The 144,179-nt window shown below is 36.6% G+C and overlaps 1 protein-coding gene across 5 annotated transcripts; it reads right to left on the bottom strand.

Moving 5' to 3' along the window:
• Positions 1 to 57,825: 57,825 nt before the first annotated feature.
• On the bottom strand, positions 57,826 to 118,748 carry PRKX (protein kinase cAMP-dependent X-linked catalytic subunit). 5 transcript variants are annotated; one of them, XM_058863165.1, is made up of 11 exons: positions 118,317 to 118,748; positions 89,553 to 89,721; positions 85,110 to 85,373; positions 82,248 to 82,271; positions 78,195 to 78,314; positions 77,005 to 77,160; positions 72,303 to 72,398; positions 67,297 to 67,354; positions 65,052 to 65,129; positions 61,999 to 62,147; positions 57,826 to 61,580 (listed from the first exon to the last, which is right to left on the bottom strand). In XM_058863165.1, exons 1-10 carry the CDS (start codon positions 118,498 to 118,500, stop codon positions 62,022 to 62,024), a joined length of 1,275 nt encoding a protein of 424 aa, XP_058719148.1. In that variant the 5' UTR covers positions 118,501 to 118,748; the 3' UTR covers positions 57,826 to 61,580; positions 61,999 to 62,021. The 5 variants fall into 5 exon arrangements, with proteins under 5 accessions (XP_058719148.1, XP_058719168.1, XP_058719152.1 ...); XM_058863185.1 differs by lacking the exon at positions 77,005 to 77,160; XM_058863169.1 differs by lacking the exon at positions 82,248 to 82,271.
• Between the last annotated feature and the right edge of the window lie 25,431 nt (positions 118,749 to 144,179).

Genomic DNA, 144,179 nt, shown 5'->3' with positions numbered 1-144,179 from the left:
AACCAGCTAATTGACAAATCAACAGAAGTACACTAGTTCACTCAAAAACTGAATATTAAAGGTTATCTATTTCATACATTGCACATTAAAAGAAGACAAAAAAATTCAGATTTTCAGAGCAATACGTAAAGAAATATGCTTTTTAACCAAATAGAATTATTATTGTTTATCATCCTGTCGTGCCAGCTTGCTTTTGGCTAATACAACCAATAACATTAATAATGGAAGTTAGAAAGGATTATCTTTGAATTATATTTGGTGAATAATTACCAATAATTAATAATTAATATGAAAATGAAGAAAAATCCACACATTTCATCAACAGAAAGAACTAAATGCACTTTTTAATGTATCCTTTACCTTCTAGTTACCATCAGATATGTGTGGAGAGGTGAGTAGAAATATCTTCATATGGCCTGCAAATGAAAATGTATAAGCTGTTAATTTCAGTTCCCTCTGTCATAAAATCAAGCTATTGACAACAGCCATAAATTCAGTGTTTAATATCTTAAACCATGCAGAAACAGAATTCATGTGGTAACATTTAAAATAAATAAATAATTCAAATATTCATTAAGAAAAAGAAAGCAAACTTAAAAATTACAACAAAGGCATAGGTCAAATCTAAAAAAATCAGGTCTGACTCATCCTGCTGCACACTGAAAATGCATCTGATGACAACAAATCAGAAAATTTAGTCAGCTTTCAAATTGTGTATGAATCCAAAAATTATAAATAAATCACTGCTGCAGTATGTGCCTCAAGGCTGTTAGTCTCTTCACACACATCTGAAAGATTCTGCTGATGAATACTTCAACTCAAGTAGACAAATTAGTTTTCAAATTATGTATTTTTCCTAAAAGTTGAAGTTATATTATTTAGTATTGAAATTATATTATTTTCTTCAAAAAGGACTACAAGATATCTGTGTCACAAAGTGCTAGCAGTAGGAGACATTCACATGTCAAAAGTGCATGTGTCATTTCAGAAAGATGTATTATTCATGCCTTATATCTTTTTTGAGGAGACTGCCATGATTCTATTCCACAACTCAGTTTTTGGTTTTGCTTAAAATAGCTTCTAAATGAAAAAGTTCATCTTTCCTATCCATTTTTACCCTCTTCATTTTCTCCTCTCTCAATCAAAAGAGCAAGGAGCAGAAGGATGGAATCTGTCAGTAGAACACAATTTAATACAAATCCCTTGCCATACCAGGTTCAATATCTGCAGAACTTCCACATGGCTACAAAAAACTAATCTAGTCTGGATAGATTCACAGGAAGATGTATTTTCCATTGAGTAAAAGCCTTGGTGGCTTTTACTGGCATTTTCCACCAGACTGAAACCATTAAGGGGAACATATGAACACCTGAAAAACAAAGTGATTCTGAGACTTCCAGCTGTGAGTTGCATAAGGACTTTTTACAATTATCCATTTTCTAGTTGCCAATTTCAAATGATCTGGTTATTACATTTTTTTCTCAAAATAAGGATCAAGTTCCTTTAAGATTTAGAAAATGGTGTGGTAATGAAGAGACCACCCTGTTGGGTCTGTTGCACTGTGCTTTCTGCATTGAAATTTTCATCCGCTGGAAATTTCTGTGTTGAGTCTTCACTGAATAACTACTCAGCCTCCATGAGAAGTCCATGAACCTTCATGGGGATACATGGCAAGAGGTAAACTGAGCTGGGGAGACTAGGTCTGTTGGGTGGAAAAATTAGAACAGAGGGAAAGGAGAGTAAAAGCTCCAGGATGATTTTGCTTGAGGAGAATGAACCCAGAATTAGAAGTCAAAAATTGAAAGGTGTAGACAATATGCTAAACAGAATATGCTAATCTGTTTCAAAATAGCAGATGTTTTTCTATTTGATCACCAGTTATGATAACAAATTTAAATTAATACTCCTAAATTGACCATTAAGTAATTTGAAATGTAAAACTAGTGGGACACTGATTCTGTAATTTAATTCGGAATGCTTATAAGAGAAAATTATTTTCTTTTAATCTTTTAAAAAAAATGAAGGTTAAAAACAGGGATGAAAATAATACTCCTCATGTTTTCCTACCCATGGACACAAAATATTTATTAAGAACAGAAGAAAGCACTGTCCAATGTCTGTAAGTTTTCTGCAGTATGATTTTATTCTGTTACTGACTCTGCATGTAACTAGTGTCAGAATACTGAAAACTGGTGTGACATTTCTATTAATAACACTGAAGATAAACTTCATCAGAAACTATATTTGCTACTTCTGTCAAGACCAACTCTTCCAGACGAATACAGAATATTTGTTCACTCATCCCACAGGGAAGCCTGCTGCCTCCTTGGGGCCAGGTACAGGATATTACTGGGTTGATTCAACCCTCTGATTACTATCCACTGCTGATACTACAAGCTGGCAGTGATGAGAGTGAAAAGAGGAGCATCAGGGCAATAAAAAGGGACTTTAGGGCACTGGGTCAAGTGTTGACAGGACAGGAGCAGAGGTGGTGCTCTGCTCAGTCCCTTTGGTGGCAGAGAGAAACGATGAAAGGAACAGGAGAGCTCACATTATCAACAGGCGGCTCAAGGGTTGGTGTCATCAGCAGAATTTTGGATTCTTTGATTATGGGGCAACTTTTCTGGCATCTGGCCTGCTGGAACTGGATGGGCTCCATCTCTCTGTTAAGGGCAGAAGGATTTTAGTTTATGAACTGGTGAAACTGATTGAGAGGGCTTTTAGGTTTGAAGGGGGAAGGGAATGCAGCTGGGCTGTCTGGAAGCAGGGCCAAGGGTGGTAGGCCTGAGTATAGGGGTGAAATCAGTAGCCCAGTTGAGGTCTTTTCCCTTTTCCCTTTTCCCTTTTCCCTTTTCCCTTTTTCCTTTCCTTTCCTTTCCTTTCCTTTCCTTTCCTTTCCTTTCCTTTCCTTTCCTTTCCTTTCCTTTCCTTTCCTTTCCTTTCCTTTCCTTTCCTTTCCTTTCCTTTCCTTTCCTTTCCTTTCCTTTCCTTTCCTTTCCTTTCCTTTCCTTTCCTTTCCTTTCCTTTCCTCTTATATCTACCTTTCTCTCTCTATCTACCTATTTACCTTCTTACATTCAAGAAGTATAATTTAGTTTCTCCTTTTGCTATACAGATAAGGAAAAGATTTATTCACCTCACTATGATACAAGGGGAGCACAAGTCAAAGAAAGAAGGTAACAGCAAAAAACTGTTTTACTGGAAAAGTAAAGGACTTCCTTTGAGTTTATTAATTTGTGAGCTACTGATAAAGGCAAACATAAGAAAAGATATGCTGGATCTGAGCATGTTCTGTGGAGAAGGGTGGGAATATATACTTCAAATGTGTCATCTGGGAAAGTCATTTACCCTCACATCAGCTCAGTTTTCCTAAATGTAAACTGATGAAGCTTGTGGAAAACAGTTTTGAAAGTCCTCTCTTGCTCAGGTACAAGGTGCTTACAGATGAGTGACAGTTGTTATCACGAGCTCATGCCAAAGGAAGTTACACAGTGCCAGAATCCACTGTGTGGGATCTTTCTTTGTGTTTGCAAGATCATCCTTTATGCAGAAGACTCTATCTCAATCCAACACATTAGATTTAGTAACCTCATTGCCGCTGCTGCTCTACAGAGGCTTCGTTGGGATTTTTTATACTAAAGAGGAGCATATGGAAGAGTCTGTGTCAGAGATGAAGCTATTTCAGCGGGTAAATTAACTCTGTTGCTGCTTGCTGCTCTCTCAGCATGTTTTAAGGTGCTTGTATCAATAAGATCAAAGATCATGGGAGAAAATGTGTCTAACATCTTGTGAAACAAAAGAAAATAGAAAGATCTGAGGAAGCTTTTTTTTACCACCCAAACACAGATCCACACAAAGACAGGAGGAAACACTGAAGCATTCATAAAAGCATCTCTTCTGTCCTACAATCCAAACATCTGGAACAGCTGCCTTTGGCAGTTCTTGATACTGACGTAGTTTCTTTGTTAAAGGTTACTCAAGATTCTCAAGTTTGTCTTATAATACTTGAAATCATTAGGCACTGTAGATTTTAGAAATACACAAAGTATGACTATATGGCTAGGCAAGAATTTATAAGTTACTTATTAATAGATTTTGTTTGTGTCTTATTTTTTATGTTTAATTATTGTAACATTCATGTTATGTTTAATCATCCCTATTCCAAACTCTATCAGAATAAAGCTTGACTTTTGTGTAAGATCTTGTCCTATAGGACTGATCTTGCTAAGAATGCTGGAGCCTGAAACAGTACTTCAGGTACTTTAGTTAGAATTTTTCTTCTGATCAATAAGCAAATGGCTCTAAGCATTTTAGCATCCATATTCAACCCAAAATTTGACAGAATTCAGAAAATTAGTTGCTACAGTGTGATGGAAATTGAGGCCTGAGTCTTTACCTATGTTTTGTCTAGGGGTATTTTTTCTGGGAGTTGGAAAATTGAGTTTGGAATGGATTAAGTAAAAGCAAGACATGACGATAACAAAGTGTCTTGCAGACTCATTTAGCACATCCATTTGCTACTGCAACAGTTGCATGTGATAAGGATGTCAGCCTCTTTTAATTATTCAAGCATAACAGATGAAAGTGTCCACTCCCAGTAGGTTTTTCCAGCCTGCACCACCTCAGAAGAGTTGCCTGCAATAAGAGAAGTTCATGACATTTCAGTATTCAACAGCTTCTCCCAACCAGCCCTGAGCAGGAATAAAGCTCTTCAGCTTGCCCTAAACACATCTTGACTTTAATTCATGGAATCTAAATACTTAAATAATTTTCAGGTACAATTCCATGACCAAACATTTAAAACGTTAGACATGAAACTGCACAACTCTTAGGACCTAAAGTTGTTTTCCTTTGGTGTTAGTCCTTCTCTGCTGCAAGACAGGAAGACTGGGTTTTCTGCATCAGATTAAACTTTGAGAAGATACCTACTGTGCTGAAAAGGCACAAGTCAAAAGTGAGAGCATCTGCAATGATGTGATAGTATATACATGGTGGATGAGAGACGTGGCTTCTGCCGATTATAAACATCAGCTCCTTAGGGGGAGATCCCACTGACAATATTAGTAGTTTTTACTAAAGAGCAAGTACATCTTCCAAGTTCTGTCTAGTGTGAAAAGATTTATATAAGAGAAGGTGAAAAGCTAACTTCATTATTGCTTTTATATGGCTCTTGCCTATATCACAGAGCTGTATGCAAAAATTTAACTGGAAATCTGGAGCACCGACATGAAATTTCCATTAGAAAATAGATCAAGATCACATAGATGCTTTTGTCAGAAGTAGTTTATACCACATTTAAATAACACTTTTATTTTTATACACCAAGGATGCTTATTTAGATTTGATGATGCTGAAAATGCTGTTCTTTTAAGTGACATTAGCAGAAAGACCATGCATGAATCAACTTCAAAATTAAGGCAAAGAAAAAGTAGAAGCAAGCAAACAGCAGCTAAATAAAATAAAAGCTGAGCCAGTGTTGTAGCTGATGAACTAAGTCGTTTTAGCACAGGACCAAACTGGAAAACTCTGATGAAATAACTATATCATAATTCTGTCATTTGCTAGATATAAACCCAAAGTAGATTATACATTGTAATTACATTCTGATGAAGACTAGACTCCTTCAGTGTAAACACATTACTTCATTTTCACTTTAAATCAGTGTCTTTTTGTTCTCCTTTCTATTTATTCCTTTGGAGTTCTGAAGCATCAAATCATCTATCTGAGCAGTTTCCAACATGAATCCCAGAGCTGGAGAATGATTTATACCAGAACCTCATGTATCAGCGTGAGTGCTGTACTTTTTCTCCAGAATTTTGTCATATCCTGTTTTGCATATCTTGAGTATAAATGTATTTTCCACAGGGGCAGGATATGGGTTGTTTTGATCCCCATCTGAAAGACACTCAAAAGCCAAATGAAGAAAAACAGACTCAAACTTCTTTCTGCACTGAGCTTGATAGATTATTCTAATATGCAGAAATCATAAGGAAAAGGTACGATGGTTCCGAGCTGAAGCAGTACCACCTCTCTCTATGTGGGAAAAAAATAGATCTGAGCTTATAGAGTGGTTCTATTTCTGCTTAAAAGAATGATTTGGAAATGCCTATATGCATGAGATAGATAGATAGATAGATAGATAGATAGATAGATAGATAGATAGATAGATAGATAGATAGATAGATAGATAGATAGATAGATAGATAGATAGATAGATGGAATTTCTTCTTACTGCTTTGGAAGGAATTACTCATAACATGTCTGCCCTCATGAAAAAAAAGAAATTCAGCATCTCCCCTCACCAATAGGATAGACTATATCTCCAGTTTTAAATTCAATTTCCTTGTCTCAGTAGTTCAGACACATCTGGCAAATTGCAGACTGTGCAGAGCAAAGCTGCCCATTCCCAGAGGGTTTGTCTGCACGGCCCTGTCCTCTGCAGCCATGGGCACCTAGAGGAGGCTCTCAGGAACACAGTGTCTTTCTGCAGAATTAGGTTCTGTATCAATGAACCAGGAGAATGCAGAGGCAGTGCCCACCTCGGTCACCTCCTGACACGAGGGCCAGCACATGGTCAGTCTGCACAGAGGAGTTGGGGACACAGCTCCTCACTGCACCAGCATGGGTTCTGCACCCTGCTAGCCTCCTGCTAGCCACTCTTCCAAAGCCAAGGTGAAGGGGGACAGTCTAATTAATACCACCTCTCTGGATCTAGAACCAGAGCTAAGCTCAGTTCTTTTTGTACCACAACTGCACCACTGCAATCTGGTTCTGCAGGGACTGACAGAAACTCCACAAAGCTCAGCAGATTTGTTTCAGTGCTGCTCTTATTCTGGTGTCTGGAGGCAATGAAGGCACATGAAAAAGCCATTAGGCCTGATATGATCAGTCTAGATAGACTGTGGTTAGGCAGCAGGGACACAAAGCAGAGATTATCTGGAGCCAAAATACGTTGCCCACAGACAGTGGATGTATTCAGGTTCCATGATCTTTCATTTACTTCAGATGACTGCATAAATACCAATTAGATTTCAAGTCACTTCTGTGAATAAAGCCACAAGTACTGTTCTCTCTTTCTCATGCTACTCCTGCCATTTACTTGTCCATGAGTGGCAGTGTCCCAGGGTGCAGAACAGGAAAGGCTGGTTTGCATCCTGGGACACTGGCCAATTCAGGTACAGACTTAAGAGATCAGGATTTAATTAGGGGCAATCACACAGTGTAAGGGTATATAAGGATCTCAAAATCCCTCTCTGATCAGAATCTGTATAAAAATTAAGGCAAAAAATTTGCACAAAGTTGTTTTTCTAAAATTTTACCTGCATATTGATTGGCAGCCTTTAAAGAAACCTGTAAAGGGAGAAAAATTAAATCTGAGTCATTTATTAAATGGTAATTTTTTTTTTTCCTTACCTATATCAACTGTCTACAACTAAACTGTGACTGGAACAACCTGTTGTGTCTATTTATTCTGCAGGGTTTCATAACACACTATGCAAGTTGTATGTCTGTTCCCAGTGTCCTACTTTAAATTTGAGATCCTGCTCTTAGGCAGTTCAGCTGCCAGGTTTAAATAAACTCTATCAGTCCTGGCCTGGAATTTAAGTTTTTGCTCTCCTAATTAGAGTTGGCTTACAGCATCTTCTAGATTATCACTGGAAAGCATTGTCTGGAAAAGCTGTGGTTGCTCCATCCTTGGAAGAGTTCAAGGCCAGGCTGGGTGGGGCTCTGGGCAACCTGGTCTGGTGGAAGGTGTCCCTGCTCATGACAGAGGAGCTGGAATTCAATGATCTTTAAAGTCCCTTCCAACCCAAATTATGTTATGGTTTTATGATCCAGTGCACTTTCAACAAAGATAAATTTGTTCTTTCATATTTTTTATCACCACTAGTGGAAGACGAGGGAATTGTGAGGGGAGACGAGGGAAAAATGAGGGAAGAATGAAGAAAGAATGATTTTTTTTTTTTTTTTTCATTACTCCATGTCCTCAGCAAAGTATGGCAAGACTTACAGTTTAATAGTTCACAGGCAGTTTTATTTGGCCATATAAGGTTTTGAGGATTGAGATATGAGTCAATCCACAGTAACCAAGTCAACATTGAAACACAGTGCTTGCAAATTGCCAAAGAGCGGTGGAATTGCTTTGACACAAATCTGTGGCACAATAAACACGTACCAAGCTGTGTCTCAGCTGGCTATGCAGATTTCAGGGGGATGAGCTTCAGGAAAAAGCCTTAAAGAGGATGTCTAAGAAGATAAATACCTAGATTAACTAATAACTGGTTGTAAAACCTGAAGAAGTGAATGGCAAAAATATTACACTGAATAACAATTGCCTATGAATAAGTACATAAATAAAATCAGACAAATCAGGAATGTGTATAAACAGTAACCGTGTTTTTTGCTTTTCTTCTTTTATCCTCCAAAAAACAATTTAAACAAAACTATATGCTTTAACACCTGATTTTTCTGTGAAATACTTGATATTTTCATCATTAAACATAATTCTATCATATTCTTTGATTCCAAAGGATGCTATTAATTTTATTTTCAGTAATGCAAGCATCATATTTAATGAACATAAACAGTGCATTTTAGCTCTGAACAAATGGGAATCGTAGAACCCTGAATTCCTTCCTGAGAAGCTGCCATGGGTTTTTGCTCTTTACTGAACATTTCACAAGATAAAAAGTTTTGCAATAGGATCTAATCCAAAATGTCATGCCATGAATAGAAACATATTCCTTAAAATATTTTCCCCTTTTGTGACATTTCTTGTTACACTGTGAAGGTGAAGGAATAAAAACAGAACACAAGTAAAAATTACTGTTTTAAGTCAAAATTATCTCTGACCATATTACAATTTATGACTTTATCTTAGAAATTTTAAATTTCAATTTCATTATTCTTTTCTGTAGTAATGACGCATTTGAGATAGCAATGTAATAATTCAAATATGTGATGTAAAGGATTTAATTTTGCAGAATACTAAATCTAGTTTTACTTGACTTGTGAAAAAAATAAGTCATTTCAATATTCCTTATGAAATGAATGAGGTCATTTCTTCATCACTTAGCAGTGATTTAACAGTAAATAGAAAATAACAGGGGGAAAAAAAAGGAAACACAACACAGACCTTTGGCTGTTCTTCTCAGTAGTGCCAATTAAGGTAAGGTCCTGAGCAATGCCACATGATATCTGTGATGCTCCTTTTACTGTGGAAAGTAAAATATCTGAGTAGCTACTTGGGGAGGGATTAAGAGGCCAACTTGTTGGGCAGAGCTGCTAGAAAAGCATTAACTGGCCATGAAGAGTAAATAAAAGACAAATTCATGGTATTAATTTCATGAAAAAAAAAATAGCAAACACAAGTTAATTCAATGTCTTTTGACATCTCTTGGAAGCTCTTTTTTTTGCAGTGTGCTTAACAGTCCACCGTTTTCCTTTATATTTATTTGAAAAAATATGTATCAAAACATCTTATTGTTTTTCTTTGCCCCTATTTACACATTTTTACATGTTTTCTTACACAGTCTATGCATTTATGTTATAAATTTATTAATATATATTACTCAGTTTATACATTTTTCTTATTCAGCTAATATATATATATATATATATATATATATATATACACAGTTTGTATTTGCTTCATGTCTAGCACAGATTTTATTTGATATATATGGTCAATTTCACTGGAAGAAAAAACCCCAAGCACTCAGTATGCACTAATTGGGCCCCAGCGGCAGGTAAACTGTTTTTAAACAAGATTTGTTACAAGTTCAGCTCAGGGAATGTTAAGAGAAAAATCAGCAGTCTTCAGTCTGAAGCTGATGAACATCACATGGATATTTTGGTATTGATTTGATTTGGTACATGGGCAGACAGGGTCTGGTTAAGCCCAAAGACAAATATACACCAGTCACCAATCTCAAAAGTTTAAGGTAGTATATAAAAAAAATTAATATCTCTTCAAAACATTCATGATTGTTGACCTGTAGCCTTCTTGAAAAGTCTGGTCATTTCTGAGCTTCCAGACATGGGTGGGTTTGGTGAAACCCAAGAAGCTCATATAGCCTGAGCATCAATGAACTTATACACATGTGAAAGATGCCTGGCCTGGGAATATGGCAGATATGTCAATTTTTTAGAAATCTGCAGAACAAATTTCAGATTCTGACTGAGAGACTGTATTTCTTTTCTGCAGGACCCTGGTTAACAAGATTGTCTCAGAAAATAAATGGTGCAGCTGTTAATAAAAGCTGTGTGGAGAAAAAATCTGACTACCAATCTCTTGCCAACATCCTTTGGGCACAGGACAAATCTACTTTTTCAAGAGCAAAGCTTTGGTTTCTGTATAGCTTTCACTGATTTAATAAAACCCAAGTGTGCAAGCTTAGCCTGAGATGTGTGAGGCCTTCCCCATATGGTTTCCAATTCTTCTGAGATAGCTGGGAGCTGGGATGCCAGAATAGCTTGGGAGAACCCTGGAGAACCCTCTTCCACTTCATTTTAAGGCTAGTGTGCCTATCCCATTTCCAGTGTATCATCTGGTAACCCCATAACTGATATTAGCAGTCAATTTCAAGCCACTGATGATTTGACTAAACTCTACAGACTCCTATTTCATTGGATGAAGGCTGCCAAAAAGAGAAAATAAATTCATATACACAAACACTTACTGGATGATGATGAGCCACAGTGAATTGGAATGATTTGCTTGTTTTATGATAGTCTTTGGACTACATTATTGCTTTGAGGAAAAGCAATAATATGCATAAAATAGCATCTGGAAGAGAGAGGTGAGTGGGAATTACCTCCAAGTCTGCTTTGAGGAAGCTGTGGATGGTAAAGTCGTCTCTCATTTCTATGAAGGCAAGCAAGCAAAATGTGTGCGGTCCTTAGATGAGCTCATTCTCCCCCACATTAAAGCTTTTACAGTGGTATTGTAGACTGGAACATTATCAAACTGGGCATTATTTCACAGGCTTTTTCCTCGAGGAAGAGACTACTCCTCAGCCGATTGCAAGACACTCCTATGCCACTCTGTGGCTGAGTGGCCTGAAAATCTTCAATAATAGATGTTTTTAATGGTTCAGAAGGATGAATTCTGAGTCCCCAGACAGCACACACGTGGCATAACTTGAGTATATAGCTATGTCAGAGTTAATTAAACTATCCTGATGCACTGATGATTTCTTTAATCATGAGGATGACAAACACTTAGTATTGAAGATAAATACTAGGAAGAAAATGACTCATGACTAACTCATAGAGTTAGTATTGTAGCCACCAGCTTAAACAGTGATAATTTGATGAAGCACTTGAATTGGATTCAAATACCACTAATCAAATTTAACAAGAAAGACCAGATGTTTTCTGAGAGAAATTACTGCAAACAGATCTCCATTTATAATGCAATCTTTTACCAGCAAGTTCTACAAAGTTTCAGTTGGTTTATTCCAATTTCTAAGGAAACAAATCTCTTGTCTTCAGCTGATTTTGTAGACTTTTTTTCTCTCCTTAGTGTTTCCCCTATTCAACGAAAATTAAGGTAGTCATTTTAAAGTTAGTGGCACTTTCTGACAAACTTTTGTAATGCCACACATCTTCAAAAAGAACTTGCATGTGCCTTGAAGTCCTGTAGATCCAACAAAATATTATTTTTCTTATTTCCAGGATACCTTTTGTGACCTGGTTACTCTTCTTCGTTATTTTCATAAAAAGACTGTATTTTCTGTCTGTGTATTACCCTGGAAAAGGAACACAGCAGTTACAAAACTGTGTAATTACTTAATCATTACTTTTCTATCCCAGTACTGTGATCATACTGTACAAAAGTTGCCCAAGTGGATGAATATTTTCCATTTCAGGCTCTAGTGTAAGATCACAAATGCACAACACATTTTGGAGTCCCTGTCCCAACAAGCAAAACACCCTTTTTTCCATCACAGCTGCGTGGAAGCTATAATAATCAAGATGAGTAAATTGTATGACACTCATTAATATTTAACACATGGTTGTCACTTAAATTTGTTGGTAAACATTGGATATCCAGTGAAATTAGGTATTAATGCTGTCATAGAACAGAAAATTAAACCCTGCTTTTGTTGACCACTGTTGTGATCCTGATCTGCAATGGTAGCCAAGATTGATAAGTGCCAAACTAAAGTCAGTAAACTGTACATTTTACTCCTTTCTATGCTTTTTATTTAGCTTGTGATTGTTTTCCAGAATATTAAGCTAATCTGGATATATAAAAACAATAAAAACGGAGAGCATGTTTCACATATTTCTGTTGGATAATGGTTTTCAAATAAAAAATTAAATAGGTTTTGGCTATGTGACCTTTGTCATTTCACAAAACCTGATCATGCCTGATTCTCCCATAGGCTTATACAAGGATTTGTATCAGAGAACTGTGACACCCTTGAGCAATTGTCATTTTCTCACAATCACAACATATTTCTAGGCATAATTAATTTGAATCCATTTTGCACTCTTCATGCACTGCTAAGTTTTATACGATTTAACTTTCTAACATTATTTCTGTCACTCTCTCCAGCAGACTCCACAGTATCTCTTACTGAAAAAGTATTTTAAAAATACACAAAGTTAACTGCCTTTCATTCTCCAGTACTAGAGTTTCTTGACTGTGTTTTGGTTATTAAACCTCCAAATGCAAAACAGGAACCTTTTTAGACAGAACAACATTATTAAATTGCACTGACTCCCTGTTGTTGGCTCAACACCTCATTATTAAAAGTTTAACTCCAGATCATTTATGTACATAAAACCTATATATATGAACTACAATTGCTTTAAAGTCTTATATGCTTCCATATATGATTCAAAAAGTATTCATGCCTTCGTCTTTGTGAAGACACTCTGAGAACTCTACTGACTCTATCCACTGAGCAATGGAAAGATCTCTAAGTTTTCTTTGCTTCAGCCTGCCTACACTTCCTCTAGTAAGACATGGCAAGTAACAGTCTGCCAGCTCCTTCCAAGTGAATTGCATTTTATTAGCCTAGTAGAATATCCCACTGATTTTCTTTTATTTATTTTGACTCATTTGGTGTTTTACAAAGGAAATCACCAGAATAATACATTGGAACTGAACAAATATTCCTTTCTTTTAAAAATAAGCAGCCTAACTTCACCTACACTGAGGCAAATGCCTCCACATAAGATAAAAAAATGAGGTGTGTTGGTATTAGGTGGAAAGGTAGCTCAAGCAGTGAAATTTGATAATTTCTGTAATATCAGTAACAATCTTTGTGGACCAAGAACTTTGCTGGCATTTTAGCTGACACTATAGACTAATTTTATACTAATACAGACATCACCCTTAGAGATAAGGAGCTGACAGAACAGTACTACTGGTCTGCATAATTCTAGCTAGATTGAGGTGCCTGTCCAACTGAGCATTTACAGATGTGCCAACAAAGAGAGTATAGTTCGATCATGTAAATGGCCATTATCTAACTTGAGACAGTAAAAGAAGCAATTTTAAGCAAGGCTTCAAGTAAGAAGAGCGTTTTACAGGCTTCACCTCTTGAACTGATAGTTGCTCTGTATCCAGTCACCTCAGTTTATCCACCCCCTGCCTGTGGGAGCATTAAGGGTTACATATATCCTATAACTTCCTTCATAACTGAAAAATATATAATTACAAGTAGAAACTGGAATAAGCTCCTGGGAACTTGCCCACTCCTACTGATATCCCAAAACATTTGTAAGTCTGTTTTATTTACTGTTCTTCTCTACAGTCTCCAGCCAGCCAGCACAACCTCAGTGGATTTGAACAAAGCTCGACCTTATACTGTAAGGACATTTACAACTGGGCTAACTCATGAATACTTCAAGCATGAACAAGTTTGCTGTGATATTCACTGTATGAATCTTGTCCTTCTGGCTTGCAGTTACCTCTTCTTTTGGGCTGTAGGCATGATTAAACAGCTATGACCATCATTTGCACCTTTCCTCTAGAAAATGTACAGCATATTTATGATTTTTTTTCTACTTCTGCTGCTCCTGAGTTTAAATGTTGAAAACAGAAATATTTCTCATCTCTCTTGCCACTGGTTTCCAAATTCTGACATTGACAACCATTAACAAGAATTGTTCTTTATTCACCTTCTTTATATATATTTTACTGGGCTTCCACAGAGCCCTGTCCCGCACTTATCCATCCCCAGTCTTCAGGGTCATACTACACTCATTTTTATGTGGACATATTTCTTACCATTGATTGCAGAGAGATTCTAGACATCTAGATTATAAAATACATTTCACTTTTTTGACAACTGAAGAAAGATGAGATTAACACCACTTAGGGTTTCTATGCGGTTTTAATTAGTTTTGCTCTGCACTCACACATTCCACTCACCTTTTTACATTGTGTTTCGCTGCTCCTGCTCCTCTTACTCTGTCTTGTGAATTTTTCTGAAGTTGTTAGATATCTCACTATTTTTGCAGCATTTCTAAATCTCAGACATAATTTTATTGCCCTTTTTCCAACCTGGAAATGAAACTCAAGATAGTTTTAGTAAGGAGGTAATATAAAAGGGGATCTTTATTTGAAGGTCTTCAGGGGCAGTTATGGAAAGATGTCCACAAAAGCCCACCCCTCTCAGGGGTGAGTACAGATTTATAGGTTTTAGGAAATTAGCATAATTGATAAAAGCACCAATGAGGAGGACAAGTGCTGATGCAATTCCCCCTCAGGCCAAGCCCCTTTTCTGGAGTCCCCTCTTTGGCACCAGCTGTGCTTTGCCCATTAGAACAAACCTCGAGGGGTTGTTCTTGGCCTTGGTTCCCAGGAAGAACTGAGATAGTGCTGGGGCCTTGCACCTCCCGGGCCTTGGAGCTCTGGAACTTGTTTTGTCTTTCTGCTTAGGGAAAGGCCATGGAAAAGTACTGGGAAAACTAGTTACTAATACAATAGGTGACAGAGTTACAAATATATGTGTGGAGAATACAGAGAACACATAAAAGAAAAAAAGGCAAAACGCAAAAGGCATCAATTTGACCTTGTATGCTCCTATCTCTTGAGCACTTTGCTTTTGGTACTTTTTGCTGTTTGATCTCAGCATTTCTACTTTATAGAATCTGTTTTCCAGCTGCCTGTCCTCCTTGATCTGCTGAGTGCACACACATATCTCTTTCCTTGCTCTTCCAGCCCCTCTTAGGTGATTTCTGCATATTAATGCAGACTGACATAAGTTTTGCATTTGCTTAAGTCTGCATCTTTCAAAAGTCCTATCTATAGTTTTGGATCTTAAATTCCAATTGCTATCTGATCTGTGATAATTAAATCTGGCAAAATGCCACAGTTAACATGGTTCCCATTAATTTAAGGTTAGACAGGAATGCCTCATTGAATTCTCCCTTGTTTCTGCAATTTCAAATGAAGTCTGGCCTTCCAGAGATTTCATTTTTTCTTGGCCATGCAATATGCTTTAAGGCACCTCACTTTTAGAGTTAAAGCTATCATTCTAGTTTCTAGTTTTATTACAACAAACATCAGTAACTTCAAGTCCAGTAAAACAGGTAATATCAAATATACTGTTTCACTTCTGTATCTAGTCCTCTCTAATATTTCTTCTGATATCTAGATTATAGCAGTGAAAGACTTGTAAAATTTACAGACTTATACTCAAAGACAGTGTAGAATGACAAAAAAGCCCAGAAGACAGGATTTGGAATTGATTTTGACAGACTGGAAAAAGAGCCTGAAAAAATGTGGCACAATAAGAACAAAGATTTTACACTCATGAAGGAATAATCAACAGCAGAGACACACTGTAAAACAAACTTAGTCTTTCTTTGTGAAAGAATCTTGACATAAATATGAAGCTAACATGAGTCAACTGTGACTATTGTAGGAGAGGCATAGAGCATATTGAGATATATATACAAAAAAAAAAATTATAAGTAGTTCTTCAGTCAGCTCATCATTGTTACAGCCTTACCTAGATAATGTGTCCAGTTTTAGATAGAGCACATGGGGAAAAATAAAAATAGATGAATCTGGAAGGTAAAAATCTGGTTTAGGGCAAGTCTTGTTTTGACTAAAAGAGAAAATTGAGGGAGGATGTCATACAAGTCCCCAAGAAAGTAAAAACTGTTTCACATTACTCTGTCAAGGAGGAAGGAGAAAAATCTGTGTTTAGTGTTCATGGAGAAAAACAGGACAACACGAATTTCAGCTACAAAGACATTCCAGTCAGCTGCTAGGAAAAAAATCCTAGAAAAAAAACAGATAAAAATAATAAAGTGTGCAAGGAAGTTTTGTTGCTTCAATCAACTGATATCTTTACAACCAGATTAGACAGATTATTTACAGATTCTTCTGCGAGAGAAGGTGGAAATATTAGAATTTTCATCCAGTCTCTGCATATGTTGTGAAACCCTATTTTTCTATAATGATGAGGTAAAAGTCAAGATCCAACAGCCACTTTTTATGACTGCCTTTCACAAAATTAAATCTAACTGTTCATGTGAATATTTTATTTCTTGCCAGTATCTTTTCTCAAGGAGAGCTTCAGTTCTCTGTGCTCCTTCTTACCTGAAAGTCACTCTGTCTCTCTGCCTAACCAGATCAGGCTGACCAACTGACTAACTTTTTCCTACATACTTAACAAACATACAGACTTTAGGGCAGACTGCCTACCTTTTTCCTAGGTGCTCTGGACTTCAGGTCTTACCAATTACTGACACTGCCTTTTAGTTGGTTTGTTATCATTCTGAACTGGCAACCCACAGCTAAACCCTGAGGATTTTCAAGGGATGAGATTCACCAAACCAACATCACAAAACAGAAGTAGGAAGAGGACTAACTAACCCACTTGAGAAATTCTGTGCTGAAGATGGGACTAGATTCATATCCTTTTTCAGTGTGTTTGTGTGTGATTTGGGGACTGGGAGAGGTTATACTGCCTAATCAGGATACAAATATTTCATAGGTGTAGACACCCATAAAAAATTATTCAAAGAAGTCAGTGATCTCTTTTCTAAGATATTGATGTTAAAGCAATAGGAAATTGTGCCCCTTACTCTTAAAAACTCTTGGTGAGAGGACATTTTTTTAGGAAGTGGCAAGCCAGAATCCAATGCCCTCTTTATCTAAATTAGTAAAAACTGCAGTTTTACTACAATTAGTTTAGTAAGTTTACTTACAATTAGTAAGACCTTCCTGTTCTTCCAGGAAAAAAGACTTAACTTCTGGGATCTAAGTGTGGACATCAGAAAATGGAAAATATTTTTTTTATTCCAATGTCTATTCAATTAAAAAAATGTGTGAATGGTTCTGGGAACAGGGACAGAATACAGACATGAGTTGGAAACAGAAGAAAAGTAAATTAAATAGTACTGAAGTCAGGGATCAGGTCCCAAGGCTTCCTTTTCTTTCCTGTGTGCTTGAACTGCCAGGCACTGCACAGGCACTGATCCCAGTATGGAATGGAGGGAAAGTAAGAACCTGTGTGCTCAGACTGGAACAGTTCTGAGTAGATAGAGCACCAGAAATACAGCTATAAGCAAATTTTTAGGTCAAGAGGAAAGATTCTTAATGATTTCAGGTGACTTTTTGTTAGGTGGCTTTGGATCATGTTTTTTCTTGCATTACTGTCTCAGCCTTTAGCGACTAAAATTTAATTAGCTGGGACCATGTAGTGGTTTTAAAGCAGTAACTAAAAAATTACTTCTTGCTGTGAGATAGGGATTAGAACAAGAGCAAAACAGGCTTAAAACTTAAAAGGAAATAAAGAAAGTTTATTAACAAAACTACAAGAATAAGAACAGCAGAATAAACTTCCAGAAAACCCTTTTATCCCCCACTACCCACCATTCCCGTGTTCACATAACAACATAGAGACAAAAAACTTTGGAATTTTGGTGTTTAAAATAGTCCCAATTCCTGCTAGAGTCTTTTCATCAGCCTTTGTAGAGAAACAGAAGTCTTCTTCTGCCAATCTATGGAGTTTCTCACAAGAAAACTATTTCTGTTATAGTTTTCTATTTCTCTTATGCCAGCTGCCCGGAAATCCTGCCATCAGTTCACTCCTCCCATTTCACATCTGAGGTGTGTATGGGCCATGAGTCTAGGGATATAATTTTTTAAGGATGAGTTATTCAAAGGCAAAAGTTCTCTTCATCTGTCTCTGTGAGCTTCACTGGAAACAGTTTTCTCTTTGCCCTCAAGGCCTCAAATCTTCGCCTCACTCTGTTCCAGCACCTCACTGTATCACAATTACTCTCTCTTTGCTCAAAATTCACACTTTGAACACTCTATTCCTCCCAATATACTCTGTCATGAATTAAAGGAGTTTTTTCAGAACACTATTGTCCACCTCCATAGCTTTAACAGAAAAATATTTCAGCTTATAAAGCATCTCCTTATTCTCTCCCCATCTAAAACTTAACTCTTTTCTTCACTGTCCTTGATAGTTTTATGATGTCTTCTTCATGTTGATTGTCTCTCTCTCTGTCTCTCTGGGAAAAAGAAGTAATCTGTACGTTTTATCCAGGTAGTAAAAGAATTAAAGTCTTGGAAAGATGCAGATGTTCATGGTGTCAGCATGAACAGTCAGCAGAAACTACAGTTTCAGTCCAGCAGCAGAAACTACAAACCAAGCCAGGCCGGCTCCGTTTCTCCCCCCGCCCTCTGCGGCCTTGTCCAGCCTGGAGGGGGGAAGAGGCCGAGACAGAGCCTTGTTACCTTTTCAGAAGCCGGAAACCCAAAGAGAGCAAGAGAACTCTGGCTTTACATCTTAAGGTGGTGTTCACAAGTTGATCTCACTTTTCAATGGTCAAAACTTCTGTCAATTCTCAGAAATGACCGATAATTGGTCAGGAGAAAAGACTCCCATCAGCCACCAGCAGCTTCAACTTCCTTAGCTCACAAAGCTATCTTAAAAGTAAAGTCACCCCATGACAGACCAAACAAAAAAGAGTCCTGTTAGGAATTTGAATCCTCAGGTAAGGGCACAATCACATTACATGTTGGTTAGAATCTTCATTTCATCTCATCAAATAAAAGGGGTTGCACAACTGCAATGAAAACAATATTTTACTTAGTTATGCAACTGATTTGTCATTGAGACTTCTTTCTGTCCATTCATATGTAAAACTGGAATGAGTATTCCTTTCATAAAGTAAAATTGAAGACACGAGGACTTTGCATTATTGTTGCTATGAGAATAATTACAGAAGCTAAATAGTAAATTAGTAAGAAGTAAGTTGCATTAATATGGAGGAGTTCACCCATAAGACATTTATGAATCAAATGAAGAGCAGTAGCTCATGCATCCAAAGTGCAGCCTGAAAAGAGGAGCTCATACAGCATTCCTTTGTTTTTTGTATTACCTTATATTCACAATGCTCTTTTAAGCAGTGACTTCTACTGTTCAAGAAATTTTGAAAGTCAGCAAAGTTATATCAGCAACTGAAAAAGCAATAACCCTTGAAATTTTCAATGTGAACCAATGCTCATGATATTTATTGAAGTGTTCCTTCTGTTGCAGTAAGCATTGCTATGCATACCAAGGGATCTTGTCCTCTATGTGCCAGAAATCTGCTACATGTTAAAAAAAAACAGGTAATTCTGGATATGCTATATTCTGTGAAACACTTTTTGCCACCCCAGACACATTTACTTCCAGCTTTCAGTCTTATTAGTGGAAATTTTAACAGTTATAGGTTTGGGATTTTTTTCCTCCCCCTGTTTATCCCATGCCCACAATTAGATATTTTCCAGTTGTGAAAAGTCCTCAAATGTCCTGGAAACAGATCAGGTTCTGGCAAACAAAAAGCAATCCCTAGAGACTGAATTTTCATGCTCAGTGGGCATAGTCCAATAAATTTGTTCATTGTCTGTGCAAAGAAGTTTGACAATGGCAGAATTGTTTCACGAAGAGCATACCACATGTTAAGTTCATAACCATGGAGTTGTCAGAACAAAGGCAACAAGTCTAAAATTACTGCAGTCCTTGCCAGTTATACACATGTATGATATTTTTTATACATAGACTGACTGAAGTGTCTCAGGGTCGAGTTCTTTCCCCAGGCACTACCTGTATTTTCTGCTGCCTGACTGTTTAAGAGGGACCATGGTCCTATTTGAGTCATTTGCATTCATATTGCAATCCTTAAATCTTAAATACAACTGCCCATCCCCTGCATAATGCTAATAACTGGTGCTGTTCAATACACTAATAGAAAATGTACCATAACCCAGAGAAAATAAACACTGATTAGATACAACATACAGCATGTGAAATTTATTAGTGAAAAAATATCTCCAGATCTAACAAACATTGGGAACACCTTTTTTTTAATCTCTAACCTGTTTAGCTCAACAACCAGACTTAAGTGAGGAGGAAAGTTTCATGTCATGGTGTAATATTAAAATTAACCTGATACAAACAGTCTGATCTAAATATATGTAATCCTTCAGCACTGATGAATGTACATAGCTTGACATAATTAATCCTGTCTGCCAACTTTAATGCATAGGAATTACAGTTCACTCCCCAGGTGATAACAAGATCGTGCCATCTTAACAGCTTGTTATGAGCATGGTGTTCTACAGCAGAATTTCATTACTTCAGCACCCTTCAAAGCTCCAAACTTTATTTTCAGTTTCAGATGCCAGCAGCTAAGATGGGGTGAGCAAATTTATTATTTTTTGGTGTGTCATTTTTTTCTTTCTGTCCTTTGTGTTTTTATTTATTCAGTGCTATCTACATACATATTTTAGTGGTTCTTTCTGACATGAGTTAATATATCAGCATAGATATGATGATGTAGATATGATACAGATGATGCTGCAAGCAGTCATCACAGCCACAATGACAATAACCTCTGCTGGTCACATGCAGTTTGCAGGTGGCTTTTTCTAGAAAAGAGTTTTAAATCAAGAAAAAAACCTGTAGATGAGCAGATAGGGAGAAGGGAAGGAGGGGAGGGGAGTAAAAAGAAAAGAAGGGAAAAGAAAAAAGAAGGGAAAAGAAGGGGAAAGGGGAATATTGAAAAAGGGGAAAAGGAAAAGAAATATACTTTGCTACTTTCTTTCACTGTCTTACCTTCATGCTTTTTACATTAGGATATTTAATCTTTTTTCTTTTTCTATCTGATAGCTTCTTTCTAAGAGACCTGCAAACATTTGAAGGAGTACCATTATATATATATATAATTATTATTATTTATTTTCAATGCAGAAAGAGCCAAAGCAATGCTGGCCTCCCAAATCAAGTAACACCACAGTACCTTTTCCTCCTGGGAGAGGTCCTGTTACGGGCTGCTCGGCCATGGCAGTGGTACCTGATGGGTCCCAGCTGCCTGCAGCAGCAGGGGCTGGATGGTGCTCTCTTTGCTGTGGGGGAGGTGAGGTAACACATGCTGCTCTGACAGCAATTGAATAAACCTGGCCCGAAGGCTGGCTGCAATGGTAGGTAACTGATAAATCAAATTTTGATCTATGCAGAGATGAATGGAAAAAAGGAGAAAAATGTTGAACTTTTTACCTCACCAGTGGGGAGGAAGGAGCTGATCTACATCTCAGATTCATCTGCTCTGCAATATGTGAAGCAAAACTGTTACTGTGCAGGGCCTCATCACCATCTAAAATTGAGAAGTGATGCTAAGAGAATATGTGAACACAGCAGATAAAAAACTGCACCTAACAGTAGAATATTTGTTGGCCCCTACCTGTACCACACACAGCCTTGCTCCACTTTCTCCTGCTGTGAGCACTGTCAGTGTCTACTCACATGGGCCTAGAAAGAACCTTCGCAGCTGATTTTTGGGTCCCTGGGCTCATCAGTGGAAAAATACAAAGATGCTGCAGACATGTTTGAGATATGGCCACAAGTGAAGGTCAGTGTGAGTTTTTTTCCAGTCCAAAGCACAAACTTAAATCCCTGAAAGAATGTGGATTTTGATAACCAGCTTCTGAGTCCAGAGAACGAATAAGACAGAGCATCTCTCATATCTGAACATACGGAAATAAAACATTTCATTTTTTACCCTCCTCCTGTTTTGACATCTCAGAATAGCACAGCATCCTTTCCTAATAATACAGTAACACCCCCCTCCTTCCAACCAAAATATCCAGAGGTGGAAACAACTGGCATCTTCTCCCTTCCCTTCATTATTACAACTCATTCACTTCCTCTGGGAAACACGAAAGAGGAATGTTTTGCTAGGATTGCGTAAATGGGAGCTCCAACTTGCTGCATGTGGTTCAGAGGGTCATGTCACCCTTCAGGAACAGCAGAGAGAAGATGGGGGAAGTTGGTGTGCAGTGAAACACTGAACTGAGGAGTTATTTAATAGGGGAAAAGATGCAAAATTTTTCACTGATCCTTACAGCAAATCTGTGCAAGTTGTTGGAATCAGAAAGAGAAAAACTGGTAGAAACACATAATGCTGTACACAGACAGGTAAACTAAAGGGTCAGTCTGGGGAAAAAAAGAGTGCAACAGGGAAGTAAATAAGTTGAGCAGCTTCTGGAAAACAGGGGCTTGAAAAAGAATAATAAAGTTCTGCTAATTAGCAGAGGTTGTACATTCATCTAAAGAAAAACTAAAAATTCACTGAAAAATTATATCTGGAGGAAAGGTCTCAAAAACAAAGGCTGCAGAAAGTTGAGAATAAAGAGAAGGTGGCATTGGAAAATTAGTAAGTAATATTTCTGTTACTTGCTTTTCCCACAACTATTCCCTCACATATATACCCTTTCCAATAGTCAAGTAACATTTGGTTCTTAAGGGAGTACAATCCTCAAATCCAGCTGAGCACTTTCAAGAACTTGATGATTAATATCCAGAGGATCCTTTGAAACTCCAAGGCACCATTTCTGTTAAATGTACTATCCTATTGAAAAACAGCATTTACTCTATAGTAAATCATAAATGCTTTTGCTAGCCCCGCTTATGCTTTATGTCTTGAGCATATGTCTTATGCCTTATGCCAGAATTCACCAGTCTGTAACTGTCCTTGGGTAGCACTCTTGGCAACAGTTTAATACTTCTTACACTTAGGCTGTGATCTTACACTGAAGTTCTAACTTTTGAGACAATAAAGAACATGCAGAAGCAGTATTTGATCTCTTTCCCTCTCATGAATCACCCACTCTTCTTAGGGGTAGTCTGTTTTCATTATATTTGATTCCTTCAATTTTACCTGTGAGAGCACAGATCATAAATGTGAGGATGCTGCATTGTAGAGGTCATCAGTGACTTAACAAAGCCTTAGTGACTAAAAGCTTCAGTACAAGTTTAGAATTAACATTAATTTCATGCATTAAATTTTTCTTAAATCAGAAGAAACACAATAAATATTAAGGAAAATTCACTACCCTCTTTGACCATCTCACACTGTCAAAGGAGTAGCAGTTGAAAACTGATATGCTCTGCAAGTATGAATCTTAGCATAACACCACATTTAGGACCCTAAGCAAACTCTTTGTCTCCAGGATTCTCCAGAAAGGCAAAGGCACTGAAGGCTGTTCTGTTCAGCAAAGCAGTTAGTTGAACATAGAGATCAAGAAATAACCAAAGAAAGGTAGCTTTCAGTTAAAAAAAAAATATTTTTTTCATAGAAAAAAAAAATTAAGATTCATCCTCATTTTGATAGGAGTCTCATGACTTCAGTGAATGCCACATGAATTTACTTGAGAAATATTAATGGATATAAATTGGCATTTTTAAAACTTCCACTGTGGATAAGATCTTGCCCAAAGTTTAAGAATTCTGAGAATGGAAAATCTGTGCAGGATATCCCTAAAGGAAAAGGAAAGGGAAAAAAGATTTTATCTGGTGTCTGAATTCTAGTAGCTTATATTAGAAATTTGCTATAATTTCTCACATGAAACCCATAAGGAAATGTAAAGGTACTCAGAAATCTTAATCCATACAGATAGTTTTTCTGGGTTCAATGGAATCACAGTGTCAATACACATGAGGACTGAATATCTGCCCAAGTATGCAACTGTGCTTATATATACAGACATGTAGATATAATAATGCTAAATGGTCTGCTGGTTAAAACAAAATTTTCCCACTCAGGATTTCAGGGATCTGCTGTTTTTAACACTAACAGATGACTCAATCTTACAGGATGCTCTGTATTGTCAATTACTATTCAACCGGGATTATTGTGTGGGTAAAGAGAAGGGGTGGAGGTGGAAATTATGTATATGCAGCTTCTGCCAAAGAAACAAGATAACTTTTTAAGTCTTATTTTTGCTGTGATTCTTGAAGAAATTGTATCTATTATAAGTAGGCAGCAGAGTGATAGAACAAGACATTTTACTTGAAAATAAGTATTTACTTGATAAGGACCTCAAGTGAAGATCCAGCTCCAATGAAAGTATTTGCAATGTCTTGCAACCTCAGTTACACCTTCAGCATAAATGATTCCCTGCTAAAATCATATGGCTTTCTCTCAAAATACAGCTATTTGAAAACACAAAGCAGACTGCTTTGCTATTTTCATAACTTTAAAAACTAACACTGAACACAGTTCATTTTATCCAGAAGTAATTCACAGAGCAAGCACCTTTCATGGAGTTAGTTCATCACTTAGTGCTTCCCAGCCTTCTGTATTTTGTCATGCAAATGTATACAGATCTGCCAATGGAAATGAATGAGATAGAAAGGAAAAAAAAATTACCTAATCACCTTTATAAAAAACAATTTTTTACAAATTTTGCAAATTTTTCAAATAAATTTAATGAGAAATGTAAGGTTAGTTATGTACAAGTGGAATATGTGTTAAGATTTTCCCCTGGAAAAAAATCCAATTTTTCTGAGGTGTATGGTGGCCCCTAGTGGCCCCTATCTTCAGACCAAAATGTGACAGCTGTCATGTTTTAAAACATACTTGTTGGGATGATTTATTTCAAACATATTATGCTAGTGCAAATGACATATTTATTAGCTTTTTTATCTGCAACTACATGTAAGTGCCCGATGCTTTTTATCTTCTGGAAAGAATGCCATAAATATATATATATATTTAAATAAATATATATATATCAAGACTTTTGCTTTCGTCTCATCTCCTTCTAGAAGTGCATAAATCTTGGGGGAGCCTTAAATCCTTCGATATGATGCATTTTAAGGATTTTTACACCTCTGGTTTGAGGCAGCCCCAGAGTCACCCATGCTATGGGGTTGAGAAGCAGAAGAGTGTCACCCAGCAAGCATGAGAATGTGCTTTGGTCTAGAGTTAACATGGCTCTGCAAAAAGCCACCTTCATTTCCTCTCATCCACTAATGCTGAATCCTTCACGTGTCAGAGATGCTCATAAGAAGAACAGATTACAGGTCTGTAACAACAGATCTTGCAGATTACATTACAGGATCTCTTCTGCTTTGGTTGGTTGGTGTTTTATGATGACTGACAAGCACTTCTTAGTTTAAAAATTCTTGAGAGGTGCCTAAGAAGATAATAAAGACCATAACTGTATGATCATTATAATATTGGACACTAAAACAGTGAAGCAAATTGAGTTGGCTGAGCTGTGGGAAGATTTGTGTTCAAAATGGATCTTTTTGTGAACAGTATTATTTTCAAATAACAATGTGAAAATTCTTCCCGGGCTTTAAAAGATTCTTTATTGCTTCCTGCAGCCTGATGAAGACCAATTAATGCTTTGAAAATAATGTGATATGACCTGGACTGACTGTTGCAGTGCTTTATAAGTAGGCATTTCATATATTCAGAAAATTCATAATTTTTCTAAAATACTGGTGGCTTTGTAATTGGTGGTATATAAAGCTGGCTTGTATATGCTGTGATATTCTCAAAAAGCTTTCTTACTGAATATTTAGCAGATAAAATCATCTTTGGTTATCTTGCTAGTTCCAGTAAACTACCTCAATTTCAGAGCTGCAGCACAGAAATGACTAAAAATTTAATTTCACAGTAGAATCATTTCCATGGCATTTAGCATATAATGAATAATTGTGAAACAATAAACTGGGAAATGAAATGTGTCTACAGGGAAACTCTCATCTGCTGAGAGACTGATGGAATGTCACTCCCAGTGCATGCTGCATGGCAAATCATTTACTGCCATTTTACTGAGCTCTGATCTACCGGGAATTGACTGTGCCATATATTTCTGAAAGCTGTTGTTATCAGGAGACAGCTGCTAACAACAGTGGCATATAAATCCTAGAACACAGACAGAATAATCCCAGAAAGTTGCATGCTGACCCTCAGGAATTTCCCAGTTTTCATGTCATTGTGGTCTGCAGACATCCCAGATCTGGGTTCATACTCTAAACCTTTTGGGTCCTTCATACTGAGACAGACAGAGCTTTCTGTGTTCCTTCTTTTCTTTACTCTCAGTCCTAATTGTTGGGTCTTCTATGTATGGAGTCCTGTCCTATTCATTTTGTGCCAAACACTCCTCCAAGTTTTTATTTTTAGAATGGACCCTTCTGTTATGTACTGCTACCTTCCTTTTCCACATATCCCTCCTAAAGTATTTTTGACCTTGCTATATCCCCATACTCCGAAAACAGGAAATTTAAAAATTTAACAAAGAAGGTCAACAATTCACATATTTTCCCACTATAAATAAACCTCATGATCTGACATTTTAATATAAAAAACTTGTCTGTGTGACCTCTAAAGCAAGACTTTAACTCATCAGGGCCCTTGCAGATTTGGATCCCCTGAAGGGGTTGGAGAGCTTGATTAACTGGGATTGCTGAACTGGGATCTACAATGCTGAGAAACTGAAGTTTTACCTTTAGAAACTAGAGATAAAACAAGTGGCGACTTGTTTGTGGCACCTTGGAACTTTATCAGCCCCTGCCAAGGTGACGTAAATCAGCCCCTGGAAGGTGTGTGAGAGCTGCATCTTTCACAGTGGATTCATGTCTCTTGAAGCTTTTTACTTTGAGGCATGGGTACCCTATCTCTGGTAGCCCAGGGGTGGCCATGGCCACGTCCTGCCTGGCAGCTGCTGTGTTTGCTGCTGTTTGGAGGGTTTGGTCACTTGCAGAGCCCCATGCACAGGATGCCATCTGCTGCCATGTCTCTGCTGACATCCCCCACACTCCCACCTTCCACTTGCAAAAATGGGTGAACGTTTCTTGATTTTTTTATATTTTTTTTAAGGAACTTGAGAAGTCTGTTTATATCTGCTCAGTTACGTCGCTTGCAAGATGAACCTTCTTCCTACCTGAGATTTGTTTTGTGTATATATACGATCAATTCTCTTTGTATATTAATACTCTCCTAGAATCAACCTTAGCATATGTCCGTATTGGCTATCGATTTCTTCCTAAATACATCTTCCCAAGGAAACTCACTTTCAAACTCCGAAGCCCTGAGCACTGCAATGATCATCAATTCTCTGTTTCAACAGAGAAACTCTCCAACTATTATGAAATATAAGCCTTTTCTGGATATACACATGTTTGAGATTCATTCATATACTCACTAACCCTTGTACCAAGTGAACATACACCTTGTGTCACCCTGTACCACATTAGGAGGAAAGTCAGTAAATTTTGTAACAATTTAAAAAAGTACTGGTGCCAGAGCCCCTGGTGTAGCCACCCTGAATTATTTACAAAAACAGACCTAGGGAGGGTCTCCGAACTTTTTTAAGGAACACAAAAAAGCAGATTTTAGACACACCTTGAATGAAATTGAAACCACTTATTGCATTATAACTTTGTATCTTCCAAATAAAAGATTGCAATGGACGGTCAGGAAAAGCTCAGATGCAGAATTTTACTGTTAAACTAGGTTTCTAGTGCATGCTGAACTATATAACTCAAAACTGGTCTCTTACACTATTTAGGAAATGTGGAAAATGTTTCTGGCATCCTTAAGTGGAAAATCAATCATTTTTAGTAAGCTTGCTCAGAAAAAATCTTGGTCTGAAGTGTCTGGGTGTGTCTGCTTATACATGAATTTTGTATTTGTAAATGTCTAAATTTAAGTGTCCAATAACACAGGCACAGAAATACTAAAACACTGAAGACTTCTATGAAAATCTAGCTTCCCCTCTTATTATGTTTAAAAATATAAAATTTAGAAGTACTTACCAAAAAGCTTTGGGTCTTGATGAATTTACCCAGTTTCTGAGGGCAAATGCATGGCCAGGCTTTGTAACTTCCACAACCTGCCATTTGCCACTATTTCTTGTCCAACCTCTAAAAAATTCAAACTCAATTGTTTAAAAACAGGGTGGGGGAAAGATAAATATAACTTAAACATATACAACAAATTTTTGATGGCTTATATCTACTCTACGGGAGGAGTTTTGGGTTTTGACAGTGCTATGAGGTTTTCTATAGCACTACTGGTAAATAAATGCACAAAGCCTGTTTTTCTTCCCTGCTTTTCACCTTATGGTACTGTGACTTAAAATGAACAAGCAGAAGGTGTCAGACACCACTGAATCATGATGGGAGCAGAGTGAACTTCCTGCTGAATTGGGCAATGGCTATTCCAGGTGGGCATTAATATGGAATCAAATGACCATCAGTGCACCATGACTATTGGAAATATCTCTGAAGGGATTCTCTATTAACTTTTGTTAATTTAACAATTTGTTGTTAAAAAAAACTTGGTCACAAGTTGGAGTGCAAGGAAAATCCCTTGTAGCCAGTTCTTTGCTGGGCATATCACCTTCGTAATTACTGAAGCAATAACATGAACTACTGTTACACACCAGCAGCTTCACCGGTTCTGAAAGCCTTGTGCTGGCCAAGATCACGGTAACTGCTGCCACAGACAAGCAACTTCAATGGCAAAAGATGCCTGTGCATTGCCATACTTCTCAGCTAAAAATCTCACTTCATACAAACAATCAACCCTCAAAAATAACATTTCATGGAAAATGATTTTGCAAAGTTACGAGTGTTGGCCTGGGAGGGTTGTATGGATGAAAATTCAAATTCAGTGCCCTTAGAATGAAATTGGAAATTCAGAATTTACCTTAAGGAGAAACTCTGATTCATCATTGCTTAATTTAAGTTCAGTAAAATCCAATTTGGGAAGAAGGGACTTATACTACATTTTTAGACAGGTATATATTATGCATGCATATGTAGTTATATATAATTTTTATATGTATAAAAAATGACAGTAAATCAACATCTTCCTCTGCCATAACAAATGCATACAGTTGGGGGTTCATATATGCTGAAAGAAAAAACCATCTGTTTTTATATAAGGCTTATACAAGGCTTCAGTGCTCAAAATATATCCATGTCTTAACCCTTTTAAAATTTCTTCATTTTCATGCAAACAAAGAAACTATATATTTCTTTTACATATTATATTTTGAGTATTAGTATTGATAAAACAGAAAAAATATGTTAATTTCTCCTCAAAAAAAGTTTCTGGCCTTTAGGAGTCATTTCTCATTCTCTCTCTCAGCTCTTAGAAGTGTGCAGTTTCTTAAAAATCAAAAGTGAAAACAAAACCTCTCCTGAGATTGGAGTCTGAAAGCTGCAAATGATTTTATGAGCCTTGTACATTGATATTCCACATTGCTGCCATACAACACCTCCACAGAGTTATAACAATTTCTTTCTGTCACTCTGTGGGAGGGTGAAAAGGAGAACAATGAAGATCCCTTTTTTCTTAAAAACACCACAAAATATTTATGAAATATTTACTAAAAAAATATAACTCTTTAGCATTTACTTCTTTCAGAGGTAATCTCATCATTCCTGTTAAATCAATTTATTATTGCACAATCTGCTAAGGTCCAATGTGCCAAATACCTCAAATGGTGCTACAACAACACAAAAGATGTTTGAGAACAGAAGCCAGTTCTGAAGAATTGGCACAACTTCCTAAGATTTCTTCTAGGTTAAATCTCACCCAAGTGCTTTCTAGGCCCAATCTAACCTAAATCCTGAGCTTCTGCATTGTATGACTCTGGCTTCTCTTGACAGAAACCTTATCTGTAGAGAACTGGAGTTCTAGTGTCTGCTTGCAGGGTTTTTGTTAAATTTAACCCAGGTTCTCCTAACAACAGATTACCATAAAAATGTGCTTTGTCCCTCTTGCAGAAGCCAGTCTCCAATAAATTTAGCATGCAGCCAGATGTATCAGGAAAGAATAATGGGCAGTGTTGGAGAGAGCTCTGGGTGATACTGAGATCAGTCCATTTCCTCCAGCAGCTCCTACTTTACCGTTATCTTATATCTTATCTGCTTAGCATCCCTCAGGACCTACTCCAGTGCTCCAAAACCTCACCATGTTGTCCATGTGGCATGCAGGGGCATGGGAGTGACCTGAAATAACCATGGGCAAACAAAAGCAGAAGGGGAGGTGAGATGCAGGGATGGCCAAATGCTCAGCAGTAGCACACACAAGGCTTGGAAATGGCCTGTTCTCAGAGCTGCTCCTTCCCATTCCCATTTGGACACGGTCAAAAAAGCCAGCTGGAACAGCCTGAGATTTTATGCAAAAGATCACCTTACAAAATACTGAGCTGTCATACCTCTGCCAGCAGGACAGACCTCTACTGGGTCCCCCTGCTCCAAAACATCACCACGTAGCAGGCTTTTGAGAGAACTGTAGTTTGTAAGAGGCAAATGCACTTTACTTTGTTCTAGGAAGACACTGAATAAAAAATAATAGAGGAATAAATTATAATTCACTTGTACATTCTGAGGCAAAATTAACTTAAGGCTCCTGAAACAGAAAATAAAAACAACCAAAAAAGTTCATAAATAAATCAAGATGTGTGTGTGTGTGTTTTGAGTTAAGTGATATACCTGTTGCTTTGAAACAATTAACCCTGAACTCGGGGCTTCATCAGTGAGAGAAAGGGATAAGGCTGATCATAATCATAATCATAAAATAAAAGGGAGGAACGAGAAAGAAAACATAATGAACAACTGCTGCTGCTGCAGCATTCCTCAGTCCAGACACTGAATCCAAACCTGAAACTGAATTGGAAAATAAATCAGCAAGCCAACACATCATTAAAACAGAAGGAAGAGACTGTAAATTCATTCTGCTCATTAGACGTTTACTGTAATTGCCTCACATTCACAGTGGATACAGTTTGAACCGTGAGGGTGACCCTGTTGGATACAGGTAGGGTTCTACAACAATCGGCACTTCAAAGGCTGTTTATTGAACAATTCAACAGGTTTGGGTGTGGTCCTGAGGCTGACCGAGTACTGGAAAACACGGTGTGACTCCTGGCTTCTCATGTTTTCTTTTTCATCTATTTCTTTATTTTGCAAGACTTGGAAGAGTTTCTGAGTTTCTGTATTTCTCCTGTTTATACCTCTGCAGTTTCTACTCAGAAATGTAGTAAAGGGACCGCTTTTGCTTGCAAAAAACTTCTCTGCTGTGAGACTTTTTAGTTTTTTTTCTTTTTTTTTAAACAAATAAATAAAAATGTTGTCTCTGTAGTTTAATGTAGAGAAAAAAAAAAATTACTTCTATTTCTTTATTCCTAACTCCTTTTCCCCCACACCAGTAAAACCTGAAGCACATTTACAGTCCTAAAAACAAATATTATCTATTTCTTTCTTGAATTCAGTTCACACCATCACCTTGTATTAGTAATGGGCCTGAGCTGTAAATGTAAATACAGACCCCAGATATCTTGGAGTGTTTTTATTTTTTTTCTGATTTTCTTGTTTTATCCTTTCTTTAATGTAGATGTCAAATCCATATGGAAGACTTGCCAGACACTCCTCTTTAAATGCAAAGCTGTCTAAGTCATTCAGCTTCTTGATGTGTTTTAGATGTTAGTGTTGTCTTTGTTTGCTACAGGAGAAACCAAGAATCTTAACCTCAAATCTAAGCCAAGTAAAAAGTCAACAATATCACTTTAATATCTTAATTTTAGATCACCTTTTCGCATCTCTAGATTTAAAAACTTGTCATATTTCTATATTATGCTTTTTAATAAAAATGAAAAGTCTCCTTACCACAATTTATTAGAAGAAGTAAGATTTTGTAGGGAAAATAAAAAGGAAAAAGAGTGGAAAAACTGATTATAAAATTCTAAAAATACCCCATGAAAGCTAGTGACAGAGAATCACCGTCTTGGTCATTTAGAAGGTGTGGAGGAAAATTGCTGGAAATATGCATCTAATTATGCATTTAATAAGACTTTGGCCACATCACTGGTGCTGCAATAGGGCTGTCAGTTTATGTCTTAGTATCCTTATCTTACTTCCCAGACAGTTCTCTGGAAGTGCAGACTCACACAAAGCACTGTTGAAACAGGCCAGGCTCACTAAGAAAAACGATCTGTGAGAATTCTCCCTATTTTCAAAAGAGAGTCTGATGTGAGCACATAATTTTCTTATATGAGCTGTGTATACAGATAGGGGTTCCCATAGGTTTAAGGCTCAACCCACTTGGCAAAACTTAGAGCAATTGCCAAAATGGGTGTTGCCATTTCTTCATATTTAGTGAACCACTTAATATCAAAATATTCAAAACTGCAAAAAGAAAGACCAATGGTGATATCTTTTCCAGACAGATAATACATCAGTGAGCCTAAGCCTTCAGGGAATAATTATTGTGTCCAGTTTAAGATAAAACCAGCTGCCTTCAGTTTTTCCAGAAGTTCCAGGGTGTTTTTAAACACCTTTTCAAGAGACAGTACATCCTCTACTTTCACAGCACTGACTGTGTCTGTCAAGAAACAAATGTACAGTAGTCAGACATTGACAGGATACAGGAAAAAACCACAAAAGACAATCCTCATAATAGTCAGGAGAAGATGATGCCATATTAAAAAAAGATAGTACCAAAATTTGGCAATAAAGTATTTATTTGTTCAAACACTAACACAAACAGCAAACCAAGTTGTTTGGAAACAAAAGTTAAGAAATACACAGCTGTAGAAAGTTTGTTTCTACATTCTTATTATTTTTTTGTCCAAATATCTTTTTAATCTAATACCTCCTTAAAAGATTTAAGGTGTCTTAAAAATTTTAGCTGATGTGTACAAGACACTTCACATGGCTCTACCTAAAACAGATGGAAACAGAAAACTTTTAGATTGCTAAAATGTACAATAAAAGGTTATTACAAAAGAACAGTCCTTGTTTTTATATCCTCAATTTTTAGGAAAGGAAGACTAATGAAATCCAATTATATGCAGCTCAGTTCCTGGGATGAATGCCAACCATTTGAATTGCTCTGTCTCTTATCTTCTCCTTTGACTTTCAGGGCTTTGAGATTATGTCTGTGAAGAATTAGTAAGAAATTTGTATGCTTTAATTTAGCTTTCTATTTATTTTCTCTCCAAAGTGCTACCTCCAAACTATACCTGTTTTCTCACACTGCTATGGTGGTCTTCAACTGGTAGAAAAGATATGGTAAATTCTGTTCTCATTTTATTATGGTCTACTTCCCTAATCATAGCAATAAGTTATACAAAAACTCCAACATCCATATAATTTATCTTTTCTCCCACATACTTTCTGAGACATTGATCCCTTTAAAAACAATTAGAGAGAAAAGAAAGCCCTCAGTTTAAAATTTTCAGAATCAGAGAACCACTTCTGTCTCTTGTAATAATAATCTGAATTCAAAAAACTTCTTTCTACTGAAGAAAGTCAGTGCATAAACATCCTGAGAAACAGCCCGTAAAACAAGGTATTATGTTCACTGAGCATCACTTTCAACAATTTTAAACAAAGGCAGTACCAAATGGCAAAACTGTCATAAAGTCTGTCTAGCCACACTTTCTTAACCTGGAATACAAACCTTTTTCCTCCAAAGAATAAAAATATCAGAACAATTTCATTTAATCCAGTATCAGTAGAGGTGCTGTTGGTCCCTAACCACATGCATAGTAAGGATATGTGAAAGTACAATACAGTTTTGCCAAGAAAAGCACTAGTGTTTCTGTGTTTATATGAACATCTACGCTGAGCCCTACCAAACTTAGTTTGAATAAGTTTAACTGGGAGCACTTCAATGTCTTCAGTGAAGTTCAGCACATTTGCAAGAGCAGAGAACTTGGTCATGGAATGCGGATCAACAGCTCTTGTGAAAATATTTTTAACAACTCATGAAGAGTGATTTTTATAGGACAGCTAAAACAATTAGAAAATTAAGAGTCCCTTTCCATTAATAAGAGAGAATTACTGCATAATGACAGTTCAGAGATCCTGGGTGCCTTACAGAAACTACCTAGGGAACGCTCTCAGAAAATCAACAAATGCACTGATCCTCAGAGGTAACTGTATGAAAATTGCTGGATTATGAAGATTGCAAATATTCTCATTCCTTTTGTTATTCTTTTGGAGGCCTTGCTTTTTCTCTTTCCAATTTCCCAAGTTTCAATGAAGGGATATCAGAAGGTGAAGCAGTACTTTCCGCTAAATCACTGCTTTCTGGAAGGCTTCATATAAAACAGGCAAGAACTTATTGTTAGCAACAATATCCTAACAACAGACTCTGTTGTACTTTCATTCCCCCAGGTTTCCCCTTCATGTAGCCATGCTCATCTGCCAGCCAGCCATTCGAACAGGAAAATTGATTAGAATATGATTTATAGTGCGTCCACTGAGATCACATTCATTACTATTCTTGGGAGTTATTTCAGCAATATAAAGCAGGCATCATGCTGACTTACCCCACTCCATTATGCTTAGGGGTCTATTGTATTATTAAAGCAGTGGAATGTAGTAAAACCACACCTATTTTAATGTTCATATAAAATATTCATCTCTGTTGGATAAAGGTTTTCATTTTTAATGCATTATATAACATTCCTAACTTTAGTGGCAGAGGCTGCAACTCAGGCTGTTTGAATTTATTTATATTTTTTTAAATGAAAATAGATTTTCTCTTTGGTTTCTGTAAAAACAAGCAAAAATATTGAGAAGTCTACAGCTTCTGTGCTCAATAAAGAGCAGAATGTTTGTTTAATGAAAAGGCAGTTTTCATTTAATAACTGGTATATTAAAAGTACAGTTGTCAGTTCTCAGATATATGGAAGTACCTTATTTCTACTCTGGTAAAGGATACAGATATGTATCATTTCCCAAGAGCCTGACTTCTGTAGGAAGGTAAATCAACATCTCCAAGAGATCTCCAGACTCAGGGGACCAAGCCCAAGCAGAATGCTAAGAGGCCATAGCCTCATCCCGTCAGGGACAGAGAGCACTGAACACTGCACAAGTACCTAGGTAAGAAGCCCTTCCCTCTCTGTTGAAGCCAAGGGCACCTGGGCTGCGTGCTTCTCTCACACAGTTTAAGGATGGAATTAGTTAAATAATCCCACTTGGCAACTGGACCACAGATGCAGAGAATCTAGAGAAGGCAATAATACAAATCCTCATATCGGGACAACTGATTCCCAAAATCCCGATCGGGATTTTGTAGCCTTTATGCATTAAAGGCTTCCATTCAGCCAACATCTGACAAACATCAGGAATCAAACTATAATGATGTGAAAATTAATTACTTTCTTTTACCCTGTAATTGAGTCTATCAATTACAGATAATGATAAACAAGGATTTAAAGCTAATGCTTGTGAAGAATTGGCCTCTTCTGTGTATCCTGTTTGTTTTCTCCATTGGTTTTTCCATATTTATGTGTTCCCTTTATGTGGCTTTCTTATCTGTGCATGAGTGTAGGCTGTGGACTTTGTAGGGTGAGACTAGCTTTGTATGAAACTTAGCAGAGTAGGGTCTAGCCAGAATTTGTAGCTGTACTGTAAGGATAAGAAACATTATTAATAAAAGGATTTAATTTTATTGAATTTTCCAACTTAAGAAATTGATTTCATAGACTATTCTGTTTACCAAACGTAGTATAACCACAGAAAGATTTTTTTTTTTTCACCTCTGACATGTATACTCCTGCATGTGCTGGGATTCCAGAAATATTATGATAAAGGACAGGTTGCTTTTGATTTTTTAAAGTTATTTAATGTGTTCAACCCAACAGGATAAAAGGAATTTTTAAGTCCTGCAATGTATGTCTGGTTCTTTACATAAAACTCAACATCATACAACTGCATCTAAGGAATTTACAAGGTAAGAGGGAGTTTCAGAAACTTGTTCTGAGATAAAGCTGTCATGTTAGAAAAGAAAGATTGTTCAATACAAACACATGTGTTGGAAATGCAGCAGTATATCTGGAATATGTCCTCATAAATACCATTCTGTACTGACTGGGTGAAAAACTCTATAACATCAAAGGATGCTTTGGGAGAACATGGTTTCTCGGAAAGAATAGATTACTGACTTTGGAGTTTAAGTCCCAGAAAAAAATGCCAAGATGAGGAAGGAAATTCTCAATACCTTGCAATGTACTCAGATCACCTAAACGTTCCTTCTATTTAAAAACAATCCCTTTTGAATAAGTTTGACTTGCCAATAGTGATTTTATACCTTTTTACTATGTATTCATCATAGTGGTCATTTCTATTTAAAAAGCAAATGACATGGAAGAGTCTGGTAACAATATGTCTAATTTGTATTTAATATTTTCTGCAGTATCCTTCTTGCAGAACATGATTTTGGAAAAGAGGTTGGTGGAGAGCAGGTCAAAAGCTCTGGGATGGGCCTGAGGAGCTGCAGCACAATGGGGTCTCCTCGGGGGCAATGGTAATACAAATAATAATAAAATTATATCAATTCTGCCTGCCAGGCTTCCTTTTTCAGGATATTAATGCAGCACATCTGAATGTACTTTGACCTGCCTAGTGCTTTTTGATTCCCTATTCTGGGAACTATTTGTTCCTTCATGCATATTTCTGAGTTTCCTTTAGGAGAGACATTAAATGATTCAACAGATTTAACCTGATTTTTGGTCAGCAGCAGTCAATGAATTGGTAAGTATTTCTTTTTACATCTTGGTTTCACAAAAGCTTCAGATCTGTCAAGATAAAATCCTATACAAAACTTTCCCTCTGAAATCTTGGGAAAGTTCTACTTTTAGTCACTTACCTAAGTACCATCCAGATGCACTTGTTGTAATACTTACAACCAAAACCTACCTTTAATTAAGACCTCATCGTAACAACAGAGAAACAGTGGGCTTTTCCACCCAGCCAAGTGAAATCTGCACATTTTGTTTTAGAATTCAATTGTTACAGTGCCTTTTCCAGAGAAGACTCTTCTCTTTCCTATCCGTCTTTCATTATTGCTGGGCTGGTACCACTACCATGGTCTGTGCACAACAAGACCAAATCTGAGTTTTTGCAACACAAAAAAGTGTTTCCAACTCCTCAGTCACTCCAGACTTGTATATGACAGCACTCTGGAAGCACAGACCTTGCACAAACTACCAATAAAAGCCAACCTTCCCAACTACATTCCTTTAAAAGCCACTATTGTTCTCATTCATGATTGAACAGCTCAGCTTTCATTTCAAATGAAAAAAAAAAAAAAAAAAAGTCCAGGCTGCATTGAACAACTTCCAGACATTTCCTATACCCTCAGAGCATTTCAATACTATTGTAAGGCTTTTGAGTGTAGCACCCCTGAAATGGTGATGGTTATTATTTTTTCCGATAGGACAAAATCTCTCTGATTAATGCCAGCACAGCATTTCTAAAATCTTTTGAAAGAAATTTTCTGTATGTATTAACTTGCAGAAATGGAAAGGCAGAGCAGTAAATTCATGCAAGGCACAATTTTACTAGCAGACAAATAGATGATGGATTAAATCTGGTGTTACTTCAGCTTCTGCGGTAATGACCCATTTTCATTGTGATCCCGAATTGTTTTTCTAAGTCACATTCTGGGCTTCAAGACAATACTAGTGGTTATAAATTATTTTCATTTTTCTCAGTGTTGTGCTAGAAAAACAATGAGCTCCAGGAAGATGTCATGAATGGAAGTGTTTTTAACACAGACATCTTGGTAGCCTTTTTCACCTATTTCTTGGTTATGTTTCTTAATTTTTCCTTTTACTAGAATTACTACCTAAAAATAAACTAAAAACTTCCAGTGTGCTAGACACCAAAAAGTGGCCATGGTCCCTACCCAGGAGACATTATGATGTAAAACACTAGGCAACTAGCCAGTTAAATCAGTGAGCTATTAAAAAAAAAAAACAAAAACAAAAAAACAAAAACAAAAAACCAAGATTTTTAACATTGATATATTTTTAGAAAAAGTATAATTTGCCACAACTCCTTTCATACTCTGACATTTGTATTTTAGAAAAAAAAATAGGGATAGAGATTATTTATATTACACAGAATCACAGAAGGGGTAAGGTTGGAAGGACCACAGTGCGTTGTCTGGTCTAACCTCCTTGCTCAAGCAGAGTCATCCAAGAGCACATGGCCCAGGACTGGGTCCAGAAGGTTTTTAATCATCTGCAGTGAAGGAGGAGACTCCACAGCCTCTCTGGACAGCCTGTTCCAGGGCATGGCCACTGCACAGGAAAGAAGTTCTTCCTCATGATCTGGTGGAACTTCCTGTGCCTCACTTTCTGCCCATTGCCTCTTGTCCCATTTCTCAGCACCACTGAGCAGAGCCTGGCTCCATCCTCTTGGCACCCTCCCTTCAGATATGACAGAGATTGATGAGGTCCCTCTCAGTTCTCTTCCTAAGGCTGAACAGGCCCAGCTCCCTCAGCCTTTCCTCATACAAGACACTCCAGCCTCTGAACCATCTCTGTAGTCCTCCACTGCACCAGCTCCAGGAGATCCATGTCTCTCTTGCCCTGAGGAGCCCAGAACTCAACACAGAACTCCAGGTGTGGCTTCACCAGGGCTGAGTAGAGGGGCAGGATCACCTCTCTTGACCAAATGCTCTTCCTGATGCATTCGAGGTCTCCATTGATCTTCTTGGCCACAGGGGTTCCCTGATAGTTCATGAACACCTTGTTGCCTGATATTAATTTAAATTCTATTCATAATAAAAAACCTCAGCACACTGGTTTCTCTATGATAAACTAGCAGAGGTGGAAATGCCGATATCTATGGGCAGGTCAGACAGACTTTGGTGTTTTGCTTCCTAGTGGAACAGGGAACAAAGTACTGATGCTTCCCTCCATAGTTCAAAGGAAAAAATAGGTAGATTCAAATAAAATTATTTTAAAAATCCAACCCAGTGAATAACAAAGTATTTACATGACAATGTTAAGTAGGAAGGTATCTTCAGTCCTGCTCTCTGGTGCTTAAGTGTCTTTTTTATAAAGAAAACCCTCTTAAAAAACAAAAGCCTCTGCTAAATGTGAGCCCAGGTACAGTTTTTCATTAAGAATGGTCCATGGAAGATATAAAGAAAGAGCACTTGGGCACACTCCTGTACAGAATACAGTACCAATACTGGAGCAGTGGAAATCTCCAACAACTTGGAGGGATTCAGACCCAAAACTCTCATGAAGCTGGGGTAGGAACTTGCCTCAGATACCCCAGTGAAGGGGTGCATGAAAGTCACTTACAGCTCACTCTAAGAGGAAGCAGAGAGATGCAGTGAAGGTAGGAATCTATAGCACACTGATAGAGTACTCACCAGGAAGGCAGGGGTAGTGATTGATTTATTTTTTGTACCAGGTGCCAAAGTCCAATCCACATCCCCAGCAAAGATCACTCCTATCAGACACCCAAGCATGAGATCCAAACAGCCCTGTGGTGAACTAATTTAGCTACCCAGAAATCAATCCCAACACTCAGGAGCTGCTCCTTGTCATTGGAAGCACCTGTCCCAGCTATCTCTGGGATCCCCCACTTTTTTTCCCTCTAATTAGCTGCTTGAAATAACACCTTTTTACACAAAATTAAAAAAATATAATCTCTGTTATCTAATGATTTCCTTATTCAACATTTACATTGAAAGTTCTAAAGAAGGTGTCCTTGTGAACCAGCTTTCTTCCAGAAAAGCAAATAAACCGGACTTAATTTCCCATTTTCATTAATATTAAAGAATTCTAGACCAGGTTTAAATAGCATAAATATATGAGCAGGAAAGGACTTTCCTCAGTGGTACATCCACTGCAGAGGAGATAATATTTGTTTATATTTGACAAGAAGAGAAAAAATTGAATGGATCCTGCACAAACTGGATGAATTTTCTCTGTACAGAAACACTAGGAAAGCCTGGATACACTGTTTTGGGCACAGTCTTATTTAATCTAGATACTTAGAATATATTTGTAAAATCAGTCCCTTGAACAATTCTATCAAAACCATACTGATTGCAGTGTCTGTTGGGGCTGTGATGGACCAAATGAGCCTATGCTCTTTTGGTAGTGGAAATTACATGTCTGAGATAAGGCAGCAGCTGAAGGAGAATTTTGTACAGCTCAAGAGCACATGATGCTGATGTAAGCTCTTTCATGGTAAGGAAGTGCAAGTTGGCTGGGGAAATCTGTACACAGTGGGATGGGTAAAATCTGCTATCCTAATCTCTCCAGAGAAATAATATAGTAAAGCATTGTCTAGATTTCCATTGTTTAGATGTCCATCTAAATTTAAAATGAGGTCTCCTTATTGTTTTTAATTTAGTGGATTAGCAGTGACCTTATCCAAACATCCTCTTCCCTCTCACTGTTTCCTTACCTATTGCCTGTTTTTCCTCTCCTCTCTTCTGGGAGGAAGCACCTCTTAGTCCCACAGGACTGTCCTCTGGGTCACATTGCACTTGTCCAGGGACCCTTTCCCCAACTGATGTTGAACACACACATCTTAGAGGTGCTAAAACACTAAAATATATAGGCAATGGTAAATAAAGATTAGGCACCAGGAGGCAGGGAAAGATGGAGGAAGTATGTAATAAATTTCCTTTCCTGTCACCCACACCCAGCTCTCCTCTAGTGCTAGAAGGAAATGAAGACTCTCTTCCTTGTTCTGTTTCTCTCTTTTCCCCTGCTTCCCTTCCTACCTGGACAGACATCCCTTGGTCACTCTGCCACTGGAGCAGCCTTCAGCAGATCCTAAGGACTTGTGCTCCCAGGTGAGTGGCACATGTGAAGGACTGGCCCCTTTCAGAAAATCCTGCTGATATTTGGCCAGCCATTCTAAACATAAAAGCCTGGAAGCCCCTAGTGTCTTCAGCATGTGCAAACGGATTAGGTTCTGAGTACAGGGAAACATAATTGTCTGCATGCCGTAGGACATAGTAAGGAGAGGAGCTATTAAACATGGTATGAGGGAGTTAACTAGGAGTAATAGGATGGAACTGAGAAGGCAAACATTTGAATATATGGAAAAGCTGCCAAATAATGAGATCAACTCAGACTAGTGCAACGAGGTAGAGGAAACATTTAAAATTAGACTTAACACTAGAAAATGTGCTGTGGGGAACAAGCCTGCCTGGCAGAGATGTGAAGAACTCTTTTGTCCCCACACCTAGCACAAATGGATCTGAAAACAGGCCCAATCACATCAAATTGAGAATCCAAAATCTGAGGCTTTATGGTCTTCAAGGATGAAAACAAATGCTTCATTTCAGGAAAGGGAATGAAATCTTGAAATTGGAGGACAGAGTTGAAGCAACACACTGGAGAGAAGATATGGTCAATCAAAAATGAAACTGAAAAAAACAGAAAATTTGGAGTCACTGCAACCAAATGCACTGAGATGAAATGAGGTGCAGTGAACAGGACCACAACTTGCCAAAATTATTCCCATTGAAATCCCTAAAATCTGGGAAGAAAGGGAAACAAAGAGATGGAAGAGAAAGGGAAGAAGTGAAATTTCATTAAAAAAAAAGAAAAAAAAACCTTTTGAGGATGTGGAAACAAGAAAAGTGAATGGCATGACAGGAAGTGCAGGACTAGCGACGGAAGCTTGCCCACTTCATCCTCATTGATCACTAGATTTCATTCCCTTTCCTGAAAGGAAATATCAAAAGAAAAATATTTTTAACATATGTTATGAGCTACCGGAAACTGTAGCTGAGCTGATAGAGACAAAGATGGGAAAACCAAACAAGGGATATGAGGCCATCTTTGCACTGATAAAGGCCAGAGAGGACATGACAGGATTGTGATATTTATTTCCAGACTTACCAACACCCAGGTCTTTGCCTAAAATATTTTTTACGCATCCAGCATTTTCTGGGTGGAAGGGGGGTGAAAGGAAAGTAAGATGTGTGAGATTAAAAATGATGAAAAAAATATTATGTCCAGGGTGTGGGAAGCTCAAGCAATATATTTTGCCTTTCAGTGCAAGGGAAGGAGAGATTTTGGGAAAGTCTGGCATGGTTATTTTTACAGCTCCATGACTGCTGAACATATGCTTTGTAGACACTGCTGTCTGGAAACACCCACCCACCAACTACGTATTTATTGTGAAACCAAGGCAATAGCAGAAGGCAACAGGGCTGCTGTTATCAAGTCAGCTGGGAACACCAGCAATTCTCATGTCCTCTTAGCAGCCAGGTGATCCTGGAGCTCCAACTCAGCAGCAAAATCTCGGTTCTCAGCTGATACAACACTGCATATATGGGACTAAGAAGGCTTGAATTATCTGTCAGACATTGCCTCAGGACACAAAGATGCATAGATTTTTCCATTCTCCTTTTATTTGCAATCTCTCTGCTTAATCCCACACAGCAGTTTCAGTGAAACCCAATAGGTCACTGGTGGGTTGCTTCCCACAGCTCCTGTTTTCTTCCTCTGCAGACAGTCTCAAACAGAGCAACTAAAACAGGTTTAAGTGTCTGACACACAAATACCAGAAAAGAGTAGAGGATTGTGTGGATATATTAATGGGCACATTGATTTGCATTTTTAGGGGGTAAACAAGGAAATGGCCACAGCCATTGTTCTAATTTGGTATTTTTGAAGGGCATTCTGTTTTTAGAACTAAAGATTTTTATTTCTGAAAAAAAAATATCTCTGTGGCTCTATTCTATATGATGTTGCAGTATTATGCCCTTATATATGGACTCTGGGGGGTGTCTTTATGCTCTTGCACAATTTTAATGTACAAACCAAGAATACTTCACTGTGTAAACACACACCCAAATGAGGCAAATCGAACTATTTCTGTTTCCAACCAGCTTCTCTGTCTTAGAGTCTTACAAAGAAATTACACAGCTGAATATAATGTCTTTGATGCTTTTTCATTACAAAGTCTTGGCTAAAATATTCTGAGTTTGTATTTATCTTCATTATTGTTATGGACTTTGGCAGCAATGCATGAGGAAATTTAATAAGGTCATTTTCATTATTTCATCCAAATGATAAACATTTTCATCATGTGGCTTGGATAAAATACTTTAAGTACAAAACTGTGGGGAGCTGATGAAATACTTATTAATCACAGCATTGAAAAAAACAATGGCAGGTTGATATTAAAAAAAACATTCAGGATTATGAAGCTGTGTAACTTCACAGTTATTGAAAAAAAAGCCAGTAATATTTCCATTAAACTCAAACATTCTTTTTCTCAATAATACTTTATAATCAAATGCATAGTTTAAAAAAAAAGTCAAGGAACACAAGTTTGTATTTGTTTTTCTGTAAGTGAGAAAAAAAAGCCAGTGTGTGTTCACCCCAATCTTTTGAGTTCTGTTTTTAGACAGCCTATAAATGCAATGAATTTTTTAAAAAAAAACCCAAAATAATGTTACTGCTGCAGAGTACCTTTTTAGAAGGCTGCCCTAGGAGAGTTATCTCAGCTGTCCTGAAGTCTTTATTAACTCAACTCCATCATATTTTTTGCTTTTCATTTTAACATTTTTGGATATGAGCACAAACTACATGGTGTCTGTTTTTATTGCTGTTCTCCTGCGTCACTGATATTACGAAAGGATCAGTTAAAGACAAAAGAGGGTTTGAAGGTCTGGAGGCTTGGATGGAAGGCTGAATTTGACCATTTAAGTAACCCTTGGCAAGTAATTTAATTTTGCACATCAGTTTTCCCTTACTACTGCCATTTGAAATATACAGGGCACTGAGATTTCTGTGTAAAAAATACTTTTATTAATTATTTGCATGACTCACATCCAAGAGGTCTGGTCACACAGTAAACTCATCTGCATTGAACACAGTACAAAACTGATATGCACAGTTATACAGAATGTAAAATTGTGTGTTAGGGGCAGAGTAACAATAATCCATAATGGCAAATAACATTAAGATTAGCTGTCTTTTATGACTCTTGCCCATGACTCATAGAAAATCCTGAAGGAAGCAGAGCTTTGAAAATTACACAGATTGATGAAACATCCACTAAAAATTACTTAGTCACAACAAGTTCCCTGCTCACCAGCAGATTGTTTTGACAAGCTGCTATCTGGAATATCTGAGGCAAGGCAGCTGTTTCTAGTCATCCCCCTCCACAGTGAACTGTGCATGGAAAGTGTACAGTGAGAATTGTGAAGGCAGAGAGTGCCTACATGATATCTCCCTGAAGTGATCAATCATCTGACTTTTATTTCATAAGCTTTTTTTCATTAATAAAGCCAAATGTCATATTCTATTATCCTAGTCCTTGCCATAAAAGGATTATAGCTGCCTAGTTTATCAGGGTTCATTTTTTGCTAACAATAGGTAGATTTCCTTCTCTTTACAGTATAAGACATTAATCTTCATTTTTCTATTAATCAGTCCGAGGATTTTAACACTTAATACTTTATGCACGGAAAGCAAAAGAATTTGAGCATGATATAATTAAATTCTCTCTCAGTGACCCTTAAAGTATTTAACAGCACCTCTTCCAGTGACATAATTACAGTAAATTGGAAGGAAAGCTTCCAGATTCCGTTGGATCTCCTGAATAGTAACATCATTCTTTATTCATGAATCCACAGCTGTCAGCACTCCTGTTGAGATGTATTTAAAGAACCTTCAATGAGTAACAACTACATACCCTAACAATATTAGGTAGAAAATCCTACTTACATCATTGATGATTTCTTAGATATCAAAGACTTCCTGCAAAATGTTTGAGTTTCCATTTAGAACACAGTATCCAGGATTTAATCAAAATAATTTAGTAGATGTCTCTCTGTTCTACTTTCTGAATAACCAAAAGTACACAAACAGATATCAATTACAAACATTTCTGATTAGAGATACTTAGGGGACTATCCATATTCCTGGCCACAGGCTTCAGAAAAATTAATACCATCTCAGGTCATTTAGAGGTAAGATTGAGGAACAGATATAGAAAAGTCCACTTCCTGACTATTGATTTATCAGAATTTCCTTCCCTCCATCAGCACCACTGACCATGCACAGCTTATTCACCAAGAAACAGATGACCTGCATTTCAAGGGACCTGACAGCCGAGCAAGAGCAGCCACCCTTCTGATTCACACCAGCAAATCCCTGTTCTCCACAGAGAACTGCCCTAGATTTTTCCTGCTGATCCAAGTATCACCCAGTGATATTGTGGAGCAGAAATGGAAGTTTCTTGGCTGCTGTAAGCAAACATGATAGCACTCAAGGTTAACATATGTTTTTGCTCTATCAGCAAATGATCTCAGCTTCCACCCCCTAAATTTCTTGTTCTAGAGGAAAATTAGGCAAAATAAATGTAGCAGATATTTGAGGAGTGGGAGAAGAACTATGTTTCCTTTAACTCAGGCACCATCAAGAGCTCCATCCAGCTCTGGCACATCCATCTCCCCCTTACTGCTGTGACATTTTTGGATAGGCAGAAGGCATTTTCCTCTCTGTCTTGCTCCACAGTGTGTTCAGGGCAGATTTCAAGGCTGTTATATGCTTCCCCAACCAGACCTAGGAGCTGGGCCTGGGGCCAGGAGTCCAGCTCATTGTCCAGAAATGTGATTCTGATTTGGACTTTGTGATGGGTGAGGGAGCTGTGCTGAGTTTCCTTGGGGAAGAAAGGAGTTTGGCCAAAGCCTTTGTAACAAAATACAAGTGTAAACCCCTGAGCTGGAGAATGCCTTGTGATAAAAGGGGCTTTGGCCAACCTCATTTGTATCACTTGCAGCACTCCAAGACCTGCAGCTGTCCCAGAACTGTTGCATGTAAGTGCTAATCACCACTGTGTTCACAGCCATGAGAGGGCACAGCAGCTCTTCAACATGTGACTGAGAGCAAATGATTCACACTCCTCTCACAGCTGTTTGCTCCTGCTTTGGGAGAGGATTAAAAATACATGGAGAGCAAGGAAATGGGATCTGTGCTGGTATCCTGCTTTTCCTTTCCTCTTGGAAGCTGTTAAGTGTGGAAGAGCAGAGAGGCAAGCAAGCCCCCTTTCCATGAGCATTGTCTGCAAACTCAGCTGGATGGAGACAGTCAAACTCGTTAAGACAGACTGCCAGGGCTTGGCAACACAGCTGTAATTATTTGAGCTGTTTGCATTTTGTTTATTTACTTGATTGTTATATGATTACAAAATGAATCTGGTTTTCATTATTTATTCCTTATCCTTTCAATTTCCTCAGGAAAGAAAGGAACAAAAGAAATTCGATAAGCAAAGACAGGGACACACAGTGTTTCCAAGGTCTTCTATCCTACAGGTTCAGGAATAGAAAGAGAGCAAGTTCCTTAGTGTTCAACTACAAATTAGGACTACAACAAAGGTAGGTAGGCTGTTGAGAAAGAAGGGATGTGTGCTTCCCAGTAAGACTGGTTTACCTTGCACAGCAATAATATCTGGCTCGAGGATGGAATGCTACTGCTTACTAGCCTGCAAAACCCCATCCATACTTGATCCTTGCCCCTATAGCATCACCTAGCTTCAAGAAAAAGCATGGCCAGGGATGGGAAAATAAACAGTGGTCTTTGGAATTCTGTTTTCTTTTTATATTCTCATTAAGTAACCACTATCTTACAAAAAATAAGTTAATTGGGAGATTGTGTTTTTCTGTGTTTTCGTAGTTGCCTGTGCCAATCTGTAAGAGAGGATTTGAGGTTTTCACTCAGACTGAAGCATCTTGTAAGCGTGTCTGTCTGCCTACCTAAGCCCAAGAAAGGAGAGTAAGTTCCTCCCCACTATTCCAGTTTAAAATCTATACTATTTCACCCAAAACTACAGTAATAGGTAAGTTTATTTAAGTAACTCACAATATAATAGAATAGTATTCACCAAAAGAAAAATAAAAATAGAAAAAAAAATTTAAAAAAGAGAAAGGACTGCAAGGAGAGGACAAAAAACTTGTGTATTTACAGCCTCCAAAGCAAAAGTCAGGGCTTCCCAGCAGGGCAATGAGCTTTGCTGAAATGACGGCAGCAGCCACCAGGAGCAGAGCCCTGTGCAGTGAATAGGACTGCAGCTCTGCAAAGCTGCTTAAGGTGAGACAGGTCTGTACTCACTCCACAGTGCTCTCGGGAGAAGGGGATTTTTCTGCTGACTGACCTAGGCTGTAAGAACAAGCCTGTTCCTAGAGAGCAACATGCTAAAAACCTTCAAATTTTTTTAATTTTTAAGGAGGCTGCTTTTTCATCCTAGTGAAGATGTAAGGCAAATGAAATCTCTCCATTCAGGTCCTTTCAGCCTCATTCCTTTTTTAATTAATTTTGGCTGTGTGACAACTTTCCTTTCCTGTCCTTTTACTCTTTCAGATCTCACCTCTTTCCCCCACGAGCTGTCAGAGCTCTGTTTTCACTCTCTGGCTGTCACTTAACTTCTTAGTGCAAACGCCAGACCACAGGGTCTACTCCACAAGCTCTTTTTCTTTTCTTCCCCTTGGGCTGTGCTTACAGACTCTCATCTTACTAAAACACAATGAAGAGTGGAAAAAGACCACTCCTCATTTTGACTCCCGTGTTTATGCTGTTGTTACAGAAAGGCTGTGGAGAGGCAGAAAGATGTGCAGATGTTTGGATCTGCACATTGCACGCCAGGATGCTTTCACACCTCCACCACACTCATAGAGATAAAAGTATCAAAGTGTTTTAAGTACTCATTGTACTAATTTAAGGACTAATTTGACCCCAGAAGGTCGGTTAGAGAGACTTTGCTGGATAACCACTTGGAAGGTACTAAGCCTTGCCTCAGGCTGAAATAGGTGACTCAGGGTGCCAGGATCCCTTCACTCGTGTCTGACAACAATCAAAAATCCAATGTACTGCAGGCCTTCAGAGTTTCTCCCACTATTTGGATGTGTCTATAGGATACTATGGAAAGATCATATTGTGACAGGTTTGCAGAAGTTTTTTCCTGGATTGTGGCACACTTGTTGTACGTGAAGATGACACATTTCCAGCCTCTTGAATCACACTTTTTAAAGACTCCATATGGGAACTGGATCTGAAAATATTTTGGTGTATTAGTAAAAGTTTTTCTTGTCTGTGAAGTCATGTGTTGAAGCATTCTCATGAATCAAATGACTTGAATCACTTTGTCCTTGACTTCTCTCCCAGCTACTTCTCTGTGAGACTATCTGAAACAAAAAAATAGAAATTTTGACTTTGGTTTTGGTTTCTTTTCGTTCATTCTCTGCTGCTAGCCCATGCACCATACTTTTTTCCCTCAAAATGCCTGACTTATACATTCAATTTAATAATCATGGATACATTTAATTAAAACAGAAACATTATGATGTTAACCCCCTATGATTGGTTTAAGGGAAACAGACTTTCAGACATATGAAGAAATTGATGTTCTTTAAGTGTTTGGAAAGTCCTGAACTATTACAGGAGAAATAATCTTTCCACCTTATGACCATGTTCAAGTATTAGCCAAAGTTATAGCCATTAATGTGATGACAAAACTATTTTTCAGTGAGTAAAGGTAACCTAAAAGGATAGCAGAGCATAGCAACTTCACAGACTTCTTAAATTACAACAGAGCTACTTTTCTGATCTTGACCTACCTGAATAGGGAGTCTTTAATGTCTACTCAGTTAAACAGTTGAATAGGTTTCATCTGGATAAACCTAAAAGTGCCACTCTAGGCTAGAACTTCTTGGAAAATACCAGGAAAAAAAAAAAAAAAAAAAAAGGAAAGAAGAAAGAAAACCCCCAAAGACCAAAGAAAAACAAAATTACCCTTGTTTTATAAGATAGTCCCATGAGATGCCTCCCAGTTAAATTAACTATGTTTTGTATTATTTCCCTCAATGACCCAGTGATGTTGTTTTTGCAGACATAAATATCATAAACTATATATTTGAATTCTGTGAAGTTTTTTCAGTCTCGCAAGAACAGAATAAAAAGTCTTGGCATTGAAGTCTCAAAACTCTTGAGAGTCCCTATACTCCAAGTCCACATTTAATGTCTTAAGTCTGCGATGCCCCAAGCAAGCAGACACAGCCCCTCCAGAGATCTGTGGACACTCCTTCTGTCAAAGGACATTTTGAAGCTCCCTGGCCATTTACTTAAATTCTTGGGACAGAGTTTCCATCTCCTGACCCACTTATATCCCTCCTTTTTGAATAAGGACCATTGGGAAGAACCAGAGCACTTGGTGTGTGTCAGCTGATGTTCCTGTTATCTTGCTGTGATTTTACTGTTTTGTATTACACTTGTAACTTTGTGATCAGCAGCATTAGAGGGCAATGTATAACATATTCCACACATTGCAAGCTTGAAGTGGAATCGCTTCTGTACCCAGTAGTACAAAACCACTGAAATGTTTTTAATGGTTCTGTTTTTAATAGGCTCATTTTTAAAGAAAAAAAAATGTACACACTGGATTATAAATTCATGCTTTGCTTGTGGGAAGAGGACATTCTGTGATCCTTGACTAGAGTGGTTCATGGGGGAGAAATGCATGCTAAATAAACTAAAGAAGAGCCTAAATTCCCATCAATTCAAACAGGAAATGAAAGAGGAAGCGAGTTTTGTTTTCCTGCACATCCTTTTAAGATCAATTCTTTCAGCTCCAAATTTAGAACTGCTTGGAACTAAGCCTAGTTGAAACAATTAAATGATTTACTATTGTTTAAAAATAAATATGACTCCAGAGTATATTTTAAAAGTACTTCTGTGGTTATTTTATTACTTTTTAATTTTTTTTTTTATTTAGAGGGAGAACAATTCTTCCTCTATACTTCTGTCACCAAAAGGACAAAGAACAACTGAGGCTCTGTTAATTAACAGTGGAAAACTATTTCTTGACTTTAAAACAATTTATTAAACTATTTTATGGTATTTAAAGAGGGGGATTTAAAAATATATGGTGTTACTAATGTATGCACATAAAATGATGCTTAAGTAAATGAGGAGTATATCACAAAATAAGGCATGACTTGGACATGGCATCAGTTTCCCCTCTGTTTTCAATTACATGTATTCCAGGCCAATTCCCATGGCACAGTTTTCAGAGGAGGAGAAAAGAAGATGTACTCTGTGCATTAGCAAAAGCCAGATTATTAAAGGGAATTCTTTTGTCAACATGAGGCCCCCTGCATGAGCAATATGGAAATTATACATTTGGGCTGCTTGAATAAAACCAGGTGGGAGCAGGCAAGTGTGTGTCTTTAGACCTATGGCACAACTCTGTCACCCAGCCCCAGGAACAGATGTGAGGCTGCTCCAAGCCTTTGTTCTGAACGCCTTCCCTGATCCAGAAACATCTTCTCCAAGAGGTCTTGCTGTGCTTTGTTCCCATCTGCCTGTGATAAATTTTGGCTGGCATGCCAAACGGGATCATGCCTGGGCTCATGGTTCCTGCATGGGCTTTCTTGTGGAGACAGATTCCCTTCCCACACTCCAGCCAGCCACGTAGGATCAGCATTTATTAATCAGACGACGTCTGGTAGAAATGCAAGCACAATGCCACAAGATGTGGTTCTGTCAGCTTGTCATATCCTGATAGAAAGAACTGGCTACAAGTTAAGTTTCTCGTGAAACTTCTCTATCTGACAGAGGCGTGTTTTACACAGTGAGCATCACTCTTTGAATTCAGTACACACCCTGCAACTTGTGAGCACACCAGTTTTTCTCCCTCAGCCTGCAAAGAACTGAGTCCTGCATTAACTTCAACCTGCTTCTGCAATCCACAGAAAGGCCACACTAGCTTTCAGACCTGAGAGGATGGAGGTTGAATGGCATGGCCATTTAGAACACCTCTGAGCTAAAAAGATTTATTAACTACTGGAAACTGTGGTTCTACACACAGAAGTCACTGAGGTATCAATTTTTTACCATGAATTTGTTGACCAACAAAATAAGTTTCCTTCCAAATGAAAATTCAAAGCTGTCTATAGATAGCAAATCCAGCACCACCTTTAATGAGGACTTACTTGTCATGAGCAACCAGCATGCAGCAACTGACACCAACACATGGTCCTTTTCACAACTTCAGACCTCTATTAAGTCCAGAGAGGTTAAATAGTTCTTCTGTAGCATTTGAGAAGACAAGGAACTGAACAAAATTCATAATTTTGTAATTTCAACTTCACTGAAGTTTAAGTTGTGAGAACAATGAATTATATTACTAATAACTTGTTATTGGTGGCTTTTTAGAAAACTTTAAAATGGAAAAAAATCTAAAAATAAATGTTTTATTTTTCAGTGAAATAAAAAAAACCCAGTGTATATTTTATTTTTTCAGCTTTTGAGGACAGTTCTAAGAATGTCACTTAAGATGAATACAAAATATTGTTTTGTTGTTTTGTCTCTAGATGGCTCTGCCTGAGCAGGGGCATTGGGCCAGCTGACCTCTGGAGATTATTTCCAACCTCAGCCATCCTGTGCTTCTGTGAGATGGTTAAGTGAAAGTCAAGACTTTCCTAAGTATTTCCTTCCCAAGCTTCAAATTAATACACCTAATTTGATCCTTGAAGTCCTGAGCTCCTCTGGTGTAACATAAGGTACGTGCATGAGATTCTGACAGAAAACTTTTAAACCCAAGGATGTAACACTTCCTCTCCCATTCCTAAGACATTGCTGTTCTTTAGTTTCAATTACTCTCTCCACCCCTTGAAACTGCATCTGCCTTAAATCAACTACTTCATGGGTGGTGGAGTTTTTTTAGTTGGTTTTGGTTTTATTCTCACAGAAGGGGATACAGTATCAAAGAAAATAAGTACTAAAGATTTTTATTTCACATAGTCCTTTTTCCAATTAGAAAACATTTAACAAGCAAAGAAAGAGACACTAAATGTGCTGTAGTGATACCAGGCAATAAATACAATGCAGTTATATTTTTTCCTCCTTCTTGCTTCAGGTAAACATTTGATCTGCAGTGTTGCATTTCTATTAGAGCATTTTGTAGAAAGTAAGGTTTTCATATTACCCAGACACCCTCCTTTTCCAGACACTTATATACAACCCTACTAACTTCCCACTATTCAAAACATGCAAACTAATAAATTATAGAGATAGATTGGGGAAATGGAACTATTGACATTAATAAGAGAAATTTTATTTGTTCCTTAAGCTTTGTATCTTTTTAGGGTCTTGTTTGAAAACCATTTGATTTAATCATGTGACTGGAAATCCTTTTAAATACTCTAATATGATGTGTTCTCTCTCTTTTGTTTGTCTCCTCATTCATTGTCATTCATGGTAATTCAATGTTTCAATCTGTAATGTATTGTTGCTATTGCTCATAACATCGTGAGAAAAAACAGGATCAGGGATTTTTCAATAGAATAAATAGAAGTGACTCCACTCAATGTCACCCTTGGGGCAATAGGGAAACGGACATGAAACAAGCACTTGCAAAACATTACAGGAAAATACAGCTATTGATGCCTTTAAGGGGAACTAGCTAAGAAAAGTAAATGCAAGAATTTTAATGGAAATCTAAGAAACTAAACTGTAATTCAAAGCTGTGTCTCAGGGTGGCTTTTGTTTTAGTTTCCAATATATCATATGCTATATGGTCCTATGCAGAGAAAAGAAACCAAAACCCACCAAAACCCTCACACTTTTGGACAACATATGTTCTAAATGTCATTGAATGTTTCTATATTCTTCTTGCAGATTTTCTGCTTTTAGTTGCTTGAAGTTACGCCAATCTCGGATCAACTAAAGAGATTTAGAGAGAGAGAAAACTTATGGAATGAATTATTTCAAGTAGGATGACATCTCAACTCAACGTACAGAATACACTAGAAGCTTAAGGACAATACAAGGTGAATGACCCCTCATTTGCATTTTTTATTGCTATTTCTATTGCTATAATTATTATTCTTTTTGACAGTTTGAAAACAGAAAATCTAGCACATAAACCACAACAAATTAAGTAACTTTCAGTACTGCTCATGACTTTGGCACTGTCATGGTACGAAAGTCATTTAAGTTTTAATATTTAATTACATCAACAAAAATAATCATGTTTTTTTCAATCTTATTATTTTATACTTGGAAATATAAAAAATCTTTCTTGTCACAAGCCCAATGGAAGTTTGTTTCCTAGACTGGTAAGTTATCTTAATGAGTCCCATCCTTTGGTAAACATAACCTACAAAAAGATTTTTACTCTGCAGCAAACTCAGAAGCTGATAACTGCCTTGTGTTGGCAACTTCCATAAACTGATGTCGCGTAAGTAGAACAAAATCGGTAAAAAGCTCCATCTTTTAAAGCTGCAAAGCCTCCTTTGTTTAAGAAATGTGACATCACATGTCAAATTTCAAACCATTCAATATTCCAAGAAGGTACTGTAACAAAAAAGAAGATAGGGTTAATATTGTTAACTCAGCTGCTCCTTTTCTATGAAGGTGAACCTTGGTCTTGGGGTAGTAACCGAGATTTTATACTTCTATCAAAGACTTACACTTCAAAGTGATATGAAAGGCATTTAGAGTGACAACAACCAACAATCTGTTCTCAGGAGGTGACTCCCAACATGAAAGCACCCCAGTAAAACCTGATACAGAATGGACAACAAGCTGCTAGGCATCACCACAAACCAGACTGCAGTTTTGAGAAATGCCCTGTACATACCCCAGCTTCAGTCTTGAATACTGGCTACTGCCATAACTATACTTTTTAAACTACATAATTATTGACAGGTTGGAAGAGAGGAATTGAAGGAAACTTCATCTTTTTATTCCTCATCCAATAGCTCTGTTAATCCCCAGCTGAAGAATCGAAATCAGCCCACCTTCACGATACTTGTTTATTCACAGTATTACTCTATTTCCAACTTTAAAATATTTTGCATCCAAAGCTCTGGTATGGTTAAACATCTTAAACTGAATGCACAGTCTATTCTTATTTTGTTGCCCATGTATTAATTAAAATTTTTAACAAATTAAACATAATTTCAAATGTACCATATTTTGCATATAAATAATCACCAGCCATATAGAAACAAAAATAAAATGGAAAATCACTTACAGAATCTAGTCTCTACATCAGACTCCAGATGTTTTCAAAATCCAAAACCAAGGGTAAGCAAAAAACCTGACTCAAAGGTAAGGTCACTCATGTTCTAATAGACTGCCTAGAAAATTTTTTTTTAAAAAATTATTAATTATTATAATTATATTAAATCTTCCTTTCCTCAATAGCCAGATGGTGATATTAAAGAAAGGATTCAGTCCTTAACAACATTTGCTTAAGTGATTCATCACCACACTTTCCTTTTTCCATCATCAAGATTCTGCTGAGGATTACATGAATCACAGGAGCTTTATGTAAATATTTGAAAATAGGTTCAAAATGCACTGTTAGAATTTTGTTTTATTTTACAGAACATTGCAATAGTCTTGCTCCCTGGTGGCACGTACCTGCAGAGAATAGAAAGATTTCAGTCACACTCAGCTTTTGAAAACTTTTCAGATAAACTAGGTGGAAGTAGTGCTTTTGATTCAGAGTTCAGGTCCCAGCAGGGAAACATTTCTGACAAATCAGCTGGGTTAGCAGGCTCACTTACTGCTGCTACATGGATGATGGCAGAGTGGCAGAAGGAGCAAGTGCCACAGCACAGGACTGCAGCACTGCTTCAACTCACAGGCCAGTAAGAAAAATAATAATAAAAAAACTCCTAAATCTGAATTCATTCAAAGAAGGAAATTATTAATCTGAAGAGGTTGCTTTTCCTGGATAATGCATTTACATAAGATTGCTGTTCCTTGATAATGCATTTATGTATCATCTCACAGCTCAGCTTTATTAACAGGAAAAAAACAAAACCTTCTTCTCTTTACTTACGTGCTTATTTTTTTTGCAAAACCTGCTAGTAGAATGGGTAAAAGCTTGACCAAAACCTACGAACAGAATGTTAACCCATCTAGTTAACATGCATCAAAGAAAACTGGTTATCAGTACAAATGGAAGACATGCCACTTGTGAATGTTTTACTTGCTATATTAACACAACCTAGCAGCACTGCTTCACAAGCATCTTGATTAGAAAAGGGTCCTGAATTCAACTACAACTTTCTAACTGAGAAAATAAAAGCAGGCCAAAGAAGCTACTAAATATTAAACAATTTGAAACACTTCATATTTTTGGCATTTGTTCACCAAATTTCAGAAGCACATAACAGCACAGAATACTTTACTTTCGTGTTCCGAATCAAAAACTGAGCCCCCTAATGTTTAACCTCTGAAGAGTTGCCATTGTAAAGCTCTGAGTTTTTCTACACCTCAGTCACCTTATTTACTAAGCTGCTCAAGTTACACTCTCACAAAGCTGCTCCAAGAAGAGCCTTGGTCCTTCTGTGTGAAAAGACTGAAGTTTAGGCTCTGCAGGCTTGAGCAAGCTGCTGTTTTCTTCATGTGAATTGCAACAGCACTGGCACTGAAAGCACAACCACCTCCTCTGCACAGATTACACTTGGGCAGAAAATTAAGAGCCTGATTGTAAAGCACTGTCCTTCTCCAACCAAGGGATTTTAGTATCAAGGATTCTCTAAACTAGACGATTACCAACTACAGTTGAAATAAACTCTGACTCTCAAAACTACATTTTTTTGAAAAAATATTGAGAAAAACAGAAATTTTAGCCTAAAAGTCAACATAGACCTAAACAGGAACCATTTTTTCTACATTTAGTGACAGAACACCTGCATTTTCAAGTATGTACTGGTCAGGCATATCAAGTTATTTCTTGGATTAAAGTCCAATTCAAGCTTGTTTTCCCAAAATATTTTTCTCCTATTCATTTGCCTGCTTTATTACAATAGTCCAGAATTGGGACAATACGCTGGAGAAAAGAATTTAAAAAATAAAACAAAAAACCAACTAACTACTAAAAAAAGTCTGAGGTTGGTTAGTTGTGTAACCTGACACCCAACTACACTTTTTAAGGTATCTATCTGTACTCAAATTATGTAAAAACCAGTACAGCAGAGACACCACCTGCATGGCACCTTAGAGTTCTGCATACTAGAAGTAAGACAGGCCTGCATTTTTCGTGTTAAACTTTGCATATCAGTTTTGGTAAGTTCCTCAGAGACTTCAGTGGCCTCAAGTACAGATGCAGTAAGAGATGTTAGGATCTCAACTGTCCCAGCACCTCATTGGCATTGAAAATAGAGTGAATCAGATAAACCTACCTTAAGTCCAAGTTGATACAGTAGCTCCACTGAGTGCTGCACTCTTCACAGAATAATAGTTTAAAATACAATTGCACAAAACTGGATTAAGAATTTTGATACATAGAAAGAAAACTGTTCATCTTGCTAAGATTTTACAGTGTTTTTGGTTTCAAGGATAAATACAAAGCTTGACACACACTCACGTGGTGATTTTTTGAAGGGTAGATAGAAAGAGGTCATGGAAGACAGAATGGAGCCATCTACTAAATGCAGCAGAAGAGTCTTTTACTACCCCTGTGAAAAGCTGCTTGAATTCTGAAGCTGAGATTGAAGCACCTAGCAGGAGTCTGCACACGGAAGGGCTCAACTGGTGAATTATATAAGAATTCACAAAGTACTGGGCAGGATCTAGATGTACCAGTGCCAGTTGCTTTCTACCATTCCTTATAGTATCACACCTTTACTGGTTAGCAGTGGGTCACAGAACACTGGGCTATTGTCAAATGTTGTTTTAGGAGTGTTTTGTCCTAAAAAAAAAGGCCTAATAAAGCATGAAGTGAGAGATTTGAGGGTAGTGAGTGTGGTCCAACAAAACCTACCTGCCCTGAATGAGTGAAAAAGCGTATTTTAAATGGCCTCTATTGGAAAAGAAAAAGAGTTACATGTGCATTCAAAAAATATCTAGCACTCAGGACAAATGAGCAAAAACTCTGCCACATGGCTGGGGCATGAACAAGATGCCAAACAAAATTCTTCCTTGTTACCATTTAAAAATTTCCTGTGTTTTAACTGAAAAGTCCTTTTGATTCATGTCAAAGACATGACTAAAAGCTTGCCAGGACTCACTGCAGTGTTCCTTCACTTTCCATTAGCAGTCTCTTGAAGCACATGATATAGCAGTTTACAAGAGAAAAACATCAATGCACAGAATTTAGAATGAAGCCAGGCAGAAAAAATAAATATTCTGTCTTAAAAAAGTGAGCCCTTAACTAGTCCAAACTGTATTCAGCAAGTTCTATGACTATGTAATTATCGCCAGATTATGGTATCTAGAGGGTAAGAAATAAAATACATTTGACCCAAGAGAAGGAATTTAACATGAACAGCTAAACAAATTTTGATAAAAATGAACTTTTCAAGTTTTGATGGAAGGTGAAATAAAGGGTGAGGTGTGCCTGACACTGTAAGAATATTTTTCGTGACATTGTAAGAGTATTTTTTAGTGCTTAAAGAAACTGATTGAACTGAGTGTTCTAGACAGTGTTCAGGTCATTAAGTTGTGAAAATGCCAAAGCAATTAGGGTAATATAATCAAAGTTTAACGAGAAGTCCAAATTAACACTTTCGACTATTGGTGCACTGCCTGAAATGGTTTTGAAAATGTACTTTTTGGTGCTTCTTTGACACCATCTGAAATCTGTCCCAACACTTGTGTCTTGCTCTGAAAAGGCTTAAAACATGAAAAGAAGGAAGAATTGTTTTTCTATTCCTCTCATCTCCCCTTCACCATTTTCTTGGATGAAGAACCCAAATCTCCTCCCAGCATAAATGGAAGCAAACTAGGTTTAAACATTTGGAAAGATATAAAGGTTTATTATTAAATGAATCCAGATTTGACAGATATTACATTAAATAAAACAGCAATAAAGTTTTACTAGGGTTTATGTACAGATCACAGTGATTTTTCATTGTGCAATGAGGGCTGACTTTGTAACTTTGAACAGTACTTACACGCAAGCTACAACAAGCAACCAGCAACACACATTAGCCTAAGTGAACCTCACAAGTCAAGCAGTCCAAACTGATTATGCAGCATACAAATACCTGCTACTACTATCACTACTCGCTACACAACAGAGTATTTATAAAGCAGTCAAAGTTTGCCATAGAAAAGTGCAAAACATGGGAAGTCTGTACACAGTACAGTACAAAAAGGAATCATGCTACAGTCATTGAAAGCTGAAAAATATTTCTATAGCATAGGAAGCACTGCATCACAACTCTTCTGAATGGCAAGCAGATGGGCTGAGGAACAGCCATATCTTCATTGCTTTCAAAACTGTAAAATCCCTGTTAATCCATTTAAACATAGTTTAGTACCTATATTTGATCCATAACAATGACTTTCTACAGTGGAAGATCACATTAGTTAAAGCTCAGTAGCACACATATTCATTGATCAAGCTAATTTACAGGAAAATCTACAGCATGTTCTTCATTGAAATCATGAAGCATTTATATCATTTGGTTACAAGGCAATTGAGTTTACAATTCATGTTTATCACTTAAAACCTCAGACTGGGCAATTAAAAATATATATATATATATCTAAAACTCAAAAATAAAGGTTGGTTTTTTAATGTTTAACATTCTTGTTCACTGCTGTAGAATACCAAGGGCCTATGGCTCTCTTGCAAGACAACAGTCCTTATGCAACAGTCTATAGGCAAAAGTACACACTAACAGAAAGAATCAAAATAAAATGAACCTCAAAGAACACCCTACTTGAACAGGAGCTAAAAAAAGTCTTCTAGTCTTCTTAAAAAATCCACAAATCCAGAATTCCTAGTGCAGTGTTTACCTGCATGAGCACTCAGACAGAACTACATTACTGGGCCAGGAAGTCCCAGTAAAGATTTAAAGCAGACTCACTTGTGCAAATAAATAAAACAGCCAGGTAATGACACCACAATAAGTCCAGGACTGTAGAGAAAATAACTGATCACTTAAAATAATGCTTCAAAAATGTTTTGGTTTTATTTTTTAGTTCAGTATTTTAATTAAAAAAAATTGAAAGCAGTTTTGTACTAGAAAGCATGCTGACGAGGTCAGTAGTTAGGTGTATGTACACATGGCTCGGAAACAATGTAAAGGCAATAGATTATCATTATTAATAATGTTGTATTCACTTCCTTAGTCTCCATCATAATGAGTGTCAGTGCATCCACTGCCAGCAATGGATAAGAATCATAAAAAGAAAATCCACTATCTCCAGTTGTTCAAGCACTCAAAACTTCTAACCGCCACTGTGGCAAATTACTCAAATTCAGCTTCATTTCCTCAGATCTGAAGACTTAAAAACAGAACAGCTTTGAAATTTGAAGAAAAATCCTATATTTAGCATACTTTCTTGTTGCAGTATGTAAATTTTTAAATAAGAAACTGATGGTGTAGTATTCAGAGTTCACAAAATACCCTAAGCTTGCACATTACAAAGACTCCCAAACTGTCTGCTCCCCCTTACACAAAGTAAGCCGTGTTTTATGTGTTTCAGTTTTTCCAATTGATTTAGAACAACTAATTTCACAGATACAAATATAGTGGGCTAGATTGATTTTTCCACGAGAACAAGGAACTTAAAGTACGTTAAAACTGTAATTTCCTATGGATTGTCCTGTATTTCATTATACATTCCTACACAATGTTTACTGAGTGGCAGCTGGGGCCATCAAACTGCATAACATCAAGACAGCTTTGTGGTATTCCAGATTATCATTTTGAAATATCCTGATTCTGTTACACATTGTCCATCTCTGCCACGAGTTATACAGATAAGACTTGCTTTATAAAGAAATAATATAATACCCCAGAAGATACGGGTTCTCAACAGCACTTATGTACTGCCTAAACAAAACAAATTGAGATAACTTTTTCACAAGGAGACTCCAGTAATGGATCTGCCATAAAATCAGAAATATGGTAATTTCAGTAACAATTACTAGAATGCCTACTTTTTGGGCATTCAGGGTTTAGTTTAGAAAAACAAATCTTCGGCCTACACTTCTTATTGCTTTCAGATCAAAAACGTGGAGAGTAGTTTTTGGGAAAAACTGTCTGTATGATCTAATTAAACAGTATTATGTAGAGCCATAAGTCATAGTAGTAGAACACCAGAGAGCTGATGTGCTCTGAGAAAAAACAAATTTGGTCTAAATACTATAGCTTCACTGGAAGATATCTAAACCCACAATATCCTAAAGAATGTAACTGCTTTTTGTAACCGAAGCACTTCAAAATCAAATCCCTTATCACAGTACGTAACAGGAAAAAAAAAAAAACTAAAAAAAGAGATTCTGCCTAGTATTCAATCTACCTTCATGTTTCTGTGCATTAATATATGAAGATCCATATATGTGCACATACTGATATTTAGTGCCACGTAAAATGAAGCAATATTGCAAATACTTCCAAAACACAGTGTGCTCAAGCTGCTAGAAAGGTGTTAGCACAGGATGAAAATAGAAACTCTGTGCATCTAAGGTTTGAACTCCACATATGAAATTGCTGGCAGCAGGGACTAGGAAATCTTCAAAAAAGGAGGAGCAGAAAAATAAGGCTGTACTATATATTCAGTCTTCCCTCTGATATTCTGAAGTGCTCAGCATTCAACAGCAATTATTTCACTAATGAAAAAGGTCTGTTATGGCTCATGATTCATATTTGGAGAACACAACAAACTTGCGAGGGAACAACTTGTAAGAGCCAGTTAAAGCCCTTTTATCAGGATGGACTGACTTGCAAGTTTACAGTGAGTTTTCATGTGAGGAATCTCATTTCATACAGTGTATAATCACTCACAATTCTGGTTTTCAAAGAGACATAATTATAACAGAATTTAATAAATTAGCCATTAAGATGCATCTTAAGCAACAATAGAACATACCCTTGTCTTTCTGCTTTCAAGTACTATGGTTGTAAGTGTGAGGCATTGGAAATTTTAGGTACAAATCTTTCTTAAAACGTAATTATTTTTGTTTTTTACAAAGAATTATAAAATGTATATAAGATGATGAAAAACTCATTTATCCTTTTTTAAGACTTTTATTCCTAAAGAACTTCTTGTAAAACATTATTTGAAAAATAAAAATCATAGACTCTGCAAAGTACAAAAATTTACATCTTTGCACAATTCCTGTGCTTTAGTTGTACTGTAGTCATTATATACATATATACTAATTTGTGCTTTTAATTACACAAGTTTAGTATAAACTTATAAAATTAAGTCTATGAGTTAACTATGCAAAAAGGATCTGGGAATAGCAGGAAACTTAATTCAACCATAAGTTAAAAAAAATAATCCTAAAAATATCATTTTAGTTAGTCTACTTCAGAGCAGACTATCATTATTACAATTTACTAAACTAAAGTCAATTGTTTACAGCAAAAAATTATTCCTGCCTGCCTCCATCTTTTTTGACATTTATTACAGACTAATACACATATCTGAATGCAGTATCATACTTAGCCACAAAAAAAAAATCTTCCTTTATATCTGAACTCCAGCGTTCTTCAGACTTGCTCTTAGCGCTTCAACGTCCTTCCAGTTTCTAAGACAAAAAAAGAACACAAAACTCAAGGTGGACTATTTGAACTCAGTAACAAGTATCAACCTATCACACTTTTAAGAGAGAATATCCAGGGTACAGAATTAATCTGACAATCTTATTCCTCTAGAGTCTGCATTCTTGGTAGTAAAACCTTACCGTTAAAACCTATCATATTTTCTTATCTGTCAAATCAATCTAGGTATTTCTTTTTAACATACTATTTAAAAAAATTTAAGGACAGAAGGACTTAAATATCTGTATGCAAATAAACCTTTATCACTGTAGAAAACCAAATCCTGTGAGGTAAGTGATTTTTGTCACTTCAACCCATTATGAACCAGAAAATGTAATTTCTGCTTATGGCTCTCACTCACAGATCTGCAATGTTTTCAACAGCACTTTTGAAATTTGGACATACCTTGTCCAGTGTAGATGTTACACTCAGAAGTTCTTGAAAATTTCTAGATCTTTAGGAGGTACTGGAGGTGTCTTGTTCCAGTCATCTTCAGGATAAGCTTCAAAATTGGAAGTATCCCCATCATTGGATACTTTGGGCACTATGGGAGGCTAGTCAGAAGAAGCACAACAAAAATGTTAGTAGGTTTCCCAGTGAGCTCCTCTCCATCATGCTGTTCTGTAAAAGATCTATTAAACAAATGGAGTACAGATTTGCAGTTCACCTTTTCCCTAATAATGAACGGCATGAGAAAGAGAAGCTTGCAGCAACACATATACATTCCCACACTTTGTAAATTTTACACTTAAATAGTATGTACTTGAAGGACACTTAGATAATTAATACACTTAATACAGATACCTACTTTATTGAGCACTAGCTTCTTTTCAACAAGAATTTCCATAGCAGCATGGGAAACTGCTACCATACTGCAGGAAAAAAGCCTCCTCTTCATTGTTGTCAAATAAACTGATTGCTTTTAAAGAGTTTGAAATTACTAATTTCTGTCTACCAACTGTGGTTTTTCCTAACCTAGTAATAAATTCAAGCAGGTAAAGAAATTGCTTCACCATAACTCATTTCACAAGGATGGATTTAAAAACAGCTTAATTCAAATGGATTGTTTTTATGAAACTTGAAGGTGCCAAGAGAAGTATCAGTTTTCTGTTCGTTTTCACAGAGGATCCTTTCAATTTCTAGTACCGCTCATCAACATCACAGTGCCTACTTTTAACTTGTCTTAAATCTAACATTGAGAATACTCTGCGCTTCTGGCCACAGACTATGAGATAAAGATCCTTTCAGGACCATTTCACTAACTGCAGGTGTTAATGAAGGGCAAACCCCTTTTCCTCTCTCAAATGACATTCATCCCTCTATCCTGGGCAGCTAAGAGATTAGCTATCATGCTGAGTCCAACAGAAGACTTTAGAATGAGAAAACTTTACAGATGATCACTGAACTGGCTCAAAATTATGCCACAGACAGAACTATAAAACACAGCAAAATGCTATTCTACAGATCAAAGTCTGGCTTCTACTAGCTCATGAGGTCTTATCTGATCATCTGGGCTTTTCAAAATGATGTCATCATCAGTAGGTTTTCAACAGTAAAGACAGGTCCCTGTAAGACAGTACTTCTAATTTTCAGCCAAAAGCAGAGTCCTAATTTTGTGTCTGGCAGACACAGTAATATTGCCCAGATGCTGAAGAAAATGTGCAGAATCTGCTCTGTCCCTGAGAACTGTCTGCTCCCCTGTGGGCAGTGCCTGGTACCCTCCTCCCTGTAAGCATTTTGGCAGAAAAAACAGTTTTGTGAAGTGACACACACAAAGAAAAAGCAAAAGAAAAGAGAGAAAGGATGATTAATAAAATTATTTTCTCTCTTTCAGCCATTGCTATTATTCATATGATATTGCTATTTAAGACCCTATTAGGACCATGAATCAGTGCATCTTTTATACAATAGACAAATTCACTCCTTTTACAGGAAGAATGGATTATTGTGTGCATTATTGCATATTTTCAACCTCTTCATCAGTATGTAATTGTGAAAATAAATTTGGAAGAATATAGCTGCCTCTAGAAATAATCTATTAAATATTCTGTAAAATTCTGATCCATTTCACATCCCTACTCTTGAGTTTAATTAAGCACCATCTCATCTTCTAAGAGCTTAATGCAACCATCACAAATACTAAGAAACAGGTTTTTTGTATTCATAACAATCTGAATGCTACAGTGACTCTTATTTGATTAATTTTTAAAATAAAAATGCTACACATAGGATATTTGGACCTGAGACATTTGATTGTGCACCTAACAATCATTTTTAATACTACTTGTTTTTTATTGTTTTGGTTGTTATAAACTTCAGAGTTTATATACTTATAAAACAGGTTATCATCCAGTTTATGTTCTTTGCAGGTTTCAGTAAAGAGAATTTATAGTAAGTACCTAGAAAAATGTGACTTCTTTACAACGCATATACATAAAACATCAATTGGGTGCAGTAATGATTAAAAATAGAACAAACCCACACACTCAGAACACTGTAAACTTATTTTTCTTAAAGAGAAAAGTAACCTACAGCTTTGTATTAGATGCTTTTTACAAGAATACAACAAGAACATTTTAATATTGCCTCTTTTTTTTTTTCTTTTTGCAAGAACTCAAGGTATCATCCTGGAATTTAAGTGCAAGAAACTAATGCAAAGAAAATAAAAACAAATTGGTACTTAATTGATTGCATATGGTAACCCAACCTCTGCTACAGAAAACCAGTGCTGTAAGGAATTGTACAAGTTGGAACTCTGAGGAAGTAAAGAAATAAGGCAGCTTTATTTCCAAAGGATTTTAAAAAGCATTTTGCAGTGTTGATAGCTGTTGGAAACATCTCCATCATACAATTCTAGAATTCAGTGCTATTAAAAAGTATGCTGGAATTACATTCATAAATCCTTCTCTTTCACCTTCCCTATTCCGCCTACTCCGTGTTTTACGTTTTATTAAAACATTTACCTGAAATGAACTTGGCACAAAAATTTAAAGCCCAGAGCAAAATACTTTCTTATATGTAAGGACAAGGAAAAAAAAAAAAACCAAGAACAAACAAATAAACAAAAAACCCCATAAACAAAACAAAAAAACCCCACACCAACAAATTATCAATCTCCTTCACCTCCCCAAATAAAAAAAACACTTACAACAAGAAATCACTTACAAACTCCTAAACTAAATTTTCTCATTAACTATTAACTAATCAGCTTCAGCAAACTAAAGCAGGGATTTTTTTTTTTAGACAGTCCATTTATAGACAAAAATGAAAACAGACATTCATACAATTAACTCTGCATTGCAAAAAGGCAAATATGCATTTAATTACTAAGTGTGCATATAGACATGTGGTTATACACACACAAACACACAGATGCAACAGCCAACAAACCTTCAACAGATCTTAAATGAACAATGATTTCTCCTTGTGATGTCCTATACAGTATTTGCAGAATGTACCTTTAGCCTCCTTTGAGGTACAGCATCCCAGTCTATAGACCTGAACCATCGATGTCTCTTCACATCATCTGCTCCATTCTTTAACAAAAGAAATCAAAATTACTATTTTTTAAGCTACATGTATGCCACACCATGTATTTCATTGCAAGGACTGTGATATCAAAGCAGACTAATACTCTATCCTTTTTTCTTTTTTTCAGGTGAAAACAATTAAAAGATTCTTAAGGATAAAGTAATTAATTTTCATTTCATTTTCATTTCATTCATTAGTTATTTCCCTAGCAGGTCATGAGTTCAGCAATAAAACCCAACTATTTTTGATTTGAGATTTGTTTGGGCTTTTTTTTAGCATTCTTCTGACACAATGGAGATCAAAAACAAGCTTTAAAGTACCCACAAAACCATTCAATATCGTCCTATTTACTTTTGTTTTCTCCAACATTTTAGACAATGCCTTTTATTCAGATATACTTTTTAATTGTTTCCCTATAAAAAAATATAATGAGGGTTGATGGTGTTTTAAATAAAAATAATGTCTAGGAAGCAGAGAGTTTTTTTCAAATATTACAGACATTCTATGCTGACAGCAAGAGGTTCTCAGTACTGTTACAAAAGTAAATATATTACAATTTGTTTTCATTTTAGATATACAGTTAAAGGTGTATTTGCCTTGTAGAGATTATTCTCTCTGGGGTGCCTGTTTTATTTATGTACATTATTATGTATATACATTATATGTATATATTATTTATTTATGTAAGAAATAAAAATGTCTCTTTTTCACGATTAAGCTTGTTTAAAGCACAGATTTGTTTTGAAGGCATTAAGCACTGGGGAAAACCAGCTGGTTCTCTGTCTCAAGCCTGATCACAGCACAGCACTCCAAATTATACCAGGTACAGCTCCACAAAACAAAGCATTATCAAATATTTAGATTTTTTCAGATTTATGTGGAGTGAGACTATCCATGCTCATATCCAATGAGGCATCAAAGATAACAATATCTAGTGCCCTCAAAAGCAGATTTGAGTGAATGCTTCACCCAGAAAATGTTCCGTGGGATTTGCATCTTTTTAAACCAATTATGATCATGGAAAAGGATCAGACATAAGTCTGACCTAATGCTCCCACCCCAGAATCTGCTCTCAATTAGAATGGTTTTTGATTTAAGCATTTTAGTCAATTGTAGAGAAAACCCCAAAACAAACCTAAGCAACCACAGACTAAAAAAATCCCCCAAAATAACACAAAGCACAGCCAAACACATTTACCAAAGCTCATGTTTGAATAAGTCAAGATTTTCTTTTGTTCTTGTTTTCCTTCATAACTGTCCAAAGATATAAAAGTTTTCACTAGTAAGTGAGTTTAGAAATTTTCAGCTTAAGAAATCCCCCTGAAAAAACACTACAAAGGATGCTGAAGGATAAGAAAAACATTATTTCCTGTTTTCTCTTACCAGTCTATGTTTGAGCCATAAAAATGCTCCAAAAGAAAACACTGCACAGCTGCTTAAATCATTTATATTTATATCAATATGTTAAGAAAACCCTGGATGACTGTACATCTTTTACCTTCTTCACCTATGCTTACCATTCAATGTGCTTTGGGCCAAAGGGCACACCTCTAACACCCCTTGGCCAGAGAAATAAAAATTTTAGATGTCTCTAAAGAATTGAAAGATTATACAACCTAATTTCAGTATCTATAGTCTTCATAAATCTCTTCCTATTAGAGTAAATAATTCTTCTTGGTGGAAGAGTTTTGACTGTTTAATCAGCCCCTCCAAGACAATGACTGGTATCATAGTACTACAACAATCCTTATACTCCTAAAAAATTTTTTTAAGCTTCCAATTTGATTATTGCTCCTTCTGGGATTAACAACTCCCCCAAAAAAAGAATCAAATGAGGTGGCACCCTGTACTACAGGACCACATTTCTGGTCTAATCTATGTTTTCACATTAATGAACAGGGTAGTGGTGGGGGTGGTGATGAGGAGAGACGGAAATCATAATGAAGGATAACATTAATCCAAATAGGAGAATGATTTTCAGAAAAACAGAAATACACAGCTTAAACTCTGCATTTAGGACCGCATAACCGCAGTAATGTGTGGGAAAATGTATCTGTTTCATACTTATAAAAACAACAACTCTATGAAGAGTTGGTCTATATATATATATATATCTTTCCTATAGAATTCTTTCAATCTTGTTCTGTGTCACAGCAAAGATTTTACACTGACCTTCATATTTCCTAGTCGTCTTGTTCTGTCAACCACAAGCAGCTTCTTAATAAGGTCTCTGAAGTAAAGAAAACATGTTCTCTGTTAAACAGAAGTAATTTATATTTAACTGTCAAGTGTTACGGAAGACAGACATGCTTCCCTTTGACCCATTTGTTCCCCCATATTTTAGGATAATGAAGATTAAACAATTTAACAGAATTCTTGCAGATTTCTTTTAGACTCTTACAGGAAACAAAGGAAAAAAAAGAACCCTCTCCTCCCCTGCCCCATGCCAGATAGCACCATTTAGGTCTCTGTATTTTTGCATTTTGCTGGGCATTCCAAATCTCAAAATGAATCTCTGATCTGTTTGTCAGAACTCAACACTAACATATATTAAAAAAGCAGATAAAACTGCACCCTCATCTTTATGCTAAATATCCAGGGAAACCATGGAAGAGCTAGTCAGATGCTTAAAACCAGTAACATTTGTAATTTCATTGAAAACAAAAAGCCTGACCAAGAAACTGGTTCATTGAACAGTTCTACATAAAGCTAAATCAAAATTATAAAAGATTAAAGAAAGTTTAGAGACATAGAACTCTTCCATTTTAATAGCAAAATACTTCAAATATTAAGCCCCAAACAACTATGACATAAACCAAAACTATCATAATTAATGTAATTAGCTTGATTACTCATGAGCTGGAAGAAATCTGTTTTTTTATTTCTATAAACAGTTATATTTTATCTCAAAGATTATTTTGCTATTTGATTTTAGAAAAATGGCATTCTGGACTAATTGCATAAAGTGCCAATGACAAGAAAGAACAAAAGTTTAACCATCCTTATTCCTATAATCTCAAGTAGTCCTGACAGATGACAGACAGCACGTAGTGCTGGAGATTAAAGAGCATGGCTAGTTACAATTTTGAACAATATGAAAAGTTACAAACAAGTCAACAGTTTTCTTTACAGGAAAGAACACAAACATAACAATGACACACCTGTCTCTCTCCATCCCTACCTGTAATGTCTACTAACCCTCCCGAAAACAGCATTGTGTCACTTATCCTTGAAATCACAAAAGTGTGTGCAGAAAAAAAACCTATGAACTGAATGTGCTAGACTTTAGCTACTTTAAATAGCTGTTGCATTTTACATTTGCAATTCTAAAATTCAACTGGAAAAAAAAAATAAATTATCAGATAAATAAAAAAGACCTCATAGAAAGCAATTTTTAAAACTCTCAGAATTATTTCAGACAATCAATATTTGAATTAGATTAAATCATGGGACCAACTCCTTTTACAGTCACCTTCACAGAAATATCCCTTTCTACTTCACAAAGATGACCATTCCTTATGTAAGAGGCTACAAGGATGACTATAAGCACACTTAAAACAGAAATAGGACTGAAAAGAAATACAGAAATCCAAAAAGAGATTCACAGAGTTCATGGTCAAAGATACTTTCCTATTCCCATAAAACCACATTTCATGGATCACTCTTGGTTTGCTTCAAAAATTCATCATAAAACAGTTAAGGGATGAGCTTATTTGGTGATACAGTGTTGTCACTGAAGATGATAATTGCTGCATTGGACCATGTAACTGAAATACCCATTGAATTGAAACAAATAATAGATGGTTTAGAACTTCTTTATTACATTGGTTCTAAAAACTTATTTAAAAGTTATGTTAAAATCAATTCAATAGATATGCTGGTGTATGTACTTGAAGAATCAAATTCTACATGAAAGTCTCTCCAAACCAACAATCAGTAAAACGTAACATTGACATTTCTTCTGGAGTTTTCCAAAACTGACATTGCAAGGAAAAGTTTAAAAAAGCAGTAAGAAAGAATGACATTCAAGCAGCAGGAGGGAAAGCAGAAGTGGTACGAATTCAGAAAGTAAAAAGTATGGGAGGGTGATAGGGAGTAGGAGAATAAAAAACCTGAGTGCCCATAAGCTCAAGTAGTACATATGACTAGGGAGAGAAGTGTTCTCAGTGCTCAGAAGGGGAAATAGTTTTGCTGCCTCAGAACAGAGAATTAAAACACTGTACAGCACTGACACATCGGACACAGTCTGAATTTAGAACCCAAGATAGCCTTCTTTCTGGCTGAAGTACTGACTTACTGGAAGGAAAGAGAGAAAACAGATGGGATAGAAGGTAAGAAGCAGGCTGCCTTCACTGGGCAAAATAATCTTGGCACTTTCTTTAAGCTAAGGATGCAGAGATGTTAGAAGACTACTGTCATGGGGTGACTTTACTTTTAAGATGGTTTTGAGAGCTAAGGAAGTTGAAGCTGCTGGTGGCTGATGGGAGTCTTTTTTCTTGACTAATTATCAGTCATTTCTAAAAATTGACAGCTGTTTAGACCATTAAAAAGTGAAGTTAACTTGTGAACACCCCCTTAAGATGTACAGTCAAAGCTCTCTTGTCCTCTTTGGGTTTTCGGCTTCTGAAAAGGTAACAAGGCTCCGTCTCGGCCTCCTCCCCCCTCCAGGCCGGACAAGGCCGCAGGGGCTGGGGGGGAGAAGCAGAGCCAGCCAGCCTGGCTTAGTTTTCAGTTTCTGCTGCTAGACTGAAACCTGACACCATGAACATCTGCATCTTTCCAAGACTTTAATTCTTTTACTACCTGGATAAAACGTACAGATTACTCTTTTTTCTCAGAGAGACAGAGAGAGAGAGACAATCAACATGAAGAAGACATTATAAAACTACTAAAAACAGTGAAGAAAAGAGTTAAGTTTTAGATGGGGAGAGAATAAGGAGATGCTTTATAAGCTGAAAATATATTTCTCTTAAAGCTATAGAGACAATAGTGTTTGGAAAAGACTCCTTTAATTCATGACAGAGTATATTGGGAGGAATAGAGTGTTCAAAGTGTAGATTTTGGGCAAAAGAGAGAGTAATTGTGATACAGTGAGGTCCTGGAACAGAGCGAAGTGAAAATTTGAGGCCTTGAGAGGCAATGAGAAAACTGTTTCCAGGGAAGCTCACAGAGACAGATGAAGAGAACTTTTGCCTTTGAATAACTCATCCTTAAAAATGACATCCCTAGACTCATGGCCCATACACACCTCAGAGTGATGTGAAATGGGAAGAGTGAACTGATGACAGGATTTCCGGGCAGCTGGCATCAGAAAAATAGAAAACTATAACAGAAATAGTTTTCTTGTGAGAAACTCCATAGATTGGCAGAAGAAGACTTCTGTTTCTCTACAAAGGCTGATGAAAAGACTGTAACAAGAATTAAGACTGTTTTAACCATCAAAGTTCTAAAGTTTTTTGTCTCTATGTTGTCACGTGTACAAAGGAACGGTTAGGTAGTGAAAGATAAAAGAGTATTCTAGAAGTTTATTCTGGTGTTTTTATTCTTGTAGTTTTGTTAATAAACTTTCTTTATTCCTTTTAAGTTTTAAGCCTGTTTTGCTCTTGTTCTAATCCATATCTCACAGCAAGAAATAATGTAATTTTTTTTAGTTACTGCTTTAAAACCACGACAACTACCCAGTTCTGCATATTGTGGTTTAAGAGAAGGAAGAGGGGCTGACAGCCAAGACATTGTGCTCACAACTCACTGCAGAAAGCAAGTGAAGCCACAGAAGTAGTGTGGCCAGCAGGACAGAACAGTGATTGTCCCCCCCCTCTACTTGCCAGTGGTGAGGCCACACCTAGCATGTTCCTGTGGCCAGCTCTGGGCCACTCACTTTAAAAAAAGAGATGTTCTGAGCCACTCATTTTGAGGTGCTGGAGCATGTCCAGAGGAGGGCAATGGAGCTGGTGAAGGGTCTGGAGGGTAAGTCCTACAATGAGTAGCTGAGAAAGCTAGGATTGTTTAGCCTGAATAAAAGGAGGCTCAAGGGTGACCATATAAGTCTCTGTAACTACTTTCACTATATCGGATGGGTTGTTAGGATGATAACCTAATTTGGGGTACTCCAGCTTCTGATCATAACAGATCAGAACACAGAACACTGCAAGAGATAATCCGTTTTCTTTCCAAGACCAATTGGATCAGGAAGACCAGATAATAAGAATACACTAAACTGGAAACAGTGTGGAGCTCCTAGGAGAAAACTGTCACAAAGAGATAAAAATAAGATACTAGTCTCCCCATAGTGAGCCTAAGGGGATGAAGACATGCTTCATTCACTGCACCCCATGATTCAGTGGAAGCTTGAACAAAAAAGCAAAACAAACATACAAACAAACAGTCTTTCTCAAATGGTTAGTTTTGCTTTTAATTCTTCATCCAGTAGTGACAGTAAGCAAGTACCTCTCAAGGTCACTATCAAAACATCATGATTAACATAGGAATAACTTCCCGTCTTCACTCATCCACTCAGTTATCTCAGGTTCTTAGGAGAAACTTCACATTTATATTTGCATTTCCTCTGTTTCAAGGTTTATTAAAAATAATTTCAGTTACGGAATTTTTAAATAGGAAAAAAAAAACTTATTTCATCTGCAATATACCTTTAAAAACTGCTAAATACTGAGAATTAAACCCACATATCATGCATATGCAATACTGCATATTGAACTGGGCCCCTGCCAATAAATGTAAGTTGATTTTACACTAGAACTTTTGAAGCACCAGAGTTCTCTCAAGTAATTACACTGAGAGTTATTTAAGTGGTATGGATCTATAGATAGAAACAGCTTAGTGTTCTCTTCCCTCTCTCCTAATTTTTACTCAGACTATCTCCTCATATTTCCTCTTGACCTTCTTACAGTACAAGTCAATGGGGCTTGCACAAGGTGAAAAAGCATTTAATATCCCGTAATACACAGAAAAGAGAGTCAGAGATTATCTTGCAACTGCATCACCACTTTTAAGTCTACCAAATATATAAGTTTATTTGGACTAGAAGTGTAAATGTAATATAAAATATTTCCCAACATGATGTTTCAGAAAATCCGAATCTGAAAACAGGTATAAAAAGATATTTTAGAAACAGTGCTCAGAAGGTGTTTAGAATAGAAAAGAGGGAATCATGGACTTACTTTACATATAAATCCAAATGCCTCGGGAAATCTATTTTGCCAGCAAGAATCTTCTGATATATACCAAATGGATTGTCATCAAAAAATGGAGGAAACCTATTTTAATACAGAAGAATTTCAGATGTTAGAAAAAGAAGTTCTAAAAATCTTATAAGCAGTATTATGTTATAGTAATTCCCCTCAGAAATAACTGATTATATTGTTCATTTTGACAGGACACTACCAATCAAATAGTATCTTGAAGAATAATTTAAGGCTGCCATTGTAATACAGAAAACATTTTTGTATGCCACACACTGAATGCAGAATTAAAATTTAAATATATGAATAGAATAATATAAAATTGTTACATAGTTGCACTAAAAATATAATTTATGAAACAAATTTTCAGTGTTAAAAGTAAAAAATGCTTTGCCTTTATCTCTAAAGCCCAGGGATATACTCTCCAAAAGACCATTACCATTTTTGATCTTGTCTTGTAACTGCAGGCACACCCTTATTTACCAGTTTCTGTCTAAAGTATTAAAGGACCTCCACATAAATACACTATTCAGTTCAGTTATTTCTTGTACTTCTTGAATATATGTTTTGCTAGATAAGGTTTTTGAAACAGTCAGACTGCTCACAACTCTCCAAGAGCAGCTGGCTTTCTGTGTGGGACAGATAAAGTTTTCATTTCACAATCTTCCCCATGATGAATAGTAAAATAACATGTAATTAAAATTCTACATTTATATTTTCTAATAAAGTTCTTTTTGAAGTTATGAGCTAACAGAGACATTACCTTGTTTTGTACAGCTACAGTAAGAATTGAGTTTTCTGCTGTGCTTCCTTTTCTAGTACAGTACATCCCCAATTGCTGCAAGAGGTGCATCAGTACAGCCAGCACAGGCAGCTGAGCCCAAGTGCCGACAGCTTTCTGAGTGTCAGTCGTGTTCACAGGAAACCTTCCAAGGGAATGGAGTAACTCATTCCATCTCTCTCAGTCCTGCTTTGCCCTCTATAACATGACCAAAGCAACCCTCTTACTATGATTCTGCCTCAAAACCCCTACAGAATTAAAAACACCCACAGGTTTTGAGTGCTGACCATATTAATAACATCAAACCACTATTACAGTTTATTTAAAATATTTTCACATCTCCCTAACATTTTGCAATTACTTTCTTGGAGAACTTAACTGCATGCATACACACACAAATACAGTGCTTGAGGCTTTGGAAATCACTGGTAGCATAAAAACAAGGATGAAAACAACACTTCTTCACTTCAGGCTTTTTTTTTCATTTTTTGGTACTCAAACTAGCTTATTTCTCAACAAGTACTATACATTATTTCAATTATGTTTTCAGAAGTATTTATTTTTCATTATTCAGTTGATGATCAAGTGGATTACCATACCCTTTGAATACTGTAAAATTCAGCCCCCAAAAAAATCAAATTCCATCAGAATAATTAAGTAAAGGTGTCTGTAGGCTTATAGTAAAAAAAAAAAAGTAGTAATTCAAAGCACTGAAAAGCATGACTAAACTATCTGGTTAGAGAAAGACTAAAGGACATTTCTTGTTGGTGTTCAGAAAGCCAGAGTACTTTCTTTATGAAAAACTACTTTCATGCTAACTGGAAAGTAGAAGAATCTCAGGAATAATAATTGTGTTAATGAACATTCCTGCTTTGACACTAAAGAACAAGGGAAACGTGATTGCTATTTAACATGCACAGGTTTTTCACACATAAGAAAGACTATTGTGTAAATTTATTCTTTAGCCAAGCAATGTAACTATCATTCACATTCTCCAGAGCAAGTCAACAAACTCAATTTTCTATTTGTTATTACGTATTAGAATCTATAAATGCATAAAGCAATTAGAATGATATTTTGCAACTGCGTATTACAAAGCTGCCAGCTGCAGTAAGCCTATTACTGTACATCACTGAGGTGTGAAATCAAGAAGAATAGAAGTACATATATTTTTTTTCATATTTACATGTTTAAATTGCTCTGTTTTCCTATTTTGAAAATCCAAAATTGCTATGTTCAGAGGTCTTGAGAAAAATTTAAATCACACATGGCTATATAGTAATTTTATGGCAATTCTACTTAAAGTGCATTTGAACTCTATGTAAAATGAGAAGAGCTTTGAAAGACTACAGAGTTTTCTAATGGACAAACCAAGTAACTTGATTTGGATGCTTTTTGTAAATGTCAACCTTCAACACAGCAAAGATTTTCGACAAAATAATGCAAGTATTGTGCTGAAAGCTACCTAATAAATCAACAAAAATCCCCTTGAGTTTCAGACTTTCTTTACAACACAACACAAATATAAACAGCTGCCTTTTCACCAACTGCAAAGAAGCTACAAAAAATATCATCTCTGTAAATGGGAGAACAGCTGCAAACCATTCCTTTTGCTAACTGAAGCATAACAATGGCATGGACGTAAAGTCTCAAAGACAGTCTGAAGAACAGAAGTTGTAAGACCTCAAGGGAAAACACACACGTCTGAGGATATGAAACTGCAGACAGGAGCCATTAACCTACCTAAAATGGCAGAACAGCACATCACATATGACTACCAAAACCAAAAAAAGTGAAGCCCACATTAATACACAAAATTCATATTAGCTGCATATCTGATAACAGTAAAATTATGATATATCTAATGTTAAGTAACAAGCATATTTTTCTCTGCCTCAAATTGTAACAGAATTCATTTACTCAAAATGAACAGATGTTCCAACTCTTCTATTGACAGTTTGTTTAGCTTGTTTAGATTAACTCTATGAACTTGGTATTGTTCATCTGTAAAGATTTCTTTTCACCCTTGCTTCTCCCTGTTCCTTCCCCTTTCTGTATCTTGCTGTGTTAAACCTAACCAGGACCTTGCCTTAAACCTAGCTTGTGTAGAAGAATTCCATGGGCCTCTGGAGATTAAGTTAGGGAAATAAGACACTGTAGAACAGGAAGGTGTGGGTTTGTTTGTTTGTTTTCAGAGAGGCCATTTCCTTACACACACCTACCAATTATTTTCAATTGCTTTTGGGCTTCAGAGAGACTAACTTCAGGAAATAACTATCAAATGTCTTACATTAATTTACTTGCAGACAATAACTTAGTCTTGAAGTCAGGTTTTGTTCACCTTCAAAATATTTTTAGATTTCTTAAATCTTTGAATTTCAATGGAAAAGTTAACTAGGACTGTTTCTGTAATAAAAGCCTTGATAGTAAATATCTAGCCAGATCTTGAGTTGGTGAGGAAAAGTGCTTCAAAACACAATTGCCAAGAACAGCAAAAAGCTGATAAAATGCTAAAAGCATACATTCATTGTGACAACCTTCCCATCTAAAGGAAACATATAAAAGCTATAATCTCTACCTTCCTTTCATCTCCTAAAAAACACCCAAAAACCTAAGAAAGTACTATCTACCTATATCCCCATTTAAAAAATACCCAAACAAACAAATCCCTCTCCCCACCAAAACAAACCTCAAAATGCAAACATCCCAAACAACCAAGCTTATAAGGAGTTTCTATTCCAGCTTTGGAAAATGACTGAATGCTGCTGTGTTTTATTTTTCAGTATTGGATGGAGTCCCTATCCAAAGCAACATTCAGTCATTATGAAGAGCATGTCTATACAAGTACTGTAGTAAAACAAAACCTTAGAAAATCACACACAGCAGACACCTGCTCTGTCAATCAGCCTATATAAAACCTCACCTGACTTTCAGGAAAGTGTAAGATATCTCTATTGGTTAAAAGTCTCTAAAAGCCAATGTGTTTGTATTTAGGCCACCTCCCTGCCATCCCACCATCCTGAAATCCAGGTCTCACCCCTTGAGGCAGATAATGTCATGATGCAGAAGTTCTTATATAGGAGCACAGCTGCTCCCTTTTTTATGAACAATATATACCAGTCATATTTCAGTAGAATACACAGCAGTCATACTTCAGCATCCTGCAGTCTTGAAGTCTCAATAACTCCAAATATCTTGCTTGATTGCCACCTGTATTCAGTATGTTAACTTTGTAAGCCACGTTTCCTTTAGGCTAGTGGAGAGATTTCTATCAACATCTCTATAAGGCATGCAAGTAAAAAAGGCCAAATATTCAGTTACACTGAGACCACACAGACCTAACAGAGTGGTCCCACTGAAACCCATGGCAGGAAGGTAAATCACAGCCGGGTAACTGCAGCGCCTGCGCTCATATTACAGCCCAGACACTTTTACCTACAGTCTTCCTGCTGTCTAGGATCAAGATTAGTGGCAACAAGCTTGCTGGGAATCTCATTTTTTCTCTCTGAGAATCTTTCATCTCTCTGAGAAGTACTCTTTTGACCAGCTTGGGCCTCTCACCTTACAGGAAGCAATGGAAGAAAGGTGAAGCCTGTTCCCTATACAGATCAGCCTACATAAATAACAATTTCATATTAGACCAGCCAGCCAAGCCAGCCTGGGTCAGCCAGCAACTATTATGTATTTTTGTTGCTTTTCTGTCCACAAACTGCTGTGGGATTCGAAGTCAATGTATATGCAAGCCTTCAGGACACTAAGAAAGCAAGCAGTGGGTAGCAATGCTATACTGGGTAAAGTTGTGCGGCTATTAGGTGAACTTCACAGCAGTGCATGCAGTGGATTAGAGCTCTGAAGTGACCACCCATCCATCAGGGGAACTACTTGCTCAGGCAAACTTACAAGCTTGTCCAAACACTGGAAGAGTCACCAGTCACTTTGAAATTACAGTACTGCACAGAGAAAAGGATGAATAAATCCAAGCAAGGAGACTTTGTTCTGATCATTCTACAAGGCTGCAGATTTATAAGGAAAACCCACAGACAACACTTGATATACCTGGGGACCAAGAAGGTGTAGAGCACACTGAGTCAGGTACCAGGCAGAAGCTCTAAGAACTATGAAATCAAACTGATGAAATATACTGTTTCTTCAGAAGCTATGAAAGCCTTGTTTTCATCTGCACCTGTCCTATAGCACTAAACACTGCAAAGCCAATTGCTTTCAAAAATCCAAATCTTTTTTTTCAAGTATCCTCAAACAGCAAAGCCAAGACAAATGAAAAGGAAAGCCATAAACCATGTAGATGCCTTGTTTAGCACTTAAGTACAATTTCACATTCTATCTAACTCAATTATTTATTTTACTGAAAAAATTATTTTTTGAAATCAGAGCAAATTGAGACAATGATTTTTATCTAACAAGTCATGAACAGTTAATTATATTAATGCCAGAAACTGTTCCTTCAGTTTGAATTTGAATTTTCTGAAAACACTGCTTATCAAACAAATTCCAAAACATCAAAAGTAGCATTTGAGCAAACTGATTTCAAACAGACCTATGAAGCTTTTCCCTGTTCTTCTTCCTGTGGTTTAAAGGAAACTAGTGCTCAGTCATAACACATACTGTATTAATAAGTCTTCCAACTTGCCACTGTGCATTTTTACAGACTAAAGATCCCACTGTAACTAGGATTTCCCTACACTGGAAATTAATCACTGGAAGTAGTCCTGTTCTTTAGCCATTAAATATAAAGGATCTTGTGAATAAAAATCTAAACTTCAGCAAAACCTGAATTTCCAAAATATATAAGGAAAAGAGAAGCTGTTAAAGTCTTAAGTAAAAAACAAACAAACCCAAACCAAACAAAAAACCAAGAAACAAAACAATTAACCGAAAACCCTAAAACATTCCTGTAACAGTGATATATGCTCTTTTGTAAAGCCTCCCAATTCCTTTCTTCAAAGCCAGAAATTAAACTGGTATATCAATAACAAATTTAGCGCAAATTTGCTAATCCAAATATTGCAAACATAACTAGCAAATAATTCTGAATTACATAATATTGCAGTGATATAGTAATTATCACTTACCCTGACAACATCTCAAATATAAGAATTCCTAGGGCCCACCAATCCACAGCTCTTCCATGGCCTTTACTTTGTATAACTTCTGGCGCAAGGTACTCAGGAGTGCCACAAAGAGTCCACGTTCTGGTTGTAAAAGGAGGAAAAAAAACCAAAAACAAACACAATAACAATCAAAGTAGATCAAAGTGAAACTGAAATAGCAGTATTAGGAAAAACCAAACACATGTGTCAGAAGTACCCAACATACACCTACATATTTACTGTACAAAGAAACAGAAATAAGAAACAAGATCTAAACAGACTGCTTTGATGATGTTCTCCAATTCTCCTGGAACAGAGATATATGCAAAGTAAGAAACTTCCTGTCTCAGAAAATATCTGTGCACTGAGTTTCCCAGTTGGTGCTGTGGTACTCTACCCACTAGACCATACATTGTTTTGAATTATTAACAGTGTTTTTCACTCTGCAAGCTGCAGACCCTGGGAATTCATGGACTACTTCTGACAGGCCCAGCAGAAGAGAAGCATAATGGCCTTTTCTGCAAAACAGTTTCATTTAGGAGAAAAAAAATAGGGAAGGAGTGAGTTTTTAAGGAAGTAGTAGTTTAAATCAGTAAACAGTGGGACATATATAAAGATATGTTTTACAATCTAAGTAAAGTTTTCCAAATAGTATTGAAATCTAACTTGTCATCACTTCCACAGCATTCATTAAAAGGGAAACATTCTGTATTTTTAGTTATTTAAAATGTTTACAAGATGTAGTTTAGCAAGTGTGAGGTAAGCAGGCAGTTTTTTTTGTGATATATTTTAAAGACATTTTTAGTCATAGTTTTCTATGGTAAGGTCAGGATAAAACCATTGTATTTCTAACTAATTTTAGCTCAAATTCTATAAAGACATGAAAAAAATGAAGCTGTTATGTTTACTAAGACCAAATTACATTTGAAAAGAAGAATATTCTGAAATAATTTCTCCCAGAAATGTGAACTTTTCTTTGTAAAAACACCCATGTAGAATTTGCCTGGCTTCACTCCCTTGACTTAGGTTTAAATGTACACTTGAGAAAATAATGTGCTCTCAATTTGAATATATTACCCTTCCCCAGCAGCAAGTCAGAAGATGAAACTTTGAAAATGTGATCACCAATTCAAGAGAAAGTGAAATCACAGCACAGAATAAGAAAGAATACTGTATCACATTTAAAAAGAAATTCTACTAAAATATGACAAAAAATATAGTCACAAATGGCCACCGCACATGATTTCTAACTTGCACCAAAAACAACTCTGAGTGTTTGTGAGAGGAAGAATTTTCTCCAATCGAAATGGTAACATCCTCCTGAACAAATGCATTAAGATGAACAGCAATCACCTTTAGAAGTAATACTAATTCAAGTTCTTTTTTTATGAGAATGCAGGGAAGATTATTGTTCCACCCTACTCTGTGCTGATGCAGCCTCACCTTGAGCCCTGTGTGCAGTTTTCGGCACCACAATGTAAAAAAGACACCAAGCTACTGGAGTGTTTCAAGCAGGGCAATGAAGATGGTGAAGATTTTGGAGGGGAAGCCATACGAGGAAGGGCTGAGGGCACTTGGCCTGTTCAGACTGGAGGAGACTGAGGGGAGACTTCATTGTGGTCTTCAAAACCGTCACAAGGGGAAGCACAGGGACAGGCACTGATCTCTTCACTCTTGTGACCAGTGAGAGGACTCAAAGAAATACCATGAAGCTGAGTCAGGGAATGTTAAGGTTAGATATCAGTAAAAGGTTTTACATCCAGAGGATGGTTGAGCATTGGAACAGGCTACTAAGGGAAGTGATCACTGCACCAAGCCTGAGAAAGCTCAAAAAGCGCTTGGAAAATGCACTCAGGTACATGGTGTGACTTCCAGGGATGTCCTGGGCCAGGCCAGGAGTTGGATTTGATGATTCTAATGGGTCCCTTCCAACTCAGCATATTCTATGATTCTTTGAAATATTTTGAAGGTAACTTTTGGAATTGTTTTTTTATGATTGGTTGTTTTATTAAATCTTAGCCTTGATTTATAAAAATAGTTAAGATAAAGGAGGAGGAACTGTACTGTCAGTTAAGGCCTCAAATGAAGAATTATGACTTGAATTTCTTTAAGCTTCAGCTTACTATGGCAAAAGCCAAATTACTCCAACAAAACTGTCAGAAGAGTTTGGCACACTTTGCATCCAGTGTGCTTCAAGGTTCTTGAAACTACATTCCTAAGTGCAAAGAATACGTCACTAATTTTTATCATGAATTTATCTAAAAAATATAAACTCTTATTTTCCAAATCAAGCATACTGAATTTTTACATACAGTGCTGCTTTACACTACTGCCATCTAGCAGCTACCTAGATCAGGATTATGGAATTAAGAATAATAGCAAAGCTCTGTCATCTTTTAAAATGAAGTATTTCTCCCTCTCCCAAATAAAAACAAACTGTATCCATCGTTTGACTTAATCATCCTAATTTAAGTAGCTATGCAAATGAAGCAGCTGACTGTTTTACTGTAGTTTTATTCAAGCAAGAGGGAAACTGTGAATTAAGGCCAATGTAACTTGAAGACCCTAGTTGCACTAGAAAATAAAATTTATTACCACCACATTAAATACTTCCTTAATTTCAATCAAGAAATGTATGTCTTCTAACTACACAAAAACTTGGAAGAAACTCATGTTCTTTTTGAAGATGTTTGTTTGTGCCATAAGATCATGACCTGTGTTTCCTCTTACCAGTCATGAAACAGACTATTTAGTATTTCAGACATACTAAATATTTCTGAAGTACTATTTATTTCTGAATACTAAATATTTCTGAGTAAATATACTAAGTACTTTGTAGCAGATGCTACAAAATGTTAATATCTTAAATTGATTTTTATCATTACTTTTTTATGACTACTGGATATTCACCTGAAATTCTAGATAACTTCTTTGAAGATAAATTGCAATGCAAAAAAATAAGAATAGACTGTTCCCCTTCAAACTGCTACAAAATATTCACTGTTTTGAATTTTCAAGATAAAAGCTGAAATACAGGTAAGTGCTAATTGATAAGGTTGAATGTAATTTTAAAACATGAAATAAAGAATCTACTCTGGTTACAAAGATAAGCTACAAAATAATTTTGTGAAACTTCTGAAGAGTACTCAGTGGTTAATGCGCTTTAGCATTCTACATCATTCAGAATCCATCTCTGTAGTACCTGACAAGCTTTTTTCATATGAGCCAGATTAACGTTTGTTTTGGTATTCTGGCAGTTTCTCTATAGTTATATTTAACAAAGATTGCTTTGCATCCAGCTGACAAAAATTTGTTCTGCAAGACATTCTTGCTTGATTCTACAGTGACAAAGGATACACTTTGCAAGCTAGACTTACTGTGTCTTACTTAGTCTTTCTCTCTTCAATCCACTGTGTAGAACAGCCATGAGGCACATCCAGCTTAAGCAACAGTGCAGAACTATCCCCAATATGTTTAAGAATAATCACTTCTCAAGTTTCTAGAAAGACTCACAGGTAAATTTCTTTTTTAGGAATGTAAACTGAATAAACTAAAATTAACAGTAAATAACATCCCAGAAAAAAAAAAAACAACAAAAAAGAGATTACTGAAGTCTTTAATTTTACCTAAAATGTTTATAACTTTGAGTGAAATTTGTCCATAAAAAATCCATAAAATTCCATGCAGAGTACTTTTGTGCTTCCCTGAAAGGGCATGGGAATTAAAACCCCACCCCCCAAACCCAAACACCCAAACCAAAACAAAAAAACCCAACCAAAAACCACACAAAATAAAGAAATCAGACCAGAAAAAAAAATTCTATAAAAATACTATACCCAAAAAGTGGTATATGCTTTTCAGAAAGAGAAAGATCTACAAATGTAACAGCTGTAAAGTTCAAAGGAAATCCTTTTTACAGCCTTCAGGCTGTAAAATTCTTAATTCTTATAAATTAAAACCCCCTCCCCAACTTTCTTCTTGACACTGCCCTTTTTTAAAAGTAGTGGCATATCTATTTTATATGAATGTACTTACAAGAAACTGAAAAGGTTATTAAGTCTTCAGTTAAGCAACATCAAGGTGGAAAAGAGAAGAAATAAACAGCAGCTGAGGCAAAGACACACTGTTTTGGAGAAAAATTCAGAATTTTTAAACTTACACTATGAGTGAAAAGGGAGGAACAAGGATAAACAGAAGGATATACCAACAAGGAACAGAAGAAGCAAAGAAAACCTCCTCTCTTTTCTTTGTCTCTAAAAAGAGTCTAGGTCTTCAGAAATTGTACTAATAAGAAGGTACAAGTGCAGGGTGCTTTCTCCAGTGGGAATATGAGCTATGAGGCAGACACTTTCTGAAGAGCAGCTTAACTGCAGAGGGACAAGGTGAGTATTTCATCCCTTCACACACAGTTGTAGGAAGAAAGGAAAATGTCTGCAGAAAAAACCTCAATTAGGCAGGTATAGAATCATTCATGTGAAGTATTATGTATCTGGAATATGCGAGTGTATCCAAAGTCTTCTGCAGACCATGCTTTCATTTATGTATTATGTCTTCTTTCTAGGAATGTCTTTGCTGATCCTGAGAGCAGGTTACCTCACAATGCTCAAAAAACTTAAATACTTCATGTCTTCTTTTTGCTATTCATGTATGCTGTGTATATGCACACATCTATACACTCACTGACACCCATACATGTAAGATTCATGTGTACAGATATTTTCCATGCATAAAAATGACACAATATCTCCTACAATTTTGATCAAATAGGCTATGTCATAAACAAAAGCACCTACTGGGATGCACTAGTGGATAAAGGGCTGATAACTGCATTTTTACAGTGAGAAAACAAACATTTTGGAGATGACTTCAGCTAGTGGGGAGAATACTATGTAGTTTAAAAAAACCAGTAAGACAAAAAACTAAATCAGACTTTTATAGGTAACTACCTGTGCTCTGATAATGTCCTTGCTTATTCCAATTTAATGTTCTGTATTTATGTTACCTGTTGTATATTTGAAGGTAAATCAGCTATGAATATACAACTACTACCATCTTCTACAATTCAACACACTGCTCAACTTCACTGGCCCCCAAGCAATACGGGAAATACAAACCCAATTAAAACCAGTAGTGATAGCTAAGTTTGATATCCTAAAATATATTTGAACAAATTTACTCTTAGAGATTCATCTTCCAGGTTGAAAAATATATTCTGATGTTAACTATCACCTTATTTAATGAAGCGTTATTTCTCTTGTGCCTTAAACCCCCAGATACACAAAACAAGAATTACCACTAAGTGGCAGTATTTACATGTAAAGAGCAAGTCATAAGTATTTGTATGACAATAAAAGATGTCTTATATGTCTTATAAAGAGATTGTACTACTTTCTCACATGGAAGTACATTACATTATTTACTTCCTGCAAAAAGTTATTTTGCTTTAAAAACTAAGTATTAAAATGAAAGGCCAGCATTCGTATGCCTTTTTGGTTGCCCAGTGAAAACTAAATTCAGATACTCATAATAAAATTCTATGGTTTTAAAACGGATGTTCAGACCTTAAAGGTGAATACAACTTTTGTGACTTGATTTCTCTCGTCTGACTTTTACTTCATAAGGGATCTATTAAGCAGCTTCCTCAGATCCACTCTTGTTACAAATAAGTAAAAGTTTACAAAAGGAAGGCCTTGTAAAATCATGGCTTGGGCCATCTACTTTGGCTAAGCAGAAAAAGGACTGTGGGAAAGAGACTCAGCTGAATTAGAGGCCGAAAACAAGTTATATAACCATTGTGTGTTCACATCGTGGTGTATGGTGGTTGGTTGAATTGTTATGATTTAAAACTGATTTAAAACTATGTAACTGATAATGGACCAACTGCTTAACAAGGCCTGGTTTTTGCAATAAAGTGGCTCTCCTTTGCACCTGCCTGGGGACTCTGCATTACTGCAAACCCTCACCCACACACACTCTCCTTTCAAACTGACCTTGTAGAACTCTCCTCACACACGAAACTGCTTGTTGCAAAAGCAGCATCCAACAGGTTGATGACAAAAGAGGATGAACATCTACGTAACACCAAACTCACCACTGTGCTGCTTTAATCAGAACAATCAAATACAGTCTCCCTCAAGACATGACTCAAAGGCGTAACATCAAGCCTTGTCAAACCACTCTTCTGATACAACAGGCTGGTTTTTACCTCCCTTTTCTTGAATCCCAATGCTCTTGCTTACTCTTAAAAATATCTATTATGGTCTTGGAAGAGCAGCCCGAACAGAGAAATCACTGAGCGAGAGCCTCTGCATTATTAAGAAGTTTACATATGTAATTAAAGCTGACAGTAATATAGAAGCTACATTTAAATTAATCAATTTTGCTGAAGCTGGCCTTATGGATTCTGTCTAGATTTTCACAGTTTCATTTTAGCCACAGGCAAGTGAAAACGTGGTATCCAGTTATAAAATATTATTCTCACACTTCAAAATCTCTAAAAGGAAAATAGAAGGAAACATAAGTTACAAAAGACAGCAATTCAGTATATATGGAGGATTAATTTATATCTCTTAGCATTTGCTTATATTACTTCCCTAAACTCCCTTTATACAACATGACTGCTGAAAACTTTAAAACCAGCTATACAAAAATATTTTGCTGTTGTTGCTTATGTGTGATACTGCTCCTGGTTATATCTATCTGGTATATATCTATATCTGAGGAGTAATACTGCTTTCCATACAGCCATTTTAAGACGATTGTTTCCTTCTTATTAAGGGATTTGATATGTGTGAACCACATGCAATGTTAAATCAAATGCTGAGCACCTAAAATCAAACATTTTTTTCTAACTGTTTAGCATGCAAAATCTGATTATCAGAACAAAACCCCACTTACCTGTCTACCAGTTTTTTTGCAAATCCAAAGTCAGTAAGCTTGATATGTCCTTCTTTGTCTAGTAATATATTTTCAGGTTTTAAGTCTCTGTAAACTATTTCTTTGGAGTGCAGGTATTCTATTGCACAAATAATTTCCGTCGAGTAAAACAGTCCTGTGCTGTTGTTGAAACGCCCCATGTTGCGCAGGTAACTAAAAAGTTCTCCTCCTGGCACATATTCCATTAACATATATAAAAAACGTTCATCGTGGTTGGTCCAAAATCTGTAACAAAAATACTGTTTTACTGAATAAAGTAATTACGTCTCTGATTCACTTTACAAGTAAATGTCTGCAAAATGGCCTCTGCCGCCCCAAGCGTGTGCATAACTAATTTCTGATTCCTTGTCTGCAGATATTAAACCTCCATGAATCCAGGATTATGTAAGACATTCAACTAGCTGCCTTAACCTGTAATGTAAACCAGATAGTTGAGGATAAGTACAGCACAGGCGAAGAAAAAAAAAAATAAATAAATTCATAGATTCTATTTCATTGTATGCAAAAAACAGGCCTCTTCTAAGCACCAAATAACCGACCTGATATAAAGACTAAACATTTTTTACACACCTTACATTTCATATTATCAAGCATTATCAAGTGATGGGGGTTTGCTTTTGTGAAGACTTTCAAGACAATGCATTCAAAACCACACACCAAAGTGCTGTCCTTCTCCTCTCCTGTGCTTTCTTCCCCGGAGATACACTAAATCCCAACTAAAGCATCAGATGACAACATTTGCTCCTCTACGGCATCTTTCACAAAAAACAACAGAAAAGCAAAAATGACAGCAAAACAAGATTCATTTCTGCACCTCAGAATTAATCTAAGGACTGGTACCTTCCATTCCTCAGACTGCCACCTTTAATTTAAGAGCTATTTCTGTGGTAGTCAGCGTAACAGAAAGAACAGGTAAAGAAGAAAGAAAATAATTATATGTGGCTTTAAAATACTTCATTACAGAATAGAGGAATATTCTCTTCCACACTCCCCTAAATTATGCCATATTTCATTCTATCTACATTAAACAACTCACCACACCCCTAAATGTAGCTCAGCAGTTAAAAAGAAACCAAGTATTTGGTAGCATCTTGAGGAACACTATCATTTTAAAAAAGAACTATCCCTAATTCCATAATAAAAGGTAGAGAACACTGTCACCTTCTTTATTGATACAGTGATACAAGAACAGAAGCTAGTTCAGCTTCTACTCAGCACTTTGCCAGTATCACAAGTACCTCGAGCTTCATCAGGGCAGAGAGCCTCAGGAAAGATAAGCAGAAACTGAGCTCCTGAACACATGAATGACTTTTACTCAGGAAGATTTTATTTTTGACAATGGCACTGAGGCAACCAAGGAAGTAAGAGAACTAACAGACATCAGCTACAGCTCTTCCATTGCCTCAGTGATGGAGAAAGCAGAGCCCAGGCTTGTCTTCTGCTTTTATGAAACTTCTTCCCTATCACAGTCATCATCATCATTAAGTGGCTATTGATGATGGTCATACTATTCTTTACTGACTACGCAAAAACACTCTGAAAATGTATTTTAGGTAATTAGGCAAAGCTGTACCTACAATAAGCAATGAAAGAAGAGCAGAAGTGGGTGAAACAAAGCAAGCCACATATTTATGGGAGAGGAAGAGCAAAATCTGACAATATAGAGGGGAAAAAAAATGTAACATCTACATCATTAGGCACAGGATTTTTACTGGAATTAATTTATTTGAAAATCAACTTTTAAAGGTTTGTCTATCCACTGAAAACGGATCCATTGTTTGGTATACAAGAAAAAGAGCAAAAGAAACTTCTGTACTTGCAATTCAGATTATTTTAAATGGTAATTTAATACCATTTAAAATAAAGAAGAAGAGAAAATAATTAGTTTAAAATGAAGAAGAGAAAAAAAACATCACAGAAGCTATGATTAGAATAATGCGTGGAATCATTAACTCTACAATTCAGGATTACTACATAAACTTTAGATGCTATTGTGAACTCCTACAGACAAACAACCTGTTTTAGCTTATACAACTACAAGACATAGTTGATTTTTATTAATTATTCCTGTCTTCAAAAACATGTCAACATTACATTTCACTATGAAGAGCTGCACCACAGTGAGTATGACACATTACTCAAACACATCAGTAAAGATTGCCAAGGAATTTCCAGTGATCAGTTGTTACAAAAGCACCAAAGAAGTATTTAGAAAAAATTGTTTAAAACAATATGTAGATTAGTAACTCCCGTGTCTACAGAAAAACTGTACATCCCTGTGTTTATAATAGGTATTTCTCAAAAGTAAAAGGAAATAAAAAAGAAACTCTTTACATATAGGAAGATAGCTGGAATTTCTGAACACCAGAAATCAATTATGTGCAGCATTACTTTATAATTTTCCATCATATAATCCTGAAATATTATGCTGCAATGAGACCTATTCTGTGTTTTGCAACCAAAGGAGAATACTATCAGTGGTAAAGACAGTGAAACTAACTGAAAACCTAAAAGACAGACCATATAGATAAAACACTTTAAAGGTATTAAAGCTGAACTATGTAATTTTTCCCTGTTTTTGTTTAACACTTACAGTAGAACAATTAACGGAAAAAAAACCCACACATATATTGGGCAGCAGGTGGCTTGAAAAAAACACTTAGTCGCACAAAAAGCTGCAGGAAGTGTTATTTGTCATGCAGTCTAGTGATGATCATCCACAAAGGCTTGTTTAACCCAAAGCACGTAAATATCGTTGTGACCTAAATTTTAACTACCTCACTTCAGCTACATTGCTTGGAGTCTCTTCTGCCAAGGGAAAAAGGCATCACATAGACAATTACATGAGCATAGCTGATGCAACATCTTACTGGACATTTCAACAGAAAATGCAGAGCTCTAGAAGACATGAAGAATACGTGTGTGCCTTGCATACAAAGTGAACTATGAATTGTGTCCTTTGGCAACCTGAAAAATCTGGTCTCTTGTAAATAAGGTGTGAATGAAATCCAGGAAAACTCCCCTGTTTGGATTTTTGATCACTTCTGTATGAACATAAATCCTCCCATCCCTGTCTCTGACATCTCACCCAAATTCCTCTATTCCTGCTGTTCCTGACACACAGACCTACTGAGATGGGGTTTGTTTGGGAGTTTGCTTGTTGGTTTTCGTAAGGTTTTCTTGTAAACAATTTCCAGATGTACACAGATATATATACAAAATCCTGTTTCTCCCGTTCCATCCATACTTCAAAACAGTCTAACCAGATGTATTCACCCTCTCCATCCTGCTTTCTTCCATGAATCTTAATCTCTACATATTCTAGAACTTGTCTAACTGATACTATGCCACACACAGGATTTCTGAACACTAGCTGGAAACTAATAGTATCATGATGCTGGAAAAAGCCAACATCACATCAGGGAAAAAGCTTCCTTCTGCAGGGCTCATTCCATCTTCTGAATGACTAACATGCTGTTGCCTTCTTCTTTTCCCTCTGATACTTGCTTAACCCTGGCAGGAAGCTGCACTCTCTGCAGCTAGATTGACTAAGGCTAATATTGTCCAGTTTTTGGAAAACTGATTAAAACAGGTAAATGGAAAGAAATATTGTTTAATAGCCAGCCATGTATCCATGCAGTTGAAAATATAAATGGAAATTAACCTGCCATTACCAGAAGTTTAGTTACCCCATTAATAGATATTGACTCAGATACTCAAGAAGCGCTGTGGTGCTGTGAACAGAAAAGCCTGATACCTTATCTCTTTAACAATGGGACCACCGGGATCATTAGTTACCTCAATTCCACTAAAAAAAAAAGCATTCTTTATGAACTGTGTTTAAATCATGCTTCTCAACAGGTTCCATCACTTGACAACCTCAAATACAGGAATACCTAAGTTCGGGAAGTATGGCAGTTATTTAAACTCTAAAAATAAAGTTTGCAAAAGTATAGTTCACTTAAGTTTTTAAATACCTAGATATTTAAGTCTAGGAATGTCTTTACCTATTTTCCAATAGCTACAGCACATACATGTAGAAATACTTTCATTGCCATTCTAACATCAAGGATAGTTCTAGAAGTCATTTTGATGAGCCAATCCTAACAATTATCAGCATTTTCCCCTCACTTCAGAAAATGTCTCTTTTGAAGTGTGAAAATAAAAGAGAGAAAATACCTTATAATAAATTATTTTCTGAGTGTTTAAATTATGCCTCTTTATTTTAAATTCTTGATTCTTCTAAAATACGTACTTCATACCAAAGTCTATTTTAATCTAGATTACATACAAGAAATCAAATTCTCAATGTTAGTTAAATATATAAGAACTTGCATTGAGACTCTGGACTACTTCAACTGCATTTTCTGTAGGAGTGAAATGAATTGAAAAAATACAACTTACAATCTGATCAAAAAAGGGTGGTTGACTTCTTTCAAGACAGACTTTTCATTGTGCACATGCTGCTCTTGCTTCAGTCTAATGACATCAGGAATGCTCATTACTTTCAGTGCAAAGTAACGCTTGCCCATTTTTTCCTTCACCAGATGAACACGTCCAAAGGTACCTGTGCCTGAAAAGTTGGAGCAGAAAAATCAACTTATCATTAAAAGGAAAAAAGAACAATGATAATTTGTTAAATTAAAACCTACTCAAATTATTCAGGTCAGGAGACTATAAATTTAAATGTGCACAGAGAGGTGAAGTGATTCAGTAGGATAAGGAAGCAATGCGAAAACATATATAAAATTTGCTGATCCTTGTAAAAATTAATCATTTTTCAAAAATCTGCTTATAGTGCTCAGCGTTACATCACTTGGAAACAGCAGCTGCCTAACCTTTTTTATAGCTACTGTATTCCTTTTCCAGTTCACTCTAAAAAACAAAGGAAAATAAAAACATACTGACTTTTAAATAATGCATTAGGCATTTCTCTATACAATAGTCATTAAAGTTCCTTTTAAGTGCATTGCACTCAAGACAATCATATATAACTGAACTATCTCTATTAGTTTGAAATCAAAGTTAAAACTGGCACATTTAGCCAGACTGCTATTTGTTGTGCAGCACAGTGTTATACATTTGAAGATGAACACATATTTCAGCTTATTAGGTGGTTGCTTATTGCTTTTCTGCTCATTAAACAATGCCATGTAGGTTCCATTGCAACAGTACACCAGATATTTTTAATCCCATTCTCAGACAGAAATATGTGCCAATATAAAGGACACCTGGCATTCAAAACAAGTACCTAACTTGCAAAAGGTTACTCTCCAGAAATGTCAAAAGCTTATACTTCAGCTTGCAATTGTCCTCTTCTTTGCACATACCCTAGGAAAGGCAGCATGCAGACCTGTTACAGTATTATTAACTGGTCTGTTACTTGACTTCAGACTGTGTCAATCAGTTACAATCAATTTATAGTACAGACAATTTCCTAAAATGTGCAGCAGGTACAGAAAAGGGAGTATGTATGCGAAAGGAAATACATTTCTGAGAGATAGGTAGGAGCAAGAAACGAACAATACGAACTTCTAAAATTGCATTACTGGGGAGATGAGAAAAGAACAAGGGAATTTTTGCCTCTGGTAGCTTCAATTTACATTTGAAATACTCTTCTGTATGTGTATTCTCAGCTGAAAAAAATTATGTTATTTAACAATTTTTCTTTCCAATCACTTAAAATGTTGCTAAGACATAGCATTTACTAAAAACCAAAATACTCACAAACTAAAAACTACTAACTCCAGCAATCCAGCTCTATGGAATTTGCAGCTCCACTACTAATACAGCTTCCAAAGCCAGTTTTCAAGACAGAAGTTCTCACTACACAAACACATCAAGGATTACCACTGCCCAAGCACAAAAGATTCTATCAAATACATTCCCACCTGTCCCAAGTTACAGTTCTTTAACTATGAAAACTGCATACAGGTGTCAGGAAAAGCCTGCTGTCTTAGCAAAGTAAACCATCAGGTTACCCTGGAAAATTTATCATGCAATGAAATCCTTTAACAATGTAGTCAATATTACATGACTATACCTGCAAACAGTTATTTGCTCAGGGATGGGCTTCTGCAGTAAAAAAACCTCAAACACGTAATATAAAAAAACACCAACAAACAAACAAACATCAAAAAAAGGCCCAAGAGCTTCCAAGCACAGATCTGTTCAAGCTGCTTTAAATACTGATTATTTACATTTACACTGCATGCACAGATTAAAAGAAAAAAAAAAAAAATTAACTTGGGTTGTTTCTGAATTAGGAGCTGAAATTTAAACTTGAGTAAAAACACTGTGAAGAACAGTGATAGTCATATGGCACACTGAAACTAGAAACCATCTTTCATTTTTGAGACTTCCAAATGTGGACTCAGCAAATGCAATTTTAAATGCATTTTCATACTTGTATGAACAAAACGCTTCCACAGACATATCCAACAGGAAAGTCAAAAGTCAACATATATCTAATTGTTCCTAGATCTCTAGTGATGACATGTTTCAGGACTTGTTCTACTTGTTTAAGAAATTTTTATTTTGGAATGTTTTACTTTTCCTGATGCTATTATTTTATCTTTACAAACCACTGGTTAGAAACAACAGCAATAATAAGAGAAATCACAAGTCTCATCTATTTTCAAAAAAGAACCTATCAGGGACTTATTTAGCAATAGTTCTAACTTTGGAAATATTTCTTCCTTAAAAACATCTCTGCCAGGAACAGCAAAGCCTGGCAGGCTATTCCAGAATAGTGGCAATGCCCTAATCTACAAAGCCTCTGGGAAAACCAGAGGACCACACAGACAGGCGAGAACAGAGAACCTCCCTAACCAGTTTTATTGTTGAACTGATCCCAGGCAGTCTATTTTCAAACATCTTTAGCACAGTTGCAAGCAACTATGAAAATCAAGACAATACACAGCAAGAAGCCATGTAACACTTGTTTTCGGACATCCCCTCTCATAATATGTATTTTTTCCCCATCAAGTCTTCTCATAAAATCCATTAGGCCTGCATTATAGCTGGCAGTACCCACACACCCACCATTCCTCCATGGGACTAATTGCTATGCAATTAGCTATAGGTTTTATGCCTAGACAGTCTTCAAATAACCAGATAAAGTTTACATACATAAACTACCATAATTAAAAATCTCACTTCAAACCTGGTCATACTTTTAGCCATTAAAATGTTCTTCCCTCCAACTGATAGGGAGGAGGGATAAACAGGATGACAGTCAAGGTGCTAGGCTGCAACAAGATGTTATCGTGGCTGTTTAGCAGAGTCAAAAAAATCTGTTTTATAAGAACAGGTTGTTGTGTTGTGACTAGATGGAAATTCTGCTTATCAGATTCATAAAAAGAAAACTAAAAACCTGAAGCATTAAGTGGCACTGTGCAAGATGAAGGTCCGGCTCAATAAATTTGAGGGAAGGTTTTTGGAAGCAAAAAAGGCAGTGTTATTTGTCTTCCATCAAAGCACCACTCCAGGTGAGGAGACAACTAACTGATGTAACAATTTCGGTTAATCCCTGTGAAAGAACTGTTCAACTTTTTCCCCTGATCACCTCAGAGCACAACTAAACACAACTAAAGCTGACCTTTTGTGACAGATAAGTAATCATTCCTTATGATTACCTTGAAATGGAAATATTCTATACCTGTCTGTAAGAATGAAGCAAAATAGCATTTACAGATTTGCACTTCAGTCTACTCACATTTATTTCATATTTGGTTCAAACCAAGAGAGGCACATCATCCCATTCTGGATTAGTCCTGGGATCTACCAAGTACTACCCTGCTGGAGGAAGAGCAATGGCTTCATACACTCCCTACATATATATCCCTATCTGTCTATTATAGTACATGTTACCAGAGTTTCAGAGCAAAACAAAGTGTCTACATGAGAAGATCATACCTCAAGAAAACAGCTGTTCTTACAAAGTCTGAGGGCATATTTGTAGTTTTATTTGCACAGGCCCCTTCTCTCTGCTAAAGCACATGGTAAGTGAAGGTCTCTGGCCACTAGTAACAACAGCAAGAAGAGGGCCTGTGATATTTGCAACACAATTCAGGATTTTTAGGACTAAATGGGCAAACAGAATAAAATATGCAAAATGCTAACCACTAATCCAGTATAATCTGTTTACAACAGAAACAATAAAATTCCTGGATCCCACTGCAAATTTTATGTGGTTGTAGAGCTTGAAGGAATGCCAGTCATCTTCACCATTAGGTAACCTCATGTTAAACACAAAGATGAGGCCAAAATCTGCAGAGGACCAATCTGGTCTACATATCAAACACAAGTAGGGTATTTTCAGTCTTATAAAACAAGCAGGATTCCTTAATACCATGCAAAAACACCATAGCCAGTTTTCAGGACTTTGTTCTCTTTGAAGCCTGGCAGAAAAGAATAAAGAATGTGGGAACATTTCTGATGCAATTTCAGATATTTTTCATGCTAGGTAAACCAATCCTGCAACTTTTGAACAGCTAAAACAATTGAGTGAGTAGTCATGTAGTGAATATTTTGCTACTGATGTAGATGACTAATGTAATGCTTAGATTGTCTCTTTATTTGCTCCCATTAATTAGACCCAGCTGCTTCAGCTTCCCATCTTTTTAATCCCCAGCTCTTTCTTAAAACCAAGTTTGCCTTGCTCAGATAGATACCATCTGTTTTAATGAAGAATAAACTAGGTCATGTGAGCTCTATGACCCCAAGGGCTGCTTTTTGAGTCCCAGAAGGGATGCAGGATGATGCCTACAAAAATCATCAGATGCATTCACTTTTATTTACAGTTAGAAGAAATATTTCCTACTGTGACACATATTAGTCTTTATTGATAGCCACAAGCACAAAAGACTTTATTATGTAAAATATCAGAGATTAACTAAACTAATTGTATCAAATTGCAAACTACTGAATGTCAAAATTTGTCTGCCTTTTAATCATTGTCTTATTTTGGGACGTAACTTCAACAGCCTAGACTAGGAAATGGAGGTTGTCAGTAATTCTTGACAAAGAAGTGGGAAAGTGCCACTGCAAAGGAAAACCAGTCTGCCCAAACAGACTGGTAATCAGGAGGTTAACCCTTGGGAGAAAGATTTAGGAAAACCACAAGGCACAAGCAACTGTGCAGGCTTCTAACACAAGAGATGTGTTTGGCACATGATTATGGCAAGTCAAAATGAGAATGATGATTCTAGACATCACAGTAGCAAAGTTTAGACTTTTATTAATTTGTCAACACATACACCAATATCTCTAAAAATGCTAAATTCAGTGTCTTCACTGTTCTGAAAGCTGGCTGTGGATTGTTCACTGTTAATCTTAGATCACTGCTTTTATAGATCTGCATTACTCTAGAGGGTTCAGTTCTAACACTGAAAAACATGTCAGAGAAATAATGAAAGTTGGAGGAGGTTTTATAGGATGCCTTTTTTTCCCTCTAGAATTGCACATCTCATACTGCTGAATAAATGAAAGAAATTCCTGATCACTCTTTTTGCAAAGCCTTTTTGTATCTTTCAGTGATATGCACTGAAATCACAGACAGTCTGATTAAGATCTTAAGAGCACAGAAAACAGAGATACATGTGTAGTGTTCACCATGGGAAGCCCTGCCAAAGGAGCTTGCTTCTATGACATTTCTTATTCATCCACTGAAAGCTCAATATCATGAATTCTTTATCCCAGTTAGGTTAAACTTTTAAAAAAGTACCAATGCACATTCGAATACAGCCTAGCTTTCGATTCAAAGGGGATGTTGAAAAAACTTCCAAAGATCCGGTAATTCTTCGGTTCCTTCTTACTTGGTATACAAGGAGCCTATAACAACACACCACAAAAACTACACTTAACTACCTGGAATACAGTTTAGTCTCTTTTCAATTTCACGTAAGATTCAATATGCCAGAGAATACCAAGAAGTTGTGTCAACAACTCTTGTTGTTGACCCACCCATTTAAATCTTACTGAACTACAATCCTTAAGAACTAATGACATCAGAATCACCAGGCTAATTAACACCCATCAGTCAAGTTTCCTGTTTTCCACATAGCTCAGATACATGTTTCCGATTTCCAGAAAGTGTCAATCAACTGAACATCAATGATGCAAGTTCCTCTGTAATTTCAGGTTTTTGAATTTTTTTTTTGCTCTCAAATTGTCTCTCTACAAAAATACTGTAAATATCAGGGTGTTCTTAAGCAAAAAAAGCAGAATTCTTGAAAGTTTCTTCTGTCTCTTTATTCTTTCTTTTTAAATTTACTTTGAAATACGAGGGACCAACAAATAAATGAAACCAGAAAGTAACTAGATTGCCAGATATGATAGTTTCTTAACACCTCTTAGAACACTGATTCTAAATGCATCTCCATTCTCAAAACTTTAAATATCCATAATCTTCAGAGCAATTCTCATAAATGGGTATTTCCATACTCAGTTTTTCAATGGTATTTTTCCAACTCTTTCGATGTCTTCCACAACCTGCAATTTGTGACACATTTATGAAAAGAAGATGAACAGATGAGTGGATGATAAAGCTTTTCCTCCATATTGAAACTAGGTCATTGCAAAACCATTACTCCTACTTTTATAATTTGAATTTTACAACTGAAGTACATTTATATCATAACTTCAAAATTGGGTTTTCTTATAAAAACAGCTGAAATAGAAACCTTTAAAGATTAACTCCTTTTTCATCTAGAATCTAAGTTTTATATTACTTCCTGAACTAAATTAAGGTCTGTTGAAACAGTGTATTTTAAATTATACCAAACACCTGCTAGAAGTAAAGCTTATCAATCTGAATTAATATCGTTTTTTAAAAAAACTTGGCCTATCATATTTCAAAACAGAAGTATATTTAAGCTAAGAATCAGGTACCAGTCTGGCTAGTAACACTTGCCAAGCTAAAACACTAGAAAGCATTAAATTCTCCCTTTCATCTGATGAGTATTTCAGGTAATTAAGGCATTATCAGAAATTGTCATGTTTTAATAGCTGAAGAAGAATCTGTAAAATGGAAATTATGAAAGAAAGACAGACCTTTTTTGGAATTTAAAAAGTTTTAACATTCAAATCCTATTCACAGAACTCTTCGCAGAATTCAGGTAGGGAGAGGTTAAAATAAGCACATAAACTACTTCTTGGAATGTAAATATTAAAGGGAAGAATTTTTAACCTATTGGCTTCTTTCCAAATAATTTCTCAAACAACAAAAGACATGCAAACCCCACACCTAGCCTTCTGCACATTAACCAATGCTTAAAATTTCCATCAAGTTTTGAGTAATTCAGGACTCTTTCTAAATAAATATGTGTTTCCAAGTGAATCTTTTCTAATGGCTAAATTATCTTTACGTGTTTAAACCCACTGTGAAACAGCTTCCTTAAAATGAAACCTAACACACATGGACATTTAGGCCAAAAGTTACTGTATTTAATTCAAGTGTGTTACACTTCCAATTACCACAAACAAAATGGGATTCAAAGTAACCCATATTCCAGCAAAAAGAAGGAAAACAAACAAGATGACTAAAGTACTATGCCAAGTACCATAAAACCCAAAATCTTAGTCTACAAGGTTTTTCTTGATTGTTTAAAAAAAGGAATAAAAAAATGTTATGACAGAAACATTTTCCAATAAAATCCAAAGTGTTGAATCCTTATTTCTTTTCAGAGAATTCTTTGATTTTTGTGTCTGTGAATAGGTGTGAGTTGTGATTAATAGGTATGAGTTGTGAATATACAGCTCCTACTTCCTGAGCTGAGATTAGTACTACACTCAGTATTCTGAATTGGATGTCCCAAAAGCAGTCTAAGCCAAAAGGCTTCTAATTTTCTACAAGGATGAATAATGAATGATGAATGAAAGTAAACTTGCAGTTTACCTCTGGTAGTACATAAAGAATCCAGTCCAATAAATCATTAACACACCATTTTCTATTTATTCTGTTCAGCTAATGGGAAGTGTTTCTCAGTAACTTCCGTCCCCCCCTTCCAAAAATGGTAAAGAGGGAAAAAAAGCCTAAGCAGGGACATATTGGAAAAAAAAAAAAAAAAAGGATCTGTTTCTAAGTTTCATTTTCATAATCAAATTTTTACCAAAGAGGACAAAAAAGTTCTCTCTCATCATTTATCAGCACTTCTATCTTCACCTTCAGTTTCCCTGGTGACAGGAAGTATATATAGAACTGTTTTGGCTGGTTCCTTTACACAAATTCAACATGAGGAAATTTAGTTGGTTTTCTACCAAAAAAAAAAAAGCCCTTCAAAACAAAATAAAGCAAAGCTAAACAAATTCCTATGTCACAGCAATAACAAGTTTCAACAGACTGAAATCCTTTTCAGGTAACTTCAACTAAAAAAACAGCCATTAAGGTCTTCAAAGTTTAAAATTACACCTCAGTAGAACACACACGACTGGTCAGGTACCTGAAATATTGTCCCAGCATCTTTTGCTCTGTCAGTCACTACAGGTGAACTTATGAGGTCACATGTATCACCAGCAAACAATTACAAACACAAAGCTTACAATTACACCCAAAGAAAAAAAAACCACTTAAAATAAAACTGGCCAGCCAAACAACTACAAAACATAGCTCAAAACTCATGTTTTCCTCTCAGAAAAACAAAAATAAATTTTTGATGACTAAGAATCAAATACCAATGCAAGAATCCATAAAGGATTTAGAGGCACTTTGTTCCAAAGAAGTTAATGCTACACAGTCTAATAATCAAATCCATGCAACAACTTTAACAGCAGCTCCCTCTGGACTAGGTAAGTCTAAACAGGGGTACTTAGTAGGCATCTGATTAACAACTTTTCTTTTCAGCCCATAAATATGTGTCTCTCCATAACTGTATGATTTTACATTATCATCATCTTTTGGTCTGTCCTGAAACTCAGCTTTTCCGAAACAGTTTCTTGCTGTAAGTCAGTCCCATGTTAATACAAAGAAAGCATGAGGCTTAATACCCTTGATAGTATCCTTTAAAAAAGCAAACAAAAAAGTCTTGTGAAGTACAAAGGTTTATTATTGCTGACCCAATGTAATAAAAGCCACATTGTTTGTACTTGACCGATTTCCTCCTTCCCCAGTGCTGGACAGAAGCCTTTGAGGGACTAGTACCTCTTATAATACATTCTTTTCAATTACATTTCACTTCCATCTTCACTGAAAGCAGTGCTAAATCAGACACAAATAAAGAGGAGGTATTCAACACAGTGCACAAAAACTGTGCACAAATACTTTTCAAACAGATTGTCTATTTATTACTCAATATGTACTACAATGATTATAAAGTATAAATGTGAAATTATGTTGAAAGCTTCTGGTTGAAAACAGGTAAGACTTACGCTTAAGACTTAATTTAAATGCACTCAGGACATTTTCGTTCTCTCATGTGTTTCAGGAAATGGGTAAACAGGCAACTAATAGAAAACTGTTCCACGATTACCCACTCCTTGCTATTTTCTGTGTTACCACACAATTAAACACAGAAGGCCCTAGTGCAGAAACACACTTGAGAACACACATACTGGCACAATTGAGAAAGCTGCAAAGGCCAGGTTGAAAACCTGATACACAAAGTGAAATCAAAGTTCAGTGGTGGCCAACAGCTACTTTTCCTTTTTTTTTTTCTCTGATCAAACGTTTCACTTTCATTTTACATTCTAAACTGACCTAGAGCTAACTCAGGATTGAAAAAACAAAACAAACAAAATCTCTGTCTTCCCACTAAAGACAAAGCCTGACCATTGAGTAATACTTAAAGATCTCAAAGCATCAGAAAGTTCAGTCCTCACATTATATCTTAAAACCTTAGGACTGGTATTTTTGAAAACTGGAGTAGAACTTCCACTTTCAAAGACAGATTACCACAAAGCATCATGTAGCTCATACCATCTTTTTCATGTATATTCATGGACATTAAAAGACCCCTAAGCTTTGAAAGAAATGCCATTATTCTTGGCCTGTTGCAATTTATGGTGGAAACTTATAAAATTCTTTGTACAATACAAAAAAATGGAAGCAGCAAAGTTGCAGGCTAAGAGTATGCAAGCTGTTATTGTACCCCAAACACAAGGCGAAAGACAATTTCTCCCATCTTTCAGGCAAAGAATCAACAGTCTTCCCTGAGCCAGAATGTCTTCACTTATTACACAGCTTAACTTTGGACCAGCCAAGTGGAATCCCTTGCAACTCAACAGAGAAGAAAGGCACTTCTGTATTCAATAGTGGTTTTACACATCCAATTTATGAACACAGAAGTACCTATTTTGCTCAGCTGACTCTACATATACAGCTTTGAGAGTTGTTTACAGTGCATAGATCTACACTCAGACCAACCTCAAAAAAAAAAAAATGGCCTGATAAGTGCATGACACTTATGACACAGAAACTACTGAAACAGAATATGCTAACCTGTGTAAATATATAAACTTGTGAGGTTTGAAAAAGAATTGTTGGTAACTCACTAAATTCTTCATACTCCACGTCATGAAACCTATGCCAAATGACATCTATACTGCTTTATAATCTTCAGCACTGTTACTTAATGACCCAATGTCAAATGTGGTATTAAGAATGTCATTCATCTAGCGATTTTTTCAAAATATTGATATAGTTTAACATTGCACAGAAGAAAGGATACAGTGGGTACAAATAATCACACTTTAAACCACATCTGATTTGCAAGTTTTAATTTTTCTCTGTAATCTGTAATTTTACATGTTATTCAAGTTTATATAGCACAATAGTCTTAGAAGGTATTTAAAACATTCACTCACATTTCAGCTATTATGCTGACAGAAAAAAATAGTTCTGATATAACTATGACCATTTCTAAAAATTATTTTTAGTTTGATTTTTGTTTTGAATGGACTGTAGTAAGTACTAGAGATTTTATTATAACATGCACAAATGACTCAGCACTGTAACCATAGCAAAAGGAATGCCTTTCCGAAAGACTCAATTCCTTTTCATCTACAAGTTATGAGCAGTTGCTGTGCCACTACAACCCTGCATTCTATCTTCTGTAAATGAAATTTTACAAAACAAAATCAAACTATAAGCCCACAAGAATTTTCCCCTAAAACACTATCTCAATCTGGATCAAGCACGGCAAATATATTTGTATTTTGTTAAAGTTTAATACACTGAGAATTCATGAGTGAAACAAAATATTCCTCAAAGGGAAGGCTTTGTTTATATTCAAGAGACAGTATCAACTGATATTCCTAAGAGACTACAGAATAACAATGCCTTAGGTATCCAGAATTTACTTCATGTGTTCCATTACCTTTCCAAATTCTCACACAGTATACCTTACAAAAATTAGTGGAACTCTGTACAAGGTAAGGTGATGAAATCACCATTGTTTGGCAGTAGAATGAATATCACCATATTCTCCACATAAAGAGCTATTATCCAAGAAAGAGGAAGTAAGTCTAGAATATCCAAATAAAGTTATATTTGATATGGAACTGGAACAAAAAGCCCTAACACAAATATCAAGTTTCAAAATCCTAGTCTACAAACTCCATTCTCAAATATCAATTAAACATTTTGGAAAAAATCTTGATAGTGCTCAAGCATTACATTACTAATGGAATTAAAGATGGAAAATATCACTTGTATTAATACCTGATGTTACCGAAGACTTGCCAATGCCAATTTAACATTTAAGTACTCTATGAGAAAAGGACTATGGTCTGAACACAACATACAACAGGGTTGTATGGACCAGTCACTGTTTTTTTCTCTACAACGCAAAACAATAAGGCTAAACGTAAATTCTGTTCTAACTTCTTATCAGCCAACCATGTGACGGAAACACATAATGGATATAGTAGTTTTTTCTATTTTTACTATGCAGTTCCTTAATAGGAAAGAAAAGCCACTCTACCCATCTCCCACGGTTTTACCTTCCCCTGAATTTTATGCACACATTTTCCTTTTCTTCCTGTATCAAAACTAGGATCCAATCTTTCTCCCTTATTATACCTCTCATATATATATCTTATACATATATCATGCCCAAGGAACCCATCCAAATCAACAGTAAGACTTTAAATAGAACACTGTATATAACTGACATTATTTAAATGGACCAGGATGAGAATATTTGAGAATTTATGAAGTACACCAAGACAACCTACAAGTCAATTCCCCCACAAAACAACCCTGATTTTCCAAACAAATCTAAAGAAACTAACTCTTCAAGAAACAAGAAATCAAGTCAATACTAGAGTAAGTTTCAGAGGCTATAGCATATATTAAAACAGTACCATTAATTTTGCAACAGTAAGTATAGATTTTTTGGCTGATAACCTGATGGCACTTCTGTGCTGGACATTGTTTCTGTAAAATCTTTCCTTTCATTTTTCTTTGAGCACAACATCATCCGAGGTCCAGTATTCATTTTCAAAAAAACTTTATTAAACACAGTTTGTAAATTTCATACATCTGAAGAGACAGGTGGAAAGATGCACTATGTCATGAACAGACAAGGACAGAAGTGAACTCCCTACACAATACATTTTCTTCCACGCAAAAGGAAGACTGACATACAAGATTATAGAATAAATCTGATTTGCAATGACAAGCTGCCCTGAACAAATATATTTAAAGCGTAAATATATGCGTATAATAAAGAATTTATCAGATTTGAAATTATTAACAAGAAATGCATGCTTGCAGCCCAGAAGGTCAACCACATCCTGGGCTGCTTCACAAATAGTATGGGTGAGCAGGTCAAGAGAGGGGATTCTGTCGCTCTGCTCTGGTATGAACCCACTGGAGTAGTACACTCAGGTGTGGGATTCTCAGCACAAGAAAGACAGAGACATGCTAGAACAGGTCCAAAGGAGCTGCACAAAGGTCATTAGAGGACTGGAGCACCTGTCCTGTGAAGACAGGCTGAGAGCTGGATTGCTCAGCCTGGAGGAAGCAAGGATCACAGGAGACCTATATTGAGGCTTTCCCACAGTTAAAGAGGGCTTAAAATTAACAAACAAAACCGCTACTTTTTACATGGGCAGATAGTTATAGGACAAAAGGGAATGGCTTCAAACTGAAAGTAGGTAGGTATATGCCAGATGTTAGATTACTCAGGCTGCCCAGAGAAGAAGTTCTGGATTCCTCATCCCTGGAAGTGCCTGAGGCCAGCTTGGATGGGGCTTCCAGCAACCTGGTGGAAGGTGTCCCTACCCACAGCAGAGGTTGTAACTAGATGGTCTTTAAGGTCCCTTTCAACTATTTCAAAGCATTATCTGATTTTATGACTACTCAAATCTTGAAAATAAAACCAAGTTCACTTTTTCTAAGAATCAACATTCTCTGTTATCTTACTCTGCTATCCTATGTATGTCTTCATCATACACCAAATTTCATATGTAAGTAACATAGGTATTCACATGGGCCCATTTACCCAAACTCAGGTTAATTTATTCTGTTGTTTACAGCCATAATTGGTTCTTACTTTTACTTTGTACAATTCTCTCACCCCATACAACCTCAGAATTACCTGAACCTAGTCTGATATACTTAAAAACAAGACCACAGTCTGCAGTAAAGTAAGGAAAAGAAAATTCAACTCCACTTTGATAGGATAGATTACAGCTAATTGAATTCACGAGCTATAGTTCACATGCCAAGAGTACTTGATGTGACCTTTGTAGACTCTGTTTCTCCAAAATTGAAACATCATTGTTGAGGGTCACCCACTATTATAGCTGACACAGCACACAGCTCAACAGAAATGTACTTTAATTTGTATTCAATTTAAAGAACAACAGTCCAATATAATTAATAATTCAGGACTTACATTTAAGGAAATAGTACACAAGCTCAAAGCTGCTAAAATTAGAAGGCAGGGACAGATTTAAGGATCAGAAATAAACAAAAAACCCATGTATCTGGGCCTGCTCATCAGCTCGTATTTAACTTAAATCAGTTGTAAGTGAAAGTTACTGGCAATCTGATGATTGTTATGTTATTATCCATTAACACTTTTTACAAAAGGTGAAGCATGTTAAATTTTCAGTAGTAAAGTCAAAAGGCATACTTGTTCCCTGCAGACAGATGAAATAGCCAAACAAGAAAAATTATCAGGCATATTAGGTGTTTACTGTTACTGAAGCTTGTTTCAGATGCTTGTAGATTTCCTAGGAACAAGTAACAGTCTCAGAAGACAGGACAGAGACTGATAAAATTATTGTTTCATATATATGAGATCCTCATACCTCACTGATGGAATAAACTAGCACTGCATTATATAAAATACATCTCATCACAAAGTACCATAAGAAAGCTCTGCCAGTGACTAATAAAATTTCATACTTCTTTACATAAAAACTAAATGTTATCCTTTGTAGAACATGCCAGTACACAAGCTAAGTATAATCAATATTTAGAGAGTCTCTAAGCACCTGTTTTCACTACAGTGCCCTTTTCAGTCAAATTTCATTTCAGTCCTTAAAATGAGGTCTGTGTACAACATGCAGAACTCCTTAGAGACAACTGTACTTTATGGTAATTTATCCAGTAGTTTCCGCCTATTTGTCTTGTTTATAAAACTTAACCAGCTATGCTGAGGAAGGTTCTCCAAAGCAAAGGGATCAAACACAGCATGGCTTTTCTCCTCTTTGCTCCCCCTTCCCTCAAGTGATCTTCCAATTCTAGATGGCTTTTTTTTTCCCTCTACTATTACTAGAACCACTGTTTAATTCTATATCAAGAATCATATTTCAGAGAAGCAAAGGAGGCCAAGCAACAAAGTTGTGTTTGTTCTCAAACAATTCAGCTTTTAACATTTCTATCAAACATGAAAGCCAATTGGCCTAGAAACCTCAACTTATCATGGGAATACCTAGAGTTCTGAATCTCTCCATAGCTATTACACCCAACTGCCAATAGGAGATTTCCCCCTTGTACAAATATTTTAAATGCCAAAACATAATTTATCAGTATATTTTTACAGGGCATAGAACAGCCATATTTCATGCAGGAGTGCTTATTAACTTGAGTGTTATCAGAGAATAAAGAAAAAAAAAAAGCACCATAGCTGACTTATTTCCACATGAATAGATGACACTGCACACTCAGTATTACCTAGCAGAAACTATGCATTCAGATCCACTTACCAAATCAAGAACTAGTGACAAAAGTTTCTTCCCTTACAACAAAGGAGTCCAGGAAAGGTGGGCGTGCTTCAAAACAGATTTTGATTGAGCACACAGGAACAGACTGTCTGTCCCCGTGCACTGAAAAATAAATCGACAAGGAAAACATCCAGCCTGGATGGGCAACAAGGTTTTGGAGAAACTTAGGAACAAAAAGAGGATGTATCATCTTGGGAAGGAGGGTCAGGTCTCTCAGGAAGTATTTAAGGGGGTTGCTGCGGCAACCCAGGAAAAAAATTAGAGGCCAAAGCTTTGGTCAAACTTTATTTGGCAACTTTTGAAAAAGATAATAAAAAATGTTTATACAAATATATTAATGGCAAAAGGAAGGGTAAGACCAACCTTTGTTCTCTACTGGATGCAGGAGAGAACTTTGTAACTATAGATGAGGAGAAGGTGGAAGTACTTAACACCTTCTTTGCCTCAGCCTTTAGTGGGAAGGCTGTTTGTCCTCAGGACAACTGTCCTGCTGGGTTGGTAGATGGCATCAGGGAGTAGAATGGTCTCCGCTATCCAGGTGGGGGCAGAGAGCTGCTGAACTGCTTGGATGTTCATCAATCTATGGGGCCAGGTGGGATCCATCCCAGGATGATGAGGGAGCTGGCAGATGAGCTTCTGAAGCCGCTCTCCATCATTTACCAACAGTCCTGGCTCACTGGTGAGGTTCCAGATGACTGGAAGCTGGCCAAAGTGATATCCATTCACAAAAAGGGTGGGAAGGAGGATCCTGGGAATTATAGGCCAGTCAGCCTGGCCTCAGTACCCAGTAAGGTAATAGAACAGTTTATACTGAGTGTCATCACTTACAGGATGGCCAGGGTATCACACCGAGCCAGCAAGGGTTTAGGAGGGGTAGCTCATGTCTGACCAACCTGGTCTCCTCTTATGACCAGGTGATCTGCCTGGTGATGTGGGAAAGGCTATGGATGTTGTCTATTTGGACTTCAGCAAGGCCCTTGACACTGTCTCCCACAGCATTCCCTGGAAAAGCTGGCAGCCCACAGCTTGGACAGGAGCACTCTGTGCTGGGTTAGGAACTGGCTGGATGGCCGGGCCCAGAGAGTGGTGGTGAACAGTGCTGCATCCAGCTGGGGGCCAGTCACCAGTGGTGTTCCTCAGGGGTCTGTGCTGGGACCAGTTCTGTTCAATGTTTGTATTGACAACATGGATGAGGGTATTGAGTCTTTCATTAGTAAATCTGCAGATGACACTAAGCTGGGAGCATGTGTTGATTTGTTGGAAGGGAGGAGGGTTGGATGGATGGGCAGAGTCCAGTAAGATGAAGTTTAGTAAGTCCAAGTACCGAGTCTGTTACCGCTGAAGATGAATAGATCACATGGACACAGGTCAAGGTGTGGTGAAAGGAAGAGCCGAGTTTATTTTTCCCCCCAGGATTTATAGGCTTCTGACCATGGCCAGGGATTGGATGGTCAGGATAACACTTTCTCACAGCACTGGCCATGAGAGATGCCCATCACAAGACGTGTAACAGAAAGAATGTCCACATATCTATGTTTACAGTTACTGTCCTGGGAAAGTCCTTAGAAAACTATGTTAGCAAGCTCAGAAGCTGAATTTTCAGGGCAACACGAGTCCAAATGCATTTTGTCCACAATAACCCCCTGCGGTGCTACAGGCTGGGGATGGTGTGGCTGGACAGTGCCCAGGCAGAAAGGGACCTGGAGGTGCTGGTGACAGCCGGCTGAACATGAGCCAGCCCTGTGCCCTGGTGGCCAAGAAGGCCAATGGCCCTGTCATAGAGTTCCTTTACCTTTAAGAAAGTTAAAGTTGCTGGGGTCTCCTGGGAGTCTTTTCTCTTGACCAATTATCGGTCATTGCTGAGAATTGACAGCAGTTTTAGCCATTGAAAAGTAGAATCAACTTGTGAACCCCACCTTAAAGTGTACACCCAGAAGTCTGTAGTGGTTCTTTGTTTCCTGGCTGTGAAGAGTGGCGGAGCTCCGGCTGGCCTCCCGTTCTCTGCCCAGGCCATGCGGCCTGGGTGGGGAGCCGGGCTGGGCCTGCCGTTCTCCCGCCCGGGAGATGGGGACCGGCGGGGGCTTGCCCCGGGCTGAGCCGGGCCAGGCCGGTCCCTGCCTCAGCTGCAGGTTTTGCTATGATAGAATTTACCAGAAAACTGCCGAGTAAAGAAGAAAAGCTTTGGACCTGCGGCAGGCTGAGACAGCAACCACACTGCAGAGCAGCCATGAAGAATCTTCTATCAAAGACAGCTCCAGCTGCTGCTCCGGCAGAGATCACAGAACCATCTACAAAAGCCTGGGCAAGATTTTAACTCTTTCTTATCCAGATGAAACTTGCGGATTAATCTTTTCGTCCAGAAAGAGAAAAGGAGAGTGATCCACATGAAAGGAGACTTTATAAACTACTAGTGGTAAGAAAGAAAAGAAAACTTCAAGAAAGGTAGAAAATTAAGAAGATGCTTTAATTAAGCTGAAATATCTTTCTGTTAAAACTATGGAAATAGACAATGAAGTCCTGAAAAGAACTCCTTTAATTCATAATAGAGTATGGGGAGGAATAAAGTGTTCAAAGTGTAAATTTGAGTAAAAAGTGGAGTAATTGTGGTATAGTGAAGTGCTGGGAGATTTGAAGCCTTGAGAGGCAATGAGAAAACTGTTTTTCTAGTGAAGCTCACAGGAGCAGATGAAGAATACCTTTTTGCCTTTGACTCACTTATCCTTAAAAATACTATCCCCAAACTAATGACCTATAACATTTCAGAGTGATGTGGAATAGGAGGGGTGGGCTCTGATAATAACAGCTCTGAGCAGCTGATATCAGAAGAACGAGAAACTATAACAAAATAGTTTTCTTGTGAAAAACTCCATAAATTAACAGAAAGGAACTTCTGTTTCTCTACAGAAACTGAGGAAAAGACTATAAAAAGAATTAGAACTGTTTAAACCATCAAAATTATAAAGTTTTTGTCTCTGTTGTCATGTGAACAAAAGAATAGTGAGCAGTAAGAAATGAAAAGGTTTTTTCTAAAAGTTTATTCTGGTGTTCTTATTCTTGTAGTTTGTCAATAAACTTCTCTTTATTCCTTTTAAGTTTTATGCCTAGTTTGCTCTTATTTTAATCCATATCTCACAGCAAAAAAAATAATAATTCTTTTTTCCCCCTTGTTTGTTAATTACTGGTTCAAAACCACGACAGGCCCCTGGCCTGGATCAGGAGTAGTGTGTCCAGCAGGAGCAAGGGGGTCTTTTCTCCCCCTGCACTCGTGAGGTCACACCTGGAGTTCTGTGTCCACTTCTGGGCCCTCAGTTTGGGAAGGACATTGAGACACTTGAGCACGTCCAGAGGAGGCAACGAGGCTGGTGAGGGGCTTGGAACACAAACCCTGTGAGGAACAACTGAGGGAGCTGGGGTTGTTTATCCTGGAGAAAAGGAGACTCAGAGGTGACATTATCAATCTCTAAAACTTCCTGAAAGGTGGGTGTAGTCAGGTGGGGTTGGTCTCTTTCTTGAGGCAGTAACTGACAGAACAAGAGGACACAGCCTTAAGCTGCAGCAAGGGAAATATAGGCTGGATATTAGGGAAAAGATTTTTTATGGAAAGAGTGATCAAAGTACTGGAATTATCTGCATGGGGAGGTGGTGGAGTCACCATCCCAGGATGTGTTTAAAAAAAGACTGGATGTAGCACTTGATGCCATGGTTTAGTTGAGGTGTTTGGGCATAGGTTGGACTTGATGATCTTGAAGGTCTCTTCCAACCTGGTGATTCTGTGTGATACAGAATACCCAACTTTTCTCCTAGTTACACCTTCATTCACTTCTACTCATTTTTCTCTGAAAAGAAGGAATTACCCAGGAAATATGAACCCACCTAAACAAAACAGAAGTGTCTCAAAACAGCATTAAGCCCCCTTATCCTTTCTTTTTCCAACACCATTTTTAGTAGGAACTCCAACATTCTGTACCAATGGTATAGTGTCACATATGCATTCATCTCCACTGCACATCAGCCTTCTCTTATTATTAATTTATTTTGCTAAGTCCCCATTTCACCAAGAACCCTCTTTTTTAAAATGTAAATAGCAACCACACAAAGTCCGTAAAATTCTAAAAGAATAGTTAACACAGAAGTGTAAACCCTTGTCTCCAAATACTATGCCAAAGCATTTCACTTGCAGTTCAAAGACAAAATTATCTATACTGCAGGCTTTTATCACCAAGGTACACTCATGAGAAAATCTTAAGGCAATGTGAAACAGGCAGACACTAAGCCATGAAATCAGTAACTATGAAACCAATCCCTACTTTAGCTTTAAGTTAGCTGGGTTTACCTGCAAACCTGTCAAGATAAAAAGACTGCTTGCTGAGACACTGGTTAATTAGGCACAAAACCAGTTGTCTTCCTCATCTTTCATTTCACCATGTTGCCTCTCTACTTACGATTAGCATGTATTGCAAGCTCTTCTTGACAGATTAAGAATTCACTGGTAAGAAACATCGCTTGCAGACAGCACAAATCATACATATTTCACATTCAAAAGCATTTTTAAAAAATTGTTTCCACAGAATTATGCCAAATCAAACAAACCAGGCTGTACTCTGTCTAATCCACAACAATAAGTAGTCTAGGAGCACTGAAAAATTTAGGTCTGCCTAAGAACCAAGCCAGCAAAAAAGTATCACCACTGCCACCAAAATAATCTTTTACCTTACAGTAAGCCAAATGTTGCAGATAAGTTGAGATAAATCTAGAAACTCTTCATTTATTAGAAGAATATAATTAATTTTATTAAAATATTAAAATGGATAGATGTCATAAGCTTTACACCATCAGGAGTGGATATGCCCCAATTAGTATCTGCTTTTAAGCTGATGAATGTATAAAACTGAATGTGTAAAACTGAAATTAAAAAAAAAAAATTAAAAAACTCTTTTTTCCCCCAGAAGAAATGTGTTTTCATGTTTCTGAAAATATTTTGAATTTACTGTTAGAGGTTTTTTTCAGATTCCAATTCTCTTCTCAGTTACTTTCATTTTTCCTTCTAATGGCTCTGTCTTGTAGGACACACTTATTCTCACAGCTTCTTCCCAATTAGCATTTGAAGCAGAAAAAAACAAAACAAACCCAACTTTAATCAAGAAAAATTTTCCATAAACAGATCCAAAGAACCATGGCTACTGACTGTAAAAATACTAGAAGAGATGTTGAAAAGCTCTCAATCAAAGTAGTTTGAATTAAGGTGCCATACTGGGAAAATTTTAGAAATGTTTTTTAAAATTTATTATAATCCAAATTCCATTATTTGCAAATATATAAAAGAATGAAAAATTTCCACAAATATGGGAATTGAACTGTGTTGGTTACTAAAAAATTAGGAAAAAAATATTGCTGCTTCACCATAAATTCTAAATTCACTACTTCTCAGTGTGACAACTGGGTGGCTTAAATAAAGACAATACTACGAAAGTTTTTATAGGCCTTTGAAAGTCACAGAAGCCAGGGAGAATTTAATGGTCTCAGCACACAAACTCAACACACTGACATGCAACCTGAAATTTTTTTATAAAAAAATGGACAAGAATCCCAGTTTAGAAACAGACTGACCAGCATTGTCCTCATTGTTTGTTCTCCAGGGACAGACAAGTTACCCACTCATCCTCCTAAAAACAAACAACAATTTTACAGTGCATACTCTGAAGTTATTTTTGGCAAGCCACGCAAATTAAAACTGTACAGGCTATCATCCCCTGCGCCCAAGAGCTGTAAGAAGCTGCTCCAAGCTGGGAGGGAAGAGGTCTGAGGCTAGAAGTCTGTCATCAGTTTTGGGGCAGGTGGCATAAGAAGTCTGCTATTATAGCACCCAGAAGTTCAGTATGAACACAGTCAGCTACCAGCCCCTTCATTTTTAGATTTGCCATCCATATAGCTATTACAGTGCATCCTCATTAGCAGACCAGCAAAGTAAAAATCTTACACCCAGTTTAGCCTGTTTCTGGAAGAGTCTGTAAAGGGATAGTTCCCCAAACATCTACCTAAATCATTGCAGAGTATTTAATTTACTGACTGGAGCAATACCTCACAGGCATAAAAAGCAGTACTAACTAGACTTTTGTTTCCACCCAGAGAGCACCCTGCACCTTCAACAGTAATGGCAGAGTCATTACTATTAATATTTCAAATTGTTCTGAGTCACCATATTCCCCAACACAAAAATAACAACACTTGAATAAATACCAAGAATGCTCTGTAAGAAGCTACATTTTAGCAAAGAACCATTCCAAATCTCATAAAAAACATAGCATAATGGACAACTTAAATTGTCGTTTTATAGGATTTTGGTAACCAGCCCCTACCTCCTTGGTATGAATCATGTAAAGAAGAAACAAACAAGAAAACCAAGCAAACAAAACAAAACAATCCCACACCTTGGCACCTTCACCTGATTTCCTCTTACATTAGACAATGTCAGAGGTTCTATAATCACATTTTCCAAGCAAAACAATTTACAGCATTGTTAGCTTTAGTACTTTTAAAAATATGCCTTAGACAATCTCAAGACTACATACAAAAAACAACACATCTCAGTCACAGGTTACAGCTGCTGCTAATTGTTTGTAATTTATAGCTCTTCTGCTTTGAGTTCCCTTTTTTCCAGTACTCCAATAAATACAAAATATAAATAAGTACACCCATCAATACAAATTGCGTATTAGAATCAAATTAACAAATAACAGATACATGATCTTTCATGAAAAATTAGCTCAGAACCAATCCTTTAAGGAATTAAAAAATATCCTAGCTTAAAAATTAAATAAAGTACCCACTCCTGCATGCTGTAGGTATTGTATGAAGAGTTTGTAGAAACAAAGACCTGGTGTGATGGCCAGTAAGAAGTCCAAATATGCTGACAGAAAATGAGCAGAAGAATTACATATTCTCACTCTTCGTCTATCAGGCTGCAGACAGAATAGTAAAACTTATGATTTACACGTTTGCAGGAACTTAAATATATATACATATTTAAACATATAATGTGTAATCCTATAGAGAAAGCTGTAAGTGATATTGAAACCAAATATCCAGAAAAGAAACAAGAGCAAAGATTTCACACAAAAATTAGTCTCTTGATATACAGACAAGATAGCTTGTTGGCACAAGGGCTTGAAATACTCTCCCTAACAATTAGTCACAAAACTAGAAAATCAGATACTTCAGGAATGGTTCCATTGACCGATCAATCCAGCAGACAAATCTCACATTCCATCACCATCAGCAGCATACAGGAAGAGGTTATACCATACAGCTCAGTCACACAAAAAGGATGCTTCCTTCATTGAATTTAATGTGCCTCAGTTATCAATAAATAAATAACACACACACATACACACACAATTTGTCTGATTTGAAACGTATTGAAGCAGACCAGTTGATTCCCTGGAGAAAAATGACAACACATTTACAAAAAAGTTACTGTCAATCAATTAGCAGACCAGCTAACAACTGCTCCAAGATAGGATGTGAGTGCAGAAACTGTCCAGAAGAAAAAGGGCAGCCAAGTGGAAAGTTTTCATAACCAAATTAAACAGATCACCATCTTTGATCCACTCCAGTATTAAAAAATAAGGATTAAAAAAATACGTATTTTATACAGAAAACCAAACCAGCGCTCCAATATGAAGTACAAACAGAGCATTCACAAACTGAACACTCTCAGCAAAGAATGTGGTATCATATATCTCTCCCTTCTTTATTTTTTAAAAAAAGAAATCAACATTTGTTCAGTCATTTGAAAGACAGTCCTCCTATGGGAAAGCAGAATTAGTCTCATTCTGAAAACTGTTCTACCCTAAATATCTCAGTTGCATACTAACACACAGTACTCAGCAAAATTTTACTTACCAATTTGATGCTTTAAAAAAAATCTCTAAAACATTGCAGAGATGAAAGGCTGTTTTCCCAAGTAAAGATAACATGTTAAATTACTCCTGAGTAGTACAAATTAATACTAAAAATGTTTTATACTGATAAGTGTCAACAGTAAGAGAATTAGACTGAGATAAATAACTTGTTTAAACACAGCTTATGCCCAGACAAGACACTGGAAGGTAAACACAGGTTCCTATCTTTTCCTTCACAAAAATTCACACTTCATTGATGTACACACCTCTATGTCTCTCATAATAAAACAAAATAGTATATAAATTTCACCACACTTGTCTTTTTCTGTCTTTTTTTTTTCTAGTTACACTGCCTATCACCCTTAAAAGTGGACCAAACCAGGATTAAATACACTTTAGGAAGGTATTTGATTCACTAAGTTTTCATTATGTGAAAGCCAAAATATCAAGGCAGACACCTCCAAAAGGCTGTTCTCCCTGTCTACTACAAACAGTCCAGACATGCATACTCAGGAAGCTAAACATAGAAAAAACTGAGTCAAGCTCTAAGAGCCTAAATGCTTTCAACCCCTAGTACGCTGAAGTTCTTGTTTCTTCCCACTGAAGAAGGAAAAAGAAAAAAAAAATAGTTAAAATCTCTATTTCTCTGCGGGTTCCTTATCTTCTTCGGTTTGGGCTGAGACACAACGATTAACAGAGGAATTTTTCCAAAGTATATTCACCGGGTACATTAGGTTTTTTTAAATGTAAACTTGGCAGGGGAAAGGTTAGGTGCTTTTGATTGTGTGGGTGAGTTTTGCATGCTTCTTATTTCTGAAATATTAGTACTAGATGGGTTCCAGATTATTTGAATTGCAAAAAGCACTTCTGGGCATCTCTGGGCTATTTATAGAACTTAACAAATTACTTATCTTCAAGAAGTGTATTTGAGTGTCAAAGCCTACTCCACAACATACTGTCAAACTCACAACATCAGAAAAAGAATACTGAATTTCTTTCTGCAGTCAATTAAATATCTAAACTAGATTCAGACAAAAGAAACAGATGACAGTCAAACACTAACAATTTACCTCAAGACTGATTTTAAACACTGAAGATAGAAAAGCAGAAATGTGAACTTTCAATTTTCACATGTTCAGACTTCTTCCACACACTCACTTTTCTGACCTCTCTGAAAGATAAAAGAAAATACTTGCTTCAATCCATTTTTTTTTCATCCTGAAGAGAACAAGAAACTTACGGGAAAGAAGCTGTTGCTGCCTAATCTACAATAAACATTATGGTATTGAAATTCACCTCAGCAGTGGATTAACAGGAAAAGCAAAGGAAGAAAGCTGAGTCACACCTGGTCATTTCTCTCTACAACAGCAGCTATAATAATAATGATTTATTTTGGGACAAGTGTCATTTTGTAGGAGGGAAAAATGAAGTAAGAAATACAGAGAGTGAAAACAAAATCCAAGTAATTTAGCTTTATGACTAAAGCCTCAAAGATGTACAAACGTAATGGTGAATTCAGGTCACCATTACAGTCACAACATTCAGACCATGTTTTCTTTCAAAACTTGTGGTATTTAAGAACATTGCCAAGTAAAATCATGGATTATTATTTATCATCTCAGTATCAAGAAAATATGACAAAACAAGGAAAAAATGTTCATAGTTCCCTCAGAAAATTTAAAATAGGTGACAACCCTGGTAGCAAAACCAAAAATAACAGTTGGTAAGAAACTGAACTAATTTAAGCCTCCAAGAAAAGGAAAAAATGCCACCAGCATTTCATTCATGTAAAGAACCTGGCTACTCTGGGGAACACAATTTCTTGCTTAGACAATTCTTTGGCATTAGACTACAGCTGTGTACCTACTGTTGTGCTGATACAATGCCACTTGAAATATATTTGGCTAGCATATTTTGTGTGTGAACATAGAGAAATGAAGTATTTGAAAATATGTAGCACCTCATTCTTCCTATGAACTTCTTTAAATTCTCCCATGTGCATAAAAATGAAAATACTGGTATGTCCAATTCTTTATTCTGCATTTGTTTAGTGTAAAGCACTTCATGGGAACAATAGTTTGAAAGAATCTTTTTGCATAAAAATATTCTAATTAAAATGTTTCAATCAACTGAACAAATTCACAACTCCAAATTTACAGTCTGCTATGGAATTCATTTCACTTTGAAAAATGGACAAGAAACAGATCTCAAAGAACAGAGGAAAAAAAAAAAGTCATCTCTCTCCTCCTGGTGTTCTCTTCCTTCTCCCTTTACCATTACCATGCATTTCAACCAGGAATATAACTTTTCCCACCTTTACCTACTCAAAAGTGAAAAAGTACCTTCTAGTTTTCCTGCATTACTTATTCTAGTTTACCTGAATTGCTTTTTCATTATGGCATAATTAAAAATTTAGCATCTCTATTTCAGGATATGTATCAGGTGTCCAAATGCAGGCACTCTGGCTTCTGGAACAGGAAGTTTGCCCATATAAAATGCTCATCACAACCAAGGATGATTCAGAAACTATGCCATTAGTATTCACAGTCTCCCTCTTCACAGTCTCTCCTCTCACTGACCAGACCTACAAGAAGTTTGAAATAGGTTCAGATAAGCATGGGCCACAAACTTTCAATGAACATGGTGGTCATGGCATGTAAATTACTGATTCTGTCCAGCACAGAACTAACTTAATCTTGGTGCAGTTGAGTATGTAAATTCACTGAGATTCACAGAGTATTTCAGCCTGGCCTGAACAGCAGTTTCTTAGTGTGCTTAGCAAACATTTGTATTTCCACCTCCTTTGAAAAGAAAATTAATTTAAAACAAGATGAGGACAACCAGGTACCTTCAATGGCTCCAGAGCAAGAGTGTTCAACTTTCATACAAGAAGACTAGTTTAAAAACCCAGACACTTCAAAGGTTCAAAGCCACATCTTCAACCCCCTCAGGAAGTACCCTTAAAGAAATACTTTTCCTGTTTAACTTCTCTTAGTGCCAGAAACCAGTATGTGCTCCAGTCCTGTGCCCTCCCCAAAGCCATAACTTCACTTTATCAACTAAATATTAAGGAACTTCCCTCCAAAGAAAACCTGTAGTCCAGACTCTGCTCCAACTGCCTTTTAACAAAGGGCTCACGAACACCCAAACAAAGGTTGAGTCCTGGGATGTTTGGGGGAGATAAATGTCCTCTGAATCATTATGCTAAACTGTAGTTCCCTTTTGCTTTTCCCACCTTTACACTAAGTTCTTTGCTAAACCAAGCACAGCATCCCAAAAGAAATTACAGAAAACACATGCAATCCAGCCTGCATTATGGTGGTCAGGTTAAGAGAGAGATCTTAACCCTCTGAGACTACAAAGGATACTTAAAACAGTAGTTGCTATATTCAAAGCAGATACTGCGTTAAACTTTTTTTTTTTTTTAACACGGCTTTTATTCCATCCTCAGAGAGAAGTTGCATAAAGTCATGGATGACTACAATCTCACAGACACCAACACAATTCTGTTGCCCTAAATATTAATCATAAACAGCTGCAAAAGAATGGAACTCACCTCCCTATTTTGACTTTCAACTTTCTCAAGTTGATAGTTTCCAAGGCCGTAAGCATTTCTAAGCCTCAGTATATCTATAAGCAATGATTCTAGTAAAGAAGATATCAGAACTTCCTGTTATGTAATTTTTGGGTGTTTTCCCTCCCATTCTCAAACATCTCCAATTATCTCAGATCACACAGCTTTCAAGAACATCACCAGAAAGAAAATGGTTATCCATATCACAGCATTCAAACTGCAGATGATTCTAACTGCTGTAGTGAAACTAACGACATTAATCTCCTCTATTTGTGGAGGGAGATCAAAATAGAGGGTAAGGTAATGCTGACTTAAACCACTGCTCAAGAGAACTGTAGATAAACTCTTTCAGGACATATGGTATAAACACACAGTGTACTTAACTAACTGAATTTAAAAAGATTTAAGCCAAGCAAAAAGGTTTCTCAAGCTAAACACAAATCTACTCGACTACCCTGCAGTATTTTGCACTGATTTAGCTTGCAGCCCATTTAAATGATGTCTCCAATACTTCACGTTAGCAGGTGCACACAGAGCAGCCCAACCTCACGCAGACTTACTAACTCAGATCCGCAATGCACTACAGAAGCATTAGTGGGGCACTGCATCTTTTATAAACCTGGCCACTCAGAGCAAGTATTCAAGTGTTCAGTTTCAGTATCACTTTGAGGCTGCAATATTGCTCCGTGGTCAGGAGCAAGACCCTGTCCCTCTCAGAGACTTCAACTGAACCACATAGACATGTCATAAATTCCTTTTTCAATCAACTTAAAATAAGCCGGGTTGGTTTCTCTGACAAGGTAAGGCCTTATGGATTTATCTGTGCAGTGTTATGCCTTTCCAGTTTTGTTTTTTATCTTTATTTTTCCCTATAAAATGACCAATGACACAGTTCAAAAGAGATGCAAAGAATGGTCATCTTTTCAGATACAGAATCTGAGAAAAAAAGAAATGAAAAAAAAAAATCAAGCTGGGGAAGACAGAGAATGAAGGGAGACTATGTATTCTGTCAGTACCTTGACAGGCACCTATCTGCTCCTTTTACTTCTTTCTCTGTATCTTCCTAACAGGCAGTGTCTCACTTTCTTTAAGTCTCTCCTTAAATCCTACGGAATCACGATTTGTCCTTTCCTTAGCCTCTAAAGAGCATCTTAAAGAATACTCTAATAAAGGTATACTGTTTAAAGTTGACACCAGGATTATTTCCATATTTCTTCATTGGCTGCAGGAATATTTCCATGACTACTCTATCTTCCTTAAAAATTACTATTTTTCTGCAATCTGTATTTCACCCAAAGTCTTAATCTTCAGTGATGATTATTGTATCCACATGGTCATGATGTAATGAAGAAAAGGAACCACTTCTGGAAGTAAAAGACCATCACAAACCTTTGAAGAAGTCTCTTAATAATCTCAAATAATTTATCAATAAAATGTCTGCCCATATTTCAAATTGGAATATTATCTCAAAACACAGTGCACTTCAAGAGAAGATGTGTTCTTCACTGACAAGAACACTCTTGGGCCTTTCCAATTCCTTGTTTAAAGCCATCGACTTCACTAAGAAAGAGTTTATATCGCACATTTTTGGCCAAAGAGAGCTTAGGAGAAATTAAGATTTACATTACATTATTTACTGCAATAAATCTATCCAAAGTAATTTCAAAGTCCTATAATGAAAAACTCAATAAAACTTCCATATAGTTGAAGATAAAAGCTTTCAAAACAGGTTCAAAAACATATGCAACTGTTGGTATATATGTTCACACACAATGCACAGATACAGCACACATGAACACCATGAATACCATCAATGATGTCTGCAATGCCTGTTTATGCATTTACTCTGCAACGCCACTGATTACAGGCAGTGTTGGTAAGTGTGGTACTTGTGAGAAGACACCTTACCTTCCACCAAAATTCTACACACGCAAAGCATCTTTGCATCAATATTCAGGGCAACAGCATGTCGGGGGTTTGACGTACGTTCAGCTGCATTTGGCTAACCTGTTTGATCTCTTCCCTGGCCCGACAACTAATTTAAATGATGAATTTTTATCATGATGCAGGTAAGTGAAGTTAAACCAGATAAACCAGGTTTTATACCAAAACGTCTTTCAGCTTCAGCAGTGGCAGTACCCGTCTCACAGACAAGCCAAACCCGGGTACAGGCTCGCTCAGCTGCAGATCCCGCAGCCGGAGCCGGTGACACGGCAGCACCGGGGCCGCACAACGCCCTCAGCGCGGCTCCCGACCTGCGCGGAGGCTGCGGCGCGTCCTCGTCAGCCGCCCACAGCCACCTTACAGCCACCGCAGGCACCCCCAGCTGCCCTCACACCGGCCAGCGGTGGCGCGGCGGGAGAAACGCGAGCGGAGCGGGGAGGGAGAGAAAAAAAACACAAAAAAAGAGGGCGCTGGGGAAAGGGGCAGCCAGCTGTTCTGGCACCTCCTCTCGCAAGGCACGGTCGCAGACAGGCACCTCGACAGCTCCTTTGTTTCCCTCCTTCCCGCACTCACCCACGGTAGCCAGGGTCTCCAGGTCCTCCAGCTTGTAGGCAGCGGGCTCGAGCGCGGCGGGCGAGCCGGGACCGGCTGGGCTGGGGGCCGGCACGGCGGGCTGAGGCGCGGCCACTCCCGCCGCCGCCGCCTCGCCGCCGCTCTTCGCCCCCATCTTGGCCTTGGCAGCGCTGAAGGCGTCCATGGGGCCGAGCGGGCGCCCCGCGGCCGCTCAGCGCATGGAGAAGGGCGAGAGGAAGAGGGAGGAGACGGAGCGACAGGGACGCAAAGTTTCAGTCTTCAGCAGGCGGGGTGGCTGCTCCCCAGGGCTGGAGCCCGCTGCCGAGTCTGTGGAAGCGCGCAGCCCTTCAGCATCACGGCCACAGCCGCCGCGCCGCCCGCCGGTGCCCGCAGCAGGCAAGGACCGCCGCGCAGACAATGGCGAGGGAGCGCCCAGCCGCGCCACACGCGGGGAGGAGGGCGGGGTTTGCCGCTGCCGCTGCGGCACCGTCCCGCTGAGGGCTGGCGGGGCGGGGCGGGGCGGCGCCGCGCCGGGGGAAGCGCGGCCCCGCCGCACAGCGGGAGCGCGGCCCTCACCCCTCGCCGGGGGCACGGCCCGGATCCTGTGGTAGTGCTGGAGTTCTCTGTTGTCCTTCCCCACCCTGCGTCCCGCCCGAGGGGCAGCGCGGCGGGGAACAGGGTGGAGGGGAGCGCCGGCGGCTGCGGCGCCTGCCCCGCGCTCCCTCAGTGTTGCAGGGACGCCTGGGACGGTCCCGTCCGCTTTCCGCAGAAAGTTAAAAATGAGCGGTGGGGCACTTGCGAAGCGGCAGCCGGAACCCTCCCTGGCTGCACAGTAACAGCCCTGGGAAGAGCTCGTCTGTCCCCGCGTGTTGGAGTATCTTCCTCCGCACGTCCCAAAGGGTTTGTCACGCCTTATTTTACTCCCCGTTTCCAAGCAGGTGTGGATTCCGCAGCGGTCACAGCCCGTCCGCGTCCCCTGCTCCAGCCTGCAGGGTGTTGGTGTGGCTGGGGGTAGTGCTGGGTTGCGCTCAGCCGCATACAGCAGAAGCAGTGGAGTACCGACTGTAGCTCCTTCCAGAGCAGCCAGGAGGCTGTTCACGATTATGCTGGAAGAGAAGGAAAATTGGTGTGTGAACCAAGTCGCTGTAAAGCGTGCACATCAAAATTGGGAAGGAAATCCTAGTATTTTTCCATGCTTTTGTCTGGCCCAGTTTTACCCTATTCTCAGCTACTCCCCTGTGCTCCTGTGAGCAGGGTATCTGCAAAGCTGATGTGTAAGTTGTCACACGGGTGGCATTTGGCATCTCTTTTTTATTAAATGTGACATCATGAGAATTTAAGACCTATTCGTTTCTGTATGGAGTAGGCTCAAAAATAATGAGAAATAATTGTGTGTATACAAAAAATGAGGACAAATATATAAATTATTTATAATTACAAATTTGTGTACATTCATCCTGAATTTAAGGTATTCTTACAGTCCAATTTATAGATGTAATATCAGAGGATATTACCTATAAAAAGGATTTTATCTTTTAGCTTGTTGACATGCAGGCTTATGACTAATTCGGAAAATCGTTAGGTCATCTCTGCTTCCTGTCAGCCTTTGAAAAGTCACCAGTCAAGGAGGATGACATCACTTTTCCTCCACAATTTCAGACTTCATCTGTGAACTCTTTGGAATGCAAGTTTTGCATTTCTATTTTGCTTTAGTGCTTTACTCCCCTTTGTGCTTCTTTACTGAGAGGTTGATGGAACACTAGAATGGGTTGTCCAGAGAGGTTGTGGAATCTTCCTCACTGAAGATATTCAGAAACCATTTGGATGAGATGCTGTGGGCTCTGGGATGACCCTGCTTGAGCAGGGAGGTTGAGCCAGGTGACCCACAGTGGTCCTTACTCACCTTACCTGTTCTGTGGCGATGATTTGTACATTGTGTACCAGATTTACCATGATTTAGGCCTTGAATGATATATTTTAAAGATTTCTGAAACTGCAAATTGTAAATGTTCTGGTAAGCTGTAAATTTAATTCCCATTTGGTCAAAAGGTAAGCAAGCCAACAAAGCTCTTTTATTAACTGAAAATTTTGTTTAAGATAACAATTTGAAAAATAAACATCAGAACATTGAAGAAACCTCAGTGTGTGTAAAAACCTTTGTTTTTCTAGCCAAATAATTGCAAATTGAGAAAAAAGGTATAAGCTGATTGTGATAATTATTTTCAAGAGAGAGTACCTTAACTTCAGTCTAGCCAAGAAAAATGATGTTTGATCTCCTGAAACCTTTCCTTTTTAATAAAAACTAAAAAAATCATTCACTGCTCACATGTTCAAAAGGGCATAAAGTATTTTACATAAGGTATTGATTATCTTCAACTGATATTTCCATTTATGCTATAAATTCTACCTAATGTTTAAATTACTTGCATTCAGGACCATAATTTTTTTTTTTTTTTAAACAGCCTGCTACTGCCATACTTCAACAGCTGGTGGACTGTATGACAGCACGCATTCTAAAGAGCTGTGATTCAGCAAGGTTCCTAAGCACAGGATTAGTTTCATTAGATGCAGTGTCTGTTCTTAAGATTAAAGTTTGCTTCCTTCCTTTGTGTCCAAGGCATTTGCTAGTTGTAGTTGTAGCAACATAATTGCAATGTTTATATTTAGACTGTCAACATATTATTAATGTGCTTTGCCACCTCTGTATAACCCACTCAGGATTTATCTTGCAGATACTGATTATTAGCCACAATACTTCAGGGAAAGCAAATGTCATTCTTTCTACATACAGTGAGGCTGAGAATCAAAACTCCTAACTTCATGAATTGCAATTGGAAATAGAGCTGGCCACTAGATTGCAATAATGCATATAAAACATTTTTTCTTGCCCAATTTGGACACAATTCATAGGCAAGCCTGCTGCCCTGTACTCCTCTTTTCTTTCTTCTTTGCCCTTATTTTAAGTTAAAATGTGACCTTCTGGTCACAGGTATTTTTTGAATAATCTTGGCCTTTCCCTTGCTCTCAATAATTCATAGTTCCCAGCTTTTTCACTTTCCCCACACATGCCTACAGCCAGGTTCCTTTATCTTAAAACAATTTACCCCCTTTATGTTTCCAGTCCTTTTCCTTACAGGTGCTTACATCAAGGGTTAGTTTTATTTTCATTTTCCCTTAAAAGTACCAGATGTTTGAGATGACTCTTTCCAAAGACAGTGAAGATCTTTTTAGAAGAGATTTTATTTAGGAAAAAAAACCAACCAACCAAATAAACAGAAAAAAAAAACCACCAACCCAAAAAAAAACCCTGCCAAAAAGCCCCAAAAACCCCCCAGAGAACAGTAGTTTAAATAGTTTTCTCAATTAATGATTTTACGGAGAGCTTATTTTTCCATTTAAGTTGCAGAAAATGTTCAAGGTACTTATATTCTTTTATAAGCACAGAATTTTCAGGGACCAGAAGGGTTGCAGGTGTTAATTTGGTTATTTCTTGCAGCTTTTTATGTATGTGCATTTGCCAAACTTCAGCACATACAACCTGGTTAACACTGGTAGTTAAATATTTCTTTGGATCCTAAATTGCTAACTTTTCTCTCATTCCTTCCTTTTTGTAGGTTTTTTATTTTACACCAGGAAGCCTTAGGTTAACAATATTAAACCAATGGAAAGGATAACAAACTTTCTACTTATCAATGAGTTGATGTAACAGATAATTTTTCTGTCATTTTGTGGGGATATTTTGGTACACATTCTGTGCAAAATGAATATGATTTAAGCACCTAACTCTCTGGGAAAGGAATCAGTCATTTAAATGTCTCCATGGCTGCAGACAAAAGAGTCTTTCCTGTGGTCTAAGCAGGTTTGCATTTGTCTACCTGAAAGCCTGCTTCTTTCTTCACTGCAAATATATAATTTTCCTTACAAATCTTGTTAAAGCATATCTTTACCATCACCATCACAGCAAAACTACTACAACAAGTTTGCTGGAGAACCTGTTCAAACCTGTAGGGAGGAAATGGAGAAGTCCTTCAGTGGTGGTTATTACTAATAAATAGCTCCATATCGTCCTTTAGTCACATTACATACAGTGCCTAAAGACGTGGGACTGCTCTGAGGAGGAAGAATTACTAGTAAAGATAATTAGTACTGGTATGTGTTTTTCATTTGTTTTGTTTTGCTAAAGACGTTCATGATCAGGCAAGTCCTATGATGTAAACCAGCACCCTTCCGTGCAAAAAATCCCGGCCTGTGACAAAGGAAGGGGGAAATTATTCCACCCATCTGAAGCAGTTCCTTCATAGTATGGAAATAAGCCCATCTGTATAATGAGCAATCACACATCATGCAAATGTATCGACACATTCATAAAGCAACTATCACACTTTTATTTGAATATGTTTATGTTTAACGTTTTTTTTTAAAAAGCATTTAAATTATAATGAATACAGTGGCTATCCAAATGAGAATTTAAACACAAAGAATGTAACATAGTTGCCTACATCCAAAGCCTTGTTTCTGATGAGTCTTGCTGAGTCGATTCCTTACTTCGGAAATACATCGGTGTAGCCAGTTCAAACATGGAAATGCTGTTACTGGGGTGTCTAGACTTTCTGCACTGTCTGAGCAAGTTTGTGTCTTACTTCTGCCAAAACTAGATTGAGATCTGGAAACAAGATGTTGCTTTGCCTACGTTTGCTGAGGAACTTGTTCTATTAAGCATTCAGAAGGTATATCTCACATACATGCAAAACTGCTACCTTCACAAAAGTAAGTTGTGGCCAATTTTTTACACACACACACACAAAATGTCATAGGAGCACTGTGTTAGCTGATAGAAGACTCTAAAGCACCAGTGTGATGGGCAAGCTCTTTCAAGTCAGATGGTGATATTTGCTTCAGTTCAAAGACAGAATCAAGTAGCAATGCACTAGGACATCTTCTTGTTCATTCTTTCCCCAAAAAACTAGTAATGTCCATTGGCACCAGCATATCTCATTTTGAATACTCAGGACAGTATGCTGCTTACAGCAGTCACCCATCAAATGGGATATCCAAAATTTTTTGATCTTAATTGTGTGAGAAGAGCTCTCATTCTAGCCTCCCTTCGTTAAGCTACTGAATGCAACCTAGGACCTATTCTTCCATACTGTGCATTCCTACTTGACAAACACTCCATATTTTCTGTGGCAATAAAAAGATGTTTTTGCTACATTGGTGTGTGGTATTCTGCAAAAGTTGTATAAATTAAATATAATTAAATTCACATTCATTTATACAGTTTATGGTGTGTAGCTATAGTGTATTTTTACAAATTTTACCACATCTCTGCAAAACTGTGTAAAATAATAAATTCTACAAACAAGTAAATTGGTTTGAGTTTTTTTTATTTTTCTTTCATTACAAGATGTGTAATGTGAACTTTTTAACATTCAGGGTAGTCAGACAGATTAATAACCTCTATCTCTCACTACCAGCTTCAGGGAATTAAGCTATTTCAACAAGGAGTTCTCATTTAGATAAATGTAAAATTTCTGTTACAAAACATTTTCCCCCTGTTTTTAGAATAGTTAGAAGCCTTCTAAAGTGAAATTGCATATGGTTTTTTTTTGGGTTTTTTTTTAATACATGCACATCTAATGCATGAACAGAATAAATATTTTAATTAAACTTTTTTAAAAAATTTATTTGGTTTCATATTGGTATCTTCATGTCCAAGAATAAGGACTTTGTGAGAAAAAAGAAACAGCTGAAATCTTCTTCTAGTCACAAGCATCAAAGTGAGAATGTTGCCAGGCCTCAGAGTCCATCATATCTGCATTGATTTAGCATCAATTTCTCCATGTCACAATTTATGTGGGCTTCAGGTGTGGTTCGTTTTAACCTGATCCAAATCCAGGCTGCCACAACTGTTTTTCTCCTCCCTCTCTCACATCTGCACCCACGCCCTTGCTTTTGCTTTTGACACTCAGGTAGGTTCCTGGTGAGCCAGTTCAGGAATTAGTTCAGGGATTCATTTATTAAATAAAGTTATTAGGTTTCTAGCCAAATCACTTCCCCAAACCCTTGCCATGCACAAAGTTTTAGGGCATTTCTAAGTCTTATAGCTGTGGGGAGCCAGACTGCATTTCTATCAAGCTGGTTTGGCTTTATCCAACACTTTCTTTTGCTTATGCCGTTGTTGTTACACACTGACCCTTGAAAAAAAAATCATCACTTTGAATACTTCATAGATGTACGTGGCTGCGGCTGAGGTTCTCATTAATAGTTTGTAAAGATACCTTCGTTCATAAATCTTTTCCAACAGAAATGATTTATGCTCTGCATGACTGAATGACTTCACAGTGATATTGAAACTGGCCATAAAATCAGAAGAAAGAGATGGGTTCCTCATTTAAATAGTCAGATGGTATATGGTGTTCTGGATTCCTTTCTTTGACTAGCTCTATCAGGAAATAAGCAGTTAGATTTAACTCATGTTGGTTCCAGATGAGACTAATTCTCTCTTACCTCTGTAGCACTTAAAATCAGCTAAGCATAATCTGACCCTTATTTACTTCCAGCTTAGACAAATATTTTCAAATCTTTGCAATTTATCTCTAAAACAAAGATGAAATCAGAGCGCCCAAACTTCTACAAATAGTATACAAAGATGTTCTTTAAATATTTATATTCATGGTTAGATACAAGCAATTCTTATTTTGTTTTGTTTTGTTTTATTTTTCATTGAAGGTAAAATGCTTGAATGCATGATAGCTACATCTTTAAAATTGGAATTGAATTGCAAAAAGGAAGAGCATCATCTGTTGAATGCAACAACATGAATTATGCATTTATTATTTGTAACTGGTATCTTCTGCTGTGAAGTAATATATTCTTAATCTCCTCTTAATGTAATTAAAATACTACAAGGACTAAATTCATTCTGTAATTTCACACTTACCACTTTAACACTTCAAGCTTGCCTAATTTGTACTTTTATTGTCAATTAATATCATTATAGAAACATGGGTTAAAGCAGATACAGAAACCTTCAAAATACTTCTACTGATACTCTTACAATCTGATTATTACAAAAGCTGAAGAAATGGATTTTAGATTTCTTAGAATTCATTTTTGTACTCTTACGTATGAAATAAAGTATATGTAGTATAGTCAAACTTCTTCTGCTAAACAAGTATGTTTTACTGAACAATTGCAAAGTGATATTAACTGTGATTCATTCATCTGTTTACAGTTGAGTTCATGAACTGTTCCGTACATGAGAGTCATTGCAGACTCATTAAGCAAAGTATTTAAGCACCTACTTAATTTCTGTTAGTTTTAAGCAAGTGCCTAGATTCTGTTAAAGCCAATGGAATTAGTCATAAGGTGCAGTGATTCAATAACTGCTCTTGAGTTTACATGCATGGGTAAGGTCATGCCTGCACTTTCATGCTTTATGAACAGGAGCATAATACAAAAGCATGAAACTGCTCAAGCACAAAACTGAGAAGTAATCATATTTCAAATATAAAATGAAAATAGAATAAAATTAAATTTCTTAGGCATCATGCTCATTTAACTATGAACTTCAGCCAAAAAACCCAAAAAAAACCCAAAACATTGTGGCAGAGTCAAGGGTCAATTTAATACAGGATCATTGTAGATCTGTGCAAACTCTAGGTTCTGCCCAGGTATATATACTACATGGTTGATCACAATAACTCCTGAAGAAGGACAATTTATCATCAATTTATATGTGAATTCATTTTATGCTCTCACATTTTTTGCTACTTTATGGTACATTTTATATTTTTCCATTGTGTATTACTTTGATGAATAAAATCTGTGAGCCAGTCAACATAAAATATTAAATGTTGTGAATGTTGGGCAATACAGAATGTGAATGTAGCTGAGTTCAACAGCATATGAGCAGTCCAATTGTTCATTGATCTTGCAAAACAACTAATTACATAACTTTCATACTATACTTAGCAGCTGATCTCTGGCCTTTGAATCAACTTTGTGTGTGTTGAAAGGAAATGGATCATTTCTTTAGATAGCTGGAGTAGATCACTCATTCATAGTTTTATTAAGGATGAAAACTTTTATAAAACCACAATTTGGCGCACAGTCATTCTTCTATTCAGGTTTCAGATTTAAGTAATTTTACAAATTTTATACAGATGAAATTAGGATTATTTAATTAAATGTAAAATCCAACAGTTCAAGATAATAACATTTCAGGTGATAGGTTACTGCATCAATTGATTCAGTGTCATTGCAGTTCCCTGCATGTCTGAAGGGAATGAGGAAGGCAGTATCTTGAATCATAGGAAATACTCATTTAGGAAGAAAAGATGCTTTAAGTAATCTAAAAATAGTTGCATGCATTCCTTTCCAGCTTTGATTTTAATATATCTAGAAATCATGTCTCATCATTAATAAATTCACTTTATCCAAGTTTATACCCAGTGTTTTGCAAAATTTTCAATGTGTTTATCTATTTTTGCAATTATTTTTCATTATCCATTCATCTACGTCTCATAGTCACAGGAATGTTTCTGTGATGACAGAGGCTTTGCATCAGGTGTAATCTACATACACTTGGGATTGGTTTGTTTGTTCGTTTGCTGTGATTAGTTAATAGTGACATACTTGAAGTATTGGAAAAATGGCTGCTTAGATACTGATTCTAACCTAGCAGAAATTAACAGGAATCTTGATTACTGATGTCCAAGATTAGTGGAGGATATATATATAATAATATTTATAAAATATGTATAATATATATATATATACATACATATTTGTGTATAAATATATATGTATATATATATGTATATATATGTATATATAGTTTTGTAAAAGAATATATAATTTTGGGGAGTCTCAGATTACAGGAAGAGGATTTCCTCTGTTTCTGTTTCTCTGTCTCTGATTTTCTGTTGGTATTTCCCTCCAGTTCTAGTTTCCTTCTTTCTTTCCCTGTATATGAGAGTCAAATATATATATATTTATATATTATATATAAAATTTATTTTACTAAAAATAACTCTGACTATATATTTTTATTAAAAAGTAAAATAACTCTGTTTTTAACTTGGGCTGCATTTAACAACTTGATAGGTCCTGTTTTGATCTTTATTTTGTTACTCCTTTTTTGTGACTGTTATTATTTAGATACTTGACTCCCTTAATCATTTTATCAGTGATGCTACTTTCAAGAGTAAGAATCATGTTTTCTTTTATAAGAATTATAGTTCATATATTGTGTGCTTCTTGTCTGTTTCTGTTTTTAGAAACTTTCTCATCAAGCAGCCGAGCAGTCTCATTTTTTTCAACAAGGTTCATATCTCCCAATGACACCTGTACAGTTGCAAAAGTTACTGCTTAAAAATTAATAGAAAACTCTGCCAGATGTCTTCACCTTTCTCATATAATCCATTAAAAATGATACTCAAATTCAGTATAAGAAAATGCAATATGTGAAAAATGAAAAATGTAAATAATAAGTAATAGACATATAGGCCAAGGAGAAAGAATGTTTTCTGTTGGAAAAACGAGTGCCATGTGGGGTGGGCAGGATAACGGGAGTCAGGGCAGCATTTCTAGGTGTCATGGCTAAGGAATAAGTCTGCTGATGGTTTCTGAGCCTCGGGGAAAGCCTTTTGAAGAACAGTGTTTATAGAGTTTCCTTTTTCAGCTTCCTTCTGAACTTCTAATGGGGGGAACAGCAGATTAACATTTCACAGGGGACTGAGAAACCCAGTCCATAGAAACTGCTGAAGACAGAAATTGGATTTGGTCATACCATGGGTAATGCCAAAACTTTCCTGGACAGGTCTGTTGTTTTCCAGTCCCTTAGGAGAAATAGGTAATAAATGCACAAGTGATAGTGAATGACTGTACAAATTTGTTTCTAAATCTAATGGGGGAAATGTGAAGTTCTTTAGCAATGATTTAGCTAGGTTCATCAGATGTATTTGAACAGCTGGAACTTGCAAAAGTTCCTATTGAAAGGAAGAAAATTACTGTAATTCAGAAAGATATGTGGGTAAGATGATACAGAGATTTCACAAAAAAAGTAGTGAAGAGATAAACCTGCTTCCCTAAAAATGCCAAGGTATAAGTTTTAGGGTACAAGTAACTGTAACACTGGTGAGGTGTTTCTGAATGAGCATATGCTCTTTAGTCTGGACAGTTGATCACCTCATTTTTCTATCACTAGTAATATTTGACTACCCCAACCTATGGCCCCAGGGAGTGAGGATTTTAATGAAGGGGCCAGGCATGAGGTTTTCAGAACTTAGGAACTTAAAAGCTGAAAATGTGAAAATCATATTGTGACTGTTAGAGATAGTAGAGTAACAACGCTATGTTGGACGATGGAGACATCAAATATTTCTGCAGGTTTACTCAGTACTCTTCTACTTCTATATTTGGGATGAAGTAAAAATTACATTACTGCTGGTACCTTTTTCATTCATTGTAATTCAAGATCTTTACTAGTGTAGTGGGCTGTTCTATTAATCTTGTTTCTGTTTTAGTATTTAATGGTTAAAACAGAAGCCTGAAGATGACTTGCACATTTGAGAAGAAATGTGAAAATACTTGGTGATTTTATTTCTGAGAGTCACTGAGAAGTGGTTTTTTCACTAGAAGATTTGAAAAGCAGTGATAGCATTTATTTGGTAATATTACAAATCGTGTGTATCTTGATCTCATTACATTGAAGATTATTTTTATTTCTTAAAGTCAGTAGTTATTTGCTGAACATAACAGGAAAACTTTGATACTTGTACTAAATTTTTTAAGAGAAAGGTTTTAACTTTAGATCAGGTTCAAAGGTAGACAATTTAATCTCCACAGCCTTACCCAGGGACTTTGAGAAGGAAAAATCTGTAATGAATTGTAATGGAATCAGATCACAGCTTTTTTTTTGATAAGTCCATTTCAAATGTATTTTCCAGTTTCATCTTGTGTTATGAAATCAATTATATGTATTTTCTGTTTAAGCTTGTGTATGATTTGGAGCCAATAGGAACAAAAGAAACGTTAATGTGCTTTGTTGACTAACAAAAAGTTAAGTTCATACTTAACAGGAAGTGCTTCACTAAATTGAAACTCTTCTAATGTTTTCTCCAGTTGTGATGAGAGTTGAGTGAAAGAAGAGAAAAACTTACCTTTGATCCCACTGAACCATTTTAAAAAGAGGTATGGTTCTCTAGGAACCCACTGTACCAAATCAGGCCAATTCAGCAGAATGAAACTTCAAACTGCAGATTCTTATTATATGTAACACTCATTTCACTGGGTGTAAAATTGTTTTTTGCTAATCCAAAAAGCATGAAATAAGCATTGAGCAAGGAGTATCTCATAGAAATAAAGTGCCACACGGATAGTTTCTGACAGTAACTAATGATTAAGGAGAGGGAAAAGGTGTTCTCATGACACAGGATTGCTGCAAACTAAACAATTCCTTTTGCACCACCCAAATTTATTTTTTTTCCAATGGAGTGCTAAATTTTGATTTTAGAAAGCAGTAAAATTGTCAAATGTCAAATTTTTAATGCAAAGCAAATATGATATTAGAAATTCGTATTTTTGTGGTTTTATAGATTTGCTGAAAATAGGAATTAATTTCTTGCCAGATGAACCTTATAGTGCAGTTCAGAAATAAGACTGGCAAATGATTCATCACTGGCACATGTAGATTTCTGTGCTAAGGTCTCCCAAATAATTAAAATATTTTCTATTAGTTCAGACATTTTAATATAATATAATATAAAAGAAGTGGGTTCCCTCTTATTACAGATATAATTTGTCACTAGAAGTGATTATGCATCAGATATCTCAAAATAAAACAGCAGTGATGAAAATATCCTGAAAAAATTCTTTGCACTGGATGAAGGCCTGCCTCAACTCTGAGAAGTGTTTCTGCTGAAGCTGTGACAATCCGTCAAGGCTATGAGAATACATACTCTGTGGTGAAGCCTCATAAATCTAAAGTAGGGAATCATTTTAAGATGGGGAAAACTATCACTTCTGGAGCCCTTCAAGACTTCTTCCTATACACCACAGAAAGATTTCTGCTAATTTCGGTTTGTCTTTATTTAGCAAATCTTTATATCATTAAAGAAGTGTTCATATCATAGCTTATATGAGGATCTTATATGTGCCTCCAAAAAAAAGTTCAAATTATTAACTCACAATTTTATTCTTAGATTTTTGCTTTCATAAAATGTAAACATGAACATAAAATAGTATACCAATTATTTAATTCTAATTCACTATTCCTGGTTTTATCTAGGTGTCTGCTAGTGAAAATGAGACTACTTTTCTAAGTAGTTCATTTATCCAATCCAGACAACTTCAAAACTAGATTAGAATCACAGTTTATAATGCCATGTTGCAGTTTGAAACAAAATGTTTCAAATTTAAGCCAAACATTTATTAAGGGTCTAATATTTTTCCTTCTAAAAACATACTAATTAGTTGAGTGCCTCTGAGTTATGCTTTCCACTTTTAAAAAGTATATAATTATGATTTAAAATGCCATGATATATCTATTTATCTTTTAGAAATCTCATGGAAAATTGAATTTTTTTCACTGGGTTTTGTAAACAAGCACATTTATTTCATATAGAAAACATTTTTCTTAATAAAAACCCAACTTTGTGAGTGCAAGTGAGTTATCTTTTTTCTGTTTTCCCTATGTAAAATTTTCTCTGTTTCTTCCTGAAGAACATGATTATTTCTGTGGCATAAAAAGAGTTAGCACTGCTAACTACACTAACATAATACTGAAACCAGAGTTGCAGACCCCAATGGACTGAGCAAGGAACTAGTAGTCATCCATGAGTGAGTGGAGGTCAGAGATGACAAGGGCAAGCGTGGACAAGGCTAAAAATTTACATTTGACAGGCAAATTATTAGTGTAAAAAGTCAAGATGGAAATGCAGGTGCCTTGTCATCTCAGCCATTGTGGTAAAAAGACATTGATGCCAAGTTGAGCAGTCTTCAGCTAATTGTTTCTTTCTCCCTCAGCCCCTTCCACTTGGCCCCCTTGCTGTGCAAGCACACAGAGAACAGTCCAGGAAAAGCCATCAGACTGAAAAGTGATGCCATAGAAAGGGGAAGCTTTTTCCAGCCTTACCAGTTCCTTGGTTTAGGACACCACACATTTACAAATAGCTCTCCCAGAAAGATGGAAGAGGTGATCAGGAAAAGAGGAGGTAGGTGAGCCACATGTGATGGTGCTGCAGCTGAAGAAACCCACATAAGATAAAGACCTAACTGACCATTTTTGTCAAATTATGTATTGGCACTGACTTGTTACAGGATATAGTGGAGTCAGAAGACTTGTATTCTAAATCTTTAGATGTAATCTAAAGGTGCTTTTAAGATCCAGTGTTTTTAAAAACAGAACACCTTATGTTTGCTTATCTAAAGTGGTTATGAAATTGGTTGCTGCACCTAGGAAATAATCTGGCTCATCAAAATTAATGTGTAGTCAGAAAAGACACAAAAGTAGTGAAACCTGTTTTTAGTGATTTCTAGTATTCTTAGGACTGCATTCACAGTTGAATTGTAAACTGTAGTCTTTGACAAAACTCCATGGTTTCATTCCAAGTGATTTCTTTTGTACTCCTATTTCTTTTGCATTCCTGTGGTACATTATCCACCTTTTGTAACATAGAAATGGTGGTGTATATTTTTTTTTTTATTTCAGTCTTATTGTCAAAAGTATTTGGAAAGAGCCTGTCTTCATGTCGTAGAAAAAGAAAACTAACATTTTTATGTCTGTTTATTTTGTTGTACTCCTATTACAGCAGTATCTCGTTAGAGTCAAATTTAACTCAAGATCTTGGAAATCTTGACTTCTTTTTATTATTCATGGATTTTTACTAAGTTCCATTGAAACACATTGTCACAAATATTGGACAGATGGCCATATGAATTTCTCAACAGTCATTATCAAGGTGCTATTATACTTTCTGTGGGGTTTTTGATATTTTTCAAACTTCTTCCAGTATTCCACATCTCTGTTTTTTCTATATTTAAGAAGAAAAGAGGTTTCTTTTCTTCTGTAATTGCATGTCACTACTATAACATATTATACTATACTATACTATACTATACTATACTATACTATACTATATTGTAATATAATATAATATAGGAGATCTATCATGGCTGTTGGTTTTAAGACTAAGCCCTCTGGTACCATCTGAACTTAACTGTGTTAGGTTTTTTTCTTCCTCAGGACATATTTAGCATTTATATTTCTCCATATTTCTCCTCATCTTTCAACTATTTTATTATTCTGGAATATAAACACTTTGTTGCCGACCTGTCACTATTTGTTTTTTAGTAGCCTACAAACTTACTTATCCTGCATTCCATCTATTTTTCAGTTCTGTAAACCCTAACTATTTCTGGCTTTTTTCATTCATTCCCACTCACAACTGTTTTTCATTCTGCTGATTTAGATTTAGTTCACCTTTTGTAGTAGCATTTGTATCATTTTTTGTAATGTATATGTGTATTTAAAAAGTATTGGTATAGTGATGATTGAATATTTTCGTTATTTTGCAAGAATATAAATATTTAGCAGAATTTCTATGCCCCGGTCCTTTTCTGTCCTGATCCATTTCACACACATATATATATTACCAACTGAAACTTTTGTTTTTTTCCAAAATGTGTTTGGCAAAATTCTCTTTGCATGATTAATGGGTTGATTAATTATTGCTGTGATTGATGATAAACGAGTGTACAGTACAGCTGGGTCTTGCTAGTAAGTATAGAAAATTCAGAAAAAGTTTGAATATTTTTTCACTGTGAAGTATTAAAGAGAATCCATACTTATCCTTAATCAAGATTTTGGAAGCAGTGAAGACATGCAAGTACCCACCTGACAGGTCTTTTTTAACTGTGGAGCAATAATGGGTAGTGCAGAAATGCTGCTTCTGTGTTTTACCAGGTAAATTTAATAATTCTTTAATTAAATTATATTAATTAAAAATTCATCTGAAGAGTTGAAATATGCTGACAGAGTGTGCTATAAGCAGTGTAAGTTATTAAAAAGTCAGCTGCTTTAAGTGCATCTTGCAGCCCAAGATATCCATTTCCCCCTCTGGCCTCACTGTGTTCTTCATAAGACTGGAGTCACCTCCCTACTAAGATTTGTCTGGCAAAAGACCCTGAAGAAAATCCCTGCAGAGGTGTGAAAAATTAACAGAAAGAGCTTCAAGCTTCCTAATCTTATTTTCATGTTGAGAACAGCCCTTGTTTTTGATCCCTGCATCACTAGTGCTAGAAAACAGATTACTCATTAATAATTTCTTTTTTTTGTGGGATTTCTCTGGCTATGACATTTTTGTACCAAATTAAGGAGGCTAGGTGATGTCAGAGGGACAACAAAGCCAGTCTTGTGCACAGCACAGGGGAAGAGATGTTCATGTCAGGTCTCCTCCCAAGTTAACTCTCAAAAGAAATCAGGAAGCTGTAGAGTTTAAAAAATAATTCTTGCCTGGAGTAATGGAAGACTCACAGATCAAATTATATATTTCCTGATTCTGTAAGTGCTCTTAACAGTTTGTGAGAACTGCTAATTGGAAAACAGAATTCAGATCCAATTCAGACACAATTTTTTACACTTCTTCCATAGGGCTTAGCAGCACTGGACAGTTTAATGTTGTCTAGCAGATTCTCAGTTCCTTATTAATATAGGAATGAAGGCTATGTCAAATTGTTCATTTGAGAACAAGTCTTTTGATCTTGTTTAGCATTTATAAGTAGAACATAAAAGTGAAGCTGGTTTAGGCAGCTGCAAGAGTGTTCCAGACTCTTTTCATATTATTTCTAATTGGTGTTCTTTCCCCCAGACTTGATTTTTTTACTAGCATTTATTATATTCTTCTGCTTACATTATGCTGAGTGAATGCTGTGTTCCATTACTTCTTCTGCTCTCTTTTCACACTTGTTACAGAGTTTTATCAATTTTTACAGTCATTGTTACTGCTTTGGATTGCAGTAGAAAGCAGACATCAATAAATTGAGTGGCTATGACAGTGGCTAGACAAATGTTTTGCTCTAATGCCTAGAAGTTATCTACTCTTCTGTTTTTTTTTTTCTAGGAAATAAATTATCCTTGTTTTAACATAATCATACTTGAATAGTGCTTTAAGGAAATTTCTTATGAGGATTTATTTTAAGGCTGCTATAGTTAAGAACGAAAGTTCACTTCGGGCTCCTTAATTAAGGTCTGAATTTTACAGTATCACCCAAGACAGTTGCTGCATACTGTACAACACCAGAAAATCATATTACTGTTGTTCTTGTGTGGACATAGGAACCCAGTTTTAGATTTGATTGAATTAGAAAATCTCATACATTTTATTTTTTGCATTTTCAGGAAGAGTTCACATTGGGCTTAAATTTTTAAGGATGTGACCTCATTTGAAAGGGCAAAGATTGTCCTATGCAGTGGTCATTGGAATTAAGTGGGAATGACAGTCACAAAAATACCATGTTCATCATACTGCTGCTTAGGCTTTAAAATTTTCACTGAATTGTCCTTTTTCAAAAATAACAAAAAATAAAGCAGATATTTTTATCACCATAGTCATTCAATAAATCATGAATAGAATTTTATACTAAAACTTGCGTTGATAAGTTACTGTGTGTTTTTTAGAAATAGTTAATATTTAATCAATATTTAAATTATTTAGATGCCTTATTTTTCATTATATTAGTGAAATGGATAGTTTTTTGTTTTTTTTATTTTTTATTTTTTATTTTTTATTTTAATACCCATGTCTGATCATGTATACAATTCTAGGACATGTTCCACCTTTAATTTATGTACTTTTTGCCAGAAGATTCTATGGTTCTTGGCATGGAAGGCCTTCACATTGCAACTATAATTAGTCACTATGTAATCTAGAGCCTAATAATCATATATAAATTCCCTACTAATTACCCTGTAATCTACTATTTGTTGATTAGAAGAGCATGAGATGAGTATTTCTACTATTATTAATTTCAATTTACATGATAATTATAGGGCTCATATAATTTTTCTTGTTTACTCGCTTGGCTATGCTGTGAGGCCCTTTGTTGTATTAATAAAATACTGCTGTGTTAATAAAATACTGCCTTTTTTTATGTTCATCTGTTTTAATCCATACTCAGCCAGCTTCCCCTTGCATGCACTTCTAGCCTGCATTGTTCTTGGGCTGGTACACAGGCAGGTCACTACTACAGGTCATTCTTTGTTTTCCCTGAAAAGCACCCAGGCAAGTTTATGTGAAATAGTTACAATGCTCTTGTCTAGTTTAAATATAGGGTGAAACCCTGCCCGTGCCGAAGGAAAAACACAGGGAACTGTTGCTCTGTGGAGCAGGAATGTACACATACCTGCTCTGAAGTTCAGGAGAAGGCAGTGTGGTTGGATACTTGGGTGAAGATGAAAGAGGAAAAAAATAAGGTTAATTTAATGGTAAGGATATACTATACACTGCCAAACAGAAGGAGTAGGTGTGTACGAGGCTATTTTTGTGCAGCTATGTAATGCATCAAAATAGCTGGGTTGTGGGAGATGGTTTTAATTAAGCTTGTATCTTTGAAAGAGTAATTTTGCTTTTCACACAAGGAATAATAACTAGTCAGATGGACACAATATTTTTATTTGAATAAATGGTTAGTACTAGCAGTTTTAGGTGTGATTCAAACTAGCCAGACAATACCACTTGAAAATCCAAAGGCAGGAACCATGTTGATGTAAATGATTATGATGTATATGTGATTCTAGGAAGAGGCTGCATGTATGGAAGAGGAGGAGTCCCATAAAGACAGAAGTATACTTCAACTGAGGAGAAAGTAAATTCAAGGTGTTGTTAGGTAGGGTCTCATGGGAAGGTAGAATGAAAGAAAGATAACTATCAAGGTAGAAAGCTATAAATTTTACTTAATGAATTCATCGAGTTTTGATACATTAATTTTTTGATATATTTTGATACAATTTGATGCATTTTGATACATGTTTTGAGATCTTTCAATACAAAAAAAAAGGAGTAGTTACTGAATATGATAAATTTGAAAAAGTGTCTGAGGTGAGTTAGATGAAATCCAGTAAGGAAAAATGCATAGTAAGACACTGGAGGACAAAAAAAAAAAAAAAAACCAAAAAAACAAACCCAAAAAAACCCCACAAAAAACCAACCCAAAACCAAAAAATCAACAAAGACATAATGGGGAATCACTCTTTAAAAGCATTTTGAAGAGATTGCATATGCAGCATAATAAATGTAAATTGATAGTTTGATGTGGTTAAAGAAAAAGCAAATTTAATTCTAGGAGGTATTAGCGGCTGTGTTATACATAATACAGATAGCAGTTTTTCTGTTTTTCCAGATCTGGTGAGGCGTCAGCTGAAACAACATGTCTACTTTTAGGAATTATTCTATGTGAATGATGTAGGCAAGTTAGAATAAGTTCAGAGTAGAGCTAGAAACGCCAAAAGAATTAGACAGTATGAGCTTGGAGGACAATTTGAAAACTTATTAATTAAGCTAAATTAAATTTAGGAAAATAAGAATGTTAAAGGATAAATCTTCCAGGTTATTGCATTGTGGTTTTCATCTATCTTCCATGTTCACCACAGGACAAGGACAAAATTGAATGAATTTGTAACAAGAAAGGTTTAAGTTAAATGGGAAAAGATAATATTTAAAACACATTGGTAATTAATAACAGGAACAAGCTGCCTAGTGTAAAAATAGTGTTTCTATTATTAGAGGCTTTGAAAGAAAGTGTAGAAAAGCCTCTATTAAGAGTGGTCCAGCCTCCTTCAGTAGAGGAAGATAAAGTTGGTAACTTTTTTTGTACTTACACCATTCTAATATTTCCAGTTTTTTGTTTTTTGTTTTTTGTTGTTTTTTTTTTAATTAATAGGAGTAACATCTTGGACTTTGGAGAGTATTTTTGAGAGTATTTTACCTCCTAATGAGGTTGATATGACTAAAAGTGGACCTAAAAACTAGCTCCAATACATGGAGAATGTAGTGGCAGAATACATGAGTGAGCTTTATGCCTCCTTTGCTCTTACCAGCTTTTATATTAAATCATGGGATATAGTGTATGACACCCAGAAACCACATAATAAGATTGAAAATACACTGAGTGTGCAGTCTGAAATCAAATAGCTCAGTTACATCATGGTATTTGAAAATTTTTGTAATTATGAGAGCTCAGATTGATACTAACAATTTAAAATTAGGTAATTTCCACTTGAGTGCCAATTTTCAGATTCAAATTATAAATGAGCCACTCAAAATTTATTCTTGTGAGTGATACATTATCAATCTTATTTGAACCATGGTGAACAAATGTGGAAATTATCAGAAATATATAGTAATTTATTTAAATATAAATAAATCCATATGAAATTATACCTCTGGTAATCAGATAACATTCTAAATAAAAAACCTCATACACCTTAAATATCAAAAGGACACTGAATTTCATTAAAATGCTTGGAAAATATGAACTTTAGAGCCTTCTTTGTCTTAAATATTTTCAGTGTAAAAAGAAAATTTTGCTTACATCTCCCTATCAGTAGGTAAATATCAGTCACGAATTATAGAGAAGAGTCACGAAGAGTTAGCCCTGTACAATGGAAGCCACCAGCATGTAGCCAGGCTTACAATTAATACAAGGATCTAATTGTTGCTTTGCTCTGAATAAATGGAAAAATGATAGTTCCATAGAGTGGAGGTCTTTATGGAATATGTGATATATTAGTGCACTCTTATTGTATAAGATATGGGGAAAAATCACATTAAGATACATATCTGGGATAATTTTCCCATTAACTTCTGTCATGCAGAAGAGGACATTAAGGACATTTATTTTTATGGTAAATAACAGATGTTTTAAAAGCAACACGTTTGTTACTACTATGGTGTGAATGTAATACGAAGAGATTATCTTTAAAATGGTGCAAAATTTATTTCTTACAGGCACTCAACCTATCACTGATTGTTTAGATATAATGGCAATATTCATAATGTTCCTTTTTGAACATTTGCTTATGAAAATAGAGGTGGTGCACTGTGCTGAGTTTCCCTCATCTTTTGCTGTCCCTTTCAAAATCCAGCCATTTTAGGTTTTGAAGGACTGCCATATACAATCACTGGGTAGATTACACAGATTTCATCAGTAAAAAACTTAAGATGCTATCACAGGATAAATAAGGGATCACCCAACATTGTTCTCACTGCCCAAGCACAATAGATGATGCACGTACCAGCTAAAATTAAGCTTGCAAGATAAAAAGCCATTTAGTTTGAAAATTTTGTGGAGTTCATAAAGAGAGAAATCTTCTGTGTGTTGGGCTCTTCTCTGAAACAGAGGATAGTCTTATGAAAATCTGTCTTTGACTTCCAGCCTCAGATATAGAGGTGGAAAGTCCTGGACTGTCAGCTGGAAGCAAAGGAGGAGACTTTGATACTGAGCTCAACAGGGGTCAGGGCAGGGAGAAATCCAAACTTCTCAGCCAGGATCATCAGAGACAAATCAGATTATTAGGGAAGTATTGAGACAAAATAGACAAACTGGGAATGAGATGCTGAAAGAGGGAAATCATCATTATGGAGTCAAGGGCGGAATTGAAAAGGAAAAAACAGGTAACTCATGGGAAAAAAACCTGGTGTGGAAAAAATTGGAGAAGAAGGAAAGTAATGGTTAAAGACTGCAGAAGACTTGTGACCACAGTCATTTGCTCGTCTTCAGAAATTAAGGTCGAAGTAGACACACGTCAGATGTCATCAACCTTCTGCTGATAACCTATTTAGACCATGACCATGATGCAACAGTTTCTGTTTTATTTTGTATTGCTTCAGTTCACATTTTAGAAAATACACACAGACTATGACACATTAAAGAAATAAAAAGTTTCCAAGTATTATTCCAAATTCCAAAATTAAGAGGTACCAAGCAGAGGCTTCTGTCTTTAATGTTAAAGTATTACCTTTATTTGTATGATCCAGGATCTGGTCCCATGGGTCTGCTAGTGGAGGCACTGTCATCACAGTGTCTTAAGGTTCATTTTAACTACAGCTGCAGACTTTGAAAAATTACTAACTTTCTCTCTATTAAATAAATACCATCTACACTATGTTCGGCCATTATTAATTGTATGTAGCCAAAGAATAATGAACATTTAAAAACCTCCATGCAATTGCAGATGATATAGTGGGAGATGGAATCAAGATGACAGAGGTGACCTTAATTTAATTGCTGGGTCTTTTCTGACAGCTTAATTTTGTCCATTGAGTTCGTCTAGTCTGGACTATTCTTTGCCTTGACCTCAGATTCAGCAGCCTAAAATTGCCTGTGAAAAGTATGAATTATTGTCGATAAATATCTCTCTGCAATCCAACTGTTAGTTTGGGGTTTTTTTTTGCTGAAGAGAAAACTTCGTTTTTAAAAGCTGCTTTCTCATTCAAGTTTCACCAGGGCACTCTGGCAGTATAATTTTGCCTTACTGCCTGATTTGTATTGTTCTTGCAGCTTTATTGCTGTAGTCACAGAGTTTTTACTAGTTGCACTTGAGATGTGCATCTTGATTGTAAATAGACTATCGGGGAAGTTTTTATTCTCATAAGCACTTCATGAATGCAAAGCAGATACTTTTGATTCGATAGTGTTCTTTATCCTTTATTTTTCCTTGATCTACACTCTTAGCATCATGGAAGAGAGAAGCGATCTATATAAACAATTAGGGAAAAAAGTCCCTACTCATACACCCTCAGTAGAAAAGGAAAGAAAAAAAAAAGTGAAATATAATTGATTGAAGGAAGAAGTAGCAGAAAATAATGAAATTTCCTTTAAAATGTAAGAACAAATAGAAAGTTAAAGTGCAGATGAGGAAAATAAAATGAAAGAAACCTAAAGAAAAGATGGCCTGTCATGTAGAGGGGGAATAAAAGAGCTTGTCTGATATCTTGAGGCCTCAACATTTGTGGAATGCAACATTACTTTTTCCTGAACATTTCTTGTGTACACAACTGGGGGAAAATCTGTTATGGTGTGTCCTTGGAGCTGTTGTGACAGTACAGGTAAATTAGAAGCACAGCCTAGCAAAAAAAGGAAGTCTTCTCTGGGAACTGTAATCTTATTGCCTTCCTCTTTCATCTGAACATCTCTCTTCCCTCTGGGAATGCTGTTACCTTGGGCCTGGAACTGCAATCCCAGAAGTCTGCTCCCATCATGAACCAATACTTCATTTCTGGTGACTATATTTAGCTTGTAAACTACATTGTTCAGTGTATCAATCACAAGTATTAGGGTTGCAAAGGATGTGACACAACAAATGATCAAAAATATCTGTGTAATGAAATTTCACTCGTTACAAAAATAGCTACATCAAAACCCTGTGGACAGTAAAAAACCAAATATATTAAATAGTGCTAGAATAATTAATCTACTGGTAAATTTACTGTGTGGGAAGAAAGAAAGTGATTGAAAGTACCATGATAGCAAAAACAACTGAACAGAAAACCAATAAACAGACAGTAGTTGACTTGCTAATTATCACTACTAAGAAATGGTTAGTGAGTTGTCTGTGTACCAAGTGCCACTTTCACAGGGTAGGATACAATTTATTCTACATTGCTTGCTGCCTCCTTTCCCCCCTTTTCCTTATGTTAAACAAATGAAACAAAATTATTTTAAAGAAGGTGTCAGCATTTGTTTTTAGTAAATCATACTATTTCTGTTTGTTTTTTGATTTTGGTTTTTTTTTTTTTTCCCACTAACACAGAGTAACCTATTCAAATTTTCTTAAGGAAAGTATGGTCATAAATTTGTCAGAAAACAGAAAGACGACTGTGGCACATTTTCTTTATGCTGCAGTATTCACTGCATATTAGAAAGCTGGAAACTTTCTGGGGAGGTGAGGAAGATTTAAATGGTGTCTCTCTGGACCCAGCAGCAACCTCTTCTGGTACAATATAAACACATGGATAGCACTGACAATTTAAATACAGCAGGTGCACAGTGCCCTCTCACACAAATTTTATTCAGATTGTACGGCAGGCACCATGAAATGCAGTGAATATCTTTAAACTCACACAGCAAACATTTGTCAAAAGCTGTAGGTACATCCAGTGTGGGTCATTACCTAGTAGTGACTTGGTAGAATCAGTAGTGGAATAACTGATGTTAAGAGAATTGTCACCAGACTTCAGCAATAACATCCCTCCAGGAAATACAAGGCAATTTATGCTATTTCAAGCCATTGTTCCAGACTGTAAACTCGGAGAGACATTGCTTCATTGATTCCACAGTGATTTTATGTTTTACAACTCTGGGACTAGAGGCATTTTAAATACAAATTGTGAATTTGGAAGATGGCATTTTAAAAAAAAAAGCATCTGATATAATGCAGCAATGTGCTCATGTCTTTAATCATATTATAAACTTTCCCTGACACTAAGACTTAGGCAAAGGAGACAGGTTATATCTGGCAGTCATCACCCTTGGCTTTATGTGAACAATTGAAAAATGAATAGCATTATGACCAGTCTCTCTGGTACTAATGATATTGTGGATCTTGTGGCTCATTATTGTGAGGCCAATGATGAATTTTTTAATAAATTAAATAATGTTTTGGAAAACTTCTTTATATTTGAACAGTGCTCTGGAAACCAGAACTGAAATTTGCAAAATCAGACACTTGGCTCAATGGAGGTCCTGTGACCTCAGTAACTGGTGCTCAAGTTTGTTATCTGAGCATGGGTATAATTAACTGGTGTTAGGCATACAAGTTTGATATTTTAGAAATGCTTTTTAAATTTATTTCTGGCTTTGCATTTCACTGTGGTATAATTTTGCTCTGGTGGATCAAAACAGTAGTAGTGACCAAATATCAAGTTACATTTTCATTCCAATCGTTTTCTGCAACCAGGAGAGAGAAGACCAAAGCTTATTGTCACCTCCAACTATCCTTAAAATGATCTGTTCTGTAGAAAGATATAATAGGTAGACTTACACTATTAAACAATTAGATATAAATCATGATAAATCTTTTACTGAGATCTGTTTTTTACAAGTGGAGTAGAGACAGCATGCTGAAGAAATTTTGGACTAGGAGCTCCTGGAGTGTTTTGTACACCTGCAGACCCGGAGTAAAATAAAATGAAATCTGATAGCTAATACCGAAGAACAGGAGGCACTGTATTTTGTTACATGTGACATGTCAATGTCACCCTTTCTGTGACAGGTGCTCTCTGAAGGAGCAAAAACTGAGCTGCTTCCATGTCTTTGCTGGACTGGTTCTTCTGGCCAAGGCAGAGGCAGAGAGAGCCAGGTTCCTGACCTTTATTTTTACATCCCTTTCTTTGTGACAAGGCTCTGGCTGTTTTCATTATTAAGTTTAAACAAGTTTCATGAGTGGGAAAACCACTCTGTATTCTGATGTCCTTGTCTTTTATAGGATTGCTCTAACTTAAGTTATGATGTTAAATTTATGACTTAAAATACTGGCAATCTCAGAACCATGCGACAGAATTAAAAATTATTTTGCGTTGCTATTATTAGATATTTCTGTACTCTGTTAACTATGAGCATATTTTCTTTTGAAGCTGATGTTTACATTAAAACTCTTATCGGTGCCAACAAAAGCAAGGCTTGTGTGCCTAACAATACATGCCTGTTATTACATCTTGATGAGTGCTAAGACAAAAATGTCTCCCTGCTGCCATTGCTCAATTAGGTTGGAACAAGTAGTATGAAAGAAAAACATGGGACTCATCACAGCTTATCTGTGAATGTGGCCATATCAAGAAAGTGGGGGTGTTTTTTGCAGCCTGTGACACAAAAGCACTCCAGCATCTCTGCCTATTGTTAAGGAGCTGTCAGCATCGTGATAGCCTGGCTCCACTAGATGTCCATCCAGAGAATGTAAGGGGTTAATGCAAAATGAAAGAGATGGAAATTGGAAGACAAGATGAAAGAAATGAAGGCAATTAGTCAGCACAAATGGTGCTGAGCCAGTTTCCAAAAATAGCAGATTTAACATTTAGTATGAGCAAGAACAGAAGTATGTTAGTGACATTGGCTTTGTGGTAGGAGAAATATAAATAGAAGCAAGCAGTTATGAAAGCAGTTGAAAGGAGAACTAGAAAACACATGAAAGACATTGGAATCACTTAATCTGATTACAAAGAAGTAGGAACCTCAACATTAAAGCTAATGTTAATATTCTCAAAATTAATTAAGAAAATAAAAATTATTGAAATGAACTGGGAAACAGGCATCCTCAGTAACCAACCTAATTTAGTTGGAGGAGATTTTTTTGTTTGGTTGTATCTCTGTTTTTTTTAATTAACAAATTATGAAAGCCAGGAGGATAGATGGACTTGACTTATTTTCTTTCTTCCTTTGACTTATGTGGACTGTAAGTCAGTTGTCTGCTTACTCTTTCTTATTTGAATCACCTTTTTGTTCATTGGGAAATGGTCTAAAAACTTCATTTTCCTTGTTTCATGATGGATTTGTATCATTGCAATTTTATTTGGGAAAAAAGAACAAGGGAGATGACGGTAGACACAAAGCAGAGTCTTATTTTTAGATCCCTGTTTTGTTTTGGCACAGTTCAAAACTGAGAGTTCTTGGATGTGAACCAGCCCTTTGAAACTTTTGAAGAGGTTTAAATCTGATGAATCCCACTCTTAAGCGCTCACTACCCACCCACCTTGTTCAGTTTGAGCCCGCATTTCTCCCATTATATCTTGAGGCAACATCCAGCGATGTTCTGGGAAGGAAAGTCTTGCACATTTCTGCTACCTTCCCCTCCTTATGAAGAGGTAA

This window comes from Poecile atricapillus, chromosome 1 (genome assembly GCF_030490865.1).
Source record: "Poecile atricapillus isolate bPoeAtr1 chromosome 1, bPoeAtr1.hap1, whole genome shotgun sequence".
Classification (NCBI taxonomy): Eukaryota; Metazoa; Chordata; class Aves; order Passeriformes; family Paridae; genus Poecile; species Poecile atricapillus.
This window is presented reverse-complemented; position numbering and strand designations above follow the sequence as displayed.

Coding starts and splice junctions, on each gene's coding strand:
- PRKX (XM_058863165.1), bottom strand. CDS start 118,500: ATGGACGCCTTCAGCGCTGCCAAGGCCAAGATGGGGGCGAAGAGCGGC. Junction 89,722..118,316: donor GGAGACCCTGGCTACCGTGG/GTGAGTGCGGGA, acceptor CCAACTTTTCAG/GCACAGGTACCTTTGGACGT. Junction 72,399..77,004: donor TCCAGTGTTTGGACAAGCTT/GTAAGTTTGCCT, acceptor GTATTAAAATAG/GTTTCCTCCATTTTTTGATG.